The sequence below is a fragment of the Hevea brasiliensis genome, chromosome 9 (assembly GCF_030052815.1).
Source record: "Hevea brasiliensis isolate MT/VB/25A 57/8 chromosome 9, ASM3005281v1, whole genome shotgun sequence".
In the NCBI taxonomy this organism is placed as follows: Eukaryota; Viridiplantae; Streptophyta; class Magnoliopsida; order Malpighiales; family Euphorbiaceae; genus Hevea; species Hevea brasiliensis.
The window spans coordinates 29,472,008-29,616,186 of record NC_079501.1 but is presented as its reverse complement, the minus strand read 5'-3'; the positions used below and the strand labels follow the sequence as shown (position 1 = coordinate 29,616,186).

The window sequence follows — 144,179 nt, the reverse complement described above, 5'->3', positions numbered from 1 at the left end:
ATTTTAAAATAATAAATAATAAAAGTGAAGAGTATTTAATTAGAATAAAACAAATTTACTCATAGAATAGGAGAAAACTAAGAATTGGGTCAAATGTATATGAAATTTAAGCAGAAATTTTAGGAAAAAAACATTATTCTTTTTTTTAAAATAAAATTTTAATTAATTATTTTTTCATTGATCTTTGAAATACACACAATTTACAGGTTGACCACCACAAGACCTGTAGTGCATGTTTGTTGAAAGAAAAGAGTGGACCAATCCCTTGAATTTTTTTTTTTCATTGATTTTGGTTAAATATCTGTCTGAAAAGAAATTTTCGAGTCTTGATGGTGAGCACCCATAGATTGAATATAGTGGCAATTGCCAATGCCATCCAATTATTTAAAAAAAATATTACATGTATGGGCCTCCCACTTAAATAATGCATTAGACTTTCTCAGCGTGTTCGATATTTTATTTGGCTCCATATGCAGCACTGACAATCAAATCATGTCACCTAGGCACCACCAAGGTATCTTAACTTAGAAAAAATAAAAAATCGAGTGTAATTATTAATTAACTGAACTTAATTCACAGTTCTTATCCACTTTTCTGGTGGTTTAAGTGTGAAAATTAAAATCAATAATCTCATCAAATCAGAATGCATCACTTGGTCCATCACACAAATTGGCAAAAAATGCCAAATATCCAACGTACAAGGTAACCCCTGTGACTACACAATCATTTATATATTTTATTTGAGTTTTGAGAGGGTAACTCTCTCATATATGGCTCCAAGTTGCTGTTGCTTTGACAAGCAGGGAAGGCCACAACCACACAAAAAAGCTTATAAATGTAGGAAATTTCTTTGGATTGGTACAATTAATTGCATGTGATGTAACATTTCTATCCAAGGCAGAGTATACCATACGATACTATTAATGGTTGAACTTATTTATCACTTAATTTCAATGAAGTAAGAAAATTTCAATTTATTGATTTTAATTCTCTAACTTCATCTGTTTTTGAATGTTTTCTCTGATTTTAATTACAGGAAATTGACAATAATTGTTTAATTTAATGGTTTTTGGCAGAAGGTAGTAATGAAGATCATGACCATGAATGATTAGAAGACAAAGCGGAAAGCCATAGAGGCTGTGGCTGACATTTATGGTAATTATTATTTAGTGGACTTCATCTTATATCATGGTAATTATATATAATTACTTGATTTTTCATGTTGCTTGGCATCTTATTAATTTGATGGAAATGAACGTACAGGGGTGGACTCAATTGTTGCTGATCTAAAAGAGCAGAAGTTGACTGTGGTTGGTGAAATGGATATAATTGCAATCGCTAAAAAGCTCAAGAAAGTAGGCAAAGCTGAAATTGTCTCAGTTGGCCCTGCTAAAGAAGAGGAGAAAGAAGAGAAAAAGGATGATAAGAAATGATATCAATTATTTGAACCTGTTTTTGCTGGCTTAATCAGTAGCTTACTCGATCTAGATTTCCCCCACCATCCAACCTTCTTAATTTGCATGACTGAGTGCTTTAAATCAAAAAATCTCAATGTACTTCTCTTATTGTATATATAATATTTATTCTTTTGCTAGTTAATTATTAAAGATTGATGAGGCTCAAACTGTAGGGTAAGCAAGCAAGTGCCCACTTTGTGTCGTTACTTGCCGAAGCACATGCATTTGCGAGTGTCTAACAACCACCAAACACCAAGGCACCACCTTGTTGCTGAAAAGGCTGGCCTTCCCATGAAAGAGAGTTCCACCAAACTTCAAAACGAGCCTTGTTGTGGAAAACAATAAAATCTTCTTGATTTTTTCTTTAAAATTTTTGCACTAGGACAAAATAACATACGGTGACATCTACATGTAAAAAAAAATAAAATTCACATATCTCTTAGATTTATGATAAATTAGCTTTAGATTTATATAACTCTAAGCTAATTAATAGAGTGCCACCCAAATCAATAAGAATAAGTATCCCATCTTATTAGAGATTTTGAATCAGTATTGGTCACATTGTCTAATGATAATGGATCTTGTTTGTGTGAGAAATCAGAGATGAATTGTATTCCTTGTGTGTTGATGCGTCCCAACCGCAAGTGCACGGGTCGTACAAGTAATATAGAAAAGATATCGTTCCCACGAGGAGTTGTGTTAATGATTGAATTTTTGATATAAAAGTTGACTAAATTGAAGTATTTATGAAATTAAAATAATAAATTGATGGGTATTGGAGTATGAAATCTATATATGCAAAATTAATAATCTATTCAACTATGTAATGATTTAACTAAATTTGCATCAAATTAAAATAAAGCAAATTCAAATATGGCAATATTCAAAATGGCAAGTAATTAAATTCGATTAGAAATTAACAATGATAAAAAGGCGATTCCGGAGTTCGGGATTTCATATTCAAGCTATTTTGGGATTTTCCCTAGCTAGCCCAATCCATGAAATTTATGGGTTTAAAGGAGATTAATTCTAAAATCCTTTGAAAACTCTTTCGAGTGAGACAAAGAGTGCCTTAATTAACTTAATCCTACTTTCGTGGAGTTAAAATTAACCAAGACCCATTAGGTTCTTTAATCAATCTATTAAAACCCTCTTAACCCTTAGTCTATTTCTAGATCTAAGTTAATTAAGTCCAATTTCTTGATTAACTATCACTTGGTTTTCTCCTTTCTGCTTCAACCAAGGATTAAGAACATAACTTAATGGGGCCCTTCATTAAGCATGTGAATAAGCACACAAGAAATGGATTAAACCTCATAAATTCATTAAATTGGGACTAAGCCTGTTCAAATCCACAAAAATAACTAAAATATTACATCCCTTACTCCAGAATCAAAAGTAAACTACTCACTATCCATAATGCTTACAAGATATGATGAGTTTAAATGGAAATAAAGCTTTAATCTAAGCTAAGAAGTAAGAAATTAAACACTAGAAATGTAGAAAAATGTAAAGGAAGGAAGAAATCTGCAAATCTTGGTTAAAAATGGTGTGGAGGGTGAAAATGACTCCTCAAATTCTGCTCTCTTCTCCTCTTCTTCTTTTCTCCTTGCCTCCCTTCTAAAATGAGAAAATGGGACTATTTATAGCATTTTTCTGACATGGAGCCCTAAAATGGTATGTTCTAGGAGGACTTATTTGAGGGAATCTCACTGACTCATTAATGAACTCTTCATGGATCGCATAAGTGGATCGCATAAGTTATGCAGTCCCTTATGCGATACCGGTTCTGGGTCACTTATGCGGTTGCATGACTTGGTGCATAGGTTATGCACAATTTCGTGAATGTGCATAAGGGAGGCGAGAATGTGCATAAGCTATGCACTCCTTATGCACATTTAACTGGTTCTTGAACAGTGATCTTTCTCCTTATGCAGATCTGCATAGCTTATGCGGCAAGTTATGCACAGTTTGGTCAATGCATATTTCAGCTTGAAAACTTGTTTTTGACATCTTTTTGCTGTAGAAGACACTCCTCAATGGCAAAATTCTCTTTAGTCCTTCAAAAACACTATTTTTCCTACAAAACAAAGTAAAAATTACAAATTAATCCAAAATCGACAATTATGAAAAACTAACTAATTAACTAATAAAATTAGCTAAAAATGACTAATAATCAAATAAAAATGGTTATGAAATTAAACCTAAATGATTATGCAAAATGTATGCATCAAATACCCCCAAACTCAAGCTTTTGCTTGTCCTCAAGCAAACTTTAAAATGAAATGCAAAAAATTTTTAGGGGTGCCTTATCCAAAGAACTATGAAAATCACCTACTAAAGTAACTTAACACACCTTCACCATACCAAAGAATCCATATACCCATCCTTCAAAATGCAAAGAATCTAATGCTTATCCAAGCTTTCACCGCTTAGCCATCAAGTCAATTATCATTTAAAATCCCCAAACCAACAAATCAAAAGAGATAGTCATGCTCAAAAAGAATTCTAGGACAATTGATAACCAAAGTATCTCAACATGGAATGATAGAATTGAATGAATAGATGAATAGTTTTCCAATCCCATAGGCAAATTCCCTACTCCTATCTCCACTAATGTAGCAAGTACTATCAAGAGATCAAAGGTCTTTTTAGGGATGTAATGAGGCCATGGGGTTTAAAATGAGGCTAAGAAGAAAGATGGGTAAAAAGTATTCAAAGCATGAGAATATTTTCAATTTTTAAACATAAGGTACACTTCTTATTTTATTATAATTTTTTTCTTTTTCTTCTTTTTTTCTTTTTTTTTTTGTATATATGGAGGAGAGAAGTACACAATGAGAATTGTCAAGTGCTAGCATAGTTTACAAAACACATAAAAATGGAGGGACATTTTGATACTTTAGACTTGTATTTTGCATTTTCTTTTGATGATTGTCCCTAAAAATTCCACAACCATTCTCATTTCTTTTAATACTTTGGGTGGATTTCTTTCATTTTGAATGGCAATAGTGAAAAGCACATATACTAGCACTTTTACAAGATGACAAGCACTTCTTCTCCCTTTTTTTGTATATTTTTTCTTTTTTTTTTATTTTTATTTTTTAGAAAGTGTACCTAATATTCAATATTATTCTCATGAAAAGGGTTGGAGTGTTTGGTTCATTGGCTAGGTAGCAATAAGGATTTCAAGAAAAATTAGGGATAAAAAGGCTCAAAGGGGTTTTCAAAGGTCAATTTTAATTAGGAAAAAGGGCCAAAGGTTTAAAATGAGAAGGTTTAAATCAAAGAATGCCTAATCATCTCTCTTTCAAGTATAAGTGATATTTCGCCTTGAAAGGTTTATAAAATTTGTTCTAGGATTGGTGAGACATCATTTGACTACCTTATATCCAATAACTCCTCTAAACACTCCAATCTCTAAAGGACTAGTTGGGTGGCTTTTGGCTAAGAAGATATAGGCAAGGGATAGACACTTCAAAACTTTGCACCTCTTAGGAAACTTTCAATCCACAAACCCAACTAAAGGTAAGTCAAATCACTCTCATAGGCAACTTTTCAATACTCAAGGGATTTGGCAAAAGATTTTAATGCATGATGCATGATTCCTAAAATTGAGCAATGCATTAACTAAATGGAAGAAGTCTATTTGTGTGCAAAGCGTATAATTTCTAAGTGATGTATAATGTGTGTGTAAATGTGTTATGTATATGTATGTATGGATGTATATGTAAAATATTTACAATATATGTAAATGAAATGGGATGAGATGTTCCTATACTCAAAATGTAAAAAAAATGAAGCAAAAATCAAAATGAATGTGCACCCCCAAACTCAAAATTAGACATTGTCCTCAATGTCTCAAGTAGTGCATTATCAAAATTCAAAGTAAAGAGAAATTACCAGGAATTGTGAAATTTAAGAGCAAAAGGAAAGTGTTACCTGGTATAGAGCAGATGAGAATTCAAGGAATAATGGTGATGCATAAGAGGTCAGATGTGTTATGCAGAGTAAAGTGCTGTCCAAAACATGTGCATAAGTAGGGTGCATAAGCCGTGCGGTTCTGCATGAGTGGCAATAAGGGTTGCATAGGCTATGTAAAATATTTGCAAATTTTTATTTTATTTTTTTTTTTGTCATGCGGAAGTGCATAAGTTATGCACTCTCCTTATGCAAGTCTCAGCAGGTTTTAACTTTTCCAAAACATGTGCATAATTAGGGTGCATAAGCCGTGCGGTTCTGCATGAGTGGCAATAAGGGTTGCATAGGCTATGTAAAATATTTGCAAAATTTTTTTTTTTTTTTTTTTTTTGGTCATGCGGAAGTGCATAAGTTATGCACTCTCCTTATGCAAGTTTCGGTGACCCTTGAAATTTTGAGGAGCGAAGTCATGCGGGAGTGCATAAGTTATGCACTCCCCTTATGCATCTCTCGGCAGAAGTGGTTGTTTAGAAAATCGGGTCATGCAGAAGTGCATAGGTTATGCACTTTGCTCATGCACTGTTCGGCAATTTTTGGAATTTTGGTTGGTGGTCATGCAGATGTGCATAAGCTATGCACTCTGCTTATGCACTCTGCGGTGGGTTTTGAAATTCAGAATCTTTGGTTATGCAGAAGTGCATAGGCTATGCACATTGCTTATGCAGGTCTCGGCAACTTTGGTTTTTCTGTGTTGCTGGTCATGCAGAAGTGCATAGGTTATGCACTCTGCTTATGCACCCCTCGGCAAGTTTGAATTTTTGGAGTTTCTGGTCATGCGGAAGTGCATAACTTATGCACCTTCCTTATGCACCCTTCGACAGGTTTGGTTTTTCTGGGTTTCTGGTCATGCAGAAGTGCATAGGTTATGCACTCTGCTTATGCACCCTTTGGCAGAATTGGAGTTTTGGATTTTTTGGTTATGCAGAAGTGCATAAGTCATGCACTCTCCTTATGCAAACTTCGGCAGAGAGAGAAAATGAAGGATTTGAAGTTATGCAAATGTGCATAAGTCATGCACTCACCTTATGCAAGGTTTGACAGATATGAAATTTGACAAAATGAGGTTATGCAGAGTTGCATAAGCTATGCACTCTCCTTATGCACTTGCAATAAAGGTGAAAAATGGCAAGAATTGTGGTTATGCAGGATTGCATAAGCTATGCAGTTGCTTATGCACAATTCAACAAAATTAAGATTGCAAAGGAACATGATTTGCAAGTGTAAAAAATACCCTAAAATGAAGAAATATAATTCCATGAAGCATAAACCATGAGAAGTTTCACCAAAAACACATCAATATATACAAAGTATATCAAAAAGGCATCACACAAGCATGTAAAAATGGATCCTACATAAAAGACCTTTGAGAACTATGCCATTTTAAGACAAATTCTGCAAATCAACATTTAGCACATAAAACTCCATAAAATTTGCATGAAGTTGCATCTAACCACAAATGATGAAATGAAGTCTCCAAGTTTTGCCAAGAAAATGCAGCATTTTTACCTTGAATCCTACAACCCAAAGAAGCTCAAAACTGCAAAAATGACTCACTTACCACCATATTAAGATTAAAATCACACATACTTAAAAGTCTCACACCCAACCTCACCAAAAACACAAGCCATCTGCTGCAAACACCCTCTTTGCTGCAGAATTTCTTCTTCCTCTCTGCATAAACCAGATTGCAGCTCAAGGACAGAATCTATCTGCTGCAGACTTTTCCTTTTCTGCAGATTGCATTTTTCCTCTGCAATAACCAGATTGCAGCTCCCAATAGTTCACCAGCCTTTCTTCATTGATATACATCTACAAGGGACAAGATTTAATAATGTCAAAAATTGAATTTGAGGAAATTTAAGATAAAAACACAAAATTAATGAAAATGAAAGTAAATCAACAAAAGCAAAATAAAAGGACTTGGGATGCCTCCCAAGAGGGCTAATTTATAGTCCTTAGCTGGACTTTTCATGAATTTCGCTGAAAAGAGGTGAGGGATTGGAGAGCTTGTAACAGCTTGCTCCTAGTATTGGGTCTCCAGTTATGTAATGCTTCAATCTATGCCCATTGACCTTAAAATTCCCAGATTTTTCACTCCAAATTTCTATTGCTCCATAAGGGAAAACCTTAGAAACTCTATATGGACCAGTCCACCTTGACTTGAGTTTTCCAGGGAACAATTTCAATCTTGAGTTGAACAACAAAACTGAATCACCTTCTTTGAATTCCTTTTTCCTCAGATGCTTATCATGCCAAACTTTAGTTCTTTCTTTGTAAATACGGGCACTTTCATAAGCATCCATCCTCAATTCCTCAAGCTCATTAAGTTGTAACAACCTTTTCTCACCAAATTTTGCTTAAGATCAAAATTCAAGGTCCGAATGGCCCAATATGCTCTATGTTCTAGCTCCATTGTAAATGACAAGACTTACCATACACCAACCTAAAGGGAGTAGTTCCTATAGGGGTTTTGTAGGCGATCCTATATGCCCATAAAGCATCATCTAGTTTGATAGACCAATCTTTCCTAGAATTGTTCACTGCTTTCTCCAAAATATGCTTGAGCTCTCTGTTAGAAATTTCAACTTGTCCTGAAGTTTGAGGATGGTATGGGGTAGCTATCTTGTGCACTACACCATACTTCCTCATTAAGCTCTCAAATTGCTTATTACAAAAATGGGAACCCCATCACTAATTATAGCCCTAGGAGCTCCAAATCGCTCAAGACAAATTTTTCAAAAATTTTACTACCACTCTAGCATCATTAGTTGGAGTTGCAATAGCTTCCACCCACTTTGACACATAGTCAACCCCAACTAAGATGTATCTATTACCATATGAAGGAGGGAATGGCCCCATAAAATCTATTCCCAAACATCAAATAATTCCACTTCAAGAATATTATTTAGGGCATTTGATCTCCTTTTGACAAATTTCCACTCCTTTGACATTTATCACAATCCAACACAAATTTCCTCACATCCTTAAAAAGATTTGGCCAAAAGAAACCAGCTTGCAAAATTTTACTAATTGTCTTAGAGATGCCAAAATGTCCTCCATAATCAAGTATGGCAATGATGCAAAATACTGGATTTCCTCTTCAGAATACATCTTCTAATTAGACCATCACAACATCTCCTAAAGAGTAAAGGATCATCCCATCTATAAAACTTCACTTCATGCAGAAACTTTTTCTTTTGTTGCCATGTTATACCTAGAGGTAAAACTCCACACGATAGATAATTCACAAAGGGTGCATACCAAGGTAGTGTAGCAACACGAGAGAAAAGGTGTTCATCCAAGAAAAACTCATCAATAGGATTTCATCCAATTCTTCACCATCCAATTTCAACCTACTAAGATTATCAAGAACTACATTTTCAGCTCCTTTCTTATCTCTAATCTCCAAATCAAATTCTTGTAGCATCGATCCACCTAATGAGCCTCGGTTTGGCCTCCTTTTACTGAGCAAATACCGATGGCTGCATGATCTGAAAATATAACCACCTTTGAGTCAATAATGTAAGGTCCGAACTTTTCCAATGCAAAGACAATTGCCAAAAATTCCTTTTCGGTTGTTGCATAATTTGTTTGAGCCTCATCCAGTTGTTCTACTAGCATAATAAATAGCATAAGCCTGTTTGTCCTTTCTTTGACCAAGAACAGCCCCAATTGCATAGTTGCTAGCATCACACATAATTTCAATAGGTAGGCTCCAATCAGGTGGTTGCATGATTGGTGCAGTGATGAGAGCTTGCTTCAACTCGCAAAAGGCATCCAAACACTCTTGGTCAAATTCAAATGGTGTGTCATTACTTAACAAATTAGACAAAGGTTTAGCTATTTTAGAAAAATCCTTAATAAAGCGTCAGAGAACCAGCGTGTCCTAGGAAACTTGAATTCCCTTGACATTGGTAGGAGGAGCCATCTTCTCTATCACTTCAACTTTGGCTTTATCAACCTCTATTCCTCTGTTAGACACCAAATGTCCAAGCACTATCCCTTCTGAACCATGAAATGACACTTTTCCCGCTTTAACACAAGGTCGATTCGCACATCATTGCAAAATTTTAGAAAGGTTAGCTAAGCATATATCAAAAGAAGATCCATAAATGTAAAAATCGTCCATAAAAACCTCCATTATGTCTTCAATGAAATCTGAGAAGATTGCCATCATGCACCTCTGAAAAGTGGCTGGTGCATTACACAACCCAAATGGCATCCTTCTATAAGCAAAGGTTCCGTATGGACAAGTAAAAGTGGTTTTCTCTTGATCATTTGGATGGATAGGGATTTGAAAAAAACCTGAATATCCATCTAAATAGCAAAAGTAAGAATGCCTAGCTAGTCTTTCCAACATTTGATCAATGAAGGGAAGTGGAAAGTGATCTTTTCTAGTGGCAACATTTAATTTTCTGTAATCTATGCACATTCGCCAACTAGTCACCGTTCTAGTGGGAATTAATTCATTATTTTCATTTTTGACAACTGTCATTCCACCCTTTTTTGGAACAACATGTACTGGGCTCACCCAAGTACTGTCTGAGATGGGATATATGATCCCTGCATCAAGCAACTTCAAAATTTCCTTTTTAACAACTTCTTTCATATTTGGGTTCAACCTCCTTTGATGTTCAATAGATGGTTTACAATTTTCTTCCAAACTGATTCTATGCATGCAAAAATGTGGGCTTATTCCCTTAATGTCATCTATGGTGTATCCCAAAACTTTCCTAAATTTTCTTAACACTCTTAACAACTTATCAGCTTCTAAAATACTCAAGTTTGCATTTACAATTACTGGATAAGTGTTATTAGTGCCAAGAAATTCATACCTGAGCTGAGAAGGAAGTTGCTTAAGTTCTACCTTAGGTGCATCTTCTTCCTTGAATGATGATTGCTTAAATTCTGCTTTTTCCTTTTGTGTGAGTTGAAAACCGGAGCATAAATGAATGGTGGACTTCCCTCTAAGTGTTGAGTATATGCAGCTTCATGAGGGTTGTCATAGTCTATGCCTCCTCCATGAACCAAACAATTTTCAAGTGGATCTTCTGGATATTTCTTCCTGAAGTGTTCTTCAACCAGCTCATCAATAATATCAACTCTCAAGCAAGTATCAGCTTCAGAATGATGCTTCTTCATAGAGTTATTAATATTGAAAATTAATTGCTCTTCACCAACCCTAAGAGTAAGCTTTTCTCCTTTCACATCAATCAATGCTCCTGCTGTAGCTAGAAAGGGTCTCCCCAATATAATTGGAATATTGGAATCTTCCTCCATGTCCAAGATGACAAAGTCAACAGGTATATAGAACTTTCCAACCTTCAGGCACATTCTCCAAAATCCCTTCAGATACTTGATTGTTCTCACAACAATCAAGAGAAATATGGGTTGGCTTTAGATCTCCCATGTAGATCTTTTCATAGATAGAAAGGTGCATAAGGCTAACGCATGCCCCTAAATCACATAGAGCATTTGAAGAACAAGACTCTCCAATGTTGCATGGAAATGAAAAACTCCCTGGATCCTTAAGCTTTGGAGGAAGTTTCCTTTGGAGGATAGCACTACATTCTTCTGTCAAAGCTACAGCTTTCATCATCTTCAAGTTTTCTCTTATTTGAGAGAATTTCTTTCAAGAATTTTGCATAAGAGGGCATTTGTGAAAGAGCATCAACAAAAGGCACATTTATGTAAAGTTTCTTCAAAACCTCTAAGAACTTCCCAAATTGCCTATCAAGCTTGGCTTTGTGAAATCTTTGTGGAAAGGGAAGTTGTGGCTTGTAGGGCCTGGGAGGTATATACTTCTCTTCTTTTCTTCAAATTTCTCCTTACATTTTTCTGCACTCTCTTGTTTTTCACTCTCATCAGTTCCTTTTTCATTTTCTCTCTTCTCACTGTTTTCACTCTTCTCATCATTTATAACTTTACCACTTCTTAAAGTAATAGCTTGACAATGCTCTCTTGGATTTTCTGGTTGACTTGGAAGCTTTCCAAAAGATTTGGCACTTGAGGAAGATGCTTGTTGTGCAACTGGTTTTCCAAAGATTCATTGTGTGTTTGCATTTGTTCCACCTTGCTTTCACCTCTCTCATCTCCTCATCATGCTTATTTTGGTTGGCAAGAATCATTGCAATAAAGCTTGATGGTGGAATTTCGTTCTTCTTGCTGTTTTGGTGGAGGGTTCATATTTTTCTGCTGAAAATTGGGCAATGGTTGCCTATTTTGCTGATATGGAACTTGACTTTGTTGTGGTTGAAAATTCTGATTTTGAACTTGACCTTGCTGATTGCCCCATGAAAAGTTGGGATGATTCCTCCAATTTGGATTGTAAGTTTGAGAATAAGGATTCCCCATTTGCTTGTTTCCATAATTACCAACATATGCTGCTTGTTCTCCATAATCTACTCCACAGCTGGTAGTTTCCTCTGCATAAGCCACTTGTTGTGAACTTCCAGCTGATGATGTTGAACTAACCAACATACTCAAATCTTCCATTTTCTTAGCAAGGACATTTGTAAGTGCATCAAACTTTGCATTAATCATGTTGAATGGATCAAGATCATACATTCCAGCAGCTTGCCTTTTCTGAGTTGGAGCTGGTCCTCTTGGACTACTCCAAAGATGAGTATTCTTTGCAATTTTCTCTAATAACTCATAAGCTTCATCTTCATGCTTTATAATAAATTCTCCTCCTGTTTGAGCATCAATAATTCCTCTGATTGCAGGAGTGACATTTGTGTAGAAATTCTGATTTATCATCCATTTTGGAATGGCATGATGTGGGCATAATCTCTCTAATTCCTTCCATCTCATCCATGATTCATAGAGTTTCATCTTCTCTTGGTCCAAAGTTGTCATTTGATTCCTCACTCTTGAGTTTTTCCAGGTGGAAAATATTGTGCAAGAAATGCATCAGTTAGTTGCTCCCAATTTGTAATGGAGTTGTGAGGTAAAGAATCAAGCCAATCCAATGCTCTATCTTTCAAAGAGAATGGGAATAGCTTCAATCTTGCTGCATCATCAGATACTCCAGGTTGTTTTTGCATGTCGCAAATCATAGCAAACTTCTTCAGGTGTGTGTGTGGATTTTCAGAAGGATGTCCTCCAAATTGAGAGTTTTGGATCATTTGAAGAACTCCAAAATCCATCTTGTAACTATTTGCATCAATTCTTGGTCTTGCTATGCTCTCTCTCAAGTCATCAAAACGTGGAAAAGCATGATCCATCATACTTCCCCTAGGCACATTTGCATTAACAACTTCTTCACCTTGGGCTTCATTTTCATTGTTTTGACCATTTCCAGCATTACCAACACCAATTCTAACTCTTTCATCAGCCATGTTTGCTTCTAATTCAGTCTCTCTCGAAACTTCCTTCCTTCTTCTGGTTTCTTTCTTGTTGGCCTTACAAAATTTCTCAATTTCAGGATTAAACAGTAAGGTTGTGTCACTTGAGCTTCTAGCTCTTCTCATAAAAGATTAAAGGTACCTGAAAAAGAACAAACAAACACAAAATGAAAAGATAACAAAGATAAAACTAAAAACAACTAAAATAATCAAGAATTCAATCTTAAACAAACAACTCCCCGGCAACGGCGCCAAAAACTTGATGCGTCCCAACCGCAAGTGCACGGGTCGTACAAGTAATATAGAAAAGATATCGTTCCCACGAGGAGTTGTGTTAATGATTGAATTTTTGATATAAAAGTTGACTAAATTGAAGTATTTATGAAATTAAAATAATAAATTGATGGGTATTGGAGTATGAAATCTATATATGCAAAATTAATAATCTATTCAACTATGTAATGATTTAACTAAATTTGCATCAAATTAAAATAAAGCAAATTCAAATATGGCAATATTCAAAATGGCAAGTAATTAAATTCGATTAGAAATTAACAATGATAAAAAGGCGATTCCGGAGTTCGGGATTTCATATTCAAGCTATTTTGGGATTTTCCCTAGCTAGCCCAATCCATGAAATTTATGGGTTTAAAGGAGATTAATTCTAAAATCCTTTGAAAACTCTTTCGAGTGAGACAAAGAGTGCCTTAATTAACTTAATCCTACTTTCGTGGAGTTAAAATTAACCAAGACCCATTAGGTTCTTTAATCAATCTATTAAAACCCTCTTAACCCTTAGTCTATTTCTAGATCTAAGTTAATTAAGTCCAATTTCTTGATTAACTATCACTTGGTTTTCTCCTTTCGGTGCTTCAACCAAGGATTAAGAACATAACTTAATGGGGCCCTTCATTAAGCATGTGAATAAGCACACAAGAAATGGATTAAACCTCATAAATTCATTAAATTGGGACTAACCCAGTTCAAATCCACAAAAATAACTAAAATATTACATCCCTTACTCCAGAATCAAAAGTAAACTACTCACTATCCATAATGCTTACAAGATATGATGAGTTTAAATGGAAATAAAGCTTTAATCTAAGCTAAGAAGTAAGAAATTAAACACTAGAAATGTAGAAAAATGTAAAGGAAGGAAGAAATCTGCAAATCTTGGTTAAAAATGGTGTGGAGGGTGAAAATGACTCCTCAAATTCTGCTCTCTTCTCCTCTTCTTCTTTTCTCCTTGCCTCCCTTCTAAAATGAGAAAATGGGACTATTTATAGCATTTTTCTGACATGGAGCCCTAAAATGGTATGTTCTAGGAGGAATTATTTGAGGGAATCTCCTGCCAGCTCATTAATGAACTCTTCATGGGACTGCATAAGTGGACTGCATAAGTTATGCAGTCCCTTATGCGCTACTGGTTCTGGGTCACTTATGCGGTTGCATGACTTAGTGCATAGGTTATGCACAATTTCGTGAATGTGCATAAGGGAGGCGAGAATGTGCATAAGCTATGCACGATCTCCTTATGCACATTTCTACTGGTTCGGGAACGATGATCTTTCTCCTTATGCAGATCTGCATAGCTTATGCGGCAAGTTATGCACAGTTTGGTCAATGCATATTTCAGCTTGAAAACTTGTTTTTGACATCTTTTTGCTGTAGAAGACACTCCTCAATGGCAAAATTCTCTTTAGTCCTTCAAAAACACTATTTTTCCTACAAAACAAAGTAAAAATTACAAATTAATCCAAAATCGACAATTATGAAAAACTAACTAATTAACTAATAAAATTAGCTAAAAATGACTAATAATCAAATAAAAATGGTTATGAAATTAAACCTAAATGATTATGCAAAATGTATGCATCATGTGTGTTATGTACAAAAAGATGCACCTATCTATAATATATAATATATAAAAGTGGGAACGGAAACATTGACATTACCAAAAATATTTTTAAAGATTTATACTATTTAAAAAAATATCAATAAAAATAAAAATACCAATAAAAATATATTTATAATGACAAATGTATGTATTTGTCACTAATAACATAAATTAATGACAAATCTAATACTATTTACATCATATCGTCATTAATTACTTTTAGCAACAATTTATCCGTCGCTACTGCATTTAGCAATAAAGATGCTATTATATAAAAATTTATTGCTAAAAATTATTAGCAATGACTTATTGTCACTAATCTTTTTATCAATGAAAAGCTATTTTATATAATTTTATCATTAATAATTTTTAACGATGCCGTCTCTAAATCTATAAATAGTTTCAATTTCAAATATTATTATAATTAACATAAATTAAAATTTTAATACTATTTTAATAATATTTCTACTTATACCAAAAATGTTATTATAATTCTATTTTCTCAATTCTACTAGTATTATTAATTCATTAGAAATTAATTAGTTTATTATAACGAAATTAATAAACAATCTTAAATATCCAATCTTACTTTTACTAATTTATTTATTCAATTATTTTAAATATTTACAAACTTATAATATTAAATTATAAAATAACTATTAAAAAATAAACTATTTAATTAACATAGTTATAAAATTATTATTAAAAATAAACTATTTCATTAAATAATATTGATGTGAAATTCTAATCATATTAAATGACAAATGTTTTATTTGTTAAAAATTTATTGCTATTTTCTTTTAAAATATTAGTAATGGATAGATTTTACATTTAAATACTTTATTTTTTTTAATAGGACTCAAATTTAATTAACTTTGACGTATATTGTATTTTTTTTTTCTTTCTTCACTGCACTTGTGTGTGTGTTTTTCTCCGACAAGCAAAATCTATTTATAAATCTTTAAATTTTTTTAATTTTTATATGTCATAGATATTATTTTTATGAGTGTAGTTTTACGTAAATGGAATAACTAAATTTTATTATTATTGTCAATATTAAATGGAATCAATATTCTTATAAATTCAATGATATTTATGTAAGTTAAGATAGACTAATTTTCTTTTTTTTTTTTGGTGTTTAATAGTAATGCATCCAATAACATTGTGATAATTAATATCATTTTTACATAAAAAGGCATTTTACATATAATTGTATATATAAGATTTTAATTTTTGGGGTCTATTTAGTTTAAATTTAAATTAATGATAATGTGTTAATATCCTTATGTACATCACGATAATTTTTATTTTTTTAATTTATTAATCAGTCTTAGTTAGGTTATTGGTTTTGACCAGTTATAAGAAAGTCTATTTATATTTTTACATATATTTATGTGATAAGTTATTTTCTTTTCAATTTTAATTTATGTTGTTATATTTTATATTTTTAAAATAATAAAAATGAGATGAATATACAAAAAGGAAAAGAAGGAAAAAAAACAATTTGATTGTTTGAGAGTATTAATTATATAATTATCATGAATTAATTAAAAATACATGATTAAATTTATATTTATATTTATATTTTAATCTATAATGTACTTATAACATGTATAAGACAAAATAAAATTTCAAGATATCAATATAATAAAAAAAAATTTCATAATAATAATACATTAAACTAAAAAATATATTTTAAAATTTATCATATTTTCTAATTTTATAAATAATTTTTTCACATTAATTTTGCTATAGAACCTCATTGTGCAAGTAAATATTATTTTAAATTATAAAAAAAAATAAATATAGGCAAATCAAACTTAAAAAAAAAGTTAAAATAACAAAGTTTGAATAATTTAATTCAATGAGCCAACTAGCATTTATTATTAATTTATTTTAATTTTTAAACATCTTCACCCATTTATATTTTTAAAACTTATTATTACATCATATTTTATTGTATTACACTTAAGTTTATAATTAAGTTAATATTTTATATTAAAAATATAACACATAACTTTCATAAAAATATGATAAAAAAAATAATAATTCTTAAATTAATAAATATTTTTATTTGTATAATTAATTAAACTAAAATTAAAATGAATATTTTAATTTAATAATTAAATATAATATTTATAATACAATGATAATATTATAACATATATAAAAAATTAACAAAAAATTATATATAAAAATTAAATCACAAATATTTATAGCAATTAATAAGTATAATAACATGCATTGTTATAGCAAAAATTAGTCTATAAAAAGAGAACTTGTAGAGATATATAGAATCAATCACAAAAATTATATGACTTGTTTAATTGTGAAAATAAAAATTTATTTTTTGAAAAATTATCTCAAGAAAACTAAAAAATAGAACTTGATATTTGTAAAAATTTTCTAAATGGAAAATCAGAATCCAGTTTCCCAGATTTTCCGAAACTATGCTAGCTTTAGTTATATTATATTTTTTGGCAATAAAAAATGCAAATCAAATGGAGAACACGATTTTCTATTGTTTCTCATTGTTTAGTCAGCAAGATACCTATTTGTACAAGAGAAGTCAATGTAGAAAAGGAATGTATTGTGGCTCAATTTTGTAACATCTTAAGCCTAATTGACTTAAAAATTTTTAAGCCCCAAAATTAAAAATATGAAACGTGAGTAATAGTAGTAAGAAAACTAAAGAAATATGGTACAACAAAGAGAGTGACAGAGTCTTACCAAACGAAGACGCAATTTGACAAGTTAAAGTAGTTGGACCAAATCTCATTCTTATAAACCTATGAAAGTTTGTACGGTGGCATCTATTTATTCAAGATGAACCAACATAGAAAAGAAATATACTAATTCCAAAATTTATGCCTCAAATCCTGAAACACCCTATGCGTAATTGGCCGAAAAAATTTTAAACCCTAAAAATAAAAATATGAAAATGAGAATGGGAAGAAAACTAAAGAGAAATGATACAAGAGGGAGTGATAGAGTAAATTATGGTTACCAAACAGAGATACAATTTGACAAGTTAAGGTAGCTGAGCCAAATCTCAAAATCATTAACTCAAGTTATTTTTAACATGAAAAAATTATTCAATTTCCTTTTCCCACCCACCCAACGTAAATTTTTTATTCAAGAGGTTTTTGATATCAATTGTAACAGGATTTTTATATCAATTGTAACACAATAACTTAATTGGCCCAAATAACTTTTAGACATAAATTATTGGCCCAAAACATTAATCTAAGTTATTTTTAGTGTTTGAAGCTTATGGTATATAAATAATTTTTCTTCTTTATTTCTAAATGATACGGGACATTACAATCTCATCATTTAAAAAAAAAAAATTACGAGCTCATCATTGCATAGATACAATTATTAAGTCCATATTCATTTGTGGGTATTGTGTTTCACTGATGCCTCAATTTCAATTTCAATAATTCAATCTAACTTTTAAGTAAAAATAAATTACTTTTAGTTGTTTACATTATTCTTGGTACATATTTTTAATCATTTAGTTGTTAAATAAAAATAAATTCAATCAAGCGTTAATTCTAAAAATTCAATTTTAAAACTTACCCCATATGAAAATTGAAATTTTAATATTTTAAAAGATGCTAAAAGTGATCACAATAGAGTGATATTAAAATCAAATTTATTATTTATCGCTTAATTTAGACAATTATATACTTTCGTAAATGTGAAATATCCAGTCACCATTTAACATGGTTTTCTGTCCCTATTGAATAAAAAACAAACCCACATAATGAATGCACTTTTTTTTTTCCTCTATTGTTGTTAAAAAAAAAAACCAAATTAATGTGCTCAATCCCTCGCAAAATCTTGATATCTTCATATTTGCTGAGCTCCTCAAAAAGATCTTAAAGCCTTATCATTTCAATTTTCTATTCTTTTATAAATGGTTTTTTTGTCCCTACTGAACTAAAAACAACTCGAATGTTGAATGCACTTTTTTTTTTGCCTCCATTGTTATTAAAACAAAAAACAAAAAGAAAACTAAATTAATGTGTGCACAATTCCTCAAAAAGATCTTGGTATCTCCATATTCTGAGCTCCTCAAAAAGATCTTGAAGCCGTATCGTTTCAATTTTTGTATAGTTTTATTAATACAAATTGAAGTTGTGAGGTTAAGGGGAGGCGTGAGTGTTCGTTCCATGGTTCTGCATCTATGGTTTCTGAATTTGTGGTACTAGTATTAAATTGATGATGGATGTAAGCAAGAGAAGGAGACCTGAAGCTGGCTTCAACGCTAATGGACTCGGTTCTTTTCTTTTATGGAGTTACCTAATTGTTGTTTTACTTTCATTTTTCATTTTTGCATGCACTTTGTTTTATATGTAATAAGTTTGAGGTAATAATTATTGGATTAATGTGCTAAACATAGAATTGATGGATTTTCTACTTCTTACTAGTCAAATTTTAAGCAAATCTCACTCATATTGTATTTAATTAGGATTGAGGTTGTATTTTTTAGAGTAGTTTTACTGTAAGTTGTGAACAATACTAAGGCTAAAGTAGTCTTTTTACTTTACGAGTCCTTTATTTTTACATGTTGAGGAAAATCTTTTTTCCTTGGTGCGCTTGAAATATTGGGCTGGAAGAAGTTCTAAAATCAACAGAATTATGAAGTGAAAATTGAAAGAGGATTAATGAAAATATAGAGTATAGACAAAAAATATTTCAATGATGATATTATCTTTTCACAGATCTTCGTCACTGTATGGCTTTCATTTTCTTCTGTTATTGACTAGTTTTGTGGACTTGAAATTTTTTTTTTTCTAAATACTAGAAAAACATTTGGTGATGGTTGAAATTTGCCTGTGTAATATATAGAAAACAAATCGGAGAAAATCATTGTCTTTTAGTTGGTCATTACACCAAGGCACTAGTATTAAATTGATGATGGATGTAAGCAAGAGAAGGAGACCTGAAGCTGGCTTCAACGCTAATGGACTCGGTTCTTTTCTTTTATGGAGTTACCTAATTGTTGTTTTACTTTCATTTTTCATTTTTGCATGCACTTTGTTTTATATGTAATAAGTTTGAGGTAATAATTATTGGATTAATGTGCTAAACATAGAATTGATGGATTTTCTACTTCTTACTAGTCAAATTTTAAGCAAATCTCACTCATATTGTATTTAATTAGGATTGAGGTTGTATTTTTTAGAGTAGTTTTACTGTAAGTTGTGAACAATACTAAGGCTAAAGTAGTCTTTTTACTTTACGAGTCCTTTATTTTTACATGTTGAGGAAAATCTTTTTTCCTTGGTGCGCTTGAAATATTGGGCTGGAAGAAGTTCTAAAATCAACAGAATTATGAAGTGAAAATTGAAAGAGGATTAATGAAAATATAGAGTATAGACAAAAAATATTTCAATGATGATATTATCTTTTCACAGATCTTCGTCACTGTATGGCTTTCATTTTATTCTGTTATTGACTAGTTTTGTGGACTTGAAATTTTTTTTTTTCTAAATACTAGAAAAACATTTGGTGATGGTTGAAATTTGCCTGTGTAATATATAGAAAACAAATCGGAGAAAATCATTGTCTTTTAGTTGGTCATTACACCAAGGCACTTGGAGTACATTGGAAAAAATTGATCTCTTTAAAGCAAAAACCTATGAATGCCAGCGATATTTGGTAGTTGTTGGCCATTGTCAGTTTGTCTAATAGAGTTTTGTTGTGAGTTTATTCTTTTTTCATTGTGAGTTTCTTTAAGTTTGGAGGCCATTCTCGTCTATTTGGTGAGGACTGGCCTCCTGTTTTCTCTTATATATAGTATTGAAATTTCATTCATTTATCAAAAGAATTCATGAATTGCAGAGTGTTTGTTATGGGTTTAATGTGTGAGATAACCTTGCTTTAGTTTGATGTGCATGCTTGGTTGCTCTAAGTTGTAGACTTTCATTTATTTTTTTAAGTGTTATATAAGAAAATAGTTTTATTAATAATTTTTCCTTTAATTTTAATTATATTTTGTTGTCCCAAAGAAAGTGACCAAGAGGGGGGGTAAATTGGATACTTCAGGCAATTTTTCAGTCCTTGCTCAAGACTTAATGAAAAATTGTGGCTTTGCACTTCTATATATATGTATAACTCTGTTTTTAAGATGTAATTCAAGTGATCAAACAGATTATGCACAAATAGCATCTCATATACAAAATAATTACTTAATATCAAGTATATTCTCTCACATAAAAATCAAAAATTGCAAGTTTAATTGTTCAAGCTTAGTATTAACTCAATAAAGCAAATTCTCAACACATTCAATATATAATCAGAGAAATAAAGTGCTGAAAATTAAAGAGTTAAGGGAAGAAGAGAATCAAACACAATGTTTATAGTGGTTCGGCTCTCTTAGCCTATATTCACTCTTCCCAAAGTTCCACTTTGAGAGTCACTCCACTATTTGATCTTTTCAACAAGCAAGATTCAAAGCCTTTACAATCTCAGCAAGCTTCCCAGGTGCTTGAGAATCTTTACAACGTCTTTGCTTCCCATAAAAGACCACAAGCTTCACAAGGTGCTTGAAAACCTCCCACAAGCTTCACAAGGTGCTTGAAAACCTTCAACAAGTGTGTCCTCACACTTACACAACCGTAAATAGGTTTTGAAGTAGATGAAATCACTCCCAATAACTCTCAGATACAGAATTTAATGCTAAAAGATTGAGAAAGAAGATTTGCCACTCAAACTCGAGTATTTGAATGAAAGCTTTAAAAATACCACAATAAATTCACAATGAATAAGAGTACTTTCATTAGTTAGAATTGTAGTAAATGATGCCTTTTATAGGTGCTTTTCACTACAAAAAATGTGAAGAGTGTATCTAACGGCTCTTTAATTTTCAAAAACTAATCGTTATTACTTTGAAAGTCGTGCAGCAGAGTTGTGTCAGGTCAAATCATGAAAATAGTTAACTAAAATTTTTACCAGTTAACTAGTTTTGTAAGACAGAGAATTTTAGACAACAAAACTAGTTAACTAATTTTCGCAATAGGTTAACTAATTTCGCTACTATCTGACTTAAATTTTGAAAATTTGAGTTTTTGAAGGAAAGTTGTAAAAATTATTTTAACCATTCAAAAACCTTAGAAATGATATAAAAACACTTTCTAAACTCTTGAATCTAAAAACAAAATTGATTTTAGGTCTTAAATGGCATAATCTCTCCAATCTTGTACAATAGATCTAAGAACTCAATTTCTATCCTATTTTTTCATGGACTTTGATTCGTCTTGTGTTATACAAGATAATAATCTCCTTTTATATCGGCCATGTCAATAAAATAGTCCTTTCATCAATGTCTTTGCATATCATGACTTATGAAATCACTTCAAATACTTATACACAAAGAGTTAATGTATATTTCATTAAGTTTTGTTATCATCAAAATCAAGCTCGTTATAGCTTACAGGGCTGACAATCTCCCCCTTTTTGATGATTTTAAAACTTAATGAATCTATGAAGATCATAAAAATTCAATTGTATAACTATCTACATATGTCATGTATGCAAAAACTTGCTTTAAGACAAGCTCCCCCTATATGTATGCACCCAATCATGCAAAATGCAATAAAGTTGAGAAGCTATAAAATAGCTTCCCCTAAATCTGATATTCAAAGCATTTTGAAGATAATAATATAAATAACATGTTAAACAATTTCCAAGATTAATTCATCCAAGATCAATTCAATCATCATATATAAGATATATCAACCATAAGTCAATCATAAAAGATCATCATCATATCTTCAATAACTTTCCAAAATAAGTCCAAAATATCTATATCAAAATATGAACCATACAACCATTGAACAAAATTAGTTAACTAAAAATGTACCCAGTTAACTAAAAACATTCTGTCAGTTGAAACATTTTCTTATCTTCTCCTAATTTCTCCCCCTTTTTGACATCAACAAAAAGATAGGCTTTCTCCTATTTTCTCCCCTTTTTAAAAAGAAAAATAAAAAGACACAACTTTGAAGTCATAAAGCATATTTCAAAAATCTCAAGGTTTATTTTTGCTGCTAAAAATCCTGCCACTTCTCCTAAGGTGAGTAGGACCAACAGTTTTGGCTTGTTTCTTCTTCTTTGGGGGTTCTTTTTCAGGTATGGTTACTTGGATTTTTGGAGGAATGGGTAGTACTAATTTTCTGGCTTGTGTTTTGGTTCTTCTAGGGCCATGTTGCATGGGTAAAGAGATGGTTGATTCAGGGACTGGTTGAGAGGCAGTAGGAACAGGGTTTGGTTGATCAGAGGATGGGTCTTGTGATTGCTCTTCTTTCTTCTTGCCAGCATCTTCCTTCTCCTCTTCTTGTCTTGAACCATTTTTGCCTTTAACTTTTCCCATTTTCACTGCTGCTGTTGCTTTTAGTATGAGATGAGGAGAATTCTCTTGATTTTTCTTTGTCGGGTTCTTGTTCTGTTTCTGATGCCTCTTCTACAGATTCTTCCTTCTCATCATTTTTCTCTACTTCTTCAACCTCAGCTAGCTTACTTTCTTCTTTTTCCTTTTCAGCAGCTTCTACAAGCTCCTCTTCTTCTTCTTCCACTTCAGAAATTTTTACTCCACTTGGTCCAGCAGCCTTTGCATTGCTAGGACCAGCAGTACCTTGAGGGTAGCTTCCAAATCTCCAAACTTCCCAAAAGATTTACCAAACAGCATTTGAGCCATCTTCTTCATGAACCATTCTTGTCTATACAATCTATTAATCAACATATCCATCTTTGCATTTTGCTCAGCCATAATTCCCTTCTGCAATTCATGAGATTTTTCTAAAATACTCAAGGTCAATCCACTCATTTTGATTTCCTTCATCATGTCCAGATTTGCTTTACTTATTTTCACAAAATCTGACATTTTTAGCTTCATTTTCTCTTTCTTCTTAGAACTTCTCTCTTTCAACTTACTTATTGGGATGTCTGATTCTGTTTCAGAATTTGATTCTGATTCAGATTCAATCTCAATCTCAGTCTCTTCTTCTTGTTTTTTCTCTTCTTTTTTACTCCTTTTCCTACCATCATCATATCTCCTTAATGGGGATAGGATTGCTAAACTTCTTTTCTTTGCTGAGATCAACTCCCATAGCTTGAAATACAAGAGTCAAAGGCATAGCATATGGCAACCTTCTATGCTTACTAGACTTAGCAATCACTTTAAAAATAAAAAATGGCAAATTAAATCTGATTTTGTTAATCAAGTGCCACATAATGCATAAATCAAGGTTATTTGCATATGAATGACTACCACTTCTAGGATTGAGCAAATATCAAATGAAGGATTGTAGAATCCTAAAATTTTGAGGCACTAAACTGATATTGGTCATTTCATTTTCAGGTGTACCCTCCGGAAAAGTTGACAATTGAAATGCCTTCTCATCATATCCTTCAAGCTTCCTAGAATCTTTGAAGGTTCCAATCCTATTTCCATCATTTAGTAGGTTCAAAACAGAGGCTAAGAAATCAACATCAACAATCTGACTTTTCTTCTTAACTTTCACACTAAGGCTTTCTCCTTTAACACCTTCTTTCATACTCCCATAAAATTCTTGAATTAAATAAGGATAATAATATTCATTCAACTCAGAAAATTCCATCTAGCCTTGAAAAGTAAATAAATCTTCAAATTCATAAGGCAAGTCAGAAAATGAATCCCATTTAATGTACCTTGGCTCAAAAATATTTTGTTGCACAAAGGGTTTCGAAGCAGGGGCCTTCTCCATTTTCTTCTTTTTCTCGGAAGGCTCTGACCCAGCAATACCCTTTCCCTTTCTTTTTCTTGCTTGTTCTGCCACTGTCTCTGTTTCTTCATCACTGTTCTCAACTTCAGTTTCTTCTTCTCTTTCCTTTTCGGATCTGCCAGCGGCTTTCATAGCATCACCCATAAATTTTCAGGGTTTGGTAGCCACTTGTTTTACCCTTGCCATCGATTCTTGAAGAATTTCAGTGAGAAGTAGCGACTTGAGCAAGAACGGGATTTTACCGTTTAGGGATTTTGAGAAGGAGAATTGGGGGTATTTGGTTTTGAGAGAAATTTAGGTTTCTAAGAGAGTGGAGAATCAATTTGCAGCAGGAAATGAGGGAGTTTTTGAGAGATTGATTGAAGTGATATGTAGCAGTTACCGAAAAATTTCAAATTTTGAAACTGTGTCAGTTTATCATGGAGAACCGAGAATCTCTCTTTGCCAAAACCCAAATTTACCCTTTAAAGACATAAAAAGAGCTTAGCTGTGCCTAGGGGTATATTTGTCAAAATAAATTATAAAGAGAGCGAAAATACCCGTCAGAAAGAAAGTAATTTTAAAATAAGCGTGTTTTATTAAATGTACACAAAAGCAAAATTAGTTAACTAATTTTGAAACCCAGTTGGCTAAATATTATACAGGTATAAAACTAGACAACTGCAGTGAGAAAGTAGTTAACTAAAAACACATATACGCAAAATATAGCACTAGCAACATATTTTAACCAAATTATGCACCAAATTCACATCAAATGCAACAAATATCATTCAATAGCTTCACTCATGACAAGTTCTCTTCTAATCCTACAAAAGTTTTTCTCATTTAGTGGTTTTGCAAAAATACCTGCAAGTTGTTGTTCTGTAGGAACAAACTCTAATTCAATTTCACCATTTTGAACATGATCTCTAATATAGTGATGTCTAATTTCTATGTGCTTTGATCTAGAGTGTTGGACTGAATTTTTAGTTAGGTTGATGGCACTAATGTTATTGCACCTTATAGGAACATAATCAACCTCTATACCAAAATCTTCTAATTGTTGCTTCATCCATAGAATTTGAGCAACACAACTTTTTGCAGCAATGTATTCTACTTTAGTAGTAGAAAGGGCTACAGAAGTTTGTTTCTTACTATGCCAAGACACTAAGGCATGACCTAGAAATTGGCAAGTACCCGAAGTACTCTTTCTATCCGATCTACTTCCAGCAAAGTCAGAATCACTATATCCAACTAGATCAAATGTGTCGCATTTAGGATACCATAAACCAATTGAGTGTGTGCCAATGAGGTATTTGAAAATCCTTTTAACAACAATTAGATGAGATTCCTTAGGACATGATTGAAACCGAGCACACAAACACACACTAAAATGAATGTCAGGTCTAGATGCAGCTAAATATAAAAGTGAGCCAATCATGCCTCTAAATAGCTTTTGATCAACATCTTTACCTTTTTCATCCTTTTCCAATTTGATGGTGGAGCTCATAGGAGTTCCAATACTCTTCAAATCATCCATCTTGAATTTCTTTAGCATATCTTTGATGTACTTGGATTGATTAATGAATATGCCACCATTGAGTTGCTTAATTTGTAGTCCAAGGAAAAAGGTAAGTTTACCATCATGCTCATCTCAAATTCATTTTGCATCATCTTAGAAAAGCTTTTGCATAGAGAAGCATTAGTAGCACCAAAAATAATGTTATCAACATAAATTTGAACAATAAGCATATCATCTTTGTGTGTTTTTGTGAAGAGTGTGTTGTCTACTTTTCCTCTTTGAAAACCATTATCTAAAAGAAACTTACTAAGCCTCTCATACCAAGCTCTAGGGGCTTGCTTCAATCCATATAAGGCCTTAGTGAGTTTATAAACATGATTAGGAAATTCATAGTTTTCAAAACCTGGTGGTTGTTCAACGTAAACTTCTTCATCAATATAACCATTCAAGAATGCACTCTTAACATCCATTTGATATAGTATAAAATTTTTATAATATGCAAATGCACACAACATTCTAATAGCTTCAATTATAGCAACCGGAGCAAAAGTCTCATCAAAATCAGTACCTTCCTCTTGATTATATCCTTGAGCTACTAATCTAGCCTTATTTCTAATGACATGCCCTTTATCATCTATCTTGTTCCTAAAAACCCACTTGGTACCTATGATAGAATGATTCTAGGCCTAGGAACAAGTTTTCATACTTTATTTCTCTCAAATTGATTGAGTTCTTCTTACATAGCAAGAATCCAACTCTCATCACTTTGAGCTTCATTATAAGACTTTGGTTCAAGTTGAGAAACGAATGTAACATTACCAAAGTATTTTCGAAGTTGAGCTCTTGTCATCATCTTTTGTGAAGGGCTATCAATTATGTCCTCCTTTGGATGATCTCTATGATATCTCCATTCTTGAGGTAGGTCATCATGATGTGGTTCACCAATTTGGAGTTCTTCAATATTGGGCAATACTTCTTGATCACCTTCTTGATCTTTCTCATTAACATTTTCATTGACAACATCATTCCCAATTGCACTTTGGGGCTCAATAGGTTGACTTTGTTGCTTTTGAGTCTCATCCCTTTTTCTTCCAAAAATTTTACCTAGTTCATCATCATCACAAATAATCTTTCTTTCCAAGAAGTTGTTAGTTTCATCAAATACAACATGAATGGTTTCCTCAACTAACAAAGTTCTCCTATTAAAGACTCTATAAGCTTTGCTATGCATGGAATATCCTAGAAAAATACCTTCATCTGATTTTACATCAAATTTTTTGAGGTTATCCTTCTTATTGTTCAAAATGTAATACTTACAACCAAATGCACGAAAGTAAGAAATGTTAGGCTTCCTCCCTTTCCATAATTCATAACAGGTTTTCTTTAAGATTGGCTTAATCATTGCTCTATTCAAGATATAGCAAGCAGTGTTTATGGCTTCTGCCCAAAAGTATTTTGGAAGACTGTGTTCACTAAGCATTGTTCTTGTCATTTCTTGTAAAGTTCTATTTTTCCTCTCTACAACTCCATTTTATTGTGGAGTTCTAGGAGCTAAAAAGTTATGAAAAATGCCATTGTTTAAACAAAATTCATCAAAAGATTGGTTTTCAAACTCTCTCCCAAGATCACTTCTAATGGAGGAAATGGGTAAGCCTTTTTCACTTTGTACTTTCTTACAAAAAGATATAAATACACTAAAAGTTTTATCCTTATGTGCAAGAAAATATGTCCATATATACCTAGTGTAATCATCTACTATGACCAAAGTATGCGCTTTACCACCAAGACTTATAGGTGTAATAGGACCAAACAAATCAAGATGTAATAACTCAAGAGGTCTAAATGTTGAAACAACATTTTTTGATTTAAAAGAAACTTTGGTTTGTTTCCTAAGAGAACAAGGCTTGCAAACATGATCTTTTTCAAAGTTAATTTTTGGCAAACTTTTAACAAGGTCATATCTTAAAAGTTTTGAAATCACATGCATACTAGCATGACCAAGTCTTCTATGCCACAACCAACTATCTTCTTCAAGAGATACAAGACTTCTTTCATGTCCATTTTCAATAACATTCAAATCAAGCAAATATACATTTTCACTTCTAGGTGCAATAAATAATGTATGATCATTATGCAAACTTCTAATCTCATAATGTGTAGAATTAAAAATAATTTTGTAACCTTTATCACATAGTTGACTTACACTAAGAAGATTGAATTTCAAACCTTCAACTAATGCGACATCCTTTATGCTTGGATTTTTCCCAATAGAGCCACTTCTAATGATGTAAGCTTTGCCTTTGTCACCAAATCTCACATGTCCACCACTTTTCAAGGTAAAGTTTGAGAATTTTTCTTTGTCTCCAGTCATGTGTCTTAAGCAGGCACTATCAACACACCATTGTTCACACTCCTGCTTGCTTCTAAGACATACCTGAAATTAATTGACTATTTCTCAAGTATCCAAGTAAGTTTGGGTCCTTGGGGGTTAGAGACATTAGGAATTGTTCCTTTAGGTACCCAAATCCTTTTTACTTTTGAGGAACCTTTCCTTATAGGATAATGACTAGCCATATGACCATTTTGGTTACAATAGAAGCAAATAACATTTGGTAATGAATGAGATGAAGATTTCACAAAGAAATTTTTGTATTTTCCATAGTGCATGAATCCATCATAACCAAGACCAGATTTTTGATTTGATAATCTTTGAGAACCAAGTAAGGTATCAAGAATTTGTGTGCCATTTGTGAATTTAGCTAAATCATTTGTCAAAGATTCCACCTTAGTTTCTAAAATCCTGTTTTTCTCAATGAGTTTTTCACAAGCAGTTTTTGAATCTTCTAACTCCTTATTCAACTCATCAAACAAGAGCATTTGATTTTTATAAAACTTATTTTCTTGTACAATAATGCTCATAGAATCATTTTCAGATCTTAGGGAAGCAATTTCTTTGTTTAAAGCAGAACATTTTTTCTTATAAACTTTGTATTCTTCAGATAATTTGACAAATGCACCTTCATAATCTTCAATACTAAGAGAGTTAGAATTATTTACCTCAGTGTTGATTTCTCTTTGTTGGGAGCTTTCTGGTTTATCCTCTTCTAGAGCCATGAGACAAATGTGTGCAACCTCCTTGTCACTAGAGTTATCACTTGAGGAATCATCACTATCCATCCAGCCAGCAACCAAAGCTTTTTTTCTCTTATCCTTTGAATTCTTCTTTTTCAATTTAGGACAATTTGGCTTGATATGGCCAGGTTTGTTGCATTCAAAGCATTTAATCTTACTTTGATCCTTGCTTGTTTCACCTTTGGGAGAATACTTCTTTAGGAATTTCTTATATTTCGAACTTTCCTTTTTAAATGCTTTCTTGAATCTTCTTGTAATCATGGCAAGATCATCTTCATCACTTGAACTATTGGAGCTGTCACTTGAGGCAGCCTTAAAAGCTATAGTTTTCCTTAATTCATCCTCTTGGCTTGACTTTAAGGCAATTCCTCTCTTTTTCTTTTCATCATTTACATTGCTCTTGCTCTTGTCATAAAGCATTTCATGAGCAATAAGAGAACCAATCAGCTCATCATAAGTGAATTTGGAGAAATCTTTGGTGTCAAAGATCACTGTCACTTTTGTTTCCCATTATTTAGGTAGTGACCTCAAGACTTTCTTGACTAACTCTTCTTCAGTGAATTCTTTTTCAAGAGCTTTGAGAACATTCACCAGATTAGTAAATCTTGTGCTCATTTCTGAAATGGTTTCTCCAGGTTTCATCTCAAATAGTTTGTATTCCCGAACAAGCCTATTTGCTTTTGATTCCTTCACTTGATTAGTCCCTTCATATGTGACTTCAAGTTTATCCCACTTCTTTTGCAGATGTACAACCTGAAATACGATTATACTCAGTTGCATCAAGTGCACAATGAAGAATGTTTAAAGCTTTAGCATTTGAAGAAACTTTCTTCCAATCAAGTTCATTATATTCATCTTCTAATTTTTCTCTATAACCATCAGCATGCAATTCTAGTGGAATTTCAGGACGTTTAACAATTCTTTGCCATGCTTCATTATCAATAGATTGAATAAAGTTTCTCATCCTAACTTTCCAGAAAGAATAATTAGAACCATTAAACAAAGGTAGTCTAGTGAGAGAGTGTCCTTCAGCTAAAGGTGCAGGGAAACCAGCTGTGTTAGATGTGCCAGCCATTGTAGGATCCCTCTAAGGTGTTTAAACCTCAAGCAAGAGAGACAAGCTCTGATCCCAATTTGTTGTCCCAAAGAAAGTGACCAAGAGGGGGGGGGGTGAATTGGACACTTTAGGCAATTTTTCAGTCCTTGCTCAAGACTTAATGAAAAATTATGGCTTTGCACTTCTATATATATGTATAACTCTGTTTCTAAGATGTAATTCAAGTGATCAAACAGATTATGTACAAATAGTAGCTCATACACTAAATAATTACTTAATATCAAGTGTATCTTCTCACATAAAAATCAAAAATTGCAAGTTTAATTGTTCAAACTTAGTATTAACTCAACAAAACAAATTCTCAACACATTCAATATATAATCAGAGAAATAAAGTGTTGAAAATTAAAGAGTTAAGGGAAGAAGATAATCTAACACAATGTTTATAGTGATTCGGCTCTCTTAGCCTACATCCACTCTTTCCAAAGTCTCACTTTGAGAGTCACTCCACTATTTAATCTTTTCAACAGGCAAGATTCAAAGCCTTTACAATCTCAGCAAGCTTCCCAGGTGCTTGAGAACCTTTACAATATCTTTGCTTCCCATAAAAGATCACAAGCTTCACAAGGTGCTTGAAAACGTTCCACAAGTGTGTCCTCACACTTACACAACCTTAAATAGGTTTTGGAGTAGATGAAACCACTCTCAATAACTCTCAGATACAGAATTTAATGCTAAAAGATTGAGAGAGAAGATTTGCCACTCAAATTCAAGAGTATTTGAATAAAAGCTTTAAAAATACCACAATAAATTCACAATGAATAAGAGCACTTTCATTAGTTAGAATTGTAGTAAATGATGCCTTTTATAGGTGCTTTTCATTACCAAAAACGTCTGCTAGAGAGTGTGTCTACCGGCTCTTTAATTTTCAAAAAACTAGCCATTATTACTTTGAAAATCGTGCAGCAGAGTTGTGTCAGGTCAGATCATGAAAATAGTTAAGTAAAATTTTCACCGGTTAACTAGTTTTGTAAGACAGAGAATTTTAGACAACAAAACTAGTTAACTAATTTTCGCAACGGGTTAACTAATTTCGCTACTGTCTGACTTAAATTTTGAAAATTTGAGTTTTTGAAGGAAGGTTGTAAAAATTATTTTGACCATTCAAAAACCTTAGAAATGATATACAAAAACTTTCTAAACTCTTGAATCTAAAAACAAAATTGATTTTAGGTCTTAAATGGCATAATCTCTCCAATCTTGTACAATGGACCTAAGAACTCAATTTCTATCCTATTTCTTCATTGACTTTGATTCGTCTTGTGTTATATAAGATAATAATCTCTTTTTATATCAGCCATGTATATTTCATTAAGTTTTGTTATCATCAAAATCAAGCTCATTATAACTTATAGGGCCTACATATTTAATAATAAAATATAAAAAAATATGTGAAACATTAAACTTGTTATTTATTAAAAAAAATTGCGATTAGAGTATATAGTTGCAAAAGTGTGAAATAATAACTTATAACAATCAGATTTTTCCACCACAATTGTACAAAAATATAAATTCTTCATTTTCAATTACAAAAGTATAATCATCACAATTACCTTTAAGATACGGTTGCAATTGAAGTTTTAGCCACTAATATTACATACTTTTTCAAAAACTCAATTGCAATTGGTTATTTTTTCTTGTCTTCTAAAATTCTAACGATAAAACATGTTACAACAAGATATATTTGATTGTTATTTTATTTTTATAATGGAAATCTACCTTTTAATGACTGATTTCCCTTTGTTAAAAACTTTCTTTTTAGTGTTATTTTTTAATTATGTAAAAGTAGAATTATTAATGAGTTTAAATTATTTTTAAGACATATTAATAAGTTTATATCTAATGCTAGCTCTATCTATGTATTAGAAGGTAATAATATATTTTGTCATATGAATGTGGATACCAACAATGTGTGTGTGTGTATATATATATATATATAGATAAGGTGCTAGATGTCAGTGACAACTTGCAGAAAATAGCATTTTGCCGAATGCCAACAAACAGCAAGTGGCTTCGGGTGGCTATGGGCCTCTTAGTGCAAGTAAAGTGGACGTCACTGGGCGAGCATGTTAGAACCCATACAGGGTTATACTTCTAATACGCAAATGTTAAACATATAATTTGCGTTGTGCATGAATTTATACGAATACGAGTCCGATGGGTATAAAATTCATAAATTTATTTAAGAGAAAATTGAAAGATGAAGATCACGTTGGTCCTAAACCCAATCTCCAAACTTCCTACTCCAATAGCTGGTTGGCTACGCATCCTAATGATCAGGATGGATTACATTAATTTTTTTTTCTTTTATTTTCTTTCTGATAATTCTTTTATATAAATCTAACCCTATAAATTCATCTTCACCACATCAAATCAGTATGTTAGAAATTTAGATCACGCGTAGTATCAATCTAAAAATTACTTTATAATTAAATAATATGATAAGTATAATTTAATACTATATAATTTGTACATTTTATTAATAGGGATATGAGATTTCTTTTTACTAAAAAATATATGTTATTACGCTATTAACTTAAAGATAAAATTGTTAGAAGAATTTTTATTTATATTATTATTTTATATTATTATTTAAAAAAAATGAATTTTTTTATTATTTATTTCTAAGTGGAATCATTTATAACTTTTGGATGTAATAGATATATAGTTTTTCATGAATTTAGTGGGTCAAATGACCCGCTATTACACATGTAAATTTGCCTTTGGTGGTAATTAAGCTCCCCTATTTAGTTATATTTACCAATTTGCTTACTAATTTCCTTGCAATAGAAGGATAAATATTAGCATATTTTATTTTTCTTCATTCTTATTGACTTTATACTAGATAAATGATATGATTATATATAGCAAATGGGTGAAGCCTACTTGCCAGTTAATAGGTGAAGCCTGCTTGCTAGTTTAAGAGCACAAAGAGACTTGTCACGTTAACATATATTGACGCCATTTTCTTAAATGCTAACAACATAATAAAATATACTCTTCAATAAAAAAAATAAAAAAAAAAAACCTCAAATCTTTATTAATTAAACATGCAAACCACATAATATTAGAGCATACTTATCCTTAAATAATTAATATAAAGTAATGTACTTGAATGTGGATAAGATCATAGAGATAATAAGCAAATTTAAGTGGGAAAAAAATTATAGTATCTTATATAAGTGGTATACAAAGTAGTAAAAGGGTAATTAATTATTTTAAATCATGTGATTTGAATCTAAAAGTTATTTGAGTGAATTGTATTAGTCTATTTCCTAAAAGACAAACATACCTCATATATGCTATAATCAACGCTGGCATGCTGCTATCCTGTTGACTCACTTCTCTACCAATCAATTTGCACCATCCATACAGAAAATAACTTAAAGCATGGTGCAAATTAATAAATCGAATCCCAGTGAAGTCTGAGTTAAAAAAGAAAAGGATAACAATTTTAGATAGGAAAGGGACTAAAATAATCCTGAAGCTTTCTTTTTAAATTACTTGTTTTTCCATGATCAATATGTATCTCATGAGATCATTTCCAGAATTTTATATTCAATCTTTGAAGTCGCACACCAAATAAATTTTGTTTAAGAACATAAATAGATCTCCCTGTTAAATACCCCTCTTCATCTCCAAAAAACCGAATTCTTCTATCTAGTTTGTAAATAATGGCTAAGATTTTCCCACAGAGACCCATATTTTCTCCTTTCATGACTTTTAAGAAACATTTTCTGTATGGATGAAGTCTCTAGTATGCCATACTAATGGCTGCACTGTCTTTGATTCTAATGGTGAGATCATTTATCGTGTCGAAAACTATGATATAAAGTGCAGCAATGAGGTGCATCTGATGGATCTTCGAGGCAGAGTTCTTGTAACAATAAAAAGAAAGGTATTGCAAATTAAGGGAAGAAATAGAATGTGTATTGTGTTTTGTGATTTTCTGTTTTGATTTCAAGTTGCTGATGTGCTACTTGGAAATTAATGACAATAAATGAACTGGGTTTTCTTGTTTCTTGATAATTTTTTTTACAGAGATTACTAGTTTTTGGACGTTGGTATGTTGTTGCAGAGGTATTAGTTTAATCAAGATTAAAAAATTTAATAAAAAAATTCTCAATTATATATGGTGCATGGTTTATTCAATCCTTATAAATTAATTGTTAATATATAATTCTGATTCTGGAGAGGGGGTTTATCTATGCAGGTGAAGAAGAAGCAATCATCTTCAGGGATTGCATTAGGAGATGATTTGTTAACTTTGATTGTGGAGCCTCACACTGATCATTCCCTTATCATGGCAATTGTGACTGTCTATGGATTAATCAATTACAAAATGTAGACTGTATTATTCTCATATCCATTTATCTCTATAAGTATATATACACACACTTGTATCTCATTATAGTAAAATTTTGGAAACAAATAATATAATATGAAAAATTCTTATTTAGACTCGTTTGCAACTTAAGACATAATAATGAATTATAAAATACATATGAAGCATGTACTTTTTCGATAATTTTACACTATCACTATGATTCCATATAGAAAAGAGATGCGGAATGGTGTGACATTAAAAAGTTAAACATGTGAATAAAATAGTTATTAAATTAAAAAATATTGGATGGCTTTTTTCTTTGGAATCCACTTGCATAATTATGGGATCCATTTTTACACATGTATTTAATTATTATTGATTTGTCATTCTACATAAGGGTGTCTATATAAAATTATCGATTTATAATATAATTTTCCGTGTAGTTTTACTCACATACGTGTGATATTGGCTTCACAATATAATAGATCTAGATAAAATTTTCCCAATTTGAGATAGTATAGATAAAAACATTCATTTATTGCAATATTTTTTAGGTTCTCTCTTTGGTGATTTGAAAATTCAAGCAGAATTGAAGAAGGCCAAATTAACTAAAAATCAATTAAGCAAAAATAAATGCTACCCTACAAAAATATATTGCATTTTGCGCCGTGGAGATGATGCCATTGCCAACTCCACGAAAAGGACAAGAAATTAATTAATATGATTAGTTCTGTTCTATTTGTACACATATATAGGTGTGTCTCTTGAGTCTCCACATTAATGTATATGTACATTACAACAATTCATGTTCCCAGAAAATAATGTGCGACAACCCATTTCAGTTGTCACAAACAAAGGGCAGCAAGAGTGGCCAGAGAAAAAGAAAGGATAATTAAGCAAGGCAATGGAGCAAAGGTTCAAGGCCTACAAAAACTAGAGATAATATGAGACAGAATCAATTGATGTGTAGACTGTAGAATATTAGACATATCATTGAATATATGCTCCCCATTTAACCAACATAGGTCAACCACTCCCAGGCAGTTGATGTTAGCCTGCATACTCTTTGCTTCCACTTCTTCCCACAGCTTTCAGTATACACTTCTATCATCTACAGCTGTTTGCTGTTCTAGCTAGCAAATTAAGATGGTGACCTCATTTTCTTTCTGCTTAATTAATCACCTACATGTATGCAAGAAATTTTGTTAAACTTCACATAATTACTTCCAAGATTTTTCATGGCAGTGAAAGTGAGTGTTTGATTCTGAAAAATTTTTCTTATCTAGAACTGATTTGCCATGAATCTAAGATGCAATATAGTTATGATACTATAGCTACTTAATTAATTCATGGGTAAATGAGTTATAATATATATATATATATATACCCTATTCCATGGAGGTTTCCCTTCATCTTCCAATTGTACTTCTTTTAACAAAGGTCAGATTCTAACACGAAGAAGAAACTAAATATAAACATGGCTAAATAAAGAATGTGTAGATTCTCCCCAAGCACGCGAATTTGTATTCATAAATGCCGTAAACGTGGTCTGATCAAATACATCAAAGCAGTGTGAACATATATATGTATAGCCAAGAGACAGAGTATATTTTCATAGCAAAATAAACATGTACAAAAATTAAAAAAAAATTAATATGGAAATATAATTAATTCAGCTTTAGCGATATTTCAACTTAGAACTTCTTGATTTCTTAACTAACTTATAATTAAAATAATATGTTTATTTATGAGTTATATAGTAAATAACGTACCATTTATGTGATCCTTATCTCAAAATGTTATTACGTAATTAATTTTATCTAAGAAGATATGATTTAATCTTTATTTAATTTATAAAGTTGATATCAATGAGTCATGGATAGAAATATCAAATCATAATGCTGAAATAAATTTATTATACAACAGAGAGGAAGAAGTAGCTTTTGGGTCAAATTAACATTAAATATTAAAAAATAATTGTGTAGAGCTTGGTTTGGTTTGGTTTGGTTTGATTTAATAATTGAAGGTATATCATTCATCTGATGTAATCTTTGTTCATGTGATGAGTAGGTTCAAGTTTCTATTCTTTTAATTTTTTACTAAAAAAATTCGAAAAAATCAATGTTAGAAGAGGGTAGCTTTCTGGTCTAGCCAGGAACTAGTCAGCCATGTGCCTGAATTACATCTTCTGTATGCAGTCACAAAAGTACTCCCATAGGTGAAAAAAAGACTGAACCCTAAACCAAAAAGAATAACTCAAAAGCTTACTTCTTTAATCATTAATTTAGTTGTATATTATCTTCAAAAAATTACTCAAATAAACTCCATATGCAATTGAAACGTGATTATAACTAATCTAGTATCATAACCATTTTAAAATAAATTAATGAAGAGACTTAAGTACTCTCTTCATATTCTATCCCTTCTTCAAGCTACCTTACCGCATATATATAATGCATTCAAAGCCTATCACCAGCAAAGTTGAGTGCCTCCAATCTCTCCATCACATCCCAATAGCTCATATCAAATGGCTAAAATTCACCCTCTCCCTCTTCCACCTGCTGAACTTGATGAATCTTCTTGCTCTTCCTCTACTGCTTCTTACATCACTTCAAAGCCAGAGACCTTTACTGTGTGGATGAAATCCCTTGTGATGCAGGCATATGGATGCACTGTTTATAATGAAAATGGAGAGATTGTTTATCGTGTCGATAACTATGACAAGAAGGGAAGCAGTGAGGTCTATCTCATGGATCTCAAGGGCACAGTCCTCTTTACGATAAGGGTATGTTGATTTCTAAACCATGAGTCTCATGAGTTAATGATACTATCTTTTCGTTCACAGAACCTAAACGAAGAAGACGGTTTTCTTTATCTTTGTGCAGAAACTATGGCTTTTCAGACAATGGAAGGGTTACAAAAGTGATGGATTGAAATTAAAAGCTCAAAAGCCTTTCTTCCAAGTGAGAAAAAGCTCAGGAATTTTCAAAGGTAATTTATCTTGTGAAATTGCTGTCAGATCTGGTAGTGCTCAACATGGTTGCTACAAGTTAGAAGCCTCATCTGGGAAATCAGCTTTCAAGATTACAGACTTCAATGGAAGACTAGTTGCAAAGGTGAGATTTTGATTCTTTTTAGTCATTATATTTCAGATTTTGTAATTAATTAAGATGGTAATTAACATTTAAATTCTGCGATTGGTATTCTTTTGCAGGCCACAAGAAAGCAAACATCTTCAGGAATAGTATTAGGAGATGATGTATTGACCTTAGTGGTAGAACCTCAGGTTGATCACTCCTTTATCATGGCTATAGTGACTGTGTATGGATTAATTCATCACAGGTTGTGAGATTTCCGTTAATTGTTGGCTCCAAGGTTCAAGCTGGTTTCAGAATATGGAACAGAGAAAGAAATTCATTTTCCGTCATTTACTAACTCATGAATTTTGCTGATCTAAGGGATTTTTCTTCTTTTCTTTTGCCTGAGGAATTGGTTCCCTCATTTACTAACTCATGAATCTTGCTGATCTAAGGGATTTTTCTTCTTTTCTTTTGCCTGAGGAATTGGTTTTTGCCCCCCAACTTTTACTGTATATGCAGAGCTGAAATATTGCCCTACTAAGTCTGTAATTATAAAGAAAAAAAAAATTCAATATCAAACAAATTCCATCAAGTTTCAGTTTAGTTTCATCTTCCAATATATTTTATATTTTGCATGGGATCCCTTCTTGTTCTTCTTCTTTGGCTTGGAAGATATTCTTGAGAATTCTCACACTATCTGCAAAATTGGAGGACATCAAGAAGAAGCATTTTAATATAAATTATAAATTTTATATTTCTAATTAACAAATCTCCATGAACCTGTCACCCTTTGTATAAAAAATTTTAGCAAGATATATCCAGCAGCCAGAAGGGCCTAAATGAATATAATATTGACTTCATACAGGCAGTTGAGAAAGTTAATCATATCATGTAAGAAAGGAGCCAAGAACAAGCAATCATTTATCTCCTTTTCCTTGGGTATTATTTTAATCACTCATTTGCTAATTAGTAATTACTATTACTTTAACTCATATGAAGTAAGCTATGTCCTCTCTACAATTTTAAATGGTAGGAGTCAGAGCAGATATGTTAGCAAATGTTTTTTAATTTCTTGTTGTCGTCTCAAAACATGACAATCAGTTAAGGTTAGAAAGCACTAATTGAAAATTAATATGAAAACCCATTGGGTTAACCCCATTACCAACATAAATATTATATTTTCTATTTTTGTGGTAGATTTATGAGATATTCAATAAATTTTTAGTGATTATATTTTATTTTTTTCTTTTTATCATAATAGAACTTTTTTTCTTACCGAACTATGATTTTGTGCTATTTAAATTCCCTTTTTCTATATCATATCATGTGATTATACATTTACCTATTATAAAAACTTAAATTAACTAAGCACTTATCCTTACACAGTGAACCCAAATCACTATTATGAGTGTTGAGTCGAGCAAGATGGGACTTTGCTAAAATTGAACCACATGAAAAACAAGTCACCTCACTAGAATTTAACCGACTTAAAAAAAAATACCTAAAAATTTATTAACCTCTTATAAGATTGTCCCTTTCAAATATACGATCATAAAACATACCACAATGAAATGGCAACTATTGAATAATGTGATCTGAATCTTGATGATTTATTAGTTTAGCTGATTATATACTCAATCGATTATACGAATAAATGTTAATAACATGCGATTGACTATGTAAATTATTTTCTCTCTCATCAATTCCTCTTTTTATCTCTGTGCTTTCACTAACGATGGCACTACGACGATCTTGTCCTTTTCTTTCTAAGCAATCATAACTTCTCTTTGTGGCCAAAAAAAGAATCATCACTAGAGAAGAGCTTCTCTGCATGCGAGTGCCTTTCCTCATCTCTTGAAGATTGTGAATTATCACATATTACTAAGATGATAATTGCGGAAGAAAAGAAAAACACATAGGGTTTAAGATAATTTTTTGATAGGAGAAGAAATTAAAAATCTAATCTATATACATTAAAGTCAAACTTTAAAAAAATTTCATGAGAGTGTACTACATAACAATAGCAGAATTAGGGGGCCAACAGGGCCACTGCCCCCCAGGCAAAAAAAAAAAATTAAGAACTTCTTAGATTTATTTTTATGTGTATTCATTCTGTCCCCTCTAGCTAGATTAGTGCTGTATTTTCAGTTCAACTCAAATTTTTTCTTTTGTGATATTTAAATCTAATTTTTGTCATAATCATAATTTAGCACATTTCATAATTCAAACTCTTAATTAAATAAACATTTTAGTCCGTCAAAATAACAAATCATAATTACTTATATATATATACTCTATAAGCTCAAGATCTCAAGAATCAAAACTCAAAACTCAACTTTCTTTCTCATCCATTAGCTATTACCATTCTCTTTTTTTTTTTTCTTTTCATTTTATTTCATAATTAAAATTGATAATTTATTTATAGGATATTTAGTATAGATGGAAGCAAAATTTGGTGAAATTTTTATTAAGTTATAACAATTTGTGTTTTATTTTGATAATTAGATTCATGTGTAAATTGTGGACTATAAAGTCGTTATTTTATAATTTGAATGGTGAACTAATAAAAATTGAAGTTAGTAAAATTAAAAAGTTAATATCATGAGTAAAAATAAAATTATTGATGGGTATTTAAAAAAAAAAAAAGAAATTCTTAAAATTTATAAACTATTTTCATAATTTTAATTGAAAGTGATTGCTATTTTTTTTAAGAGAAAGCAAAATTATAAAATCATCAGCCGCCCCCTTAATGTCAATTTTTAGTTCAGCTATTACTACATAAACTAATAAGCATGCTTAAAAAATTACAATGTGGTACCTATTTTATTTTAGACCGTGTCATATAAGTTAATAAGACCGTGTCATATAAGTTAATAAACATACTTAAAAATTATATAATAATTTGATAATTTCTTTTGTGTAATTCAAACAAATTCCGTATTAGTGAGTGATTGATATATATATATATATATATATATATATATATATATATATATATATATATATATATATATATATATATATATAACTTACACAAAATGTCGCTTGGATAATTTATTGGCAATCTTACGCAAGCTTAGATGTTTTTTTCTGCATGGCATTCGCACCGTCCATGTAATGAGCATTTCCCCATTAATTTCTTAGAATTATTCTTAATTAATACTTTCAGTTCTAGAAGAAGTCAAAAAAAAGTGGAAAAATAGATTATATCCCTCTGAATAATGTAAACGTGTTGAAATCTCATAAGACCAAACTAATCCATACATAATAGGCTATGAATATTATAATCTAAAATTTAGTTCAAATTTCAAGTATAGACAATAATACGTTGAGTTCTCATCAATTATCTATTAATTATCAATAGTAGAGTGAATTGTAACCAAGGTCAAGAAGATATGATTAAATTTTTGCCTTTTATTATGATTCAAGATAGGGATCACAATGAATTAAATATTTATAAATATTTAATCTGATCGAATAGAGTTAATTTAAGTAATATAATCGAGTTTGAACAAATATGAATTTTATATATTAAATATCTACTGTCTAAGCTTATTTATATAAATAATTAACTGAATATAAAATATAGTTTTTATAATAATATATATAAATTTTTATATATTACATTATAAATAAATATAATTTAAATATTTTATATAATTATTAAATTTTAAAATATAAATTATTAATAAAAAAATATTTTTATATAGATTATTAATAAAAATTTATAAAATTAAATAGATTTGAGTAACTTTTAGACAATAATAATCAGGTTTTGATAATTAAGCATAAATGTTAATTGTGTTTATGATAGATTCGGGTAATGAGAATATCAATTAAATTATGATGCAGATATAATGATTTTCGTAAGTATTTTATCCATTATCATTCTTAATTTAAGATACAAATATTTGAAATTTATATATTTAATACGTGAATTTCACTGTACATTTTGTATTTTAAATTTATAATAAATAAGTCTAGGCAAGACAAACCAGCCTTAAAATTTTTAAATTCCACACATGATATATATTTTATTTAATAAAAATTCAAAATTAAAATAAAATAAGATATTTAGGGTGAAGGGAAAATGGTTAAAGATTATTGTACTATAATATAATTAATAGTTTCATGTCTTTTGTACTTAGGACTGACTGGTCTTCGGTGTATATTTTAGTTTGCGTACATGTCAGAGTAGAGAGCTCTTGACCTTTTAATCAATTAATTATGGGTTTTAATTAAAAACAAGAGTTCATTGGGTTGGCTTTAATTGGCTACATAAATCCATTTAAAATTGTTCTTTGATATATGTATGAGTTGGCTTGAACAAATTCTATCATTTAACTTCATTGGAATGGAATCCACTAATCGAATTCAAACCAAAGAATCTTGTACGGGCACCATTGTTGGACCTGCTAAAAAATAATAGACTAAATTAAGCAAAACTGTCAGAATTTTGGTTCGCTGTATATTACTTTTGTTTAATATTTTAGGGTGTCAGATTTGTTTTACGTAGAATAAGGTGGGTTGAAACTTGAAACAGCTTAATTTGGTCCATGCTTAAGAAACATTCAATTAATCAGTCTATCTTTGGAATCTTTGAATGAAACAGTTGGCTGGGGGATCATCAGGCAGAAATAGAATATTGGGAAAACAAACAAAATTCACTGCAATTTTTGGGAATTGGGGCGTCCTGAGCTAATACAGCTTTTCAGGAACATTTTTATCAGCAGATTTGTAGTTTTGTGAGAATACTTGGATTTGTTACCTCCAACATGCTTTACTTTTTTGTTCTTGAACAATGGAACTAATTTGAATGTCAAGATTTTCAAGAATCAAGATCCTAAAAGATTCAGACATGGAGAAGTTTACTTTGAATAATGCATGAACTTCAGACAGGTTAAAATCAGAAGTCCATAGAAATTGGATAGCAGATTTACCTCACGGGCTGCAGCACTGGGCAACTCTGAATTGCCCACAGGCTCCCCTTCGAAATAGGAAGCATTTAAGAGAAGCTTTAGTAGACTTATTTACAAGCTAATGGCTTTATCATAATTTCCAGGGTCAGCTTAACTAAATTAATATTGGAAGTTACAGAAAGGCAACTAAGATCCTGTTTGCAAAAAAGAAAAAATTGCGAAGAATATATTAATGGAACATCATCACATGTATGACAAGCATTAAAAGAATTACAAAAATAACATGAATTGAGGAAACCTTACCTACATTCAGATTGCTATTAATTTTGTACAAATTGATTATTCACTCCGATAGAACTGTCACATATAGAATTTTAGTGTGGGAACATGTAGCCACTTAGCTATTCACAGTATGTAGTTTTCTGCATATCAAGAAAAATGATTAGCTCTTCTTGGCATTCTTTAGGCTTCGTACTGTCATCACAAGCTGTTGTCTTTCACCTTCTACCTCTGCAAATTTGAGACTCATTTCTGAATATCTCTCTTGCATCTCTTTCAGTTCATTTTCCATTGATTTGTTTCTCTCCTTCAATGATTCTAATTCACTGATTAATTCATTAGTATTGCAATCTCCATTGCTGATGACACTGGTTTTCAGTTCTTCCCCTGATATAATGGCACAATTGCTGGAGGAAGGAGAGAGAAAAAGAGGAAAAATCAATAACATGTGAAAGGATTTAAAGCTAGATCTTTTTTTGCTGCCATAATGTTCTCTAAGTTCTAAAAAACTAGGAGCAAAGCACGAGTAAAACTCACTCAAAATTTTATTTATTTATTTCAAAATCATACCTCTTGACTAATGATTTTGCATTTCCATTGTCTCCAGATATCCATGCTGTACTACTCAGGTAATCATCTGTGCTTCTTATATCTTTAGATAAATCACCATTTGAAGTAACGCCATTGTTGTCCTCAGGTAACTGCATTCCAAGCGTAATCATTCAGAAATGATGGTATGATGCTCAATTTGGTGATGTTCAGAAGAATATATAAATACCTAAGCCAAGAATATCATTTGATCATAGGGAAAATAAAAGGCAAAAACAAGGGGTAGAAATTCATCTATGTCTAGGTATTGAAGAGAAAAAAGAGAGAGCCCACTGAGCCCCTTCATCAAGGAGCATTAGGAGGTTGAAAAGGCAATGCTAAAATATGATGTTATGATAATGATAGTTTAGCGATAGATGGTCAATATGTTGCAAAGTGAAATTGCTCATGTACTTCAGTGACGGCCTCCCCTAACTACAATGGCATTGATAATATGGCTCTCTTCTGACATAGGATATATACATCATTGCTAACCTCTTGGTGTTGGCTGTCAAAGAATATTGCACTGTTTTGATTGAGTTCTTCTACTCTATGCTCTAACTCTTCAATTTTATTTAAAAGATCCCTTTCCTTTTTCAAAAATGAATTTGCCGAGGTTTCTAAAGCAGCTTCCTTTAGCTTTATCTGTCCCTGTCAGACAAAATCGTAACATAATGAGTACTTAATTATCATCTTCACTGCAATAAAAATCAAAATCCAAGTTTGAGAAATGTGGAGACATTTAGAAACCATAAATCTAATATAATAATAACTAGGAAATTTTTCCACTAGCAATCCACAATATCTTATATAATAACTAGTTTGAGATTAAGACTTAGTTGAGTTGTGTATGTAAATCGGTAATATTTATGGTTTCAACCTAGTGATCATTGTTATCACCTACTCATGTAGAACCAATAGAATAAAGTAAAAGAGAAACAAAATTCTCAAGATAAATAAATTCTCAAATTTATTAATTCTCAAACCAATCATCAATCATAAAAAAGTCTATAAAATACCTAAAAGACATAGGTATTATAGTTGAATTATTAATCCTCCAGCATTAGGATTAATAATTAGGAATCTCAAACCAATATTTCTTCCTAAATAAAATAAAACTCTACTTCGTATATGTATTCCTAAAATAGATAGCCCTAAAATCTCTAGAAAATCCTGCATCACCTACACTAATGGTCAATTCAAAGCTTTTAATTTACTGCACACTTGAAGTTCTAGATTTACCTCAAGCAATCTTATTTTCTCCCACAGAATTGCTGCCTCTTCAGAGCCATGAGGAACTGGAGCAGACTTATTGTTTCTTAGAGCAGTTTTTGTATTATCAGAAACTGCTGTGAGTTTGCTGCTTTCCTTGAGCTTCTTCTCGATACTAGTGATAGCATCATCCTTCTTCTTCAGATCACCCTTTAACTGGAATACCTGCTTTCTAAGTTTTTCTTTCTCCAACTCATCCTCAAAGAGAGAATGTTTCAAGTCATTAGACTGAGCTTTCAGAGTTTCTACTTCTGTCTGTAAGAGATCCATTGCTGTCTCCTTCTCATCCTTAAGAGATTTCATTCTTTGTAACTCCTCCATCAACTTCTCTCCTTCCTTCTTCGTCAAAGCAAGGGTACTCACCAGTTCATTTCTTTCTATATTTCCTTTCTGTACCAGCTTTTCAGTGTGCTTAATTGACGCCTTCAACTGTTCCAATTCAACCCCCATATTGTCTTTCTGTTCTGCTCGCTCAGAAAGGATATTATTTTCTATTTTGAACTTTTCAAGCTCACTTTTTAGCCTCACGATTTCCTGAGAGAAAGATCCGATAAGTTCTTCCTCGTGCGCTTTTTGATTTTCCAGCTGCTTTCTTTTATCATCAATTTCCACCAACATATGTTCTATCTGATCCATTTTCAAATTTAATTGGCTGGAAAGGTCGTGCAGTTTTGTCTCATAATCATCCCTAGCTGATTGGAGATCTTCATTAGCTTTCTGAAGCATTTCTTCAAGTTGACTTTTCTGCATACGTAGTTCATTAGCTTCTGCCAACGCTTTCATAGCCACATTCTCATTTGCATCAAATGTAGAGGTCATTTGCATGGACAGTTTTTTAAATTCCTCCTGTAGCTTTTCAGCTGTATTAGCATTCTTCCATCTTGTCTTTCGTAAGGCTTCCTCTGCCCTGATGGCTCTTTGCTCCTGCTCAACTTTTGCACAAGTTAGAGCTTCGAGATCAGCTTCAAATCCTTCAGTTTGCTTCTCCAGTTCATCCTCCAAGCTCTTGATGTAGGTTTGAAGTTCATTTATGGCCACCAAAGATTCAGAGTATTCTTTGGACTGATTCTTGAGTTCATTTTCCAAGCTCTCAATCTGGACTTCTAGTTCATTTATATTGGCAAAAGAAGAGCATTCATACTGCAACTTCAGTTGGTCTTGCAGCTGACTTTGCTCTAATTTATATGACATGTCATGGTTCTCTTGCTTCAGTATCTCATAGTCAAGTGCAAGCTGCTCCATTTGCATCTCTAGTTCATCTTTATCTCTCCTATAGATCTCTATTTCACTGCTGAGATCCATGATCCTTTGCTCCAGCAGGTATGCTTCTTTAGCATCTCTGTGCTTCTTAACAAGCTCTTCCAATGCCTTTTGCTCTTCATCATCATCAGTCTCACTTCTTGACATAGCATTCTCAGAGAATCTTGATCTGTTTGCAGGATCAGATGTTTCCCTATTTTTCTGCTCTAACATTTCTTCAAGGTCTTTCACAGCAAGCATTAGCTCAGCATTTGATTCTTGGGTCTTCTGCAGTTGTAATCGAAGATTGGCATTCATGTCCTTTTCATAATTTAATTCTTGTCTGATTTCTTCAAGAAGGACTCGTGCATCTCCGCTCTCAAACTGCAACTTGTCTTTGTTTTTTGCCTCCTCTATACGTTTGTGAAAGGCTTTGAGTTTCTCGCATTCTGCCTTGAGAACATCTCTCTCCTCTTTCAAGCCTGTGACTTCTCTGAAGAGATCCTGCCCCCTTTTACTCTCTTTTACAATTTGCTTTCGAAGAGTTTGCAATTCCAACTCAGACAAATCTACTTGTCTAGCCAAAGCAATAATTTCAGACTTGAGCTTTTCAATCTCAATATCTGAAGTGTGTTGAGACCTTTCTCTTGTAAGGTTGTCTAGAGAACTGTTTATTGAATTATCAGTAATTCCATGATCAGAATCTGCTGACCACTCCCATTGTGATTGCTGATGCTCTTCATAGATTGTTGCAGAGGCATTTGCATTTGCTTTATGAGGAGCTGAGGCAAGGGTCCGAGATGATAGGAAGCTAGTTGAGTCCTGTAGGAAGTTATTAGTTCTTGATCCAAGTTCACGTGGGGTGTTATGCCCAGAGCTGCTCTCAGAACTTGACAATGTAATGTCAGATCCGCTTGATGTTCCGCGGTCACCATTTACTTCAGGATTGTGGACGGAATTGTTTAGTAGTCCAACCTTCAACAACACAAAATGCACAAACATATTTTCGTCAACAATTTCTCTAATTAAAGGATAAAAGAAAGGAATTTTAGAAAAGGAGGAAAGTTAGATTTGTGTTTGTGATAAATTTTTTTGCACTCTCTAAATTCCCCCAATCATGCAAACTAAGAATTATGAATTGCCTTCTAGTAAACCTAAAAAAGAAAGAAAAAGAAAAAAAAGAATTGCCTTCTACCATAGGTTGGAAACTTACTTCATTCGAATTGCTCTTAATGTCTTCCGCTTCACTATTGCTTAAGAGGGTGTTCAGAGTTCTATTCCTGGTTTTGATGTTTTCATTTTCAGTTTCCTCCACATCTCTGTAAGGTTCTCAGAAAAGGCCACAAGCACAGTTAAAAACTACAAGGGTTAACTTCATAATTGGAGAAAGCTACTAATATAACCACAATACCACTGTTACCTTTGATTGATGTTTGCCTGCAGCCTCTGAATTGAAACCTATTGAAAACCAACAACTGAAGTTAAACTCCAGAAAATCAATGAAAACTGTGATTCATCATTTACTCACAACCTCAAGCAGAGTCATTTGATCATAGGGAAAATAAATGTTAGAAAGAAAGAGGCAGGGACTCACATGCAAAACCCCATTAGATTTTGAATTCCTCAGGGGAAGAGAAACGGTGGAAGCTTTTGTAGCCTCTGCATATTTGGCAAGATCAATTGAAACTTCTCCAACGAAACTGTTTTTTGACAATCCCTACAACAATTCAAAAGGATTGAATTACCCAATGAAACACTCGACAAGATTTAACACAACTCAATTATAATGAAGTTTCTTACTGCTGAGACAATGAAATGGTATCTTCTCTCATTGATCTTCCCTGTTCTTGCATCTTGAGTAAATTTCACGGTTTCATAGACTGGATATTCCCACTGAAAACTTCCCTCTCGAATTATACCCTTCTCTAACCGTGCCGTTGGCTTTCCAACGTCCCCAGGGACCACAGATATCACCAATGCCTCCACATTCAGCTGCGAAATCTATATTTACATATCACCAGAAAATATTAATTCCTCTGATTACTCAGTCATGTTGACACACGATGCTTCCACATCTAAATTCTTTCTGTAGAATTAGAAAGAGAAGTGAAAAGAATGCAGAAGGTAGAATTTTGAATAAACCAGGTCAAATCCTCATATATGGCTCAAGCTAATTGAATTTCTGTTTTCTTCAGGTCCCACTTAAAACGACGGTCAAAGTTTTTAATTTCTTCTCTTTTTCCTGCATTTTCTTAACATCCAAACAGACCTAACTGAACTTATCCTCAATATTATCGTCAAATAAAAAATTCAAATATTTCATTATAGCTTTAAAAGTTTAGACAGCTAATACAAATTGAATATAAACATATAATTTTGGAGAGAAATACATAATTATATGTTTATACTGTATTTAAGAGTACCTGAGTAGCATGGAACTGCAATTTGAACACAGCTTTGATCTTGTTCTTCTCGTTCCTCCATCTCGCCGACCTGAACATCTTCTCCGGCGGAGCACCACCGGCGAATTCGCCTGAAAATCCAGTCCGTCACCAGAACAGCAGCCTAACTAGACAGAAAATCAACATTCCCGCGATCGGTCCTTCCAATGCAGCGAAAACAATCAACCTCCGAGGCCTATCTGAAAATGGATAGATAGACACAGTGGACGTTAAGCGAGTCGATTCAGCGAAGAAATGCGAGTTGGGGAGCGGGTGAGAGAGCGAGTTGAGAGGGCAAGAAGATAACGAAGAGAACAGATCTGATGCTGAGAAGCTGCTTTCAGTCTTTTCTCTTCTTCAGCTTGTAAGGATTTCTTTCTTCGTAACAGTCTTTTAGAAAGTGGTGACGCATATTTTATTTATTTATTTAAATAGGAATTATAAAATTGTAATTAATTAATTATTTAAAAAAAAAAAGGACAGAGAAGCTTATGTTATTAATTATTTAGTGAAATTAATAAAGTATTATAGTAGGTGAACAGTAATTATTGGAGATTAGTTCTTTGTTTTGACTTCCATGCCCTTCAATTTTTTTTAATTTAATTTAATTTACTTTTTTTTTCTTAATATTAATTTAAGTTAAATTACAATTTATTTCGTTAAATCTATTAATTAGTTATTGAATCTTTCTTTAATAATATATGAACCTAATTAAAATATTTACAATTAAATTACTCTTTTAATTATGTAAAGAATAAATAACCCTCATATTTAAATTTGAAAATTACCCACGTGTCATCCAGCTGGTAGTAGGGAAAAATTCAGTTATAAGCTTCTTGAAAAGGCCAAATAAGAAAATACAGGGACAAGGTCACTGGCTATCACTGACACAGAATGATTAAAGAGATGCTTTTTTACATTCAGAAAATGACAAAATTATTTTTGTAATTTACATTGCCCTAATCCAATCTTACTTTACTTCCTCTGTTGGCCCTTTTTGCCTCTTGCACTTACTTATTAACGTACCAATCACTTCACCTAATTATCCTTTTTATGGAACCCACTAATTTAAATAATTGTAAAAATATATATGTTTAAATTCAGTAAATGAATCTCAATTTTGCATTGTTGGATTGTGTTGGAATAATTTGGTGGTTTCATTATCAATATTATAATAATAATAGATGAATGATATATGGGTGTGATGCTCGCCTGCTTGAAGTTTAATTGGTAGTAAAATTAGTCATTTGAAGCTTAATTGACTTATTTAATCAGAGTAAGTATTCATTTTTAGAAAAAAGTAAAAAAATTAATTTTTCTCTATTTATTAAAAAATAAATTATTTATATTTAATTAAATAATTTATTTTCTAAAAAATTAGAGTTATCAGGGAGTAATTCACTATCCTAGTTCTCATACGGACATGCAAAAGAAAGGATGAAGTAGGGTAGCGCATATAAATAGCTGATTGGCTTGAAGACCAAAATTCCCGGTCGCTTGATAGCGCCGATTGGGGTGTGTACAATTGTTGGTTGTGATGACTTTAACTGAAATCGTCCAATACATTAAATTGAATTTATTTTATAGTTTTAATTTAATTATGAATTTTTTATAAAAGAAATAAATTACAATTATATTGAATTTATATTAAGCTGAAAATAAATTGAAAAGCTTATTTTATTCATAATTTTTTTTATAAATTTAAAATATATTATATATTTTTAATATAATTATATATATTTATATACAATTAAAATTATAGCACATAAAAAGTTCACACCGTGTTGCAGATATTATTTTTTTATTTATTTTTTAATATGATCAATAAATAAAAAAATATTTATACTAAAAATATATTCAATTTTAATTTATAATAATATATAATTATTATACTTATAAATTAGAAATAAAATTATTTTTTTAATAATTGTTAAAATCATTTAATCAATTTTAAAGTAAATAAAATTCAATTATTAGTTATTTATAAACTAAATTTGCATACTTAATTAGGAGTGAATAATATTCGATTTGAATTAAATAAACCAAACTAAATCGCATTAATTCAGTAATTTAATTCGATTTTTAAAATAGTTTAGTTCGATTCGATTTAATATTTTAAGAATTTTAATTATTTTAATTTGGTTCGGTTTTGAAGAGAAAAAAATTAATTGAATATAACTTAACCAAATTACTTTATTTATTTTTAAATTGATTTATTTTTATAGAGAATTTATGAATTATATATAATTTTATGCATATAAATTGTTTAATTTTATTGATTAATGGTTATTAGGTTCAAACAAAGATCAAAATCAGACCAAATAACTTGAAAATAAATCTAAATTAAAAAACCAATCAAAACTCAAAAACTGATAAGTTTGAATCAAACCAAATCGAAATAGAGCGGTTTGCTTCAATCATTTTTTATTCATTTCAATTTGATTCGATTTCTAAAATATGATAATTCAGTTAATTCAGTTTTAATGATTCGATTCTGTTGGGTTCGAATCAAATGCTCAACTCTATATTTAATATACTGAACAACTCTAAATAAATATTATGAAAAACTTTATAGATATTATTTTTTAATATTTTTTACATAATAATAATTATATTACTGTTTTAAAATAGTGGTTTATAAAAAGAAAAAAATAGTGTAAGTAATATCAGTAAAATAAATTAAAAACATAATATGAAATTCTGATATTTTATTTATATAATGTTAATGTATAAAGTAAAAGTCATTATATCACAAAATAAAATTATCAATAATAATAACTAATATAAATTTAATAATGAAATAAAATAATAAAAAATTTAAAATAATAATAACAAAAAAAAAGAAAAAGAAAAATTAATTTGAATTTATGTGCTTTAAAAATTAAAAGGATAAAATAAAATTATCAATAATAATAATTAATATAAATTTAATAATAAAAATAATAATAAAAAAATTAAAATGATAATAAAAAAAAATAATTTAAATTTATGTGCTTTAAAAAGTAAACGGATAAAATTATCCTTTTACTGTTCCTTAAAAACAGTAAAAAAAACTATTTATTTTAGTTATATATAATAATATTATATTATATATGTATTAATTATGAATTATGCACAACAATTAATATTATCTTATTATTTTTATTTTTTAATAATTCAAAATATAAATACATTAAATCACTTTATAATTTTAATTAAAAATATATTAATTATTATATAATATATTTAATATTTCATTATTGTTCTTCGTACGCTCTAATTGGATTAATGTTGCACTCAGTCTAGACTAAACTTTTTCATTTTTAATATTTAAGTTCAATTGTCGTTTTTAATTTTATTTCCACCCCATTTTATTATTCAAATTTACAATTAAATGAGCATTTTAAACCATCAAAATTGATAATGTCATTCTATCAAAATTAATAATTTCATTTTACTTTTTTATGTTCATTCTATTTCATAATTAAAAATGATAATTTCTTTTTATAGGGTATTTATTAAATTTGGATGGTTAGTATAGATGGATGGAAAATTTAATAAAATTTTGATTAAATTAAAATATTTTTGTGTTATTTTTCTATTTATATGTATGTGTAAATTATGAACTTATAAACTTTTTCATAAAATTTTAAGTTATCATTTTTCTAATTATGTGTATGTTTGAATTGTGAACTAATAAAATTTTAAATTAAAAAAATTAAGAAGTTAACATTATGAATAAAAATTAAATTATTAATGTATATTTTATAAAAAAAATGATTCTCAAAACTTAAAAGTTACTATTTAAATCTAATAAAAAGTAACTAATATTTTTTAGAAGATATATATATATAATTAAAAAATAATTAAAAACTCATATAAATCAATATATCAAAATTAAAATATTCATGAAAGTTGAATTTAATTATAATTTATAGGTAAACTCTAAACTGAAATTGCAAATGCACATCCCGACTGCCTTACATTATTAATCGACAGCAGATTTTTTAGATGAAACCAAGGAAAAGAATTGCATGATCTTCAGGGGTATTACAGTCATTTCACTATATGAATACGCATGAACGTTACGCTACCATGGGTAAACTTTAAAAACGGTCAACAGTGGCGACCGCCGACTGAGGGATCTAAATAAAGACGCCGAGGCAAGGAAGAAAAGAGAGGAAGCAACCAATGGCTTATGGTCAGCTCTGACTAATTAATATTTGTTTGACAATATCAGTGATAAGATAATGACGTATTAACAATATATTTATTGTTTAACCTTTAACCAAATTGCATACGCTTCAATTATGCTCATCTTGTCCACCTGTATTCTAGCCCACAAATTTTGTTAGATCATTTTTAGGATTATCATATCTTAATTTGAATTTTAATAGATGTTAAATAAATTAAAAATATGTTACTTCTGTATGCAATTAAGCACTATTAAATTAATAGTCTAATAAATATTTATATCTCATAAATATACATTTAATATAAGTTTGAACTCATATAAAAATGAGTTTAATAACCATTAGATTAAATATTTATATTGAAATATATGTAAAACTATTTAAAGTATATATAGAGAGTATTCGAATTTATATGTAAAAATTTAATTTAATAATTAATAAATTCATTCACATATAAATTCGAACTCTCTATAGTTGCACTCATTTCATAAATCTAATAATGTACCTTTTGATTAAATAAATTTATGAGATGAAAATTTGTTTTGTGATTTAATAATTTATGAGATGAAAATTTGTAATTAATACAAAAATTTACTTGTAAACGGGGCATGGAGATCAATTTCCAAGTGCAATTATGTGATACAAATAGCATTGAATTTGTGGGGTGTTGAGTAAAACATATGGTATCTCAAGATTTTTTTTGAGGTAGTTGTTCATTAATGGGAGGTTTCATTTTTTGTTTTTAGGTACATAAAGTAAAGATAAAGCTTAATGCAAACACACTCTTCTAACATTTATCTATATTTTCAATCCCACCTCTCATTTCTTATTTTAAATTCATTTAATTACCTCTGGATAAGACCTAAGGCTCGAGAGAGATATACATAGAAACAATAACTAGTATCTTTTATAACCATATTGAATATAAAAGAAAGCATATTTATGAGTTAATTTTTCATATCCTTAAGTAGTTGTCAATTAAGGATAGTCTGATTAATTTTTCTTTGCTTTTTAAATATGAAGAATGGGAGAGTCTAAAGTTATGTAGCCATCAATTATTACTTGATCCATTATATGCTTTCATCGAATTCCATCTAGTGCCTAAAATCAATCCCTATATATACAATTTTGAATGATATGTAGTTTTATTATTATTATTATTGGTACGTGGTGGCAAGTGACACAATTGCACAATTAGGACCATGCATTTATGTTCGATAGATCCAATTGTTCAATCAACCTATTTAATTATGACTGGATTTAGCAAATAATTCGTTATATATTATTGAATTTATTTCTATTATGTCCATTAGCTTTCAGAATCAAGCTGGTGAGGTAGTTAAAGAGATCATAACCTACAAAAGGAATAAGGAATGAGAGAGAGTTGGGGTGGGCTATAGCATTTGGTAGTATCTACAAATTGATAACATGAGATCCTTTATTTTCAAAATGTGCATATTGTTGTCCTACGTTGAGTTGAAATAAGATATTTGTATTATATATAAAACTTGAATAAATCTCCTCTTTTCAAATTAACTTTAAAGAAAATTAGATATAATTTATTTTTTCTGTATAGTATTAAAATCTATTATATTTCAATGTTAGGTCATTCGCCTGTAGATATATTTTTTTATAAATTTCAAGCTTCAGTTCATGTATAGACGAGAGAAAGTGTGTTATTTCACATTAATTTAGAATAAAATATCTTGAATAAATCTCATTTTTTAAACTAACTTTTAAGATGAGATTAGACACGATACATTTTCTACGTACATACTAAGATTTGCAATATATATAGTACATATGTACCTGCCGTTTGGTAATGTAAGTTGGTTGACGGATAGAAATATATATTCTTCAAAAGAAATGCTACTGAAACAGAACACTGCTACAATGATTTACAAGCAAGCGTCACCCCAAAGTATGCCACAATTTCAATGTTTTAATTAAATGGTATACAAAATTCAATAGTAGATCGTATTTATAAAAAAAAAACCATATTTAATTTTATGAAAATATGACGTAAATTTAAAATAATGAAGAAATTAAAGGGATATTAAAATAGTGAAAATGAAGGACGACAGATGTTGAAGTAGGAGTATAAGGCATAAAGGAGGAGGTCAGGGGTGGAAGTGAAAACTTATATCAACAAAAAATTCAAATTGTTGGTTATATTTACTTGGCTTTAAAGCAGGTCATGGGCGGAGCGTGAGGGTGAGCTTATGTTGTTCAAACCAACACACGTCACATGTCAATCAACAACAGTCCATGTGAGTCAAAGCTTCTGTCGGTTCATTTTTTTTTTCTAAATTTTAAATTAAAAAAATTAAATTATATAATTTTTTTAATAAAATTTATTATACAATTTTAAATAAAAAAGTACTAATAAATTGAGTTAAAATTACAATCTTGGAGCTCAAATTTGACCGATTCAGCCTGGAGACCAACCCGATCCTAGCTCGGGCAGGTGTATGTGGGGAGCCAAATTTTGCAAGTTGTGAGCTTGTAAATTGTAATCCAAACAAACGCAAGAGCTCAAGTTATTGAGAAAGAAAATCATGTGTACGAGAGCATCAACTGGTAGGCAAGGGAAGAGAAGTCATAGTCAAGTTCACATGAGCCCATCAAAGACTGGAGTTCCTCAATGGCCAATTTGCCTTCAATGCAAAGGGCCACCCACTGTACCACTTCTGCCAATCATCGAATCCCCATTATCATCATCTATATAAATAAGTGCCCTCTTGACTTATGAGCGTATGGCTGTCTCACATCAGTCCACTAGCTTCATTTTAATTGCATATATTCTATATTATATTATTTTTTCACTTTAATACATGCTCGAAATTTCATGTAAGTGCATTAAATTCATCTTACATTAAAAATTTATATTTAGACCCAGTACTATTCTAATTTCATTTGACTGATGAATCCTGATCACACTGATCAATGTACAGTCTTAATTTAAAAAAAAAAAAACCATATGTAATTAATGGAGTTGGAGATTAGGTTCCCATCTTCATAGCAAAGAAGTACAGAGTGGGAACCATAAAGATGTTGACGCTTGGGATAATGTACAGAGAAAATGGTGGTCACTCACGGATCATCACTCCATATGGTCCCCTTCAACCCTTACGCCTTATTTTTCCTAGAAATGAGAAGGACCATTGATCGTCCTCCCCATCATTACTTCTACTTTCATGTGCAACCATAAAATTTACATAGGATTAAAATTATTGGTCCACGATATTCTATTCTATGTACGTTTAATTCTTACTTTAAATATTGCAAACAAATTAAGAGATACCTTTTTAGGCTTATAATTAAGCTATCATCAAGGAATCTCACTGTAATGAAGCTATTATTTTTCTTTTTTAATCTTATTAATAAGAATTAAAATTCCGATTTATCATTGACTCAAAATATAAACATAAGAGATTTATATTTAATAGGTGAATTTCACCATACATTAATAAAAATTAATTTAATTAGCAAGATTCAATCAACGTCCCCTATTAAATTTGATGAGTTCAAATTTTATCGATCATCCATTTTAATGGACAATTACGTGCTAATTAATAGGCCTAACAATTCATTTTAATTAATACTTTTTTTCATAAGAAAAGGTAATATTTTCATGAATATGTATATGATAAGTTGGTCTTTCTCAATAATTCAAGGTAGTTTATTAATCAAAATCAAACTTTTAACTCAAAAGGGATTTCGATCAGAAAAAATAAGTGGATTTGGAAGAGGATGGGATGTCTCAATTATTCTGATAAAAGAAAGTGATGAACACTCTCCTTTAATTTGTCAACTTTTGCTAAAAACACTGAATATGAGAAGAAACTTCAAGTTTACAAAAGACAGGATATGCATTTAGGAGACCAAAGTAGGAGTTAAATGTGGGCTACTCATTGAAGATTGAGTCGTTTGATTTAGCTTAGAAAATTTTAATTAAAAAAATACTATAAAAGAAGTAAAAGAAGTAACAGAAACAACATTTATAGAGAAAATGAATTAGGTTAATTCAATATCAAAAGTTAGCTTGCAACAAAAAAATTTATATCAAATTTTATATATAATATAAACACTTTATACTAAATTAATGTAAGTCGATATACTCTTTCACGTTTAGACAAACATCTTGTGAAGTTTGCAAGTAAATAATATGTGAATTTAATACCATGTAAAGAAAATAAATTTAATCTAATTTAACTCAAAAATTAACTTAAGAGGAAGAAATCGACTCAAACTTTATGTATAACATAAATATTTTATCTTAAATTAATGTGAGAAAATAATATTGAATATGGTGAAAATATTAGTGGAAGCTTAATTCAGTAACCCATTTTAGTGACATAAGCCCATTTGTGATTGTTTTTGAAAATTCTAACTTATTAAAAAATAATTTAGTACATGAAATATTTCATTTTTATGGAGTTTGAAGAGAATTGTAAATCTATTTTTATATTTATTTGTTTGAGTGACAAGAAGATAAGTTTCTTTTGCCTTTTCCTTTTTGGCATTTTTCTTTTAATATCTTTTCAATAACACAAGATAGCATCATCACACAGACAGACATATAAAGTTGGATGTGTAATTAAGCAGTATTTAGTAAAGAAGCAAAAGATCACAAATTATAGACTAGAATACATGTCTGATCTGATCTACAACAAAGAGAGAAAGTGAGAGCAATCATGAGCATAAGTGCACACATTACAGACAATTGAAGGTGCTCACGTGAAGGTTGTCGACCCCATCATTTAATTCACACTCACAATTCACAGAGAGGCAGTGTTTTTAAAATTCAGTAAAAAAAATATTAAAAAAAACTATAACTCAATTTTTATTAGATGAATCAGAATGATCGACCCAATCCTATTTCAAATTTAACTCGGCTTAATTCTAATTCGATTCACGATTCGAACTAGCTCATGACCCAACCCCATGGAGTATGTTATTGATACAGGGAAAAGTTGAGGCAAGAATAGATGCAAAGACATGTTGTGGTGGGAAATGCAAAGGAAGAAATGATCACGTGCAAAGACAACCTAAAAGCCTACAAATCTCACATGATCAAACAAATCCAATCCTTATATGTGTATGTCTTAAGGAAGGTGTGGGGTTAATTCACATGCGTAATCTAGCTTTACCTATATATATAATTCCCGACACGAGGGTGGACAAGTAGTTGCGCCACTCCCACTTGTTTATTTTTTGGCTAAGGTTCTATTTTGACTTCACGAGAATGAGAAATTGATTCAAAGGGGATGGTATGTATTCGGTGGGGCTTGTAAGTCAGAGTTCGCATGGCCCAAGCCTACATTTTCACTATATAGAGGCTTGGGCTGCCTCTCACTGTTTCATGACGACATTTTGTTCGCTATAGCCCAACGGATCTGCTGGTTCAAGATTTGATTATCTTATGTTTGAAAACTCCTTAACAAACAAGGCACAGGCGAATTCCGCAAGTTCTTGAGCCCTTTCAGAGGCGGAGTTTACAGTCTTGTATTGCCAGAAGCCAAAGGTAAGAAGTGCCTCTCGTCCCAAGAATGGCTTATGATCACAGAATTTCATGGAGAAATCAGTCTTGTGCTTCCTATCTCTCAGATAAAAATCTCACTGCCTCAAATTATAAGCTACACTGATGGAAAAGATGGGAAATATGTCTACATTGAGAATATCAACAAGTTTACATCATCATCCAATCCTAGGGGGACTTCAGATTTCATGGTGATGGTTACTTATGGAGATGATAAAAAAATTGGTCTGTTGCAGACCTGGAGATGACGAGTGGAAGAGAATCGATACAGGTGCTGCTTATTTGATAAGCCCCTCAGAAGGTCATCCAGAGCTATTGTTCCCAATAAGAAGTATTTGGACTAAGGGTCCTACTGCTTTTCTATTTTTAGCATTGCTGCTATTTTTTATTTACTGCCATTAATCTTTTAAGTTGTTTTACTTAGTCAAATAGCACTCAGTTGATCGTGGCAATAATATCTCCTTGTGCTAAAGTGAGGCCTTAAGAATAGGACTAAGTAGTTTTATTTCTTTCCTATTTATATTCTTAATGGGAATCAATGAAATATCAGTAACTTTCTTAATTTTCTTCTATTAATTTTCTTGGCTTTGACTGGGACCTATCATTGGTATCAGAGCCTCAATTTTTTTCTATTCTTCCTTTCAAATGGCTACAAACAAGGAAAGAATTGAAAACCTCGAACCAGGCTTGGTCAAGTCGGACGGTATGTCACAATTGAAAAAGGATTTGGAGAAGATTTACAATATATCAAGGCACTCTCCAAATTGGCGAAACTTCTCTTGCCAATAAGGAGGAATCAAGTGCGAAGGCGACGAGCTAGCGATACGTGCTACTCTGAAGTCTTAAAAGACGGAGGAAGCCACTATTCTGCTAAGCTCGCCAAACTCGAATTTCCCAAATATACCGAGACGATCCGGAATGGTTCACGAGTAGATCAGTTCTTGAATACCGAGGAACACGGATGCGTAAAAGTTTCCTTGGCATCATATCACCTCCGCGGAAGCTAACGAGTGGTGGCAATGGCTGACGAACTTATGCCGAGGAAAAGGGGTATCGTGGGAAATATTCTCAGAAGAATTGTGGTCCCGCTTTGGGCCCACCGACTGTGAAGATTTTGATGAATCTCTCTCCAAAATTCGTCAGACTGGTGACTTACGTGATTATCAAAGGGAGTTTGAACGATTGGGTAACAGGGTGAGAGGTTGGACTCAGAAGGCACTAGTTGGAACCTTCATGGGGGGACTTAAATCTGAAATCGCAGAGGGGATCAGAATGTTTAAACCCAAGACCTTGAAGGATGCAATAAGCTTAGCTCGAATGAAGGATGAGCAATTGCTTTGTCATAAAAAAGCAATTCACCCATCTCTCCAAACGAGTAATTTCTCTCCATCAAAAAGCAAACCTTCCACTCCTGTGAAGCGACTAACCTGGGACGAGATGCAGAAGCGAAGGGCACAGGGGCTCTGTTTTAACTGTGACGAAAAGTTTGCTCCTGGTCACCGTTGTACTAAGTCACAGCTTCTCATCTTAGATGGTGGATGTGATCAGGACATCGATGAAGATGATACGGAAGCGGAAATTTCCTTGAATGCCTTAACCGGTTGGTCTTCGACAGGAACGATGAGGGTAGAAATTCAGTTTAATTCTTGTCAATTGATTGTCCTCATTGACAGCGGTTCGACTCATAACTTCATCAATGAGAAAATCGCCGGTTTGCTCAAATTGCCAACAACACCTTTCAATGTTAAAGTGGCGGATGGAAGTCCATTGCGATGCCCGGAAAATTCAAGGATATTGCTTTTTCTCTCCAAGGTATACCATTTACGTTCTTTTCTCTTCCTATAATGGGTTTGGACGTTGTGTTGGGTGTACAATGGCTACAACAATTAGGGACGGTGGCATGTAATTGGAAGAACTTGACTATGGACTTCACATGGGCAGGCCAACCGAGACATTTGCAGGGTATTTGCAGTCAGCCAATTGAACCTCTATCCTTGAAATCAATATCCAAGGAATTGAGGCACAATAGTACAGCTTTTGCAATCTGTCTCGAAAACTCTACACCACACTTCCCGAGCATCTACATCCTAATATCTTGCATCTGTTAACTCGGTTTACGATGTATAGAGTAAGCTGCCTCCCGTGAGAAATTAATCATCACATTATTCTTAAAGAGGGTGTTGATCCTGAATGTTCGCCTACAGATATGCTCACTTCGGAAAAATGAGATCGAAAAATAGGTACAAGAGATGTTGACAAAAGGGTTGATTCGACCAAAGACTAGCCCCTTCTCATCCCTGTTCTCATCGGTCAAGAAAAAGGATGGCTCTCGGAGGTTCTGCGGACTACCGAGCTCTTAATCAAGTCACTATCGAGATCGCTTTTCCAATACCAACGATTTATATGTTAGATGAGCTCCATGGTTCCTCTTATTTTACTAAACCGACTTTATTGCAGGATTTCATCAAGTCGATGCATCCTCCGATATTCATAAACGGCCTTCCGAACTCATAACGGCCATTATGAGTATCTGGTGATGCCTTTTGGGCTGTGCAACGCGCCCTCCACATTCCAGGCGCTAATGAACACTGCTTTCCGCCCCTACTTAAGAAAATTCGTCTTGGTTTTCTTTGACGATGTTCTTATTTACAGTCCATCATGGGAGACTCATTCGGAGCATGTGCGATTGGCATTACGACATCGCGGCAACATCAATTTTTTATAAAGCTAAGCAAATGTGCTTTTGGACTCAAACAAATTGAATATTTGGGTCATGTGGTTTCTGGAGATGGAGTGCAGGTGGATAAATCGAAAATCAGTGCAATACTGGATTGGCCTACTCCAACAACAGTCACTGAATTACGTGGGTTTTTAGGACTCACCGGGTACTACAGAAAATTCGTTCAATCTTATGGGATTCTTGCCCAACCATTGACGAATTTATTGAAGAAAGGCAAATTTTTTGGTCACGGATCTCGAAGCTTCTTTTAGCTTTGAAAAATGCTTTGACACCACACCAACATTGGCCCAATTTTAATGAACCTTTTTTATCACTACCGATGCTTCTAATACGAGGATTGGTGCGATTCACAGCAGGATCGCCCATCGCTTTTATGAGTCGTGCTTTGGGTCCTTGAAGCAAGCTTGGTCTACATATGCTAAAGAAATGCTCGCCATCTTGCGCAATCGAACATGGCGTCCTTATATTTTGGGTCGTAAGTTCTTTATTCAGACGGACCGTAGTTTGAAATACTTGGTGGAGCAGAGTTGTCACTCGAGCAACAAAATTGGGTTTCAAAGTTCTTGGGTTATGATTATGAGATACTTTATAAACCGCAAAGAGAATCGGGTCGCAGATGCTTTATCTCGCGTCTCTGGAATTCCAAGTCTAAATTCACTATTTTTGCCACACTCTTCTCTTTGGGATCGCATTAAAGCTACCCTCACTACTGATCCATATATGCTTCGAATTGGTCAATTGGCGTCTGATCGCCCTGGGCAACCTTACATTTGGAAGAATGGATTGATTTTTTTTAAGAATCGGGTGGTCATTCCTCCTCAGTCTGATCTCCCTACTCAGCTTTTACAAGAGTTCCATGATTCTCCTTCGGGTGGCCACTCTGGAGTCCTCCGTACATTTAAACGCATCGCACAACAATTCTATTGGCCTCATATGCGATTGCAGATTCAGAAATATATTGCGGCGTGCTCGGTGTGTAAAAAAAATAAGTCTGCTACGACTTTACAAAGGAGTTTATTTGACCATTGCCGATTCCTCACCAAGTTTGGGACGACATCGCAATGGATTTTATTGATGGGTTGCCTCCTTCCTCCGGTAAAACTGCTCGGTAGTAATTGATGATTGAGTAAATATGCTCATTTTTTGCCATTGTCTCATCCATACTCTGCTAAGGTCATAGCTGAATTATTTGTAAATGGAGTTGTCAAGTATCATGGCATGCCTAGGTCGATCGTCAGTGATCGTGACCCAATTTTCATGAGCCATTTTTGGCGTGAGTTCTTCAAGCTCTCTGGAACCCAATTAAATATGAGCTCTTCTTACCACCCGCAAACGTATGGCCAATCCGAGGTTACTAACAGGTGCTTGGAGCAGTACATTCGTTGTGTCGCCAGTCAGCAGCCTCGAAAGTGGTGTTCATTCTTACCTTGCGCGGAATACTGGTATAACACATCTTTTCACATTTCTATTGGTATGACACCATTTCTGGCATTCTATGGTAGGAATCCTCCAATGATTCCGCGGTTTGAATTGGGTTCTTCTCCAGTTAATGAGGTCGATCAAGTTTTGGCTACCCGTGATGAGATTTTGAAGGAGCTTAAGCTTCACTTGTCACGTAGAGTACATGAAACAGTGATGATAAAAACGCAGGATGTGGAGTTCTATCCTGGTTATTTTTTATATCTTAAGTTACTACCTTATAGACAACTGTCAGTGTATAGGCTTGCATTTCGTGGCTAGTCGCTTTTATGGACCTTTCATGGTTGAAGAAAAGATTGGTTCCTTAGCTTACGACTTCCTTCGAATCCAAGGTTCACGGTCTTTCATGTCTCCTTACTTAAGAAACATGTGGGGATACTGCTCTGTTTCTTAAATTCCTCCACTCACCGATGATGGATATTTTGTTCTTGAGCTCTTTGAGATTTTGGATACGAGGTGGGTTCGTCTTGGTAATCGCTTTGACTAAGAAAGCCTTGTTCGTTGGAAGCAATTGCCCCTGAAGATGCCACTTGGGAAGTTTCTTGGACTTATCCGCTCGGTTTCCAAATTTGAACCTTGAGGACAAGGTTCCTCTTCATGATAAGCCCTCGTAAGGTCATCCAGAGCTATTGTTCCCAATAAGAAGTATTTGGACTAAGGGTCCCTCGCTTTTTATTTTTAGCATTGCTGCTATTTTTTATTTACTGCCATTAATCTTTTAAGTTGTTTTACTTAGTCAAATAGCACTCAGTTGATCGTGGCAATAATATCTCCTTGTGCTAAAGTGAGGCCTTAAGAATAGGACTAAGTAGTTTTATTTCTTTCCTATTTATATTCTTCTGTAGCAGCAGTAATGGGAATCAATGAAATATCAGTAACTTTCTTAATTTTCTTCTATTAATTTTCTTGACTTTGACTGGGACCTATCATTATTTCACCGATTTAATATATTACAAGGGACAATTCTGTGTTCTTGATAATAAGAATAGGGTTTTGATGGTCGATTTTAAAAGTCCTACTGCCACTCAGTCCTTTTGTAATGTCAATTTAGAGACTAATGATCACCATTTTGTTTCATGCTCTTCAAAAAATTATTTTTAACAAAAAAATTATGTACTAAAATTCAACTAGCTTAATTTTAATAATTCTTAATTAATAAAATATATTAAATTCTTAATTATAATAATAATAATATTATTATTATTATTAAAGAGATTATTAATTTTAGAATGTTTAATTAATATTTATTTATTATGTACCCATTAAACCCCAATTACATTTCTTATCTAAATCTAATTTATTATGAATTCAAAATATAAAATATATAATAAAATTTATTTATTAAATATATAAATATCATATATTTATATTTTGAAATCATGATAATCCGAGTCTAAGTCTAATCAAGAATTTCATTCTTTAATTTATAGGGTTAGACCAAATCTAAAGAAGAAGTATATATGTTTACAATTAGGAGCAATGGACAAAACCTGAATTATTTATTGAAGCAAGGTCAGACCAAATCTCAACCGACTAGCACTTTTGGTATTGATGCTACAACTGCCAATCACAAGTGCAAGAACAACCTGGCTAATTTAAATGATTTATAATTAATTAGTTAATAATTATGTTTGTTTGAATATGCCTTGTCCATATGTAGTAATTTGTCCTTGGCATCGGCCATCATCCTCAGTAACACTCACAGGATTATTCCTGCATGATAAGCTGACGACTGCTGCAGTATGACCCTCCCATTTTATCAAACTATGCAAAGATGGGAATATCATTATCATTTATCAAATTAATTTGCCAAGGTATTATTATTAGATGTGTTTTTAAAATTTTTGCAATTATATCCATATTATGAAAATTCTCTATTAAATTTTGAACTTTTTAATTATTACCAATTATATTCATCGTTAAAAAAATTATTATCTTATTAACAAATATACTGTGTAAGACATCATATTAGTATAAACTAATTGCAGTTAACATAAAATAGAAAGACATACTTTTAAATAAAAGGAAAAAAGTATGTTTAATTCAATGTAAGTACCTTCTATTAATATATATTTGATAAGTTACACTTGAATATTTCTTTAATATTGACAGATGAAACAAAAATATAGGATTAAAAATATTTGAAGAGACTGAAAACATATATATTGGGTAAGAATATATTATTTAAATATGCTAATATTAAAAGTATTATATATTATTGAAGTTGTATTCTTATATAGCGCTTACATGGTATCACTATTAGTGAAATAACAGTTTTCTTAATTGTGAAGTAGAATTAATTAGAGTTAAAAAGTTTAAGGTTTAATTAGTAATTTTCACAGTATGAATAGAATTACAAAAATTTGAAAAATGGAGGGTTTTCTTTGGCAACTATCCCAAATTCATATAAATCAATCTATAAAAAAGTTGCCCAACTTAAATTTAGGAAAATAAATCCATTTTTTAATTAGGGTTAACCTTTATTTAATGAAAATATTAATATACAAGTTAATTTAATGAATTTGTATATAGTAAATTTTAACATTTAATTTAACATATCCACACACATGTGACTCTTAGGCAAATTTGTTTGAGAAAATGCTAAGCACACATTCGTTAACAAGTGTGTACAATATGGATCATTGATTAATGTGGTCTTATGTACTTGTAGGTAATGAAATTTATGTCAATTAATGGTGCATATTGCACAATAGCGACGTCAATGGAAGTTAAATGCCTTTAACTCATCATGCAGGAAATTAATGAGCTAGGGCTTTAAAGTATAAAAATCATTTAATAATCATAACAGGTTTTCTAATGAGTGCAAATGTATGAAACATTGTACTAAATTGATTCAAATTGTATTTAATAAATTACAGTTACTCGTATAAATAAGGTGCATTAAATAAATTTTAATGAGTATATATTTACACACATTATAAAATTAAATTATTTAATATACAAAGTAGTAATTTGGAGAGTAAATAGCTTGCATTAGTTCGCATTTAATCAGAATTAATTAGTTGTAAATTTCTAATGGTCCAAATTGTCTATGAACTAGAATGCAAGAAAATTTTGAACATGAGAATTATATTATATAGTAAATGAAAAGTCTTATTAGGTAGCCGGCCAAATCAGGCTGCCGGCCTTGAGCACCACATGACATACACCTATAAGTAAAACCTTTCAAATTATTCTCTTCATGCAATCACTCACCAATCCTTTACTTGCTCTGTTTTGAATAAATATTCTGTTTATTAACTTCCTTTCTCTCACATTATTATCATCATTACATCAACCTAATTCATCAGAAATTAATCCCCCCTCCTAAAAAAAAAGATATGAGGCAAGCTGGGAGATACTCAGGGATGCTCTGTGGTGGTTTATCAGGGAGAAGCGGGCCTCACTCGTTGCCTTTGGCAAGGATCAAGAAGATCATGAAGAAATCTGGAGATGATGTGAAGATGATATCTGGGGAGGCACCAATTGTGTTCTCAAAGGCATGTGAACTCTTCATTGAAGAGCTAACACAAAGGTCTTGGATGGTGACCATGCAAGGTAAGAGGAGGACTCTTCATAAAGATGATGTTGCCTCTGCTGTTATAGCTACTGATATCTTTGACTTTCTTGTTAACTTGGTGGATAATAATTCCAGCAACTCCATGGATAACCCTGAGGATATCAGCTCATAATTCATGCAGCATATGCATATTGATTCTCAACCAAATACCATCTTCTTTCTCTAATTAAGTGCATGCACACTATTCCTCCATTATTAGAATAAACTAGCTGCAAGCATTTTGTGATCTTCTACTATTAATTAAGCTTTATTTTAATATATATGTATCCATAAGATAAAATGGTTGAATTTATTAAACAAACCTTAATTATTATCCAAGAGAAGATCTTGAATTGAATTGAAATAACCTCGACAGACAAACATGCGACAAGTCGTCTTCTTAGCAAAAAGAATGTAGCCATTAGCCAACAGCCAAATACATAGATCATGAAAGATTGTTTTGACTGAACAGTGAACACTAATTGTCGGTGCTTTATATAACTCTCATGTCTGTCTTCAATCCTTTCCTAATTAACTTGTACGGTAAATAAAAAATAAAATTTGCTATAAGAAATCAATCCATGCAATTGCATTTTCACACTACTTAATTAATAAATGTCCATTATTAATTAAGCTTAATACAAAATAAAAATGTGATTTAAGGTAGATATTCTTTAAAATATTAGGGAAAGAAGCAAACCAGAAAAATAATAATAATTATAATTAAAGGGATAATGTCAGAAGTGGGATTTGAACCCACGCCCTCTCACGAGGACCAGAACTTGAGTCTGGCGCCTTAGACCACTCGGCCATCCTGACTGATGTGCGTTGCTTTTCCTGGTAAATATAATTTAACCAAAATCTAAGTCGGCTCTATTTGCTGCCCTCCTGAAGTGCCTGACGCAATCTATGCAATCATTTTGTAATTTTACGTATTAATTTGCAATATTCCTAGTTTCCTACTAAATTTATTATATTAAATAAGATTTTGCATTTGATAAAATGTTCTATCAACGTTAATTAAGAACTGGAGCAGTAATTAGCAGGGGAAATGATGAAAACCAACGAAAGTGAAGCAAATTTTAGAGAAAAAAACACATACGGGCACTGTGATTTGTCTACGCAACCGATCTTTTCAATGTACCGAAAAAAAGAGAAAAATATAGCCATTGAAAGTATTTTTTTTTTCCAAGCTAAATGATGACCTACTGCAAAACTACTGATTTCTCAACAATTTTGGCTACCATTTATGCTGAGAAACAGCTAAAAATTACATTCTCAGTACTCAGGCCACTACTCTCAAGCCTAAACGGTGGTGGCCGCACTTTTTTCTCCTCAATAACAATCTTCTTTCTTGACTCATCTGCTGATCTCTTCCCGGCTGCCCTTTTTTCACTTCTTCGCCGTATAACATATTCCTCAGGAATAAATATATCCATTGTGATGTAACCCAATAGTCTGATGCAATTCTCCTGAAGAAAAAGAAAAAAAAATGAGCAAGAAGAAGTTCAGGAGAAGTTGCACAGTGCAAGAATGTTTGAACCTAAAAGCAGTAGCAAGAAAGGGGTAATATTTATAGAGGGAAACAACACGTTGGTGTATATATACCATGGGCGAGAGTGCCCATGTTTTTTCTTCAAACAAGCAAAGTTTTATCAAAGAAATTACCAAAATTGGTTTTCGAAAAGCGTTTTTGACTCTTGCATGCCGTGTATGGCCATGTGAACCCTACAAGGTAGCTTCCTGTCTTGAAGAAGAGACATCTGTGCATCAGAATACTTGTCTCCCTTTTTTAAAAAAAAAAAAAATTCTTTTGCTGCGATTTGTCTACTAATGGGGATCTTGATTCTTTTTCCTGGGTTTCTGAAAGATAAAATTTGTTAATCTTTCTTTTAATATCACAAAATTTCAATATATGTGTGGATAGATGCTTTATCTACAAAATTGGAGTGGTGGTTGATTTGATATCATTGTGCCACTTCGGTTTAACTTTTCACACTAACATAATAATTAAGTATTATTTCTGTTTAAGAGTGTAATAAAAGAAAGTAATAGATTGTTCAATATTTTATTTTACTAGATGCTACTTCAAGCTTAATGGTAGATTATTTATTTTGAGATTAATTTAAATCGAAAACATAAATTAATGTATACAAATTTTAAATCTAAAAAAATTATAACTGTCATATTCAGAGAGTTTTTATTTTTTCATTTTGACCAAATAAAAATCTACAAAGCTAAAGTGCATCTCATGTTTTTGTAACAGATTTATTTAAATTTAATTAATTATCAATATATAAAATAAACATATAAATCCCACTTATTTTAGAATATATTTTTTAAATTATAATAAATTGAAGCTAATAAAGAATTTCCCACGCGCTACCGTCTCAACTGGCATCATCGTGCTTCACGGGGTGTGCATCATCATCATCACCTTTTCTAGGTGCGTACAGACTTAACAGTAGTATGTAAACGGGACTACTGGAGTCAAAAGCTATTCCGTGGTCGGTTGCTTGTTTAGCTGCTAATTTATTAATCAGAAATTAAGCATAGATTACCCTGAAGTCATTAATAAAATATTTAATTCTATAAAATTTTAAAATTTCATGCTTCACTCTAATAAAGTTTAATTTTATATATATATATATATAATAAAATAAATTGTAATTAAAAAAAAAACTATCGCTGAATTCAAGATGGTATTGAAAAGGGAGAGTTTTCAAAACGGTGGTCCATGTTGCACCATGGAATACACACATGTACATGCTGGGAATTCTTGCTAAATTTCATTTCACATTTTTTTTAATTAGTAAATTATAAATTATTTCTTGATATATATTTTTATAATTTATAGATATTGTCAAACATTATATTTTAAATGAAATTTTTATTTAAATTAATTGTTTTAAAATTAAATTATATTTTGTTTTAAATGAAAATTGATTTAAAATAAAAATAAAAAACAAACTTTCTTGTATATAATTTTTTTATAATTAAATGATTAGCAAAAAAAAAGTTAAATACTTTTAAATAATTTATATTTAAATGATTATAAGTTTTGTATTTAAATAAGTATAATTATAAAAATATTTAAATATATTATATAATATATAATTATTTAAATATAATATAAATAATTATTTTAATATTCCATCAGTTCCTAATTGGAGCAGATCCCTTCATTTAAGGATGCTTTTCCATCCCAAAACTCAAAAGGCTTTACAGCTCTTTATTGGCCCTTGAAAATCAGAACATGGGAAGTAAAGGGCTTTCATGAGTCTACACCACTGTGACTCAAGTTGGCTTTGGCATCTCCAAGCTTGCTTTTTCTAGGAAACTGAGTTAAAAAAAAAAAAAAAGAATTGAATGAATGGTAACTCAATTATAACTTATCAAATAAGTAATATATTTTTAATTAAATATTAGATTATGATAATTTTTAATACAACGTTTAATGTTTTAATTTTAGATAAAATAATATATCTTTTATTTATATTATTTAAATTGAGTATGGTTCATGAAAAGTTACTATTCCTAACTTTTAGAGATTGAGAAAGTGTTTTAATTAGAATAAAAAAGATAATGTCACTATTTTTATATTTACTAGTTAGTGCAATAGTTATTTTTACTGAATACTTTTATTTTAAATTATTATATAAACAGCTAACCAATAATAGTTAAATATCTAACGGCTAACGACTAATAAAATAAGTGACGGTTATTAAAACCTCTAAAAGCTACTAAAACAATTAATATTGAAAGAGTTGATTTGAGCATTGTAAGTACTATATGTTATTATTATTAATGATCAATTATGCACACGTACAGCTGATAGAGTTACATGTACAGGAGGTAACTAATGAGCTTATCATGATCTAGTTAGTTACATATGGTTACATAGGATAGAAATCCTTATCATGCCCCCTCAATTTGAACTTGATGAAGAAGGTCGAATTGTTAACTTATCCCGAAGAGTAACGTGACGTAGTCGTCAAATAGCCTTTGTTAGAATATCAACAAGTTGATCCCGAGATGAAATAAAATGAACTTGAAGCTCTTTCTTAGCAATTTTATCTCGAACAAAATGATAGTCGACCTTTATGTGCTTTGTGCAGGCATGAGAGACTAGATTAGCAAATAAATACATTGCCCCATTGTTGTTACACCACAAAACTAGAATTTGTTTTAGCAAATAGGAAATGTCACGAAGTAAGGACTGTAACTAAGTAACCTTAATTGTGGCTGTGAACCCAAACAATAATACCCTTTATGTAATTCGCCATAGCCAAGAAAAAAGCAAGGTGTAGAATGAGGTGTAAGTTTATTTTTAGCATAAGGAACAAGCCAAGGATAACACAGAGAACCAAATACTCTTAATTCCTTGTAAGCAAGTTTAATTTTAAATAATTGCTCAAATGGTGTTGATGGAGACGTATGAGCCAATGGAAGTCGGTTAATAAGATAAACAATAGTCTCAAATTCATATGCCTAGTATTTATTGGGAACACTGGCATGGTGTAAAAGAACACGCCCCATTTCAACGATATATCTGTGCTTCCTTTGAGCACAACCATTTTGTTTGAGCTTGTGTGGGCAGGAAACACGTTGGCTAATACCGTATCATGAGGGTGTTTAGTAAGGGCCTAGAATCCCCTACCCCGGTCAGCTTGAAAATTCTTAGTAGGTAAATTAAAATATTTTTCAACTAAGTGACGAAATTTAAGAAGAACATTAAGCATTTCCAATTTTTTACTTTAAGAAATGTTGACCCCACAAGCTCAAAGGAGCATAGATTTTGATGATACCAAAACTCAACTAGAATCAAACTAACATTGTTTTAAGTGTTGTGCTTCTCAAAGAACAAAGAAAAAAACTCAAGGATTTCATGATGGATTCGTGCTTTTGAAGAAAGGATGACATTTTAAAATAACACATGACGAATCAAAGGAGATAAAAGAAGAAAAGGTTACCTTCCAAAACTGCATTGAAGATCAAAATTGAAGGTACATATAGTATAGAAGTTAGTTTTAACTTTTAGGATTACTTGTGAAAAGAATTGAGGAGTAGAAGTCAATGATACTTATTTTCAATCCCTCAAAAGATTTTTCTTTTAAATATTATTATTGGCCTAAAAGTATTTGATTATGATTTGGTGTAAAGTTCTAAAGTTTTTAAAGTGATGCAGAAAAGTTTTCCTGGTATGCTAACTGGTTTGCTACTTATTTTGGTATACTAACTGGTTTGCTGCTTTTTCCAGTATGCTAACTGTCTCAACTCTGCACAACATCGCAGAAAAAGGCAAAATAACGGCTATTTTCTTGAAATTCGTAATTGTAACGTTCAAATGAGTTCTCAAACCATCAAAAACGTTCTAAAGCTATAAATACACCTACTCTTGGCCATTTTGCACTTAATGAAATTCTCTCCACTGTTCAAAATCATAAAAGCTTTCATTCAAAGTGCTCAAAGTGTTTTTATTGCTTATCATTGGCTTATCTACTCATCTCTTCTTTATAGATTCTGTTGTATTGAGTAAGAGTGAGTTTTAAACACCTTATTATCATTTGTGAGAGGTCATTCAAGTACCTATTGAAGCTTGATTGTGAAAAGTGTTTTGGATAATACTTGGTAGAAGTGTAAAGCTACTTGTAAAAGCTTTGGTGAGAAGATTTGTAAAGGGCTTTTGTCTCTTGCCTTTAAAAGAGAAGATTTAGTGGAGTGAAAACTCAAAGTGGGATCTTTGAGAGAGTGGATATAGGCTAGTTGAGCCGAACCACTATAAAAATTCAGTGTTCAATTTTCTCAACCCTTACTCTTTACATTTATGCATTTTATCTTTCTGATTGAGGTGCTTTTACTGATATGAAAGTTGATACTGTTTATTGTTAAACTTGCTGCAAACTGTGAAAATTAGTTTACTGCTGCATCTGCTGACATCTGATTTAATCTGCTTATTGTTTGATTTGCTGTAAATTAATATATCTGGTGTACTACTCTGTTTGCTGTGTTGTAAACTTATTCGAATTACTGAAATTTCTATTGAATGCCAATATAATCTGTTAGATCAGTATACCGATTGCTTATGATCCAACTTTGAATCAACTTATCAATAGAGCTGTATTGTTCATATTTCACATTAGATAATTAAGCTGAACCAAGCTGTAATTTTTCAAAGGTTTTGAGCAAGAACAAAAAAATTTTTTTTAGAGTCCAATTCACCCCTCTCTTTGACATATTTTGGGACATCAATTTGGTATCAGAGCTTCTCTCTCTTGCTTGAGGATTAAACCCCTTAGAGTGATCCATTTACATGGCTGGTTCATCTAGAAACTCAGCTGGTATACCTGCCCCCTTAGCTGAAGGTTATTCTATCACTAGACTACCACTTTTTAATGGCATAAATTACTCATTTTGGAAAACTAGAATGAGAAACTTTATACAATCTGTTGACATTAATGTGGAGAATAATTAAAGATGGTCCTTATATTCCTTATAAAACCAGTGAAGGAACTGTATAAATTCCTAAAGCAAAAGTTGAATTTGATGATAATGATTGGAAGAAAATTTCTATAAATGCCAAGGCTATTAATATTCTTCATTGTGCTATTGATATTAATGAGTATAATCATATTTCAGGATGTCAAACTGCAAAAGAAATATGGGACAAACTAGAAGTCGCATATGAAGGGACTGATGTGGTGAAAGAGTCAAAGGCAAACCTCCTCATCCGTGATTATGAGTTATTTGGGATGAAACCTGGTGAAACTATTACTGAAATGAGTACCAGATTTACAGATCTTGTCAATCTTCTTAAAGCTCTGGGAAAGAGATTTGAGGAACAAGAACTCGTAAAGAAAATTTTGAGATCTCTTCCAAAGTCATGGGAAGCAAAGACCACTGTTATTCAAGACACCAAGGATTTCAAAAAATATACCTATGATGAGCTAATTGGTTCTCTCATTGCACATGAGATGATCTATAAGAAAGATGAGAAAGAAGGTGATCAAAAGAAAAAGAAAGGTATAGCCTTCATATCCGAAAAGGTAGATGAGAAAAAGAAAAGTGTTGCTTTCAAAGCTAGTTCTAGTGATGATTCAAGTGCTTCAGGTGATGATGATGAAGATATGGCTATGATAGTCAAAAGATTCAAAAGAGCATTTAGAAAATGTGGAAGCAAATACAAGAAGTTCACAAAGAAATATACTCCAAAGACTCCAAATCATTCAAGTGAAATAGTTTGTTATGAGTGTAACAAACCAGGCCACATTAAGCCAAAGTGTCCTACATTGAAGAAGAAAAACAAGTTTAGAAATGATAAAAGTAAAAAGGCAATGGCAGCAACATGGAGTGATAGTGACTCTTCATCAAATGATGAAACAAGTGACAAAGAAGCTGCAAACACTTGTATAATGGCAATTGAAGAAAAAAGTGAAAGCTCGCATATTGAAGATAGTGAAAATGAGGTAAATCTTGAACTTTCTAATGCTGATGAATTAGAACTTGCATTTGTAAAGACATATGATAAATATAGATCTTTCAAAAAAAAATGCAAAATTTTGGTTCATGAAAATTGTGCTTTAAGATTAGAAAATATTTCCTTGAGTATGGCTTCAAAGGAAAATGAATTTTATAAATCTCAAATGAAATTATTTAAGGAAGTTAATGATGAGCTTCAAAGATCAAAAGAAGTGTGTGAACAACTTCTTGAGAAAAACAGAATTCTTGAAGCAAAAGTTGAATCTTTGACAAGAAATTTAACTAAATTTACAAAAGGAAAAGAAACACTTGATATACTTCTTGAGAATCAAAGATCCACAAATGAAAAATTTGGAATTGGTTATGATGGATTTATGAAATTTGGAAAATACAAACATTATTTTGTTAAAGCTACATCTTTTTCTCAACCAAATATTACATGCTTTTATTGTAATCATAAAGGTCATATGATTAATGCTTGTCCTATTAGGAAAGGAACCTTTAAGGAAAAGAAAGTATGGGTGCCTAAAGGAATCCTACCTAATATTACTAACACACAAGGACCCAAAGTTGCTTGGGTACCTAAGGACAGTTAACTGATTTCAGGTCTGCCTAAGGAGTATGCTGGAAACAAAACACTGGTACATAGATAGTGGCTGCTCTAGGCACATGACAGAAAATAAAGGTAAGTTCTCCTCTCTTACTTTAAAAGAAGAAGGTTATGTCAAATTTGGTGATAAAAGTAAAGAGAAAATTATTGGATGTGGAACTATTGGTAAAAATCCTTGCATTGAGAATATTGCATTAGTACAAGGATTAAAATATAATCTTTTAAGTGTTAGTCAACTATGTGATAATGGTTTTAAAGTCATTTTTACTTCTACACATTGTGAGATTCATGGAAATAATGTTATATTTACTGGTGCTAGAATAGATAATATTTACCTACTTGATTTAACAAGTCTTGAAGAGAATTGTGAAACATGCTTTATGACTTCAGATGATAGTGCATGGTTATGGCATAAAAAATTAGAACATGCTAGCATGAGTACACTTGTTAAACTCTCTAGAAGGAATCTTGTTAGAGGACTTCCAAAGTTAAGATTTGAAAAAGAGTTTCAATGCAAAGCATGTGCACTTGGTAAGCAATCAAAATCATCTTTTAAATAAAAAAATGTTGTAACTATGTCTAGACCGTTGGAATTATTGCATCTTGATCTTTTTGGTCCAATCACACCTAGAAGTCTAGGAGGGAAGGCATATACATTTGTAATTGTTGATGATTTTTCAAGATTCACATGGACTTTCTTTCTTGCTCATAAAGATGAAACCTTTGATATATTTGAAGCTTTTTGCAAAAGAACTCAAAATGAAAAAGATTATTGCATTACATTTTTTAGGAGTGATTATGGAAAAGAATTTGAAAATAGTTTGTTTGAAAGTTTCTGCTCTCAAAATGGTATTTATCATACATTTTCAGCTCCTAGAATTCCACAACAAAATGGAGTTGTTGAAAGGAAAAACAAATCTTTGCAAGAAATGGCAAGAACAATGCTGAATGAAAATAGTTTACCAAAATATTATTGGGCAGAAGCTGTAAATACAGCATGCTACATTTTGAACAGAGTTTCCATTAGAGCTATTTTAAAGAAAACTCCTTATGAACTTTGGAAAGGAAGACAACCCAATATAGCATATTTTCATGTCTTTGGTTGCAAATATTACATTTTGGATAACAAAGACAGCAATCTCAAGAAATTTGATGCTAAATCTTGTGAAGGAATATTTCTAGGTTATTCAATAAATAGCAAAGCATATAGGATTTTCAATAGAAAAACCTTGACCATGGAAGAATCAATGCATATACTTTTTGATGATGCTAACACTTCCTTGCAAAGGAAAGATTCTTGTGATGATGAAATTGAGCAGATTCTAAATTCAAGGAATTCAAATAAAGATGAGCTTGATTCAAAACAACTAGTGGAGGATGATCAAAATGACAAAGAAGAAGAACTTCTTTCCTCCACAAATATTGAAATTCAAGAAGACTCCCAACCAAATGTGGAAGAATTACAAATTATGGAATCTCAACATCAAGACATTCCACAAGAATGGAGGTACCATAAAAATCATTCCAAAGATGATATTCTTGATAGTCCATCACAAAGAATGATGACAAGAGCTCAACTTAGAAGATATTTTGGTAATGTTGCTTTCGTTTCTCAATTTGAACCCAAAAATTATGATGATGCTCAAAATGATGAAAATTGGCTTTTTGCTATGCAAAAGGAATTAAATCAATTTGAAAGAAATAAAGTGTGGAAACTTGTTCCCAAACCTAAAAAGCATTCTGTTATTGGAATTAAATGGGTATTTAGGAATAAGATAGATGAAAAAGGACATGTAATTAGAAATAAAGCTAGACTAGTAGCTCAAGGATACAACCAAGAGGAAGGTATTGATTTTGATGAAACCTTTGCTCCAGTTGCTAGAATTGAAGCTATTAGAATATTGTGTGCATTTGCATGTTTTAAGAATTTCATGCTTTATCAAATGGATGTTAAGAGTGCATTCTTAAATGGATATATTGATGAAGAAGTTTATATGGCTTAACCTCCTGGTTTTGAAGACTCTCATTTTCCAAATCATGTTTATAAGCTTACTAAAGCTCTCTATGGTTTAAAGCAAGCTCCTAGAGCATGGTATGAGAGACTTAGTAAATTTTTGCTTCAAAATGATTTTAAAAGAGGAAAAGTGGATACTACTCTTTTCATTAAGAAACTAGGAAAAAACATGCTTATTTTGCAAATCTATGTAGATGATATTATTTTTGGTGCTACTAACCATTCTCTTTGTAAGAAATTTTCCAATATGATGAAAAGTGAATTTGAAATGAGTATGATGGGTGAACTTACTTTCTTCCTTGGATTGCAAATTAAACAAATGAAAGGTGGAATTTTTATAAATCAGTCCAAGTACATAAAGGATATGTTAAAGAAGTTCAAAATGGAAGATATGAAAAGTATCGGAACTCCCATGAGCTCAACAGTTAAATTGGAGAGAGATGAACAAGGTAAAGAGATAGATAATAAACTCTATAGAGGTATGATTGGTTCTTTACTCTACTTGACAGCATCTAGACCGGACATTCATTTCAATGTATGTTTATGTTTAAAATTTCAATTATGTCCAAAAGAATCTCATCTTGTAGCAGTTAAAAGAATTTTTAAGTACCTCATTGGCACTCACAACATTGGTTTGTGGTATCCAAAATTTGAATCATTTGATCTTATTGGTTATAGTGATTCAGATTTTGCTGGTAGTAGACTGGACAGAAAAAGTACTTCTGGAACTTGTCAATTTCTAGGTCATGCATTAGTTTCATGGCACAGTAAAAAGCAAACCTCTGTTGCACTTTCTACTGCAAAAGCTGAATATATTGCAGCTGGAAGTTGTGTTGCACAAATTTTGTGGATGAAACAACAGCTTGAAGATTTTGAAATTAAATTTGATCACTTCCCATAAGATGTGACAATACTAGTGCTATAAACCTATCAAAAAATCCTGTCCAACACTCTAGAAGCAAGCATATTGAAATTAGACATCATTTTATTAGGGATCATGTTTAAAATGGTGATATTCAAATTGAATTTGTCCCTTCTGAAAAACAGCTTACTGACATTTTTACAAAGCCACTTAATGAGGAAATTTTCTGTAAAATAAGGAGAGAACTTGGTATGACTGATGCTCTTGATTAACTTTTAATGCATACACATGTTCTTATATAAAAATGAAGTGATATATGTTAGTTTGTAGTGTTAAAAATGTGTTCTGATATTTCTGGTGTAATTTTAAAAATTCTGTGTCTGATCTGATATGAACAGTATTCTGCAAAATTTGATCGCAGTGGCATACTAATTTGTTTGCTAATTTTCTTGTTTGCTAAATGCTTTACTACTGCTCCTAACTTTTCGTTGGCAAACTGGCAGTCAAGTTTGATTGTACTAAAACTCTAAGATTATTTTCATTTTCCGAGCGCCTATTCTGCATGTTGAAAAAGCATATTACTTAAATACCCCTCTATTTAAAGCATTGCATCACTATGTGTTTTAAGGGCAAAACAGACTTTTGACATATTAACCAGTGCGGGACTCAAAATTTTTTCAGAACCATCAATCTTCTCTCTGCTTCTCCACTGGTACACGATACCCATCACTCTGCAAAAATCTCCATTTATGTCTTTTCAGATTTAGAATTCCAAATTTCTTCTCTTTTCCGAAGCATCACCTCCCGAAACACGATCGGATGCATCTTCTCTCCATTTGTTAACCCATTTCGCTCACAACCCTCACAACCATCATCTCCCTTCATCTTCCTTAAAAATTTCTGAAACCCATTGGCTTTGAATCAAATCGATCGTTTCAAGTTAGAAAATCCCCAAAAATCTTCTTATTCATTCCCCGTTATTTCTTTAAATCTGCCAAAAGAAACCATTCAAAGTGATTCTCGTTGGATTAAAATTTTCTGACGCATTCTCGTTCGATTCGTATTCTCTCTCTGCAAGTCTCAGGTATTGAATCCAAAACATTAATGGAAGGGTGTTTACATTTTTTTATTGTTCTATCTGTTTCGATTTTGTCTCTCATTCTTGAAATTAGTTGATAAAATTTCTTAGCTTGAGTATTCACATTACGCAAAAATACGTTATATGACAAAATCATGACTTTGTTGTTGTTGATTCTCAAAAACCCAAATATTTCTTACTTTCAGTCCTAAAATTTGTTTTTACATGACATTGTGCTAAATTGTGCTAGAAATGTGTTGATATGCTTTTAATGATTATACATTGACTACTCACATTGTTAAATTTGTGAACTTAGCTTTCTCTATCCCTACTGCCAAATTTGCTTCTGGTTTGGTCATGACTCGGTCAAAAGGAAAAGGCAAAGCAAAAGTCACTACACCCTTATCATCTTCAGACTCCACTGATGCAAGTGTTCCTGCATCTCCTCCTCCACAGAGTCTGGTAATTGGAAAATCAAAAGAAATGCCTAAGAAAAGAACCATTGAGCCTGTCCAAGAAAAAGGATCCAAGAAGAAAAAGACTTCAAAAGCTCCAATTATGCATATGGAAAGGGCCATTCATGAACCAAGGTACATCCACTGGCCTGCTTTTACTGAAGTCTCTGTTCCTTTACAATCTTTGTTTGAATATCAAAAATGGGACAGATTGTGCTCTAACACTGAAGGAGTATATGTGAATTTAGTTCAAGAATTTTATAAGAATTTAAGAGTTGATGATGCTAAAAGAGATGAATCTTTTAAGGTAAAAATAAAAGGAAAAGTCTATGAGGTAACAGTAGAAAGATTAGCAAAAGCCCTAGGGATCCCAAACAATGGGAATAGAATTTGTTCTCATAAAGAAGTATTTGCTGTTGGTGGATTCAATAAAAGAGATTTTGAGGCTAAAGTGTTTAAAGGAGAAGTAAAAGATAAGACTAGCATTACTCATGCTCACCAACACATCAAAATTCTTTATAGTTTTATCATCTATGTGCTGAATCCTAGAACTGGTAGTCCAAACTATTTAAGTACACTTGATCTCTGCATAATTTGGCATATTGTGAATCAAATTGAGTTTAATCTTGCCTACTTTATGCTGAAGCAAATTATGAAATGGAAACCATCTTACAAACTACCCTATGCCCATCTTCTTAATGGCTTGTTTAGAGACTTTGGGATACCTTTGGAAACTGAGAAACTTAGAACAAATATGATCCCAATTACAAGTCTGCAGAAAGATGATGATGTGAGAAAACTAAGGTTTGAATAAGGTGTTAGTTCTAAGGATAGTGTAAGTGGTACTTTTAATGTTGAAGGAATTTTGGAAGAAGTGAACAACTTAAGGAAATTTGTTAAAATTGAATTTGAAGAAATACAGAAATTTAGAGCTTTTCAAACTGTTCTTATGAATGCTTTTGATTCTAAGATTGATGGAACTTTGATGTTGATGTATAAAATTGTGGAAGAACTATTCAAAATCAAAGTTCATTTGGGTATTTGAAGTACTGAAGCTAGAGAAACTAGTAAGGCTACTACTGGTTCTGTTCCTCAAACAGAAAAAGGAGAGGAAGAAAAAGAAGAAGAAGAAGAAGAAGAGGAAAAAAAAAAGAAAAAGAAAAAGAGGAAGAGGAAGAAAAGGAAACAAAAAAAGAAGAAGAGGAAGAGGAAGAAAAAGAAGAAGAGGAAGAGGAAGAAAAGGAAGAAAAGGAAGAAGAGGAAACTGAAAAAGATGAAGAAGATTCCGATGATAGAAATGGAAAAGGAGGCAGCAAAAAAGGAAATGGAAAGGATATGAGTGACTCTGAATCTGAGCCTGAATCACAGACTCCTGCTCCTGCTACACCTGCAAAAGAAAAGGCCAAAACAACTCAAAAGGAACAACGAAGCAAGCAGAAAGAGCAAACTGGTAAACCATCTGGCAAAAAGGCTAAAACTGGTAAAAAATCTATAGCAGAATCTGGTACTACTGCTGCAACTGAGTTAGCTGCTGGCCCTATTGTTCCCTTAACACCTGGAACTGCAATGGCTGCTGAAATTCTTCAGACCTTGAGTGATAAACCTGTCAAGCCAAAAAAGGTGAAGATGGCTGCTCCAAGACAAATCAGAAGAAGCTCTAGGCTGAAAGGATAAATAACCATACTGCATGTTTACTGATTGAATTTTTTCTAATAGTCTGTCTCTTAATTTGCTACTTAGTTTGCTATTTTTAGTTTTCTGAACTTTAATTAGTTTGTCATATTATCTACTGTTTTGACTATTTTTTTTACTGCACTTAAACTGCCATTTGATTTATACACATGTGTATGTTTTCTCCCATGTTCTTTTGATGCTGACAAAAAGGGGGAGAAATGAATGAGTGATCTTGTTGGTATAACTTGTGATTGATATAGTTTGTGATTAATAGAAATGAATGAGTGATCTTGTTGGTATAACTTGTGATTGATATAGTTTGTGATTAATATATTGTGCATATTTAGTTAGTATCTTAGTCACACTTGCCTAAAACTCCTTGAGACAGAAAATGTTTATGAATATTTCATTGAAATTATTAAGGGGGATTTATTTGTGATTAAATGTTGATATAAGCACATACATAGGGGGAGTTATTCCCACATATACATTCATACACATACTCACACTTATCAATATTTACATGGTGATTCGATTGAGTTTTGTCATCATCAAAAAGGGGGAGATTGTTGACCCCACAAGCTCAAAAGAGCATAGATTTTGATGATACTAAAACTCAACTAGAATCAAACTAACATTATTTTAAGTGTTGTGCTTCTCAAAGAATAAAGAAAAAGATTCAAGGATTTCATGATGGATTCGTGCTTTTGAAGAAATGATGACATTTTAAGAAATGATGACATTTTAAGATAATACAGGACGAATCAAAAGAGATAAAAAAAGAAAAGGTTACCTTCCAAAACTACATTGAAGATCAAAATTGAAGGTACATATAGTATAGAAGTTAGTTTTAACTTTTAGGATTACTTGTGAAAAGAATTGAGGAGTAGAAGTCAATGATACTTATTTTCAATCCCTCAAAAGATTTTTCTTTTAAATATCATTATTGGCCTAAAAGTATTTGATTATGATTTGGTGTAGAGTTCTAAAGTTTTCAAAGTTATACAGAAAAGTTTTTCTGGTATGCTAACTGGTTTGCTACTTATTTTGGTATGCTAATTGGTTTGCTGCTTTTTCCAGTATGCTAACTGTCTCAACTCTGCACAACATCACAGAAAAAGACAAAATAACGGCTATTTTCTTGAAATTCGTTATTGTAACGTTCAAATGAGTTCTCAAACAGTAAAAAACGTTCCAAAGCTATAAATACACCTACTATTGGTCATTTTGCACTTAATGAAAGTCTCTCCACTGTTCAAAATCATAAAAGCTTTCATTCAAAGTGCTCAAAATGTTTTTATTGCTCATCATTGGCTTATCTACTCATCTCTTCTTTACAGATTCTATTGTATTGAGTAAAAGTGAGTTTTAAACACCTTATTATCATTTATGAGAGGTCATTCAAGCACCTATTGAAGCTTGATTGTGAAAAGTGTTTGGGATAACACTTAGTAGAAGTGTGAAGCTACTTGTAAAAGCTTTGGTGAGAAGATTTGTAAAGGGCTTTTGTCTCTTGCCTTTAAAAGAGAAGATTTAGTGGAGTGAAGACTCAAAGTGGGATCTTTGAGAGAGTGGATGTAAGCTAGTTGAGCCGAACCACTATAAAAATTCAGTATTCAATTTTCTCAACCTTTACTCTTTACATTTATGCATTTTATCTTTCTAATTGAGGTGCTTTTGCTGATATGAAAGTTGATACTGTTTGTTGTTAAACTTGCTGCAAACTGTGAAAATTAGTTTACTGCTGAATATGCTGACATCTAATTTAATCTGCTTATTGTTTGATTTGCTGTGTTGTAAACTTATTCAGATTACTGAAATTTTTATTGAATGCCAATATAATCTGTTAGATCAGCATACTGATTGCTTATGATCCAACTTTGAATCAACTTATCAATAGAGCTATATTGTTCATATTTCACATTAGATAATTAAGCTGAACCAAGCTGTACTTTTTCAAAAGTTTTGAGCAAGAACCGAAAAATTATTTTTAGAGTCTAATTTACCCTCCTCTTGGACATATTTTGGGACATCAAGAAATAAATCCAATAATACTTTGAATAATGATCATAAAAAATGACATTAGAGAGGGCCCCAAACATCAGAGCAGATTAATTCTAGTGGTTGACAAACTTTGGAAGCTGACTCTGTAAATGGTAATTTATGAGACTTGACAAGCATTACATGGGAAAACAAACTCATTTTTATTGACACTAATATTAGTTGTAATTGAACGGTGCAATGATTCACATGAGCATGTCAGGTGGAAAGCTCTGCAACATTAGCAACTGGTGGAACAGCAACTGATGGATGAAGGGGCATGGCGTACAAACTATTTTTACTCTGGCCTTGGTATAGTATCTGTCTCGTGCAGAAATCCTTCACAAATAACGTATCAGGGAAAAATTCAATAGAAACAGAATTATCGTTAGTAAAGGCATTAACAGAAAGCAAATTACAATTAAGAGTAGGAGCACACAAGATATTATCAAAATGAAAACCATGATGACCATTACTGAAGGAAAAAGACCCAACTTGGGAAATCGGAAGTTGCTTACTATTCCCAAGTAAAACTTCATCAGAACCATTATAAGGTTTTGGTTAGGCAAGGTTCCCTTGATTAGCAGTCAAATGATAGTTGGCATTAGAATCAATAATCCATGTCTGAAGTGGATTAGAGCCCAAAGATGCAAAATTGGAAACAGGTTTTGGACGGGAAGAGGTTGGTGTAGCAAAATGTTGTTTTCTTAAAGTGGGACATTGTTTAGAAGATGACCAGTACCATTACAATTGTAACAAATTGTATTCGGGTGCACTGAATATGTGATGGATGACTCAAAAGTTGGAATGTAACACATGCGACGTCTGCCTCGATCTCCATGACCAGACCATGCCCCTCGAAAGCTAGAGGAATGAACCACAAGATGAGCAGGAGGGGCAATCGAGGAATCAAGGACCATGGAGTCCATTTTTAATTGACATTCCTCACTAAGCAATAAGGCAACAAGATCATCATAAGTGATGATACTCTTATGAGCTTCAATTGCCCGTACAAAGGGTCGATAATCAGACCCGAGTCTTTCTAATATATCATTTACCAATTGCTCTTCAGTGATAGGTGATTACAGAGCAATAAGTTGATCATACAGAGACTTTGCACGCTATATGTAATGTTCGATAGAATCACTACCACGAGACAAATGCTTCATTTGCTTTCTGATTTGTTTGATTTGAGTACACGAGCAGGAAGAAAAAATAGTTGAGAGCTTCGACCAAGTGTCTTTGGCAGACTTAACACCAATGATTTGTGGGAGCAAAGATTCAGAAATAGAGCTATAAAACCAACTGAGAACCATCTGGTCTTCACGAAACCAGTGGTCATGCAAAGGATTAGCTTCTCCATTTCCTAAGGTCTTGGTAGGAGGAACAAAGGTTTCAGATATGTGATCAGCAAGGTTATAAGAATAAAGCAAAGCAGTGACATGAACTGTGCTTGCCACAAAAGATAATTGGTAGTCGTTAATTTAAAAGAAAGAGACTAAGTAGCATTAGGAAATGAGAAAGTGGAGTTTGTGAAGGAGAGGAGCTAGAAACTAAAGCTTGTGAAGTATCCATGCTGTTGGGCTTAAAGCTTTGATACCATGAAAGTGTTGATTTGAGCGTTGTAATTACTATATGTTATTACTATTAATGATCTATTATATACGCTTATAGCTGATAAAGTTACATGTACAGTAGGTAACTAATGAGCTTATCATGATCTAGTTGGGTTACATAGGATAGATATCCTTATCAAATATTGCAGAACAGACTCTAAATTAGGCTAGACCTAGGAAGTCTGAGTTACAGGAATGAGATCTCTAAAATCTAACCCAACCTTGAATTTGGAGCTAATTATAACTTCCCAAATTTTGCAAGATAAAATTAAATTGTACCTTTAGATTTGTTAACCCACCAAAAGGCTCTCATTTTGCTATTGATTCTATCGATTTAAGTAGGACATTGTATAAGACAGGATTGCTGTCACTACTGCTTTACGTAGAACTTTTCCAGCATGGGATAGAAGTTTGCCTTTCTAGTTTTGAAGCTTCATCTCGATTATGTTCTGAAGGAAATCCAACGCTTTGAAAAAGAATATTGAGGACTTAAATCTCATGTACTATATTATGAAAAATGATATTTAATTATTGAAATTTTAATTCAATAATAATTTAAAATTATATTTTAATCAAAATTAAATAAACTAAAAAAAAATTCAATGTTGAACTGTAATGGTCTAATGTTGCCTGCAAGAATTTAAGGAACTTTGAAGGACCATAACATTTCTCAAGAAAACAAAAATTTCACTTTTATGTATTTACTATACATGTAGTAATTATGGGTTAAAGAGAAATTCTTATCTAAATTAGGTTCAAAATGGACTAAAAATATAAATATGTAAAATTCGTATATTTAATAAGTAGATTTCACTATATATCCTGTGTCTTGAGTCTATAGTAGATCAAATCTAGGTAAAAAAAATACTACATGTAATAATAATACTAACAATTTCTTAGTTTTTTCATTTAAGTAAAGAATTGAAAGAGTTAGAGTTTCAATCTGACACCTGTCAAATGCATAATATGCTTTTAGTCATTAGATCAAATCAAGTTAGGAAATAAGTTATTTTTTTGATGTGATTTCCAAATATGATTAAATGGGAATTATAATGTAATAATGCATAAAAATACAATAATAACATTAATATTAATTATATATATTAGAATTACAAATGGCAATGTCTCTACCAAGAAAAATCTTTTGCAATAATTTGCTACTTTGTTGTGCTAATTGATTTGCTTAAACAACAGTTGATTGTCTTCCACTAAATGTAATTATTAATTACACATCATTAGGATTAATTCTTCCACTAATTGATTTTATTCAACAAAAGTTCTATTTATATGTATTAATTGAAAGCAAACCTATTAATTTATCTCCCTCTTTTTTATAGGTATTAATTTATCTCACTTTTGTGTCTAGTCATTACGTTGCACCATCTAACCTTAAAGAAATTAATCAGAAAATAAAAATATGTTAATATTTTTATATAATTAATTTCATTCGAATATCATTGAATTGAAGTTTATTAGTAAATGTTAATTTTTTTTTCTTTGCTTGAAATCTATAATTTTATAAAAATTCAATTGAATTGATTTTATTTTGATCAAAAGAATTTCATTTTTAAAAAAATAGAAATCAAGTATGATCATGTGAAAATTCAATCGAATTCTTTTCTTATAAATAATTTATTCTAAATAAAATATTTTAATTTGAAGGAAAACTTTCCCTGTAAATACACAAGATTAGGGTTTAAATTTGAAGACCATCAAAGGAAATGGTAGGCTACACAAATTTTTGTTTGCCACCATCCGTTCATGATTGGTAGAGATTAATTTTAGGATGTTCTAAAATTAGCATTATTATATTAATTAATTACAACTTTAAAGCTGGAAGAAACAACTAAATCACTCTTTAATTCTTCTCATCTTCATCATTATTATTTAGAGGAATTAGAATTATATTTTCCATGGGTGAAACTGCTGGTTCTATGAAATAAAAGAACAAAAAAAATAAAATATTCCTCATAGAGCCAGCCCGTTCACGCATGGAAGTATTCTGCTATAGCCTGTAGATTTTGCCCCCTGAGGAGCCCACATCTTGTTTTGTCCATTCCCAACTTCCGTTTCTAACTACCACAACCAAGACTTTCTGCAGACGCTTACGACTGTTTCTTTCTTTCTTTCTTCTCCTTCGTTTCCCTGTTTTTCAATTGGCTTCTAGGAACTTTCCTATTGTTGTTCTTGTTATATTATTTTCTGGGCTATCGTGGCTAAGTTCAAAGAGTGTGTTATGGGAGAAGGGAAGCCCATGAAAGCTGAAGCTGAGGCCTCGTCAGTGTCTGCACGAGCTCCAGATCAGAAGACACCTGTTCAAGAACAGAAAGAATCAGTTTCCCCAGTTTCAGAAAGTATGCTCTCTCTCTCTCTCTCTCTCTGCTGTTTGGTTCCTGGGAAATTCACAGAGAAAGCTTTTAAAAAAAAGATATTCACATAGAATTCTGGTTTTTAGAGAATGAAAATTACTACAACTGAGTGAAATATTCAACTTTTAGTCCTAGTCGACGAGAGTTTTCCTGAATTCATGGAACTATTGTCCTAATTAATAGAAATTTGAGATTCCAAACCTTTGATTTGGTAAAGAATCGAAAAACTATGATCTAGAATGGCTTTATTTCTATTTAACGTTCATGGAAATATCTAAATTATGTAATATAATTAGAAAATATTTTGAAACCTAAAAATGTTAGAACTTCAAGCAGAAACTAGTTGAGGAGTTTTTACAATAACAAAATTCCAAATTCATGAGCTGCATTATTCTTGTTATTGATGGTTTATTAAGAATCTCCTAATAAGCTCCTTATCAAATGGGGCAGAGCCAGAGACTGGAGATCCTACAACTGAAATGACTTCAACTGACAGAGGTATGTGCAAAGTACTGTGTTGAAGTTGAACTTACCATGTTTTAAATCTTGAAATTTGTTTTAGCAAAACTTGACATGTTATTGTTTCAGATGCAGAGCTTGAAAAGGTTGAATCAGAGAAAAGATATGCCTTAATCAAGGCATGGGAAGAAAATGAGAAGGCTAAAGTGGAGAACAAGTAAGATCTAAAAGTTTATTATTAGTACATGTATTCACAATAGAAATTCTTGCCTATACCTAGTCCATGATATATTGTAGGATCCATATATTTGCGTCTTGGGTCTATAATGAATGGGGTCTACATAAGTTTTTCCTGACAAATATGCTTATGAAGATGTAGATGATTTATGGCTAAGCCTTATATTTTTCACTCTAAGACAATTCAATATAGTTGCAATGTTAATATGCCATATATGTTTGATACTTGAGTATTAGTACTGCAGTTTATGTTGGATTTTTCTTATCTAAACCGGGTTTTCATGGACCAAAGATACAAGATATATGGTAGGACCTATCTATTTAATATATAGATCCTACATATTTGTGTCTTAGGATCATGATAGACCGGATCTATATAAGAATTTTCCGTTTCTGTGATAGGTAATTTGCATTTTCCAAATTGGAGAAAATTGAGCTCTACTCGTCAAGTTTATGTATTAAGTTCTTTGATTTTATACTCTCTAAGCCTCCAACCTCAATTTGACAAAAAGTTTTTCTATTCTGGAGAAGGATTTTGCAGTACTTGACTAAGTTATCAGTGAATAATAAGGATTTTGTACGCTTTCTTATAAGTTGGTTTCACAATGCTTTAAATTCTTGTCTATGATAAGCTTCAGTTCTTAAACTACAGAAACTTAAGCATACTGTATTGTCAAACAGAACTCACAAAAAGATTTTGGCTGTTGCATCATGGGAGACCACCAAGAAAGCATACGTGGAGACACAAATAAAGAAGTATGAGGTAACAAATTCTATTGGCTTTCTTTAATATGCGTTGCTTTGTGCATCAGGCTCTTGTTGTTCTTAAAACTTAATGCAACGAAGTGTAACTGGTTGATTCTTTTAATGCTGCTGAAGAACTATTTTGGTGAATGAATTGTCAATGATCTTGTGTGTGGACAGGAAAAAGTTGAAAAGAAGAAGGCCAAATATGCAGAGAAAAAGAAGAACAAAATAGCGGAAATCCACAAGGAAAGGGAAGAGAAGAGAGCAATGGTTGAAGCAAAACGAGAAGAACAATATCGCAAGGTAGAGGAAATTGCAGCAAGATACCGTTCACTTGGATATATGCCAAGGAAGTTTCTTGGATGCTTTGCCAACTAAGATGTCTTGGCAAATTCTAAAGAATAATAGAATGAGAAAAGAAGGTTTCATGATTGAGTATACATCATTCTTTAGCTTGTTTTGTTGGTATGCTCTGCAAATTAAGTTTTTTCTTTAAATATTTGTTTTGGTCTTTAGTGCCTGGACATTATCAGGCTTTGGAGCTTCCAACACCGACGAAGAATATGAGGTGAACTAATCTGCTAGGAGTCATATCTTATATAGAATAAGTAGAAACTCAGCCTGTAAAACTACTGATCCTACTAGATAACCAAGCTACATACACGATAATTAAATGAAATAAAAAACGATCAGAACTGTAAATAAAATGCAAAAGCAACCTACGAACTGTAAATAAAAAACGATCAGCATATCACATCCAATGAATTAACTTCGACCCAAAGAAGTGGCGCAACACGATTGTAAGGTTCACCTCTGAAGTGTGGCTTTACACTTCATACGAATACATTGGCTTCTTGTTGTTTACTCCTATAGCCAATGTCAATCTCTTCATCTCCTCTCAATTCATTCACATGGCAGCTCAATTTGAAGTCCCGAAAAGGGATCTAGCAATTTCATCTCTTCCCCATTTCTCATCGCCAATAGCCTACCCTAGGGCCCAGCAGAATTCGGTTCAAACCGAACCGAATCAATTCGGTTTAATCGGTTCGGTTTTAAAATTAAATCGGTTTAGTTCGGTTCGGTTTTGAATTATAAAAATTTTAGTTATTTTGATTCGGTTCGGTTTTGAAGAGAAAAAAATCAGTTAAATCAAACCGAACCGAATAGGAATTTATATAGTCAAATCAAATTAAATTGAACCGAATCGATTTTTGAATTGATTTATTTTTATGAAAAATTTATGAATTATATTTAATTTTATATATATTAATTATTTAATTTCATTGATTAATGGTTATTAGGTTCAAACCAAAGTTAAAATTAGACCAAATAACTTAAAAATCAAGTCTAAATTCAAAAGTCAATAAAAAAAAACAAACCGATCGATTTAAACCGAATCAAACCGAAATAAAACGGTTCGGTTGGATTCGATTTTTCACCCATTTCGATTTGGTTCGATTTTTAAAATTTATGATTTGATTTTTGTAATTTAATTCAGTTCGGTTCGGTTCGGTTTGAATCGAATGCTCACCCCTAGCCAACCCTGTGGAGAAACGCAACATCTCTCATAAGTTCCAGGTGGCATCGGGATATGCATCTTCCCCGATGAAGGATCAAAGACTTTGGCGGATCACTGTATTCCCTTTTTGCTAGAATTAGCCATGGAACCTTTCTGGGTCCATTGTAGATGTCCTTGGTTGCAGCTGATCACACTCCTCAATCTTTATAGGAAAAATAGCAATTTGGCAATCAAGATTTGCTGTAGCATATTGTCACGGACTAAGTGATTTCAACACCAAAACCATGCAGCACTTAGCCAATTGAATGGACTAAGTCAGCCCAACAAGTGGAGTGAAAAAAGTCATTTAAAGAAGTTAAGCACACAAAACGAATAAAGAAAGAGAATTTGGCTAGGGAAAATTGCATTGCTCTTGAAGTAATACTTTACTAGACTTTTGTGTACAAGTTTTAATACACTTGAAAATATGAAATATGAATGCAAATGACATACCTAAATCCCTATTTATAGGCTTCTCCCATCCTCCTCAACATGTGGTGGAGAATGCACCTCCAAAATGGAAGGCAAGGATTCGATCTCTTTCATCTCCATAGTTTGGATGGCTTGGATGAAGCCTCTTCGGAAGTTGTGCACCTCTTTAACTAGATATTTTCATGACAACTTGCATGAGGAATTCTAGAGTTCCTTAGAGGCTATTCAAAGTCGTCTTCTTAAAAGCTTCAATTCTTTACGGGCTATTCAAAGGCCTCTTCCTAGAAGCTTCAATTTCTTAATGGCTACTCAAAGTCATATTCATGGAAACTACCTTGAAGGTGTAGAGAGAAAGCTAGACAATTCTAGGACTTTCCACACAAGTCTCTTAGGTGTTGGCATATTCTAGGCCATTTCGGAGAGTTGTAACTGATTCTGTCGTAATTGCTCACCCAATTGGCCCGTAGGTGCTCTTATGCTCAACCATGCTAGCCATTTGCTTTGCTTGCCCCATGCAACATCTATCTTACTCCTATGCTTGTGAGACTTATGCTTAACCTCGCTTGCTAGTAATTTTGCAAAGAAAATTTTGGATTCTACGAGAGCTTGGGATTGAGGTATTACAATATACACATGATAAATACTATCAAGCTGGCTAGGAAATAAAGAAACTAATCGTGCATAAATATGGATGTTTTATTTTATTTAGAAGGAAAAATTACTATTTAGTCTTTGTATTTTAATGGAATTAACTATTTAGTCCCTATATTTTAAAAAATACATTACTTAGTCATTATATTTTGTTTATTTTAAACTATTTAGTCATTTCATCAAATTTTCCGTTATTTATATTATTCAAACTATTATTTAGTCTCTCTATTTTAATAAAACTAATTATTTAATCTGTATATCTTGAAAAATATTATTATTTAGTCCTTATATTTTAGTGAAACTAAAATTTGAATTTACATTTTTTTTTAATTTTCAATTCTTTAGACATCATTTTTATGTTTTCTCTACTAGAAAATAATGTTCTTAATTATTTAGAAATTTAAGAAAATTGACTAACCATTTTATTCAAACAGTTTATACCATTTTATCAATAAATAAAAACAAAGAAAGAATGAGGGAGAGAAGGTTGTGAGTTTCGAGAACAAAAAACATGGGAAGAGAGAAATAATGGGAGATAGGAGAGAAATGAGGAGATGATTTAGGTAGTATAGGTATAAAAAATAATTATAGAATTAAATAATTAATTGAGTCAAATTACATAGACTAGCTAACATGTTTTTCTAAAATATAAGAATTAACTAATTATTTGTACTAAAATAGAGTGATTAAATAATAGTTTGATCAATATTGACTAACATAAAAGTTGATGGAGGGACTAAACAGTTTAAGGAAGTAAAATATAAAGATTAAATATTATATTTTTTAAAATATAAGAATCAAGTAATTAGTTTTATTAAAATATAGAAACTAAATAGTAATTTACCCTATTTACTATTAGTTAAAGAAAATTAAGATTTTCACAATGAACGATTTAATGACCAACAGATAAACTATATATTTTGGCCATTGATTACAAAATGATGATCTTTCCATTACATTGATCTCTTAACATTTCCTCTAAAGGGAGAAAAAAAAAATCTCTAACATTTTAAACTGTAACACACTTTGATTACAAAATTTTAAATTTTATTACCCTAATAACCCATATTCTTGTACTTTTTTTCATTTTTTCTAAAGGTGAAGGACCAAAATTTATTTTTAGTATAAACTTAGGGTTTAAAATAAAAAATAAAGCCAAAATTTTCAATTTAACCATGTATTTATCGAGAAAGTTCAATTTAGCCCATTTTAACTTTTTATCCAATTTAATATAAAAGTTTTAATTTAAACTTAATTTAATTCAAAAATTAAAATTGATGGACTAAATTTCTTGACTCAAATAAAAAAAATAAAGAGTGCAATTTCTTTATTTTAAGACTATTTTTTTATTTTTTAATTTAAGCTCAAAAATCAATAAGGTCAATTTCTTGATATTCTCGATTTTTAAACAAAATTGAGCTAAAATTGAAACTTTAAAGCTAAATTGAACAAAAGTTAAAAATAAATTAAATTAAACTTATCCAATAAGTAAAGGTTATAATTGAGCTTTAAGCTAAAAATTAAACCTTATCTTGTAAAATATATGCTTAAACGTTAAGCTTAGGACTTGTTATCAATCCCTACTTGCTTAAGATTATAGGAGATCTTACTATCGGTAATAATCGTAGGAAGCATTCTTTAATACATAATATTAACACGATCAGTTTTAGACGAGAAACTTTCCACTTTTCCAATGAAAGCACAATAACGTTGACAAACTTTCAAAAAATTGGCATAGATGTCGTAAATTGCAATTAAAAAAAATGAAATGACATTAGCAATGAGATGCTGGAGCTATCTCTAAAATTGTAAGGTTTTAGCATTACCTTAAAGCAGCATCACCAAACTGTTTAGCATGTGAATCTTTCCCAAACAAAGGGTCAAAGGATGCACATATATTTCCTGCTTCTCTATGGGCGTCAACCATTCAACTCTTGGAACCATTGTCACGACCTGAGATATCTTTAAATATAGATCCAAAGCCCACAAATTTTCTGCTCATGTAAGGCTCTGAAAAAGAGTTACATTCATGGCTTATCATCTAGAATGTAAACTTACAGATTCTAAATCAGGAATTTCAACTGTAGTTGCCCCATATAGTCTGACAAGAATTGTTGACGCATAAACAACAGTATTATCTGCCGTACACTGGTTCACTACAAACTCATTAAGATATACAATCAGATGATAATTGTTCCTTCTCATAATGCATCACGGGCAGCTATTCGGCATGTAATGGCATCTGCAAGAGTGGATATCCCTGCTTCCAGACCAGAAATTTTGTAGTGCTGAAAATTTTCAATAATTGATTATCAATAGCTAGAAGCAATAGCAAGACATGAAAGAAAAAATACATAAGTGATAATGTGTTACCTAAGAACACTGCACAAAACTTACCTTTTGTATTTGAGCTTGGTTTGCTCTTCCCTCCAATTCTTCCAAATCGATTTCTTTTCCATTGATGAGTTTCTCTACAGCTTTCATCTAATAGAGTAACATAACATTACTGAAACCAGAATGGCCAACATCTTTGATTTACTAACACAATACTTAGAATGATGCTATGAAATATGGAAAAACCCCACCTCATCTAAAGAAGCATTGAAACGAGCTGCAAGGATGTATGTAGAGGTTTCAGAGATTCCACATCTTTTCAAAGATTCTGTAATCTAGAGAAAAAAAAATAAAGCTTAAAGTATTAATTTTGAAAAAATGCACAAAATTAAGCAACCAATAAACATTTATAAGTTAGTGAAAGGTGGTTACATGTTTGGATCCTGAGTAATTATAAACAAGTTCAGAATGAAGGGTCCTTGTCGTCAATGAATCCCGAGACTTTGCTATAAGCGTCTTATGTGCTGCAGCAAGAACGGGGAACACATCTGGGATCTATCACACAGTAGTTAATAGAAGCACATTAGAAAGACTTTTAAAAAGTTTGATCCACAAGGCGGATAGAACGTTGATGGGAACAAGAAATGAGGTCCACTAATGTCTGTGCGTAAGCAAGCATACAAGTGAGGCATTGAGTAGAGCAACTTCAGGTTCTAGTGTTCCAGCCTGCATGGAATCCAGCAGTTCCCTGCACAACAGCAAAGCAACTTAGGAGTTTAAGAGTCCACATGAGGTTCTTCATTCCCTCACTAATTTCTTCTTGGAGCACTTTGTAGCATGTTGGCAGCTTTTAAATACTAACTATTGAAATGCACATGAAACTGTCTCTAAACCTTTGGCAAAGCTTTAAACCTTGTTCCATAACACTAATAACTTTTCTTTTTCTAAATATAATATAAGTTGTTATATTGTATAAAAATACCGGATTTTTTTTTGGAAAACAAAAAGGAGAAGGGAGAGAGAGAAACGGAGAGGTTGCCAAAGAAACCACAGAGGATATGAAGATTACACTCAGTTACTACTAAGTATTGAGGATGAAAATGGAATTTGCCAAAAGGAATTCACTGAAGGTGAGAGCAACTGTTTTGCACACTCAAATTTGGGAGCTTTAGTTCTTAAGATTGAAGAAAGGCTTAAACTTTGGCATCTAAGAATCAAATGGTGAACAATGCCTTACAGTGGTAATAGTAACTGGGTTCAGCCTAGTGACTAACAATTTAAAATGTTAATTGCCAAATGTCAATTAAAGAAAAATACACATTAAACTCCAATTCCAGAATATGTTTACATTTAAACTAGACTAAGTTCAAGTCATGACTAGCCAGTTTCTTTGCATATCATCCCAACCACTTTGGACAATAAGAGCACCTAATGAAGAATTTCACATTCAAGCTTCCAAGGGCCAATACAATAAAATGAATAAAAAACCTCTAGAAATCATAACTTTTCCATTACACCCAATATCCATTTCAATTAAGTTCCTACGGAAATTAAAACAGTAAAACTTCAAGATCTCCAATTAGATTATATTCTCTGTTTGGCCAGTAACTGTCTACCTTAAGCTATATTTACCCCAAGAATTCTCGTCTGAACTATCAAAAACTTTTAATTTAAAACCAAGAATTTTTCCCATTAAGGATTCACACAACTAAACTGATCGTACAGTAACCAGACAATTGTGCAATAATATCCATATTTGGAAGAAAAAATGAAAATAATAGGCAAAAGAAAGTAGATAGAGAGAGTTACTTGGAATTGGTGACATCTGCAAAGAGAGCGAGAGAAAGGTTGTTTCCATTGATATCGAAAACCTTCATGGTTGGCTAGCGCTCGTAGTTAGCAGCGGCTGCACTTGGGGCGGTGGTTTATGGGCGTTTGAATGGAGGAAATAGCCACCGGCTAGGAGATTGCTAGGTTAGGTTTACGTGAAATGATCTCGTGTGACATTGATTATGTGCAATTGGTCAATCAGTCCTCACACTTTTGACTTTGGGGAACTCCTTAAGCGGAGCAGAGACTTTATTAAAAAAACTAAACTGAATTAACACAATTTATTTTTTTTTTTAATTTTTAATTTAATCAGTTTGATTTTGGTTATTATCTTAAAAAATTTAGATTTTTTAATTCAATTCAATTTAAAAAATAAACTAATAAAATCTAACATGTGTCAATTTTTTAAATGAAATAAAATAATTTAAAATTAAATTTAATATATTTTAATTATAATAATATTAAAATAATAAAATAATTTTTTAATAATAATTAAAATAATATTTTCATAAAAAATAATTTTTACTCTCAATCCTTAATGTCAAAGTAGACAATAAGCTTATGCCTTTTTGCACAGTGCTATAGACTTGCCACATTCTTTTAATCTAAATGGCTTTTGGTCTTCAATAAGAATGGCAATTAGACGAATTGAGAGTGAGTATCGCTCCTCTCATTCTCGCCTTATAGAAGTTTAGAGTTGGGATAGAGCATTCTCTGCAGGGGTGAGGGGTGCAGGGTGTCACGGGCCCAGCTTCAATACTTAGTTGGGACCGTGTGACACTTGGCTTGAACTCTTTAAGACAAGTCAGCCCACAAGAATCGCTCCTCTCATTCTCGCCTTATAGAAGTTCAGAGTTGGGATAGAGCATTCTCTACAGGGGTGAGGGGTGCGGGGTGTCACAGGCCCAGCTTCAACACTCAGTTGGGACCGTGTAGCACTTGGCTTGAACTCTTCAAGACAAGTCAGCTCGCAAGAATTTCACAACAAACTGCGAGAAATCAAAGATATGATTAGCATTAGGCCAAGTTAGGCTAATTTGGGAGGTATCACAAGCATTTCATATAAATGGGGCAACACATAAGCAAGCAACATAAGCATGAAAGGCACAACAAAGAAAGACACAAGCATTTTATGAAAAGGCTACTTCATTCATTCATGGAACATAATAATAACCAGTCCATTATAGGTAGGGGGGAAACCTACAAGGAGCACACAACGGGACACGATAAGCAAAGTGACTAGCTAGGCTAGTTGCCCACCTAAGGCCAACCAGTCACTCCCCCCTAAAGAGCATTTGGGACATAATGAGGTGTGATAGAAGGATATATCAATATGCTTGAGTGATTACACCCCTAAAATTACATAAATAAAAATAAAATACAAATTGTCTCTTTTGCCCCTTAAAGAGGTTACTTCCTACCCCTTGACATTCTCCCCCACTCAAATGGTCGACGTCCCCGTTGACTGTGCTTGTAGAAAATCTTCAATCTTCTGGACATATTATTGAAGGTCTGTTGCTTTCTCCCAGCTGGTCTCCTCTGCGCCCAAGCCCTTCCATCTGACGAGATACTCCTTGTGTGGTGGCCGCTTGGTGGTTCTGATTACTCTTTTTGCAAGAATCTCTTCGACTCCTTGATTGACTGGTGGTGCGGTGGTGATGGCTGGCCTGGATGATTTGTTGCGGCTGACATCAGTTTGATCGGCATGGTATGGCTTCAACCTGCTCACGTGGAAAACTGGGTGGATCTTCATCCATGCTGGTGGCTCTACTTTGTAGGAAACTTGGCCCATTTTGGCAATGATCGGCATAGGCCCTTCATACTTTCGAACCAATCTGCTGTCCTAGTTGCAAAGAAATCTGAGTTGTTCTAGAAGTAACTTCACCATCACTAGGTCTCCCACTGAGAATTCATGCGGTCTTCGATTTTCATCTGCCCATTTCTTCATGTGCTTGGATGCTTTTTCCAATCGACTTCTGGCAATGTCAGCTGTCTGCTTCCACTCCTTCATAAAGTGGTATGCTTTGGGATTCCTGCCGGTGTATGGACCATCCAATGTGTGAGGTGCCAAAGGTTGCTGTCCTGAAACAATCTCAAAAGGACTTTTATTAGTGACAGAGCTCTTTAAAGAGTTAAAACAAAATTGTGCAACGTTGAGCAAGGAAGCCCAATTCTTCTGACTAGTATTTACAAAATGCAATAAGTATTCCTCTAGTAGACCATTGAATCTTTCTGTTTGGCCATCTATTTGTGGATGAAAGCTGGTGGAGACATCCAATTTAGTCCCCAAGAGGTGAAACAATTCTGACCAGAAGGAGCCTATGAATCGGCCATTTCGATCGCTAACAATGCTCTTTGAGATCCCCCAGTATTTCACTATATGTTTGAAGAAGGCACGGGCTGTATCTTCAGTTAAACAGTATCTTGACATTGGCACAAAGGTTCCATATTTTGAGAATCTATCGATTATCACCAAGATATGATCATACTCCCTAACCTTCGGTAACTCTGCAATGAAATCAAGGGAGACACTCTCCCATGGTCTAGTTGGAACTGGTAAAGGTTGTAATAATCCAGCATGTTTTTGCCGATCCACCTTGTCTTGTTGACACACCAAGCAAGTCTTTGTGTATTCTCTCACATCATCTTCTAATTGATGCCAGTAATATTCCTACTTCAACAGAGCCAATGTCCGCTGCCACCTTATATGCCCGGTCCATAAGGTATCATTACATTCCTGCAGTAAAAGTTTCCTCAAATTTCCAACCTTTGGGACATACACCCGATTTCTTCGGGTCATTAAGAGATCATCCTCCAATCAAAATTGTCTGGTCTTCCCCTCTTCCACTAATTTCATCAATGCTACTGCTTTAGGATCCTTCTTTAAGCTATCCTGAATTTGTCTTCGCAATGACGTGTCTACCTAGCTCCTTGCTAACTGAGCTAGATGTTTCAAAGTTGCTAAGTTCGATTTCCTGCTCAATACATCTGTAACCCGATTAGAACTCTCTGGCTTGTACTCGAATAGGAAATCGAAATCTGCTAGGTATTCCTGCCATCGTGCTTGTTTGGGAGTCAACTTTAGTTGAGAGAGGAAGTGACTCACTACTGCATTATCTGTCTTCACTACAAATCTTGACCCCAACAAATAGTGCCTCCATGTACGAAGACAGTGTACTACCGCCAATAACTCTTTCTCTTGAGCTGTATATCGAAGTTCAGCATCTTTTAGTTTTCGACTTTGAAAAGCAATTGGATGGCCTTCTTGCATCAAAACTCCTCCCAGCCCTAAGTCTGAAGCATCGGTGTGTACCTCAAAAGGTTTTGCCATATCCGGGAGAGCTAACACTGGTTCTGCTATTATCATGTGCTTCAGTTTTTCAAATGCTGCTTGACAGTCTACAGTCCACTGCCATTTATTTTCCTTCCTTAACAACTCTGTGAGGGGGTAGATCTTTTGTTAATAGCCTTGCATGAATCGTCGGTAGTAGTTTGCTAATCCCAAGAATGATCTCAATTCTGTAAGACCCTTGGGTACCGGCCAATCCTGAATTGCCTTTATCTTGGCTTGGTCCATCCGAATTCTCCCTTGTTCGATCACATGGCCCAGAAACTTAATCCTGGTTTGAGCAAAATCACATTTCTCCTTCTTCAGAAAAAGCTTGTTCTCCCTCAATTTTTCAAAAACAAGGCGATGTTCTTTATGCTCTTGTAAGGTGGAGCTATACACCACAATATCATCGAGGTATACCACCACAAATTTGTCAAGGTAGTCATGAAAAACCCAATTCATTAGAGTGCAGAAAGTGGCAGGAGCATTGGTTAGTCCAAAGGGCATTACAAGAAATTCAAAGGCACCATACCATGTTACACAAGTAGTTTTCGGTTCATCTCCTTCTTGGATACAAACTTGATGATATCCTGATCGAAGATTTAACTTGGTGAAAAATTTAGCTTGCCCCAACTGGTCGAATAAGTCCACAATCAAGGGAAGGGGGTACTTGTTTCGTATTGTGACTTTATTAAGAGCCCGATAATCCACATAAAGTCTCAAGCTACCATCTTGCTTCTTTTGGAAAAGGACTGGAGCACCAAATGGAGCTTTCACTGGTCAAATAAATCCTGCTTCCAATAATTCGTCCAACTGCTTCCTTAATTCTGCCAATTTCGGTGGGGCCATTCTATAAGGGGCTCTTACAGGAGGTTTGGTTCCTGGCAATAGCTCGATCTCATGATCTATACCACGTCGGGGTGACAAGACTGCAAGTAACTGCTCGGGCATTATATCTTGAAACTTAGCCATCTCATCTTGAATTTGTGGAGGGAATGGGGGTGCCTTTCCACCTTCTTTGACAATGGGAACTACCAAATATGACGGCTCCCTATGCTTGACACCTTTCTTAAACTGGAGGGCCGATAACAACTTCTTTTCACTGATTGGGCTAAAACTTGTGGGAATGGTACATGGCTTGTCTCCCATTAATAAGATAAAATTTGCAGCAGGGACTGAGATTGCTCGAGCTCTCTTCAAAAATTTCATTCCGATTACTACATCAAAGTCATCAAGGGGAGTCACTGTAAAATCTATTTCGCCTTTCTAAGGTCCCATCTGACAGGACACCCCACGAGCAACTCCTACGGTGTTCAAGGCTTGAGAATTCACTGCCTTTATCTTTCCTGCATCTGCTTGCACAGTTAGCTTAAACCGGGTAACAAAATGTGTCAGCTACAAAATTATCAGTGGCACTTGTGTCTACCAAAGCTCTAGCATTTTTCCCATTGATGAGTAAGTCCACATACATCAATCCCCTCTCAGTAGTAGCTATTGGTTTCTGTTTTTCCAAAGCTCCAAGAATTCGTAGGGCACCCATTCCTGAGGCATCACGATCATTCGATTCCCTATCTTCTTCTTCTTCTTCTTCTTCTACTTCTTCGGGCTTCTTTTCTTCCTCAAAGATGGCCTTTAAGGCACTTAAAGCACTCTTGGTTAGACATTCTCTAGCCCGATGTGGCCCATCACAGATAAAGCATTTCAACGGATTAGTCTTAAAGGAGTTGGTCTTATCAGTGGACATGTGTGCTGACCCCTGTCTTGAGTTACCCTGCTCCCTATTTTGGCTCATAGGTTTGTTGGCGTTAGGCCCCGAGTTCCAAGTTCTCTCAGTCCCTCCAAAGGTGGAGTTGCTCCGATCCACTCCCCCACTCGAATTTCGACCCCATTTGTTTGGGCGATTTTCCGAACCTAGCAGGGAGTTAAACTTTCTCTTTGAGGTATTGCTTGTATAATCATTGAGACTTTCGGTTGCAGCCAAGGCAGTACTAAGTTTCTTTACTTCCCATCTGACCAGTTCATTTCTGGCCCATGGCTTGAGACCCTTTTGGAAGTTGAACAATCTGTCAGCTTCAGACATATCTTTAATGTCAAGCATGAGTGCCGTAAAGCTTCTTCCATATTCTCGGATAGAGCCTGTGTGCTGTAACTCTGCTAGCTTGCACCGTGCATTATAGGCCACATTCTCAGGATAAAATTGAGCCTTTAGTGCCTTCTTGAAATCATCCCATGTGACAATGGATCATTGGCCAGAAATAGATTGTTTCACCTTGGTTCTCCACCATAGTTTTGCATCATTGGCCAAATACATCAGCACAATCTTTAATTTACTGCATCAGAGTCATTTTTGGTAGTAGTGAAGTATAAATCCATGTCAAAGATGAAATTATCTACCTCCCTGGCATCACGGGCACCTCCGAAGACTTAGGCTCCGGGATTTTGGCTTTTCCCATGTCAAAGGCTCCCCCATTCGTATTGCTTGCCGCTTTCAAGAGCAAGTTCACCTGTCCCTGCAACACTTGGACTTCTCCTTGAAGTGTCTTTGCCATTTTGACGACATCTTCTTTCATGTCATTCACACTACCCACCAAGGAATCATGGGCGATGGTGAGGGCTTTTAAACTTTCTGCACAATCCCCTGCTTGAGAGGCCTCTGCCTCTAATGCGAGCACTCTACTCTCAATATCCCTCAATAGGATAATATTTGTTGGTAGGGAATTTTGAGCGGCCTCAAGCTCTATTGGCTCATCCTCACCCCCAATCAATTTGGCTACCACAGCCACAAGTTGCTCAACTTTCTCTTCTAGCACCTCAACGTGCTTATTTCGTTGCTCAAGAAAGAGGCGGACAACTTCAAGTTCTTTTGTTAATGCCTCGTATGTGGGACAATTATCAATGAGAGCAAAAGCGTCATCAACCCTTCTCTCAAGGGCATCAAGTTGATTGGCAGGGTTAGTCATCCTCGATTCAGCTCACGGATCAATCGCTGCTTTGATACCAACTGTCACGGGCCTAGCTTCAACACTTAGTTGGGACCGTGTGGCACTTGGCTTGAACTCTTCAAGACAAGTCAGCCAACAAGAATCTCACAACAAACTGCGAGAAATCAAAGACATGATTAGCATTAGGCCAAGTTAGGCTAATTTGGGAGGTATCACAAGCATTTCATATAAATGGGGCAACACATAAGCAAGCAACATAAGCATGAAAGGCACAACAAAGAAAGGCACAAGCATTTTATGAAAAGGCTACTTCATTCATTTATAGAACATAATTACAAACAGTCCATTATAGGCAGGGAGAAAACTTATAAGGAGCACACAATGAGACACGACAAGCAAAGTGACTAGCTAGGCCAGTTGCCCATCTAAGGCCAACCAGTCATTCCCCCCTAAAGAGCATTTGGAACATAATGAGGTGTGGTAGGAGATACATCAATATGCTTGAGTGATCACACTCCTAAAATTACATAAATAAAAATAAAATACAAATTGTCTCTTTTGCCCCTTAAAGAGGTTATGTTACACATCATTTTACCCTAACTTCCTAACCCTTGACACGAGGTGGGACGGGTTTTCGCACTTAGATTTTATTTTTATTTTTTTATTTTAAATTATCATTATATAATATAAATTTATTTATTAAAAATAAAATACAATTAGAAATACAAGTTTTACATATTATTTTAATAATATATTTATATATTTTATTAAAATTATAATATTTAAATATATACATATGTAAAAATAAATTATTTTTTAATAAAAAATAATTATATATTAATATATAAAGTGGGTTACGAAATTTCGAGGTATGGATAAAGTCATCTCATTTTCACCCTGTATAAATCGAGATCGGAATGAAAATAAAAAAAATTGATTAAATTCAAAATGAGATGGATCGGTCAAAAACTTTTGTTATCCCTAATCTCCAATCGAATCTAGCAGATGCCATCTTTCTTCTTATTCCCGCCTCTCTTTTATTGTTTAGTGTATATTATTCTTTTATCCATTGTTTGACATCTTTGATTCCCCATTTTCCTTTTTTTTTTTTTATGGTCATCTCTCTTCCTTTCAAGTGATGGCGAATCCTCAGTCCTCACCATTGTATCTCAATAGGCCTCCCCCCTTCGTCCCTCTATCGCAATTGTCTTCTTGAAATTCTCTCCCTCCCGCCTTCTTTGGCATTTGAGATTTGACTATTTCTAAATAAAAAAGCAACAATGATGTCCAAAGGTGCATTTAGTCCAATTCAATTTTTTTTAATATTTAAATTCAATTGTTATAAAAAATCTTAATTTGTTTCGTGACTCAAATTCTCAATTAAATAAATTTTAATCCTTTAAAATAATAAATTATAATTATTTATATTTATATATACACTTTAAAAATTTAAAAATTCAATATATCAATATTTAATTTTCTTTTACATCCATGATTTATTATTATTATTATTATCTTTTTATTTTATTTTATTTTATAATTAAAATTTATAATTTCATTTATACGATTTTTATTAAATTGTGATATCTAACATCGATAAATGAAAAATTTGATGAATTTTTTTTTATTTTGATAATTATATTTATATATAAATTGTAAGCTTATAAAAGTTTTTTAAAATTTTAAGTTGTACCTTTATAATTATGTGTATGCTATAATTGGGAACTAATTAATAAAATTAGATTTTATTTTTATTTTTATTTTTATTTTAATTTATTATTATATAATATAAATTTATTTACTAAAAATAAAATATAATTAAAATTTTAAGTTGTACCTTTATAATTATGTGTATGCTATAATTGGGAAGTAATTAATAAAATTTTAATTTAATAAAATTAAAAAATTAATATCATGAATAAAAATAAAATTTATTAATACGTATTTTATGAAAAGAGATGTGTTATAAAAAGAAATTTTTAAAATTTAAAAGCTACCTTTCAACTCTAATTAAAAGTGATCACTAATTTGAAAAAAAAAAATTATAGAATCTTCCCTGCCTATATTATATTTTCATTTTCATCAATTAAATAAATAAATAAAATTAAATTAATATTTTCATTTTCAAAAATAAACTTCAATCTCTATTGCCACCCTTTAAGGAGAAGTGTGAACATAAAAAATTTAACTACTACACAATTAATAAAAAGAAATTAGTCCTCACAAAAAAAAGGGAAATTAGTTGTAAATTGATCCAATTTTTCAGGACTGTCCTTGATAGTCAAGAATTTAATCCACACCTGTGTAGTGAGTATGAACCCTATTCTTAGAACACTATTTTAATCTTGTGCCTCAAATAACAACAAATGTGGTGAATTCTCCTGAACCATGCATTCCACCATATATAGTGACCTTTAAGCTGCTGATGAAAATCACAATTAAGAAGAACAACAAATTCTTGAAAGTTCATTCGATCTCAACATTCTGAGATAGACTTGAACTTTCATTCTTTGTTGTTGAAGAAATCCCCTTTACAAGCCTTAATTTCTAGTTCTCTTAAGATCCAAAAAGAACACAGGTAATAATGGTGTTCAGTGGAACCACGGAGAAATGCAAGGCTTGCGATAAGACTGTTCATTTCATTGAAATGATCACAGCTGATGGAATTTCTTATCATAAGACATGCTTCAAGTGCAGTCACTGCAATGGACTTCTTCTGGTAATCTTTTATGCCATTATTTATTTTTCCTTTTTATAATTATAATTATCCTTTGACTGTAATTTAATGGTATAAGGACCAAAATCCTCCATGAATTCTGATATTCTAGTGTCTACAACTGTGTTGCAGATGAGCAGCTATTCCTCAATGGATGGAGTCTTGTACTGCAAACCTCACTTTGATCAACTCTTCAGGGAGACTGGCAGTTTTTCTAAGAAATTCCCAACATGTAATTAGACCACCTTCTCCTTTCTTTAATTTTTTTTGTCTTCCTTTTTTTACTTTAATTTGTAAATAATTAAGTTCCTTCAATCATGGCTATTCAGCTGGAGACAAGAAAAATGGACTGGTATGGAGATTCTTTTCATATACCTTATTTTTCTTTGTTATGGAAATGTCCATAACGTTCCTCACAATTGATGCATATTTTCTCCTCTCTGCAGGCAAGGGCTCCTGGCAAGCTTTCCTCCATGTTCTGTGGCACCCAAGACAAGTGTGCACGCTGCAACAAAACAGCATACCCTTTGGAGAAGGTCTATAACCATAATCCGAACCCTTTCTCTATTTCCCAATTTTTATCTGAGGTGGTAAATATGATAAAAGTAGACAAGAAATTAAAGATGTAAGGTGGCTTTTTTTTTTTTTTTTTTTAACAGGTGAGTGTGGAGGGAGAATCCTATCACAAGACATGCTTCAGGTGCTCTCATGGGGGTTGCTACCTTACACCCTCATCCTATGCTGCTATTGAAGGCATTCTTTACTGTAAGCCCCATTTTGCTCAGTTGTTCAAGGAGAAAGGCTGCTACAATCATCTCAAAAAGGGTGCCTCAGTAAAGAGAAATGATGCAAATGCACCTGAAGCAGAAGAATCCAAAGTTACAGTGGTATCAGAACCAGATACTGAAGTAGAAACAGAAGCTAACTCCGAGGCAGTCCTTGCACAAGAGCAATCATAATCCATGAGAAAGTACATGATTAGTCCTCAATGTTGTCCCTGTTCAATGAACATTTTCGTTTGAGTGGGGTTTGGAAGTTGTTTACAGTTTCAAAACCAATGGGGAAGTTTGGTTGTCTCTTTTTATTATCAGGGGCAAGATGAAGGAAAATGAAGTACAGAATTCTCTCATGGGTAGGAATTTTTCCAAATGGCAGTCTTGTTGATCCAAATGTATAGGGGATTGGCCGGTACCATTTATTTGCAGCGTCAACTGTGTTATCCATTATGATTTTGCATTGTTGAATTAATAGATTATGAGTTTAGCTCATTCTGCTATTGTCTCTCGTTAGATTATATTTTACATCCATGGCTCGGGATCCTGCACACTCAACACATACACACCCACACTAAACAACAAAGAATAATTATTCAAGGCACCTGAGATATGAGCAATAAGTACATTTTTTACGCGAATTACATTAAAAAAAAAAATTTGAAAACACAATGACTATAGAACGATTTTAGTATAATTATTAATGATTATGAATTTTATATATCAAAATTAATGATCAAAATATATTTCTCAACAAATTCTAAAGAACTATCTGCCATTCTGCAAAACGACAACCTTTGTCTCCACATTCCACAGGAATAGAAAACCTCATGGTGATGCTCGTTCATTCCTGAATCAAGTATATCCCAGTGTCGACGTGGCTCATTTTGAGAGGATGTGAAGCTAAAGTCTTTTATTTTAAGCAAACAATTAAATGCCACGTAAGCATCAAGAGAGAGACAAACCCCCTTAATGAGATTACTCCTTAATTTCCAGAAATGGATGGTCTCACTCTCGCTACCGTCACTGCCACCAATGCCACTCCTTGCTCGTCCTTTTCTACCAATAAATCTCTCTTTCCTTTGGTGTCAACTAGAGTAAGGGGTATAACAGGTAGAAGAAGAGAAGTTTGGTTCCTTAGAAAGAGTAAATTTGTTGTTTTGGCAGGAAAAGAAGAAGAGCCTAATCTTGACCAGTGGGACCCAATGGAGCTCAAGTTCCGCCGCATGCTTGGTGAAGACCCTTGCCAAGGTCCCTCCCTCTCTCTTTCTGTGTATTTGAATGTTTCTCCATGAATCCTGTATTGGGTATTCATGAAAATTGATATTTTCTGACTTGCTGTTATAAATTTTCAAGTTTTTTCATGAAAATTAGTATTTTTGAAACTTACTGCTGTAAAGTTCTAGTTTTTAAGAGCTAATGGTGTTGTTTTAGCGAGTTTGATTTTATGGTTATATACTTTGGTTGCTAGATAATGGCTAGAAAGGCAAGCCAGGATGCCTCTTATCTCGAAGTTGAGAAATCATTTTACAAGAACAGGGGTAAAATAGTGGAAATAAAGGAGCTTCCTTTTGATGCATCCGAGGATGAGAGACCATCGAATTCATTGGATGGTTTGAATTTGGTCCGCCCTGTTCGTAAAAAAGGATTTAGATTTCAAGCTGATTATAATCCAGTAGCACCGGTGATAAAGAAGCCAAGCCAACCAGTTGGAAAAGCTATAGATAATACCAAGCGGAGTGTTCCTAATGTTATCTTAAGAAAGCCAGCTATGTTTATTGAGGATGATGCGGAAGATAAGCCTACTTCAGGGTCTAAAGTGAGGATTAAACCAAATTTGACGTTGAAAATGAGGAACGATCAAGCCAAGGAGAAGTTTAGTGATATGACTCTGTTGAGAAAGCCGGAACCATTGACTGTTGATAAAAAGCAAGAATCTCTGGATAATGCAGAGACTAAATTCAACAAGGATGCAACTGGATCAGGAATGTGGAAGGAAGAGGATGACAATAACTATAGTGGTTTTGCGCTGTTAGAAAAGCATGAAAATACAACGAGTGATGGTCAACAATCTTCAGAAACTGGGGGTGATTCGGTGGCAAAGGAGCAAGGTCTAGAAGATGACTCCAGATTAGGTAATGAACTATATTGCTTTGTCAAGACCCTTTATTATTTGGAATTGCCACTTGTGTGTGTTTGATTATGGTGCGTTTTACTCTTAGGACGTGGCTACTATAAGCTTTACCTTATATAGAAGAAGCCTAATTGTCCTTAAATTATATTTTTATACTGAGATTCATGCACTCATTATTTCAATTATGTGCATGTTTTAATTGATTCTTCATGAATCTTGATATATATATATTTAATCTAATGATGATTAGACTCTCTATTATATAAGTTCAAGTTTCTATTAGATGCAACCTTACTTTTATTATTATTATTATTATTACCTTGGAAGATTCAAACCTAGGGTCTATGCTTATAAGAAGCTAGCTTTTGCCTCCTAAGCAAGATAAAATGCCTTTTAATTGGAATGGTAGAAAGATGATTTTCTGCTGGATTTTTAAGGAATGCAGCCTCTTGCGAGGAGCGATATTGTGTCAAGTATGGCGGAAACTGCCACAGATGTGCCATCTTATGGAAATTCAGTTGATACCACTGTCAAGATCTCAGTAGAAGCTACACTGCAAGGGAAGCCAAAGAGGTAAGATTGTTGAAGTTTATATCTCCTCTTCCTTGTCAAAACATTTACGTATCTTTTAACATGCTGCTTTGTCATAGGTTAGACCAATCTGTGAAAGAAAAATCAACCTCTAGTAGAGAAGAGACAGCTGTTTTGAATCCAGAAAGTCACAGAAATGTTGATGAGCTTTTGAATTTCCCTCGTACATCGCCTTTAGATGTTAGATTTTAATCTTTTGAGACCTTCTAGAACGTTTAATTGTTAAATGTTATGCCATAACTCCAGGAATTTTATGAACTTGTAGGATGCAGATTGGTCCAGAGCAGAAGATCTGCTTAGGACAGGAAATAGGGGAGAGGTAGAGTTAGTCAGCTCCAGTACTAGAGGCTTTGTTGTAAGTACAGTGCAAAGAAATGGTCAAATGCACTGTAACATGCACTGCATTTTCTCCTATTTTACTGTATTTGTGTGCAACAAGTTCATGTAATTTTCTAAGTTTGGTGCAATCATTTTACAGGTATCTTTTGGCTCATTGATAGGACTTTTGCCATATTGTAATCTTGCTGCAAAATGGAAATTCTTAGCATTTGAGTCTTGGTTGAAGCAGAAAGGGTTAGACCCGTCAATGTATGAGCAAAATTTACGAATTACAGTAGTTACGATGTCTTAGACAAGAACTTTTCTCTTGATTCAAGAGTGGGTTCAGAAATTAGTCAAAAAATTGGATGAGAAGCTACACTAGATATGAAATTGGAAGATCTTCTTAGGATTTATGATGAAGAGAAACTCAAGTTCTTGTCCTTATTTGTTGGTCAGGTTTGGAGAAACTGGTTTGATGTTTGAATTTTAGGTACTTCTCTTTTGAATTCTGATAGACTCCTTATTTGCAGAGAATTAAGGTGAATATGGTAATGGCTGACCAAAAATTGGGGAAACTTATAGTTTCTTTGAGGCCAAAAGAGAAGGAAGAGGCAATTGAGGAAACGAGAAATCTCATGGTGAGGAAACATAACTAGAGGCAATAATTGTTGATGGTCAATCTATGTCTTTTGGTACTTCTATGTGCAAATTTTACATTCTTGGAAACATTTAGCATAGTTCTACAGTGACAGTTATATCTGCTAGTTAATTGTTTAATATTCGTGATGCCCCTGTATAGAATTTTCAGTTGACATTACTTATTTCAAATGAATCAGAGATGCGTGTTGGTCTTGGTCCTGAATGAATTCAGGATACTGTTTAAGTATCCTCATTTTATATTATCCAAAAGCTTGATCAAGTAAATTCCATGTCTTCAAGCTCGTATGCCATTTCTAATTGCAGGCTAAACTTCAAATCGGAGATGTTGTGAAATGCTGCATCAAGAAGATAGCATATTTTGGAATTTTTGTGGAGCTAAATAATTTTGTTTTAGTTGATGAGAAATTAAAGATTATTGCTAATCATGTTCTTAGAAGGATGGTTCTTAGCAATATTTGGGTACTTTAATGGTTGCATAAGAAGGAGATTTGAATAATTTTCAAGGAAGTTACTTGATTTGCTGGTTTATCATTTAAACACCATGCTTACTGCCATTTTCAATTACAACTCCCTAAAATGTAGTAATAACTAATTAAGAATCCGAAGCTCATTATTATTATTATTATTATTATTATTATTATTATTATTATTATTTTAAATGAATCCTAACCTAAATGAACTGCTGTAGGTTGAAGGTGTACCGGCCTTAATTCACCAGACAGAGGTGTCATGGAATGCAACCTTGGACCCTGCATCACATTTTAAACTTGGTAAGGTATATCAATCTACTTTTCATTTAATTGCGGAAATGTATATTTTTGTTTACTTTAACCTGTAATATTTTCATAAGCACAGAGTAATAAATTGGACGAGTCTGGCCTGTGAAAGCTCTAGTTCTTTTTGCTATTAGTTCATCTTCTTCGTATTTTCTATTTGTTTTATGTGCTTTACCTGTAGCCTAACCCTATAAAATACTTTGTATGTTGTTGATTATTCTTTAGCTTCCTATTCTTTCATTCTGTTTGAATTTTTAAGGCAACCTTTTTTGGTCTCAGATTGTGGAGGCAAAAGTTCACCAATTGGATTTCACATTGGAACGTATTTTCTTATCGTTAAAAGAGATCACGGTAACTAGTCTTAGTTTATCCAATATCAGAATTTATAATCTAAGCTTTTTTTTTTGTTACATTTAATCCATGCATTTTTTATTACATTTTTTTAAATTTGTTTCTTTCATTTTCACATGGTAACCTGATCAGCTGATTGAGGCCTTGGAATCTGTGGTTGGAGATCGTGATTCATTTGATGGGAGATTACAAGCAGCAGAGGCAGATTCTGAGGTTTGTTTTAGTTCTCTTGCTATTTTATTTCTGCCACGTAAAAGGCTATGTGCCTTTTTTTTTTAATGAAGGAATTTCATTTTGACACTCAAGTAGAACATATGTAAAACAAAAATCCCTGAATATTCAAATTTCAATTCTCAATGTGGATTCTTGTTTTTCTCAAAGAGAAGAGTCATTGCATTAACGTGATTCCTGAATTAAAAAGAAGCTGGAGAAAAAAAGGGTTCCAACCAAAAATGTTAAAAAGTTTGGAATGTGATTTTCCTAGTAAATTTTATTTATGCAAAGAAGGGTGAATAAATTAATTCCAGTTTAATGAATCAACTGAATGATGTTATATCTTCTCCAATTCAGTTAGTGCTATTTATACCATAATTTGGATATGGTTTGTTGTGTTGGTCTTATTGACAAAGCTAATGTACCCTACAATCATGTGGTGATAATGCCCACGCAATGTGATTCTGTTATTCGTATGCCTATTATAGTAGTTAGTATTTTGGGGACTTCCCCCAATGTTTGTTTCCATTGAAGGAAATATCTACAATTAGTTGCTCAGTTTCTTTCCTTGGTTCTCTAAATGTGTAGCGACATTGTCCTGACACTCTGATTTGTAATGCCAACAGTGGGCCAATGTAGAATCACTGATTAAAGAACTGCAGCAAATTGAAGGGATCCAGTCTGTAACTAAAGGCCGTTTTTTCTTGAGTCTGGGTTTAGCTCCAACATTTCAGGTAACTAGCTTTAATGCAATGAAGAATGGTCGATGAAGAGGTAAGTAGAATTATTTATTTAAGATCTATTTGGCCATATTGTGCTTGAAGTTTACTTGTCAAGCACTGCTGTACTGGTACATGGGGTTCTGCTAATTGTTGAAATTTACTCATGGACAAGTTTAGGTTCCTATTTGCTGATGGGCTGTGACCATACATAAAGCACAGGCTACAAAAATGTTGCTTCTTAGCAACTAGTGGTGTTCTCCCCTTCCCTCACCCTTTGATCTCTTGCTTAACAAACAAAGTTCGTTCCTTTTTTTTTCTTTCTTACTTTCTTTCTTCTTCTTCTTCTTTTTTTTTTTTTGAAATCCATTCTGGGAATCCAAATGTTTTGTTTTTAGTCAAGTTTTGTTTTAACTATTCAAGTGAATCCCTTCATCATTCTTTCTTTGTTTTATGAATATTAATAACTATACTCTCTTTTCATATGGCTTTGTATAAACTATGAAAGAAGTGGCAATTTTTCGTTTCCATCTGGATCACAATGATCTGCACTTGTTTTTAAGTTCTCTAGAATCTCTACCAAATATTGCTTTATGTCTCAGTTTGAATATTGAATAATCTTTATCTGTCTTCTACTACAGGTATATATGGCATCCATGTTCGAGGACCAAGATAAGTTGCTTGCTCGATCTGGAAACAAAGTACAAGAGGTAAAAGTTTCATTGCTAGTCTGCAGCATCTGCATAACTGGATTACTTAGGCTCTCATTACTATTCCCCTTCATTCGAAGATGATAAATAGTTGGAAGTATTTAGGCCTCATGTAATGATATGAATTATCTCTAATTTCTCTTCAATATTAAAACTATTCTAAATTCTGCACTTCTTATATTGTTATGTCTAAGACCTTGACTTTCACCTCATAAGAAGTAGCACATAGAACTCGTTAAAGAGTCATATAATGCTTTTGCTTTTCCCTCAGAGAAAAAAGGTCTAGTGCACAAAAAGATTGTATTCAGTTCCTTGAGAAGATTCTTATATATTGGAGTTGATGAGAACAGAAAAGAATTTAATATGCTATAGGTGGTAAAACTGAAGGGCTGAGGTTTGCATGCACGAAATGAGAGAAAAGGACATTTCATAGCTGAACTAACTGTCATGTTTATGTTCTTTAACTGCTTAAAGAATCTAGATAATAATGATATATCCTTTATTTGAAGCAGGTGATAGTAGAATCATTATTGGGTAAAGAGGAAATGAAATCTACAATTTTATCATGCACTAACAGAGTGGAATGAGTAATTGCTTGCTGGTTCATAAATTTCAAATGTCCTATTCAGCTCACTTGGATGGCGCACCACATTGCTAAATTTGTACAGCAGGTTTGAGTCGTTGCACTGTTGTTTATTCTGGATTAAAAACAGGATCTCCTTGCATTGATCAGCATGGATGGGGAAGGGCAAAGGTGATACTTTTCAGTTTTTTTAGTATATTGGAAAGGAGTTGATGATACAAGAGTCGTTTAAATTACAGGGTGTATTGGTGTTACAGTACAGAAATTTCAATTCATGTTGTATCACTTTTGTAGTTTTGCTTCCATTCTCTTCTCCCTTCCCCAACCCCCACCCCACCCACACGTGCGCTCCCTCCCCCTTCCCCACTCCTGTTCTCTGGTTACATTGTTAGATAGTTCGGTGGAATCTGTAGCTCTAGTCTTTTCTTCTTTTAACCTAACATTCCCCATTATTGCACAGAAAATTTTGGTAGGAAGAACTATTGAAGGGATTAATTATGTATCAAGAGATGAGCGATTTCAGTGCTAATGATTTTGTTTTGCATTAGAAGGGTTGCTATCATGCAGCAGTATTATACTTACTGGTCAGATTCAACAGCCTTGAACTGAAGTAAGGTTTAACTTGACACTTACAACATCTGTGTAGGGCAAAATACTCGGCGGAAGTTATGGTATGGCATCAATGGTGAAGACCCTTAAGTCTTTGGCGGTTGTGCCTACTGCTTCTTGTTTCTTTACTGGTTGAAGCAGCTTCTAAAATTCTCACCCATCATTACTTAAAATACTTACAATTATGCCTTTTTCCATTATATTAAAGACAAGATTAGGTTATTCATTTCTAATAGTCATCCTTATGCCATATTAGTTAAAATTTGTTGAAAGATCTTTGCTATCTCTCGCTCTTCATCTGAGTGCCAGAAGTTGGTTTAACCTGATCCAGGGATTTATTTTTTAATGGGGACATTAGGTTTTGCCTACTATACCCTCAAACATCCCATTAGCTAGAGTTAGGCTTGGCCACGGTCCATTTCGAGCCGTGAACTGGACTAGACCAGACCAGGTCAATGGTTCTGGTCCTTGAACCAGACCAGGACCCAAGGGGAGGTGGGGCAGTTATGATTTCCACTTTCTTGAGCCAGAAATGGAATCGATGATTTCGAATAAGAACTGTCCAATTTAATTTTTAACATTTTTATATATAATATAGATGATTCTGACACATTAATTTTTTTAAGTTAATTAGCATATTTTAGAGTTTGAGGTTTAATTTGAAAGTTTAAAATTCTTTTTCCCTTTTTAATGTTTTGCCTAGATTATATAGATAGTTTTGAGCATCTTTAATTCTTGGATTAGTCTTAAATAAGGTACATAATAATTTTTATGAATTTTTGAAATTAATTAGTATATTTTAAATTTTTAAGTTCGATTTGAAATTTTTAAAATTCTATTTTGTAACATTTTTCATAGCTTATATAAATGATTACGATTATTTTTAATTCTTGTACCATTTTCAAATAGGCAATACAATTTTTTTTTGAATTTTTTAAGTTAATAAGCTTATATATATTTAAATCAAAATTGGAATTGAAATCAAAATCATTTTGAGTTGGATCAGACTGATGTTCAACCGAAATCATAACAATAAAAATTTACAACCAAAATTATAACCGTTTTAAAACTGGTTCGGAATCGGCTTGTAACCATAAATGAATCGAAACCAATTTGAACTGATTACTCAAGGGCTGATTTCGTTTCAACCTTGCCAAAGCCAAGAATCACCGATTTCTATGAAAATCGGACCGAAACTGGCGAGGTCTAGCTAGAATTTTTATTTGGAGAAATTAACCTAAAAATTTTTACTTTTCAGCGAAATAAATTCAAATCTGTTTTTTTCAATACTATGGATTTTATTTCTATATTTTATATAGGAAGATGTACGTAGGTTTCTTATGATTATTGATAGAATACACATGATTTCTCAAAAAAAAAAATGTAATGGAGAGCTCTGCTAAAATGATGTCGAGACATTAAAAAATAAAAAAAAATTAGTAATTTTGCAAAAGGATCCTATTAGCATTTTTAGAGATTTATTTTTTGTAAGATTAGATAATAAATTTTCAATATTAAATTTTTATAAAAATAGTAAATAAAGGAAAATAGAGATTCCAAGCTAAATTTGCACTGGCCACGCAATTTTCGACTGTTTTACCAATTTATGGCAACAATAACATCCAACCAAAAATTGAATCACTATAAGTTTCTTTGTGGAGCCAGAAATATAATATTGTTAATTATGATCGGCCATTGACTGATGGCTGCTATCTGTCAGGCTGGCTCTCTTGCCTGGGGACGCTTTGCTAAGCAAGAGGTTGATTTGTGTTGCTTGGAAGCCTCCATCAAATTAAAGACAGACGACGGGGCCCCTAGAATGTCTATAGGGAAGCAAAGGTAACACGGTGGCTGATGGTCTCGCTAACTGAGCTCATCCTTCCCAGGCTTTGAAGCTCTTACGTTTTGACGCTGAGGGTTTGTCCCAGCCAAGGTTGATTGCTAGTTACCTGCTGTTTTTGTGTCAGTGGGGTTGAGTTGACTCCGCCTTTGAATAATAATAAAAAATATTTAAAAAACTTTTTTGTAATAAAAAATGAGATAAGAATATCACATGAGCTACACTGTCCACTCCAAGCAGAGAGAAGAGGAAACGAAATTAGATTGTGTTAAAGATTTGCAGCTTTCAGTTAAATAGGTGTCGTGTCCTGCGATTAAACCAATTGGCAAGCAAGAACCATGTGCAACTGTCTTTTTTTGGACCAAAATACCCTCGCACTCATTCTCCTTTATTCCCTGACAAGCCCACGCCTTCCTCTTTACTTGCTTGTAGTGTGAGTGCCAGTGTGCCACTTCCAAGAGCTACCTCACAAGGAACTACAAATCTTTAACTTCTGACATCTCTCTCCCTCTTTCTTTCTTGCTTCAAGTGGAAGCTCGCATAGAGAGAGAGAGAGAGAGAGAGAGAGAGAGAGAGAGAGAGAGCTAAAATAGGAAAGGGAAAATGGGTGTAGGCGCCAGCAACTTTGTCATCAGATGGATCAACTTTCTCACCATGGTATGCTTTTTTAACTTTGTGATCAGATGTATCTTTTTGTTCTTGATTCTGTGCTTTTCAGGTAGATTCTATTCTGCAATCTTAATTGATTGGCTTTCCTATATTTCTTGCTTGTCTATTGATGTTGTCAATTTTTAATGGGTTCTTATCTTTTCCTTTGAGTGCTCGTGCTTCATTTTCCAAAAGCTCTTAAATTGAAGTTTGCTTCTTTTTGCTGTCTTATTTGTTTGATTTTGCTTTTAATCCTTTCTGCTATCTTGTTTTAAATTTGGGTGCTTTCTCCTGTTTGGGCTTCCTTGTATTAGTAATTAGTTTGTAGTCTAATGCTCTACGTATATTTGACAATCCAGTAAATTTTGTATTTCAAGTTACCTGAATGTATGGGTCTGCCAAAAATTTTTGGTGCTTCGCTAAATTTAAAAGTTATAGAAGTAAAAATGTTGTCTTCATTATATAACATTGTGTTTATGAGTTTATGCTTGTTTCCTTTTATTGTTTAGCTTTTAGCTATAGCTGTCATAATTTTTGGAGTATGGATGAGCACACATCATGACAGCTGCCGAAGGTTTCTCACTCTCCCTGTGCTAGGCCTTGGGGCTTTCATATTTGTAATGTAAGCTTTGCTTTCTCTTTTATTGCACATTGATGCATTCTTTTGCCATTTATCTTTGTACTTTTCCTGTTATTTCTGGAAATGGTTACAGCCTTTTCCTTGAATTTTAGATCAATAATTGGCTTCTTGGGTGCGCTGAAGAACAACTCCATATTGTTGTGGATTGTATCCTTGCTCAATGAACTTTTGATATATACGTTATCCACAATCTTTTCAAATTCTTCAATAATTTATTATTTCTAATATTCAATGGACATGCCTTGACTGGTTGCTTACAGTATCTGATTTTGCTGTGCGTCATTTTGGTGGCTATTCTGGTTTTCACAGTATTGGCGTAAGTATTTTGGGTAGTGGCTATGATAGGCTTGTTAATAGATGGATCAACTTTCTCACTGTGATATGCTTTCTTTTGTATATCACTCGAATCTTGATCATTTTTCTATAAATACATTGTTTTCATTTTACCTAGTTTATATGTTGATTTATTTATTAATCCTGTTCTTTGCTCAATCAAACCAGGACTTTTCTCGTGATCTTTTTTCCATCTTTCCTCACCTTTTTGAGGATGATTTCCAATATATTTTCCTGTCACTTAGGAATGCTTCAGTTTAAACCAATAGATTTCTGACTTGTTGGGCTGACTCTATGAATTCTGCCTCTTGATAGAACTAATCTGCTATTTGTTTTAAGCTCCTTTTATATTATGCTACTTTGAAGGTACTGCAGCTTAACTGCATCTTACTCATTCCTTCGAAAGTATTAATATCCTTCAGGTCAACAAAAAGAATAAATCTCAAATTTATGATGATTAGCTTGACATTATGGGCATTGATGGCACATTCAGAAATTCATATTGGATTTAGTAGAAGAATCAATGATACCTGTATTGTGGGTGCTTTGTTAAAAGAAGGAGATTCTTTTGATTAGCAGATGTTTATTACTTCTAAAGTAAAAGTTTGGAGTCCTCGGATTGACTTATGCATGCTCATTTTCACAGATACAATTTATTAAAATGTCTTGGTTTTTTAATTGAGTATAAACAGTGTCTCTAGGGGAAATGCTTAGTTATGTTTGTCAGGATAGCATTACATGAAGAAGTTTAATCAGTAAAATGAAATGTGAAATTTGCAGTTAGAACTTAGAATGCTTTAGGAATTAAAGAAATTATATTTAGAGACATGATAGATGATATAAGGAGAACGAGATAAAGGAAATATCTTTCATCTGGACCTTTTTGAAATAATTTTGATTGAATTTGTAATCTGGCTACTAGTTGTAGATTAAGGAATTAGTTATGTCTTTCTCTTAGATTAGGGTGTTTTTCTGGAAAAATTATACAATGAAACCGATGTATGTACAATAGTTTCATTTTAACTGTTGATTGTAGTGGGTCCCACGTGAGTCTCACTATGATCAATGAATATAATTAAACCGTTGTATGTATAACGGTTATACCAAATAAATATTCGTTTTTTCTGTGGTGAACAGTAGTTCATTTTTCTCTGCTTTTGGCTTGTATATCTCCATCACCATAATTTCAATTGTCAATATTTGAACAATGACCATCAAAAGGAAAATAGTGAAAAAAACAAGGTAGGGCTGGTGGCTATATTCCAACATAGCAAGAGCAAAGTGTTGTTCTAACTTCTTTAACCAATAATAAATAAATTGATGTATGGTTTTCACTTGCTTTTGACTTTTGAAACCTCTTAAAGAGCAGTTGAAAAATTTCTATAGAGTTTTCATGTTGCAATATTTTATGCATATCACATGGAGGCCTGCATTTCTTATCATATTTTGTGTTTCTTTCTCTTTGGAATTTATAATAAGCATATTTGCTATTGCTTTGACTTTCTTGTAGGTTTATTGTAACAAATAATGGATCTGGTCATAGTGTCCCTGGTTTGAGGTAAGAAAACATGCAATTTTCAAAACAATCATCTGTGCTTGTCTCTCATTTTTCTTTTCCCAGAATCCAACGGCAAGCAACAAGGGGTAAAACTGAAATCAAGCATACAACTCAACTCAACTCAACTAAGCCTTTATCCCAAAGATTTGGGGTCGGTTATATGGATTCGCTTTCTCCACTCTAAACGATTTTGGGTTAAATCCTCAGAAATCAAGCATATGGGAAAAAAATAATTTTTTGTCCTATCTTCCAATCCTCTCTGTCTCTCTCACTTCCCCTTCTCCCTCTTCTGCAATCCTTTTCCCTTGGTTTGTAAAACAGTTCAACTTTCATGGAATACTTGATATGCTCAAATTGGTATTGATAGCAGCTACTGATATATTCTTGTCTGACCAGGTATAAGGAGTATGAACTTCAGGATTTCAGCTCATGGTTTCTTAAACAGGTAAAGATATTACCATATCAACTGTGTATGATGATGCTTGTCTACTTTTGGTGCACTCAGTAGTATAAATTAAAAATTTACTTGCAATTGTGTTTATTTTTGGTCTTCACTTTAGCTGAACGATACCCAAAATTGGAAGCAATTGAAGAGTTGTCTTGTGAAATCTGATGACTGCAATAATCTATCCAAGAAATATAAGGTTCATCACTTGGCTTCAAATGATGACAATTCTTTGATTTCCAAATTCTCAAATCTCAACATAAATCTAGCTGTTTTCACTCGTTGATTGCAGACTCTTAAGCAGTATAAGTCAGCAAAGCTGACCCCTATTGAAGCTGGTTGCTGCCGACCACCATCCAAGTAAGTAGCTTTAAGTACCTTTTTTTTCCCTCGACAAATATTCAAATGAGTTTATTAACTCATTATGTAAAAATTGATGAGATAACATGTTCTCTTACTCCTTTGTTTGATGTTATTAAACTGTATTAAGTTTTCATGTTTTGAAGTTATGATCACATGCCTATAAATATTTGAATTTATATCTTATAGTGAAAACATTACTGATAAACTTGAGAATTATGGTGTTACTTTGTCTGCAACTTGCTTCATAGATGTGGTTATCCTGCTGTCAATGCTTCATATTATGATTTGAGCTTCCACCCAATCAGCTCTGACAAGGACTGTAAACTTTACAAAAATTCTCGGGCTACCAAATGCTATAATTGTGATTCCTGCAAGTAAGGATCACCTTTAAATGCATCTATTTTCTATGTTCTTTTCTTTATAAAATCCTTCCTACTTGCTTCTCTTCAATCATGCTTTCAGAGCTGGAGTTGCACAGTACATGAAAACTGAGTGGAGAGTGGTTGCAATCTTTAATGTGATTTTATTTGTTGTCTTGGTAAGTCAGTACTTCTCATCAAATATGTCAACATTCAGTTTACTTCTGTGTTATTGTGAAAGTTAAAAAAGGCTTTCATTTTGTGTATTGGATTGAACTAAGATTTATTCTTCTCATCAAATATTAACATTGATTATTGTTTGTAATAAATCATTTGCAAGGAAAGAATTCAATTGAATTCTCACAAAATCATGTTTAATTTCTATTTCTTTAAAAATGAAATTTTTTCTATTTCTTTAAAAATGAAATTTTTTTAAGTTAAAAAGAACTGAATTTTTTTTCATTCCAAATATGTGAATTTAAAAAAAAAAAAAAAACTAAAAAATGGGGGTGGGTAAATAAACCTTGACAATGATTCTGATATTCATATTTCTGTTCCATGTATATATCTTTGCATTGTCTTGACCTTTTTTCTTTTTTTTTTTTTTTTAATTTCTTTTTTTTTTCTTTCCCTCTATGTTGCTGCAACTGCCAGTCAATGATTTATTTTGTGGGATGCTGTGCAAGACGAAATGCTGCTGCTGCTAATCGATCTAAAGCTTGATTCCTGAAACTATGCTGATTCATCAGTTGTTGTTTTTTCCATTGTTAGAAGAAGGGAGAGGAGCAGTTGTAAATTGTTTTCTGTATTGGATTGTAGAGTTTTAGGCCTGAGGCCTGCTGTTTGTAAGCAATGAAATTTACGAAACTATGGATAAAAAAAAAAAAAAAAGACTTTTATTATCGTATAGATAAGACATGCAGATGATTTCTTGGTTAATTGTCATCTGTTCTAAAAAAAAATATTATGGCATGGATTTTTTATCATTGTTTATGGATATAAAAGAAATATTAATTTAGTACATTTAATAAAATATAATTTGATATTAAGAAGGTTTCAACTTCAAAGCCATGCTGCTGCTACGAATATGAGATATAATTTTGAATGAAATTGCCATTTTCTTTTACTTAATTTATAAAATGATTAAATTAAAGGGTGTGTTAGTCTCTTCATTATCTTGGCTGTAGCCCACAATAGGCATTCTCTTGTATTTTTTTTTTATATAAATTAAAATTTATATAAAAATAAATAGTAATATGGATAAAAATCAATTTCATTATTAGAAGAAATTATTGTAATGTGCATTTGGTAAGAATAATTGTATATATATATTCAAGTAAGGCAATGACGATTAATGGTAGCTTTGAACAAGGATTGATTTCACACAAGTCAAAATTCGGATTACTAATAAGAAATTAAGAATATCTGCTTGACTTGTAAAATTATCTATTGATATTAAAAGACTTGGAAAAAAAAATTCTATTGATATCTGGGCTTGGTTCACTGATTGTTTCTGGGTTCTTTGTTTTGAGGTTCCCATAAGCTGGCTTCTGCCTTGTATGAATCTTGGTGCTCTTCGGCGTCTTAAGTTTAAGAATTTATTTAGAAGACATATGACTTAAAAGTTTCATGAGAAAGGGTCTGAAAATTTTGACAGAAATTGCGAATGCCTTTTACTATTTAAATTGGAGTTGTCACATTTATTATTTTATTATTTAAAATTTAGTTTTTAATGAAAATATTTGATATTTCATTAATATTTATTTCAATTTTTTATTTTCATTAAGTTTCCCTTAAATTTTATTAAATTTTTTTATATTGATTTTATAATAAAAGTCATGCATAACATATTATAAAATTATTATAAAAATTGAAAACTATATAAGTGAAGTCGATCCACATAAGTAAGTCTTGCACAAAATGCCTCATATTCGATGCTTGGGATTAGCTTAGTCGGAATATGACCATTGCCCATTTGAGAGCTTGGAATGTCTTGACTGGAGTAGGGGTGAGTATTCGGTTCAAATCAAACTGAATCGAATTAAATTATAAAAATCGAATTACTTATTTTAGAAATTGAACTAAATTGAATCGAAATTGATGAAAAATCGAATCGAATCTCTCTATTTCGATTCGGTTCGGTTCAAACCAATAGATTTTGATTTTCGATTGATTTTTTAATTTAGACTTGATTTTCAAGTTATTTGGTCTAATTTTAACTTTGGTTTCAACCTAATAAATATTAACCAATGAAATTAAACAATTTATATTTATATAATTAAATATAATTCATAAATTCCCCATAAAATTAAATCAATTCAAAAATTGATTCAGTTTGATTTAAATATATAAAATTACTATTCAGGTCAGTTCGATTTAACTGATTTTTTTCTCTTTAAAATTGAACCAAACTAAAATAATCGAAATTTTTATAAAATAAAATCAAACCAAACAGAATAAATTTTAAAATCAAACCGATTAAATTGAATTGACTCGATTCGATTCGATTTTTCAATTTAAATCGAAATTTGCTCACCCTTAGACCGGAGGGCTACATACTTCCCGTCCCCGTTCTTTGTAGCGTGCTCAATATGCTAATTGTGCGAAAATTTTCTCCGGATTGTTATCGTCACCATGAGAAGTTTCAAGGTACCAGTTTCCATTAGCTTTGTCCTATTATTAGCCTTTTTTTTTTTTTTTTATCAAGATTTAGAGTCAAATTTATAATGTGAGAATGGGAATTGCTTATTTGGTTGTTATTGCAAGTCTTATATATTTAAGAATGTTTCACTGCTGGCTTAGTAAAACGTTTAAGCTCCTTCTCCAATTCCAAATCCTCTTCTCTTGATGATAATCTGTCTCCAACTCCATTAAAGCTCCATGATAGACACCTTAAAACAAAATTGCTAGGACAACCTTTAAGCCCATGAATCCTAGACAACTAGAGAATGGTTACCAAATATCCTATTGGAATGTTGAAATTGGAAAACTAGCTAGACTTTTAACAATTGAGATACTATGACCAAATCTTTGCTTGAATTTTAATAAAAAGGCTTTCTATTCCTTCAGTAGAACAGATACAAGAATTAATACCAAAGCCAAAGCCAAAGCCAATTTTGGAAAAAAAAAAATTCTATTTTCCTAAATCTAATTTATTATGAATTTAAAATATAAATATGTGGATTTAATTTATTTTATATGTGGGTTCGCCTATACGTATTGTTTCTTGAATCCATCTGAGATAACAAAAAAAAGTACGATCTATTCCTGTTACTAATTCATGTGTATATGTGTTATATCTATCGATAAATAAAAAAAGTGTAAATGATTATGATTGATTAAGTTAACTTTTATTCTTGTAATAACTATTGGTGATTTATTTTAGGCTACTTGGACCGAAAAGTTAAGTTTATGCTATTTCTTCGTTATAGCCAAATGTTTTATTTTTGGACAATAAAATCCAAGCTTTGAGATTAGGTGTAATTACATTCAGAGGACAATATAAAATTTGAAGAAGTTAACGGGTAAATTATAATAGGCCAATTGGTAGAATAAATTTAAATTTTTTATTTATATTCTTCATTTTATTTAAAATTTTTAATTTTAAACAATTTAATTACAACTTTTAAAATTGAAAAAATTTTATTCAAAACAGATAATTTAATTAAGGATTTTAACTTTTATCACTTAGGTGGACATACCATATAAATTTTTTAATAAATTTAACTAACATCACACTTAACTATGCTTGATAACCCTACCCACCATATTTACCAAATACCAAACATATAGTGGGTTACAAGTGGACAACATATGGGTGGAGACAAGTTGCAGAACTGCTTTTAGCTCCAGGGTGTTAATGTTTGGAATTAGTAAACGTAGTGGATTATGGTTTTAAGAATTGTTAAGTAACGAGTGGATTAAATTTATTAAAAGATGTTATAGGGTATGTCTACTAGCTATCCAGTGATAAAAATCAAAATATCTAAATTAGAATATAGGTTTTAAATAAAATGTGTTTAATTTTGAAGGTTATTATACTCGAATGCGTGTGTTCTTTCCTTTGAAAAAAAAAATTTATAATTAAATTATTCAAAATTAAAAATTTTGAATAAAATAAATAATACACATAAAGATTTAAATTTATTCTATCAAATTAGCCATTATAATAATTTTTAACCTATTAATTTTTTATATTTTTTTTAAAAAGTAATATAATAATTTTAAATAACAAATTTAATAAAAAAAACTTAGTCATGACAATCAATTGTTAAAAAAAAAAAATCATTTAAGTCATAATAATAATAATAATAATAATAATAATAACAATAATAATAATAATATTTAAAATAAAAATAAAAGAGAATTAAATTTAATATAAAAAGATAATAATTACTAATTATAAAGCAACACAAACTCTTTATGTAGAATGCCATATATATGTGTGTATGTGTTTATGCACACCTCATATTTTCATATTGCCTCCTAAATTAGGAGGTCAGCCCAAATCTATATTTATATAAATATATAAAAATGAAAGACATATGTAATTTTCTCTTTTCTATTTAGTAATTTCTCTAAATTATATATTTTTCAATTTTCATAAAAAACCAAAGAATATGAGCAATTTTCTCATCCTTATTTAGTAGGGATGCCAAAAGTTCCTGAACCTGACCTGATCCGTCCCAAACCCAATTAATTTTCTCAGACCAGCCCCGTAACCCAGCCCCCACTGCACAGTAATATATTATTATTTTTTTATTAAAAAATAATTTATTTTATATATTTATATATTTAAAAATTATATTTTATTTTTTAATAAATAAATTTATATTATATATTAATAAATTAAATTAAAAAAAAAATTCCCCATGGGGAAACCTGACCTTCTCCATGCCTCGGCGGGGAATGCCCTACCCTGACCCCAAACTCTTGTGGAGCGAGGACAGGAGGAGCGATCCCCGCCCCTGACCCGTCCCGTTGCCATTCCTACTATTTAGCAACTTTTAATTAAGAGAAATAAGTGATTTTTAATTAAAATTAAATTATTTATTACTTTACAACTCCTCAAATTACTCATCCATTCCCATTTTAGCTTTTGATATACAAACATTGCAATCCCGTAGTAGCAATTTTCTCACTCCTATTTAGTAATTTTTAATTTTTAATTAAGAAAACAAGTGACTTTTAATTATAATTGATTTATTTATTACTTGAACTCTTCAAATTACTCATCCATTTCCATTTTAGCTTTTGATATGCCTCCACTGCAATCCCGTAATTATAATTCAATGTTTGTACCCTTTTTGTTCTTCTCTTTTTAAACTCTGTATTTAATATTATTTTCATATAAAAGCAATTAAAATGCTTATAATTAATGTTTGTAACCTTTTTTCTTCCTTTTAAATTCCTAAAGTATTTAATTATTTCCATGTGAGTTTGAAATTTTAGATTCAATTCATGATTTCCAATATCAAAAAATAAAAATTCTATTTGAGCAATTCTCTCACTGTCTCTCTTTTCCCTGATGCACGAGGATGAGTATACTTTATACTATATAATTTGATACATATTCGTATTCATAGTCTATTTTGTTTTTTTTTTTTTTTTTGCTGCTGAGAAGTAAAAGTATATTCGAAATTGGAAATGAGATTGGCGCAGAAGAGTCTTGAGCACAACCCGTAATCTTAGGAAAAGAGAATCGGTTCTTAGGGTTCCAAAATCTGCCTTGCTAACAAGTGATAGTTTACTAAAATATGGGATACTCTCCTGTGCTATCAATAGCCATCTCTATCTCCTCCTATTCAAATTTGCTTATTTTCCTTATTTTATGGCAAAATAAGGATCATGAATTCTCTTTATTTTCATTTTATGAACTTTACTTAAATTTGTAATTGTTGTAGTGGCTGATTTCTTCCTATAAAATTTAATGTAGATAATGACTGTAAAACATTTTGGGTAAATTATCTTTATTTTAGTTATAAATTAATGTTTGTAATATTTTTTCCCCTTTTAAATTTTCAAAGTATTTAATTATTTCCACATAAGATTAATCAAACTAATTTAATAAATTTTATATATCACTTTATCTTCTTTCATAAAACAAAAGAAAATTTTAAGAAATAAAGCGAATAACATGGCAGTTAGATAAATATGTGCATTTTCTTAATTTATGAACAATAATTATTTTTAAGTATGTGAAAACATTAATTATAAATATACCATACGTGGCAATAATTTTTTAATGTTGAATATTTTAAATAATTAATAAAAATTTAAACTATTATATTATTTTTATATATTAAAATTTAAAAAAATATTGTATAAATTAAAATTATTAATAGCTGCGTGTTAATACACGGACGATTCCTTGTAACTGAAAAGCTAGATAAAGCTTTAATGTTTTAACAGCAATAGCCTAGCTTTTAAAGCCTTATCAGGCCATCAAACCCTTATAACTTAAAAGCTAAGTTAATTAGTAACAATAAGAGAAGCAAAAGATACTCTTATTTTGTCGAAGAAGAAGAAGAAGAATAGTTATAGAGAAAAGAACCCTTCCAGCTAACCAGCTCTATGGTCCACTCTCAAGTCTTATTATCCCTACTTTGATAGATTGAAGAATCAAATTTCAAGCTTCCATTTTTCTTACACTGCATTATCACCTTTACATGAGATCTCTTATTTATACGTGCTTATTAATCAATATATTATACTTAATATATGTTTTACTGTAATTTCTTAATATCTACAATACTCTTAATCATTATGAAAGAGAGACCGAGAGTGTTTTGATAATTTGATTCTTATTATTTTGCCACAAATGTGCCATATGGTAAGGTTTTGAATATTGTGACACCCCTTACCCGTCTACAGTGTAGCCGAGCAAGATATGCCACGCAGTGTACCGGAACACCCTATTTTAATTCAATCATTTTTTTTCTTCCTAATTTATTTTTTTCATAGTTATGAAGTACAATTTATGACATATAATTCATTTAAGTCATTTATTGAAATTATAATTTATTTGAAGTTCTAAAAATTTTATAGAAAATCCGGCAGAGTACCTGCTAAAAATGGAGAAAATAGTTCTTCGAAACCTATGAAAAATACTTCCAATAATCATTTCCAATCATTCTCAAACTCCAATAACCATCAACATGGTCTCAACATTAACAATCATTTCAAGTTCTCAACATTAATCCACAATTTCATTCAAATTCAAAATCAACTAAAATTTCATGAAGATATTCTCAAATTATATTAATTAACAAAATTCTTCAAAATATGTACATCAACATATGATTACATAAATTTACTATTTACATGAGTTCATAATTTACAAATCACAAACTACTACCTATTACAAAATGCAAAAACATAATTTCAAAAGGGACCTAAAGGTCCTATCACTGATGCACTGTAGATGAGGGGTGACTCTGACTCTAGGCAGATCTGTGACCTCACCCAGTCTGTGGTCTGCTAGGCTCTCTGTCTGTCTCTCCAGAACCTACACGTGGCAAAAAGTAACGCGCTAGGCAATAATGCTTAGTGGTGCCAATAATAAAATAAAAAGAAATAACAGAAAATAATTATGCAGTGCATATTCTGATGTCTTATGCAAACAATTTTTCGATCATTATTGGTAATCTTATTTATTTTGTACTCATTATATTCATAATTTCATTAAATTTATTCACTTTCATTTTTGGTTGCCCAAGTAACTTATACTGGATGACTGGACTAGATAAACGGGTAAACTGGCACTGGGTATCAAGTACCTCGGGCCGTCACACCATCAGTTACATATGTATCTCCCGGTGTGCAACAGAACAGCTAATGAGCCGTAATAAATATTGGGTACAAGGCCAAGTATCATCACAATGCCAGAATGGCTAAAAGCCATGAAATCACAAAATGGCATAATGCCATGTGCAACACTGCTAACTGAACCCTATTAGCATGCCAACCTATCCAAACCAATCTTGCTAGGTGTACTAGGGCATGTTACACTTTTAAACTTTACAATTCTTGAAATTTAAGTTTAGGTGTTACTATTCATTTCATTAGTCAACTAAAATATTGACTTTTGCATAGACAATAGGTACATTGATTTTAATACTCCCAGCATACCACATTTTGTATTCTAAAATTATTGGTATTGATTGCCAATACCATTTCTAAGCTTAGTGTTAGTTGTTCAAAATTTTCAGATTTCAAGCCTTGTGTTTATTATTCTATTGGTCATTTTTATAGTAGAAATTTGGCAAAGTTGTCTTCATAAAAGTTGTTCCTTATTTTGTCTAGTTACATTTCCTTTTTTGAATCACTCCATTTGGAGTTTTGTAGCTCAAGTTATGGCCTAAAAACCATAAGTGGCCGGATTTGACAGAATCCAAAATTTTGGGCAAAATTGGTTCTGCCAGATTTGGTAACTTAAGTTTGGTTGGCAAATTGACTAGGTTATGGTCAGAATTTGGATTTGTGTTCTTCATGAAAGTTTTAGGACTATGTCTCAGCTTTCTGCTGGTAAAATTTCAAGTCAATTGGACCTTTTTACACTGAGTTATGACTAAATGAATAAATACTATTCATTTGGTCATTTTGCCCAGGCAGACTGCAGGTCACCCGAATTAGGGCAATTTTTAAGCCAACTTGGTTTGGTTTTCTGGGCAGGGTTTCTTCACCAAAGTTGTGCCATTTTGTGTCTAGTTTCATGTCCAATTGACCTTGCACCAATTGAACCTCTACAACTCCATGTATAACTGCCCAAACCTACTGGACTCATACTCAGTCCTGTAGGTCAGCCAAGGCAGCTCACCTAAACTCAAATCCAACATCCTTACTCACTTCAATTCCTTCTCACACACATTCAAATGGTCACTAATTGACCATTACAAGGTTAACAAACTATTACATGAGCAAACCCTAGCTAACTCTAGCTGCCAAAATTTTTAGAGTGCACACACACATTTTTATCTTGTTTTCTTACATTTCCTACTTACTTCATGCCATTAAACATGAATTTAATCAAAATAGCAAAAGTTTGGACACTAACCTTGATTTAGCTAATTCCCAAAGCTTGAGAACTCCTCTTTTTCTCTTTCTTTTTGCTGCCCAAGACTTGCTCTAGGTGTAAGGGTAAATATTTATGAAGGGAAGCTAGGGTGTTGGGGTGATTTGGGTGGTGAACTCAAGCTTGGTGAAGCTTTAATGGAGTTTTCCTTCCTCTCTCTCTCTCTCTCTCTCTCTCTCTCTCTCTCTCTACGTTTTTTGCTGCCCTAAAGGTTGAAGATAGCTGTTTAGTTTTTTAATTTTTATCTCCTTTTATTCATTTTTAAGTAGTTTATAATGATGTGTCAAAATTTGGTTGGGTAGGAGGATGTTTAATGACATCATAATGATGTCATAATTCAAATTTCTTTCATTTTCTTTCCTTTTCTTGTCTACTTAATTTCAATTTAATTTTTAGCAATATTTATTCATATTTTGTGTCATAATAATTATTTATTTAACTGGATAAGTCGGCAAAAAATCACCTCTGAAGGCGAAATGACTAAAATGCCCTCCGTTTGGCTTAACAGACTAAAATTGTCTGTACCGACTGAAAAATTTTTCTAAGCATTTTTTTGGCATTCTAATGCCATAGGAACCTCAATGACCCTTCTCTGGAGTCCCAAAAATTATTTTGTGAATTTTTTCTCGGGTCTAGGGCTCCTAGTTGCGAGAACCGCAACTTTCCACTAGGTTACCCATCTCTAGGGCACTGGCTCATTTAACTTAGTTATATTTTATTTCTAAAATTTTTTCTAAATTTTTCTTATTAATATTTGAGTTAATTATGGTTCCTCACTTTAGTTTAAATATTTTTCTGGACGTTCTAGCTGTCCGGACTGACACTGGTCACCAGAACAGTAGAATGTACGGAATTGCTACAGTGAGGGGTTACAAATATGCTTTTGTTATTCACTGAAAATTCCACTTTCTTAGTAGGCTGCGTTTATTTTGAAGAAAATAATTTATATATAAAAATATTTTTATTTTTTGGCTATATAGTATTTTATTTCATTATTCACAAAATCTATCATGAAAAAGTTGGGAAAATAAAGTTAGAAAAATGATTTTTGTTTTTAAAATAGGAAGTCATTTTCCCTTATTTTTATGTTATTTTTCTTTGACTGGCAATTTATTTTCCTTTGACCAAATTTTTTATACGCCCCAAACATTAAAAAATAAAAAAAATATTTTCTAAAAAAGTATTTTCCTCTAAACAAATGGAGCCTTAATTTGAATTAGTTTTCCTATATAGAATTTTCTTATTTAGTTTTCTTATTGTTTAGATTTTTTGTGTGGATGCAATATAGGAGTTTCATATGGTGTAATAGAATTTGTTTGATTCCTAATTTCCTCATTAGAAAATTTTATTATTTCTTATTTACTTTGTTGCCAGTATATATAAAAGCAATTGCATTGTGCTTTGCAATTTATATAGCAACTTTGATGAGTGAAAATATGTATTATCCTTCTGAATCTCTTTATCTTCTACTTATACATTGTGGTTGCCCTAACAAGTCTTAAGAATTTTGAATTGTAAACTTCTAAAATTTTTAGTGAAATTTACGTTTATATATGTATGTAAATGTCTGAATTGTGAACTAATTTTTTTTTTAAAGTTAAGTTAATAAAACTAACAAGCTAACAGGGCAATAATAAGATTGTTGATGCATATTTTATAAGAAAGGATTCTTAATATTTATACTTAAGTTAAATTTTTGGTTCCCCCACTATCTCTATTTAAATAAACTAAATTTTAAATAGTATTTATTAAAAAAATTCAATTTAGTTTATTTTTATTTTTTTATTTAATTTAATTTAGAAATTTCATTTTAAAACTTAATTTAGCCCAAAAATCAAGAAATTAAAAAATTTCTTGATTTTTAGAATTAAATCAAGAAATAAAGAAATTTAGTTCTAAAATTAAGAAATTGAAATTCTTTATTTTTTATTTAAATCAAGAAAACAAAAAAATTTAGCCTCATAAATTTTAATTTTTTTATTAAATTGAATTTAAATTAAAATTTTTAAAATAATTTAAATAAAAAATAAAAAATCTATTAAATTAAATTTTCCCTATAAATATAGGGACTAAATCGAACACTTTGCCATTTATAATCGGTAATTGGTCGCTTTAATACTCCAAGCTTATCCCAGTTCCATAGGCAAATGATGTCAGAGTGGACGTGGAACGGTTGGAATTTTACGTAAGAGGCTACGCAGGCTTATTTAAATTGTACATCACGGAACATGGTAGGTTCAAGAATGAGTCCAGCTTTTGACTTTAAAATATGTGAAGCCAAAAGGAACTTGATTTCAAGGCCAGACGACTATAAATATAGCTTCCTCATGCTACCAAGTCCAAAACAATACTAACCGCATAAATAATTTGCCTTTCAGCTATATACGCTCAGCAGGCAGATGGCAGAAACACTCGACGATACCAAATCAAAGAGGTATTTTGGAAGTATACATATCATTTTTATTTGAGTAAATTAATTGATAATGAACCTTAATTCCATCTTTGTTAATGTCCTTCTTTCACTTCTTTTTTGCAATGCTTTCAAAATCAGGATTGCAATTGTAACAGGAGGCAACAAAGGGATAGGCTTTGAGATATGTAGACAGTTAGCTTCTAAAGGGATTATGGTGATCTTAACAGCTAGAGATGCAAAGAAGGGTAATGAAGCTCTTGTAAAGCTAAAAGCTGAAGGACTTGTTGATGTGGTATTTCATCCACTGGATGTGGCAGATCCAGCTACTGTTGCTACCTTAGCAGAGTATATGAAAACCCAGTTTGGAAAGCTTGATATATTGGTAATTTATATATATATATATATATATATATATATATATATTAACTTCCCTTCAGACTTTATTCCAAATAAATAATAGTGATCAGCGAAGAACATTTACCTCATCATTTGCTTAACTTAAAATGACCTAAAACAAGCTTTTTTTCTTCTTTTTGAAGCAACCTCTGGACTTTGATAAAACTTTGCTATATTTCTTTATTCATGAATATTCTTAAGAATTAAATAAGAAAAGAAAATTCTTACTTAAACTCCATCCATTATAGACACACAACATCTATGATGAGACCTATATATAAAATATAACATATCTGTATCTTGAATATATGATGACTAAGTGTAGGCAAATTTTTCTATAAGAAAACTACAGTAACCTTGTACTAGATAAGAATTTGCTTTTTTTTTTCTTTAGTTTTATATTTTTTCTGGTCAAACAAGCTGGGAAGAATTAATATTTTCTCCGCATTTGACCTCACTGAGCTAGACTTAGATGATGAACCTTTTTAATAATATTTGTTTAATATAAATAAGTCTTCATCAAGGGCTCCACGCATGAAGACTTTTCTTTATCTTTTTTTTTGGCTGAAATTCGCTGAGCTAGACTTAGATGATGAACCTTTTCAATAATGTTTGTTTAACATAGATAAGTCTTTATCAAGGGTTCCACGCATGCAGACTTTTCTTTATCTTTTTTTTTTTTGGCTGAAATTGAATCTTGTATTCCAATGCTTTGTACCCTGGACAAGATTAACATTGAATATTATATATTCTTGCTACATCTTTGATAAATTCTAATGTGTTAGAAAGTATCAGGTAAACAATGCAGGGATAACTGGAGCTATAATCAATCCAGAAGACAGGAAGAACTTGAATCTAGGTGATCTTGATGTTGTAAGTTCTAATATTATATTATTAGTGCCTACCTAATTCAAATATCCCAACTTTTTTTTTCCTTAAGATAATTAAATAAAATGCTAGAAAGGAGGCAAAAAGGCTAATGCATTGAATTACTCAGATTACAGGACCAAAAGCTAAGTCAATAAAAAAATTTGTGAAACAAACTTATGAAACGGCAGAGAATTGCCTAAAGACAAATTACTATGGAATCAAGCAAGTTTCCCAAGCATTAATTCCAGTTCTTGAACAGTCCAAATCTGCAAGAATTATCAATGTCTCTTCCACCCTGGGGCAGTTAAAGGTATGAAACTCATTAACCATAGAGTTGGTAGTTTTATCATTTCCAGTGTGTTAGTTGAGCACACTAGCCGAAGAATATACAACCAATTTCCCCTAGTGCTCGAAGGGGATTTTTAAGCTCTAGCACCTTCAAAGAGCTAAAGCCAAAGGCTAGAAATTAACCTTGTTTTGTTTTGGAAATTCAATTGTTAATTTGTTCTGTTACAGCTAATTCCAAATGAAACAGCCAGAAAAGAGCTTGGTGATGTTGATGGCCTCACAGAAGAGAAGATTGACAAGGTTGTAGAAGAGTTCCTAGAGGATGTTGAGCAGGACCTGGTGGAAACTAAAGGTTGGCCCACAATTTTTTCTGCTTACAAGGTGTCCAAGGCAGCTGTTAACGCTTACACAAGGGTTTTGGCAAGCAAGTATCCAAGAATTGCCATAAATGCAGTTTGTCCTGGCTTCACTAAAACAGATTTGAATGGAAATACTGGGGGCCAGCCTGTTGAAAAAGGTGCAGAAGGTCCTGTCAAGGTGGCTTTGGCACCAGATGGTGGTCCTTCTGGCTTTTTCTTTGATCAGACAGAAATATCAACTTTTTGATGAGTAACACCATGTAGTGGCAATTTCATATGCATTTTATTGCAATAAATAAAGTTCCTATTTAATACATTAAACTAGCTCAATTTTCTTATCATAATATGGTCATGGGCCTCAATGACATATTGAAATTGCTCAAGTGTGTTTTCTAGTTCAATTGCAGCAGTAACAAGAAATGGTATTAATAATTGCGCAATTTACAATATAATCATTGAGATTTGGTGAAATCAACAAATTAATTTTTATATGTTTAAAATCAAAATAATTTAATCTCTCACCTTTTAATATGTCAATAAAATTTCTAAGGTTAAAAGAGAGAGAGGCTGATAGAGGATTTTAAAAGTTTAAAAGAGAAAGTATTTAAAGAGAGAGAGACTGAGAGAAGAAGGAAGACTTATAATAATTGATACTTTAGTATTAAACTTGAATATTAATTTTTTAAAAATTGAAAGTTTAGAGACAAATATTCAAAGAGATAGAGAGAGAGAAGAGAGATTAATAGTAATGACTAGATAATTTAAAATTAATTAAACTTATAGCTTAATCTTTTAAAAATTTAAAATTTAAAGAGGTACAGGAAAAGGAAGAGAGAAATGAATGTGATGTTTCAATCCGACCGCCATCAAAATTATGTAATTTTGATTTATTTAATATTTTAATATAAATAAAATGGTTTAAAATAATTTTTTTTTATAAGCTGAAATTATTTATTAAGGTCTCCCATAAGTCTTGACTTAGAGGAGAGCATACTAAAATATATATATATATATATATATATATATATATATATATATATATATATATATATATATTCATTTAAGTACACGCTTATAATTTAAATATATATGAAAATTGACAGTAATATTTTAAATTTATTTCTCGGGTAATTTTTGGGTGCATATTCACAATGCCAAATTTCAATGCTCCTTATACTCACATTAAAATAAATTTAAATTGCAAATAATTATATTTTATAAATATAATTTTAAATAATAATATATTATTTTATATTTAAAGCATATTTAGTATCTAATATTTTAATTTTATTTATCATATAAAAAAATAACTTGATTTTAAAAAAATAAATTATAAATAACTATATTTTAGAAATACATTTTATATATTAATTTTACCATAATTTTAAATAATATATTATTTTATATTGAGAGCATATATTCATTATCTAATATTCTAATTTTATTTCTCAGCAAAAATTAGTTTAATTTTCAAAAAAAAATTTAAGTATAAATAACTATATTTTATAAAAATATATCTTATAAATTGATTATAATTAATATATTATTTTTAAAATAATCATAAATAAAATAAATAAATTTACAACATTATAAAATACAATAACTTATAAATATTTTTATAAACGAGTCTAAAAACGAACCCTCTCACGAGCATATTTAATCTACCAATTAACGAGTTTGCTCAACAAGTCAACTTGCAAGATTATAAATGAGTCAGTTTACAAACTTAAAGAGTCGAATACTAAAGAGCTAAGGTCGACTCATTTATTAAACATGCTTAAAAATCGAACTTGAGCTTGAACTCAATTTATTTAGAAAATCACTTAAACCAAATCAAGATTTTATCAAATTGAGTTAAGCCTTGAATAATCACTAACCGTTTGATTCATTTACACCCCTAAAAAGTACATTCATGGCCTAACAAATTCTTGCCATTTATGGATTTGCTTCAACCTTGAATCAATAGCATATCTTTTTTATTGAATCTTTAAAAAAAAAAACAAAAAACAAAAGTACACCAGTTCATTTTTTTTTAATACCCAAAAAACACAAGTATGCCATCTTATTATAACAATTCCCATCTAGATGTGTTATATACCTATCCATATAATCAAATTTGCACCAAAATGGCATTTACAAAAAACCTATCCAATAGTACTGACAACATTTGATTGTTTTCCCATGGTTTTAAATAAACTGTAATATTATTTTTTACCTATAATTGTTTGTCTATGTTATTTTAGTAATAAATTTAAATAATAAATTTAATAAAAAAAATTCTTGAGTTGTGACAATTAATTATTAAAGAAAATTATTATTTCAATCATGAAAATCATAATAATAATGATACTTCAAATAAAAAGATGAATTATCATAATAATAATGATACTTCAAATAAAAAGATGAATTAAATTTAGTATAAAAATATAATAATTACTAATTATAAAGCAATACAGACTTTTTATGAAGAATGCTAATGTAAATGATATTAATAATTTTAATTTGTATATATTTTCTTAATTTTAATATATATAAATAATATAATGTCTTAAATTTTTTATTAATTATTTCATATTTTATTTTTATTATTTTTTACCTTACAATCTTTTTAATAAAGATTTCATAATATAAATAATTAAAATCTATCCAAAAATAATATAAATATAAATATATCTACCAAGTATAAATATATAAATATATATAATTAATACATGTTAATATATTATACCTTAACTTATACTAATGGCTACTTATTATAATATTAAGAGGATAATTATTAAATAATTTATAATTTACATAAAATAAAAAATATTACGTAACAATATTATAAAAGAGAATGCCATATATTAACTTTTTAGAAATACTTGTCTATTTACGTTATAATCCATTATTATAATATTAAGAATTATGTAATTTATAATTTATATAAAATAGAGAATGCCTTAATCGATCATTAGTTACTACAATACTCCAACTTTATCCTACTATTTCATAGGCAAATAATGTAAGAGTGAATGTGGAACGGCTAAAATAGGCATATATTAAATTGTATATCATGAAGTTACGTGGCATAGGACGTGCAACAATGAGTCCAGCTTTTGACCCTCAAAGCCTATGAAGCCAAAAGGGCCTTGCTTTCAAGACCAAAAAACTATAAATATAGCACACTTGCCACATTCCACACAAACAATACTACCAGCAAAAATAATTTGCCTTCTAGCTACATCAGCAGATGGCAAAAACACTCGACGGTACCAAATCAACAAGGTATTTTGGAAGTATATATCATTCTAATTAATAATGAATCTTAATTGCATCGTTGCTAATGTCTTCCTTCTTTTTTGTAATGCTTTCAAATTCAGGATTGCAATTGTAACGGGAGACAGCAAAGGGATAGGCTTTGAGATATGTAGGCAGTTAGCTTCTAAAGGGATTATGGTGATCAACAGCTAGAGATGTGAAGAAGGGAATGAAGCTTTTGGAAAGCTAAAATCTGAAGGACTTGTTGATGTGGTAGATCCAGCTACTATTGCTTCCTTAGCAGAATACATGAAAACCAGTTTGGAATTGGTGATTTATATACATTTTCCTTTTGTACCTTATTCCAAATAAATAATAGTGATTAGTGAAGAACATCTACCTCATCATTTGCTTAACTTAAAATCGCCTAAAACAAGCTTTTATGCACTAGATCATCCTCCAACCCATCTTGCTATATTTCTTTAGGCATGGATGTCTTGAAGCAATAAATGAGAACAAGGAAATTCTTACCTAGACTCATCACTAAAACACAACATGTATGGTAAGACCTACATATAAATTAGGAGACACATATTTGTTTTCTTGAATCTATGATGGATGAGGTATAGGCAAGCTTTTCCATGAGAAGAGTGCCATAACCTTCGACTAGATAGACTAGATAAGAATTTGCTTTTTTTATTATTATTATTATTTCTTTCAGCTCAAACAAGGAAGGATTAATATCCCTTTGTATTTTGACTTCAATGAGCTAGATTTAGATGATGAACCTTTTTCAATAATGTTTGTTTAATATAATATTGCAGACTTTTCTTTATCTTTTTTTTTCCCCTGAAAATGAATCGTGTATTCATTTGCTTTGTATCCTGAATAAGATTAACATTGAATATTATATGTTCTTGCTACATCTTTGATAAATGTGTTACAAAATTTCAGGTAAACAATGCAGGGATAACTGGAGCTATATAGTGTATCCAGAAGACAAGAAGAACTTAAAACTTAATCTTGATGTTATAAGTTCTAATATTATATTATTAGTGCCTGCCTAATTCAAATATCCCAACTTTTTTTTCATTAAGATAATTAAATCAAATTCTAGAAAGAAAAAAAAAAAAAAGCCAATGCTTGAATCATTCAGATTACAGGACCGAAAGCTGTGAAACAAACTTTGAAACGGCAGAGAATTGCCTAAAGATAAATTACTATGGAATCAAGCAAGTTACCCAAGCATTAATTCCAGTTCTTTAACAGTCCAAATCTGCAAGAATTATCAATGTTTCCTCCAGCCGGGGGCAGTTAAAGGTATGAAACTCATTACCCAACTCTTAAGAATTAAAGATAGAGTTGGTAGTTTTATCATTTCCAGTGTGTTAATCAAGGAAGGACATTAGCTGAAGAATATACAACTAATTTCCCCTAATACTCAAAGAGGATTTTTAAGTTCTAGTACCTTCAAAGAGCTAAACCCAAAGAGTAGAAATATAATTAACCTTGCTTTGTTTTGAATTTCAGTTGTTTGTTTCTGTTACAGCTAATTCCAAATGAAAGAGCCAGAAAGGTGCTTGGTGATGCTGATGGCCTCACAGAAGAGAAAGTTGAAAAGGTTGTAGAAGAGTTCCTATAGGATGTTGAGCAGGACGTGGTGGAAAATAAAGATTGGCCTACTATTTTTTCTGCTTACATGGTGTCCAAGGCAGCTCTTAATGCTTGCACAAGGGTTTTGGCAAACAATTATCCAAGAATTGCCATAAATGCAGTTAATACTGGCTTCACTAAAACAGATTTGAATGGAAACACTGGAGTCCTCCCTGTTGAAAAAGGTGCAAAAGGTCCTGTTATGCTGGCTTTGGCACCAGATGCTGGTCCTTCCTGCGTCTACTTTGATCGGACAGAAATATCAACTTCTTGATGAATAACAAGATGCAGTGCAATTTGATATGCATTTTACTGTAATAAACAAAGTTCCTATTTAATACAATAACTTAGGTCAATTTTCTTATCATGATATGGTCAAGGGAACTAATGACATATGAAATTGCTCAAGTGTGTTTTCTAGTTCAATTGCAGCACTAATAAGAAATGGTATTAATAATTGGATAATTTATAATATAATTCTTGAGATTTGGCAGGGCCATTCATTTAATCTTGTTATTTTAAAATCAAATAAGTTAGTCCCTTATTTTTTAATCCTATAAAAAAAAATAGTCTTTACCATTAGAATATGTTATAAGTGAAAGTGTGTAAACTAAAAAAACAAAAAAACAAACAATACAAAATATTAATATTTACGTAGTTCACCATCTTAATATAGGTCAATATCCACGTGCATGCCTTTCTTCACTTCTAATAAAAAATCATCAATTACCTCACATTATACTACCTATCAATCTAATTACACCCAAGAGAATCCTTATACTAAACTGTTTACAGTAAATACATTGTCATTAAACCTGGATCGATCTAGCAGATTGACTTGGTGAACTAGTGACTCGAATATAAAACTGGGTCGGTTCTCTCATTAAACCAAACAAGAAGTTGTCCCAGAAAAACTAGACAACCCAATGATTGACCTAGTGATCCATCGATCCGGCTAATTTAAAATTTTTTTAAAAATATCAATTATATTGATATTTTGATATTTAAAATTTAAATTTATATATAGTCAATGAATAAGATATTATTTAGCTATTATTCATTTATTTACATAAATGCAATAAATTTATTTATTTTTTTAATTTTAATATATAATTAATATTTCATAAATATTAAGAAGATTATTATTAATTATAACAATATTTTTATCTTATATATTAACTATAAATGTTGAGATATTTTTAATATTTTCATATAAATTTTAATAGTTTTATTAAGATATATGTGAATATAATCTAATGAATATTGAAATATTGATTCTAAAAATAAAATTTAGTTGATTAAAATTATTTATTTATATTAATAAAATGTAATATTTAATTAATTTTTTTAATGGCCCATTGGTTAAATTGTTAATCCACTAGTTGGTTAAACCATTGATTCACTGGTTCAACCAGTGATTTGTTGATCTAATCCCTTAATCAAGTCAATTTTCAAACCAAGCTTAATAACTATAACCCAATATATTTACTAATTTGACTATATTATATACTACAAAGTGTGTCATTAACTATATGAGTAATAACCCTTCAACAATGGATAAAAATTATTTCTTTATGAATTCTATACTTTTTTTCCACCTTAAGTCGAAATATCTCCTCCCATTGGCAAAAGCCTCTCCTTAATAGGCAGAAGTCCTCTCTTTACAATAGGCAAAAGCAAAAAAAAAACTCTTCACAATATTACTATTTATAGTGTTAGCCCTCAATTCTAATTTTATTAGGAATCTAACTCAATTTAAGGACAACACTAAAATAAGAGTTTTACATAATATAAGAATATTTCTTCTGCTCAAACTAGAAATATATCTTTTTCAAATCTCACTAAGATTTTGAACCACAAATCTAATAATTTCCACAATGACTCAAAGTTCATCACCAATTGCATACATTGAATTCTTAGGTGTCTTCAATCATCAAATCTCCATACTTGAGCTTGCTCATTTCTTTAAATCTTCACCTTAAAATCTCCAAATCTTCACCTCTCAACCACCTTGAGCTTGCATCACCATTGTTTAACAATCTCCACCTTCAAATCTTCAATTTTCATCTTAGGTGTAACTTACTCATTTTTTTAAAAAAATTTCTCACATCATCAACTTCCTTGATTTTACATTAAGAACTCTACCTTAATTTCACCTCTCCGCCACCTTGAGTTTGCATCACAATTATTGCATGTATAACTTTTACATGTCATAGTAGCTCCACCAAACTTACTAAGATCATACTTAGTTTTGATACCATTTGTTAAAGACTGTAAAAGTGTTTAAAGTATAAAGAAATAAAGCAAACCTTCCAAATAAAGTGTTCTTTTAAGAATTGCTGCTATTCATGTCTCATGGGATAATGGGTCAAGGGACTCCATATACTGGGGTTATTCTAGAAACGATAAGTTTACTATTAAGTCTGCATATGTAGCATTGCAAAATTCTGTGTGGCACTATAATGAAAGGAAATGGAAGCAAGTGTAGCTTTGGGAGGGGCTTGAAAGAATTCTTTCCTTCCTTTGGTTGGTGCTGCATAACCGAATACTTACTAATTCTAAAAGGAAATGCAGGCATCTTACTATTGATGATAGATGTCCCTGTTGTTTCCTATATTCTAAGTGTTATTTTTGTGGTTTGAAATTTGGATATGTTTTTCATGGACCCAAATTTTGACTAGACCTGAAAGTTTCGCAGTGTGACCTGATTGGAATAAAAAGTGAGATATGTGGTGGTATGGACCAGTATAAATATTGTAATATTCTATCATTTGTAGTAGAGTTGTGAGATATTCGGGAAACACACTGGGGTTACAGTTTGAGAGTTCTGATTGATTGTATCTTGCTCTTTTCATTATAGTGGAACTTTTTCTCTTGTCTTGCCTGTGGATGTAAACCTTACGGTTGAATCATGTTAAATCTTGTGTTATTCTTCTTCTCTTTTTAATACTATATGATTGTGCGATTTGTGTGTGTGCCTTAGATTTGCGTACTTATTATAACAAACTGATATCAGAGCTTTGTGCGCAAAACCTTATAGATGGCATCGTCTTCAATGAAGTATAAGATGGAGAAGTTTGATGGTGGATCGAGTTTCAGTCTGTGGAAAATTAAAATTAAATCTTCTTTGATCCTGCAAGGTCAATGGAAGGCAATCAAGGATAACTTTCCAGAAGGTATGAAAGAGGCAAAAAAGGCTGATCTAAAAGAGAGAGCCTTGAGTGTGATTTTTATGAGTGTAACTGATAATGTCCTACGCGAGATTGTTGGTGAAAGCTCAGTATCTACGGTATGGAAGAAATTATAGGAGTTATACTCTACCAAATAGCTGACCAACCACCTGTATTTGAAGAAAAGGCTTTAAAATCTAAGAATGAGCGAAGGTACGCCCATTAAAGAAGATCTGGATGAATTCAATTCAATTATTATGGACCTGAAGAATATTGATATTGAGATTGATAGTGAGGATCAGGCCCTTATTGTATTATGTTCTTTGCCACTCTCCTATGAAACTTTTGTTGATACTCTATTGTATAGGAAAGATAGTATTTCACTAGACGATGTTAGTAATTTTCTAAAATCGAAGGAGTTGAAAAAGAAATTTCCAGATAATAGAGAAAGATTTGAGGGGGAAGGTTTGGTGAGCAAGGGAAGAACACATTCAAGGGAGGGTTCTTCCAGCAGAAAGAAATCTAAGGCCAGATCTAAGTCAAGAATGAAAAAGGCCAACTGTTTTAAGTGCGGGGAGCAAGGTCACTACAAAAGAGACTGTCCCAAATTGAAAAATAAAAAGGGAAAGCAACCAGAAAAGTTCTGCAAATGTGGTTGATAGTTTTATTAATTTTGATGGTGATGACAGTGCTGGAGAAATTTTATCTGTGAGTTCAGATCATGGACAAAATTCTTGGATTCTTGATACTAGTGCTACTTATAACATGTGTCCATACAGAAACTAGTTTGTCACTTACAAATAGATTAGTGGCAAGGTGTTTCTGGGCAATGATCATACATTATCTGTTGAAGGAATTGGTAACATCAGATTGAGGATGTTTGATGGCATTGTTAGAACTATAGAGTATTGGCATGTTCCAAGACTAAAGAGGAACCTGATTTCTCTTAGGACACTTGACTCTCATGGATTTAGATACCATACAGACAATGGAGTTCTCAAAGTGTGCAAGGGCTCTATGGTACTCATGAAGAGCAGCTTGGTTTCAAGATTATATTTTCTTTAGGGCAGTACAGTTTCAGGGGAAGCTGCAGTAGCATCCGAAAAACAATAATCAGAATCAGACTCAATTGTGGCATATGCGTCTTGATCATATGAGTGAAAGAGGATTATCTGTGTTAAGTAAGCGAGATTTATTGGACGGGCAAAAAATAGAATCTATAGAATTTTGTGAATACTGTGTGTTTGGCAAACAGACCAGAGTGAAGTTCGATCAAAAGACAGTGAGCAAGACCAGAGGAATGGTGGATTATATCCACTCAGATCTATGGGGTCCTAACAGAATCCCTTCCAAGAGAGGTGCCAGGTACTTCATGCCTTTGATTGATGATTACTCTCAGATGGTGTAGGTGTATTTTCTGAAAATAAAAGATGAGGCATTTTCAACCTTTGTAAAGTGGAAGACGACAATTGAGAAGCAGATATAAAAGAAGATCAAACATCTTAGAACTGATAACGGGTTAAAATTTTACAATCATGAGTTTGATGCATTCTGCAGTAATGAAGGTATAGTGAGACATCGCATTTGTACAATGACACCACAATAGAATGGTATTGCAGAATGCATGAACAGAATGCTTTATGACAAAGCACGAAGCATGCTCTCATATTCAGGATTGGGAAAGGATTTCTGAGCTAAAGCAATTAATACAACCTGCTTCTTGGTTAATAGATCTCCATCTATAGCTATTGAGTGCAAAACTCCCTTTGAGATCTAGTTCTATTCACCTGCTAATTACTCTCAGCTGAGAGTATTTGGTTGCCCTGCTTATGCTCATATGAGAGATGGTAAGGTTGAGCCGAGGGCAAGAAAATGCATATTTCTAGGGTATGCATCTGGAATGAAAGGCTATAGGTTGTGGTGCAATGATCCAAAGTCTCCAGGATTAATTATCAGCAGGGATGTGACATTTAATGAGTTTACTTCATTGGATAGTCAGAGGGAGAAGTCAGTAGCAGAATCAGATCACGGTGTCAGAGAACAGGTGGAGCTTGATATTGATACTTCAGTAGTTAGTTCAGTGATTCAGAGGATGAGGTACAAGATCCTGATCAACAAGAGGATGCACCTGAGCAACAGTAACAGAAACCATATAGCATTGTAACTGGTAGAGAGAGAAGACAAATTAGACCACCACAGATATATGCATATGCAAATCTAGTTGCATTTGCCTTGTCAATTGTTGAAACAATTGATGTGCATGAACCCAACAATTATAGAGAAGCTATTTTCTTGTTCAGATGCAGATCAGTGGGTTGGTGCTATGAGTGAAGAAATTGAATCTCTTCACAAGAATCAGACTTGGGAGCTTGCAACATTGTCTAAGAGACAAAAAGTGGTAGGTTGCAAATGGGTATTCAAGAAAATGGAAGGCACTCTAGGGGTTGAAGAACATCGATATAAGGCACGGTTGGTAGCAAAAGGCTTTACTCAGAGGGAGGGGATTGACTTTAATGAAGTGTTTTCTTCAGTTGTGAAGCACAGTTCTATCAGAGTCTTACTTGCTATAGTTGCTCTTCATGATCTAGAGCTTGAGCAACTAGATGTGAAGACAGCATTTTTGCATGGTAAGTTGGAGGAGCAAATTTATATGAGTCAGCCTGAGGGATTTATCATTCCAGGTATGAAAAACCATGTTTGCTTGCTTAAGAAATCTTTATATGGTCTGAAACAGTCTCCTAGGCAGTGGTACAAAAGATTTGATACATTCATAATTCTTAATAGATTTAATTGTAGTTCATATGACAGTTGTGTGTATTATAAGAAGCTTTCAGATGATTCCTTTATTTATTTGCTGTTATATGTGGATGATATGCTTATTGCTGCTAAAAGCATATCACAAATTAACATTCTGAAAAAGTAGTTGAGTGGTGAGTTTGAGATGAAGGATTTGGGCACTACAAAAAAGATATTGGGAATAGAAAATTACCAGGGATAGAAGTGTTGGAAACCTTTTCTTGTCTCAACAGGCTTGTGTTGAAAAAGTGCTTAAGCGTTTCAAAATGAATAATGCTAAGCCTGTGACTGTTCTGTTTGCTGCCCATTTCAAGTTATCTGCAGACATGTTATCAAAAACAGATGAGGAGATGGAGCACATGTCCAGTGTTTCCTATTCAAGTGCTGTTGGTAGTATTATGTATGCTATGGTATGCACCCGACCTGACATTTCACATGTAGTTAGTGTTGTGAGGAGATACATGGCGCGTCCTGGGAAAGAGCATTGGCAGGCAGTGAAATGGATTTTGACGCATTTAAAGGGTACTACAGATGTTAGTCTGACATTTGACAGGGCTAAGATGAGTGATTCAGTTGTTGGCTATGTGGATTCAGATTTTGCAGGGGACTTAGATAAGAGGAGATCTTTGACAGGTTATTTGTTTACTCTTTCTGGAAGTGCTATCAGTTGGAAGGCAACATTGTAAGCTACAATTGCAAGCTACAATTGCTTTGTCTACCACAGAGGCTGAATATATGGCCTTAGCAAAGGCAGTAAAGGAAGTTTTATGGTTACAAGGTTTGGTGGGTGATCTTGGGTTGATATAGAACAAGGCAGCAGTGTTTTATGACAGCTAGAGTGCAATACATCTCACAAAGAATCAGATGTACCATGAGCGAACTAAGCACATTGATGTCAAATATCACTTCATTCGGGACATTGTATCTCAGAGGACTGTAGTTGTATAGAAAGTCTTTACACATGATAATCCAGCAGATATGATGATCAAGGGAGTCCCAGTCAGCAAGTTTAACCATTGCCTATACTTGGTTGGTGTTTGTAGTGCTCAGTAATGCCCTTACAAGGGCATATGGCAAGACAGAGTGTTTTTGTGGTTATTTTATTGATGATAGAGGAAATTCAAGCCAAGGGGAAGAATTGTTATTTTTGTGGCTTGAAATTTGGATATGTTTTTCATTGACCCAAATTATGACCCAACCTGAAAGTTTCGCGCTACGATCTGTTTGGGATAAAAAGATCTGTGATGGTAGCGGAGGCACGACTAGTATAAATATTGTAATATTCTACCCTTTGCTGTAGAGTTATGAGATATTCGAGAAACACACTGGGGTTAGGGTTTAAGAATTCTGATTAATTGCATCTTGCTCTTTTCATTATAATGGAACTTTTTCTCTTGTCTTGCCCGTGGACGTAGACTTACCGTTGAACCATGTTAAATTCTATATTATTGTTCTTCTCTTTTTAATACTGTGTGATTATGCGATTTGTGTGTGTAGCTTAAATTTGCGTACTTGTTAAACACTGAGACTATTCTGCATGTTCTAAGGAATTGCTTGGTGGCCAGAAGAGTTTGGGAAGGGTTGGTTGCAAGCTCTATTGCTACTTTCTTCTTTATGGAGGATAGTATGGATCTTTGGCTTCTTAATATTTCTGAGGTAGAAATGAATGGTGGTGCATTGTGTTTGGAGTTACATGTTGGTTTCTCTGAAAGTGGCAATGTGATTTTGTTTCTGAGGGAGATGGGTCTAAATCTTATGATGCTAGAGCTGTGATTGTTAATTTTGCGTCTCAGTGTGGTAATGCTATTGAATGTCTGGGGTTTCCCATGTGGGGGAAGGTGCAGCGAAAATGCTTATGGTTGGGTTGGAATCCTCCTGAATTTGGGCGATGTAAGTTAAATACAAATGGATATCTTTTTAGTTTTACTGGTCTTGCATCAGTAGGGGGTCTGATTAGGAATAATGTTGGTGCTTGGGTCGGAGGTTTCACTGCCAATTTAGGAATGTGTTCTATTATGGCC

General features: G+C 32.2%; 8 protein-coding genes, 1 long non-coding RNA gene, 2 other non-coding genes and 3 pseudogenes across 14 annotated transcripts; 10 read left to right on the top strand and 4 right to left on the bottom strand.

Annotated features, from left to right (window-relative positions):
- The first annotated feature begins 12,207 nt into the window (after positions 1-12,207).
- Positions 12,208-12,311, top strand: LOC131183517 (small nucleolar RNA R71). The gene has a single exon (XR_009151568.1). It is a non-coding gene; the product is annotated as a small nucleolar RNA R71 (small nucleolar RNA).
- Positions 12,312-33,877: 21,566 nt separating this feature from the next.
- Positions 33,878-34,551, top strand: LOC110662269 (protein LURP-one-related 4-like; annotated as a pseudogene).
- A 2,425-nt stretch (positions 34,552-36,976) lies between these two features.
- On the top strand, positions 36,977-38,213 carry LOC110662299 (protein LURP-one-related 11). The gene is made up of 3 exons (XM_021821230.2): positions 36,977-37,315; positions 37,416-37,646; positions 37,745-38,213. Exons 1-3 carry the CDS (start codon positions 37,058-37,060, stop codon positions 37,877-37,879), a joined length of 624 nt encoding a protein of 207 aa, XP_021676922.2. The 5' UTR covers positions 36,977-37,057; the 3' UTR covers positions 37,880-38,213.
- Positions 38,214-42,469: 4,256 nt separating this feature from the next.
- On the bottom strand, positions 42,470-48,745 carry LOC110662298 (uncharacterized). Of its 3 annotated transcripts, XR_009151366.1 has the most exons (10): positions 48,331-48,745; positions 47,708-47,908; positions 47,502-47,624; positions 47,328-47,365; positions 47,121-47,226; positions 44,639-46,882; positions 43,892-44,047; positions 43,379-43,509; positions 42,833-43,215; positions 42,470-42,723 (listed from the first exon to the last, which is right to left on the bottom strand). XR_009151366.1 is itself a non-coding variant. In XM_058153657.1 (9 exons), exons 1-9 carry the CDS (start codon positions 48,406-48,408, stop codon positions 42,972-42,974), a joined length of 3,321 nt encoding a protein of 1,106 aa, XP_058009640.1. In that variant the 5' UTR covers positions 48,409-48,745; the 3' UTR covers positions 42,727-42,971. The 3 variants fall into 3 exon arrangements, 2 of the variants coding, with proteins under 2 accessions (XP_058009640.1, XP_058009642.1); XM_058153657.1 differs by lacking the exon at positions 42,470-42,723 and having other exon boundaries at positions 42,727-43,215; XM_058153659.1 differs by lacking the exon at positions 42,470-42,723 and having other exon boundaries at positions 42,727-43,215; positions 47,708-47,899.
- Positions 48,746-65,622: 16,877 nt separating this feature from the next.
- LOC110662268 (nuclear transcription factor Y subunit C-3-like) lies at positions 65,623-65,994 on the top strand. The gene has a single exon (XM_021821199.2). The coding sequence runs from the start codon at positions 65,623-65,625 to the stop codon at positions 65,971-65,973; it is 351 nt and encodes a 116-aa protein (XP_021676891.2). The 3' UTR covers positions 65,974-65,994.
- Positions 65,995-66,575: 581 nt separating this feature from the next.
- TRNAL-CAA (transfer RNA leucine (anticodon CAA)) lies at positions 66,576-66,659 on the bottom strand. Its single transcript has one exon. It is a non-coding gene; the product is annotated as a tRNA-Leu (tRNA).
- Positions 66,660-85,508: 18,849 nt separating this feature from the next.
- On the bottom strand, positions 85,509-90,243 carry LOC131183243 (uncharacterized). The gene is made up of 2 exons (XR_009151365.1): positions 89,492-90,243; positions 85,509-85,980 (listed from the first exon to the last, which is right to left on the bottom strand). It is a non-coding gene; the product is annotated as an uncharacterized LOC131183243 (long non-coding RNA).
- LOC110662297 (remorin 1.4) lies at positions 85,881-87,935 on the top strand. 2 transcript variants are annotated; one of them, XM_058153656.1, is made up of 5 exons: positions 85,881-86,022; positions 86,488-86,535; positions 86,632-86,713; positions 87,415-87,496; positions 87,658-87,935. In XM_058153656.1, exons 1-5 carry the CDS (start codon positions 85,905-85,907, stop codon positions 87,856-87,858), a joined length of 531 nt encoding a protein of 176 aa, XP_058009639.1. In that variant the 5' UTR covers positions 85,881-85,904; the 3' UTR covers positions 87,859-87,935. The 2 variants fall into 2 exon arrangements, with proteins under 2 accessions (XP_058009639.1, XP_021676918.2); XM_021821226.2 differs by having other exon boundaries at positions 86,626-86,713.
- Positions 90,244-92,064: 1,821 nt separating the features above from the next.
- Positions 92,065-94,482, bottom strand: LOC110662296 (uncharacterized). Its single transcript, XM_021821225.2, has 6 exons — positions 94,265-94,482; positions 93,137-93,203; positions 92,888-93,010; positions 92,707-92,790; positions 92,519-92,605; positions 92,065-92,409 (listed from the first exon to the last, which is right to left on the bottom strand). The coding sequence occupies exons 1-6, from the start codon at positions 94,330-94,332 to the stop codon at positions 92,323-92,325; spliced, it is 516 nt and encodes a 171-aa protein (XP_021676917.2). The 5' UTR covers positions 94,333-94,482; the 3' UTR covers positions 92,065-92,322.
- Positions 94,483-102,943: 8,461 nt separating this feature from the next.
- LOC110662267 (LIM domain-containing protein PLIM2b-like) lies at positions 102,944-104,542 on the top strand. The gene is made up of 5 exons (XM_021821198.2): positions 102,944-103,277; positions 103,407-103,506; positions 103,604-103,626; positions 103,721-103,810; positions 103,934-104,542. The coding sequence occupies exons 1-5, from the start codon at positions 103,143-103,145 to the stop codon at positions 104,231-104,233; spliced, it is 648 nt and encodes a 215-aa protein (XP_021676890.2). The 5' UTR covers positions 102,944-103,142; the 3' UTR covers positions 104,234-104,542.
- A 500-nt stretch (positions 104,543-105,042) lies between these two features.
- LOC110662294 (uncharacterized) lies at positions 105,043-111,410 on the top strand (annotated as a pseudogene).
- A 2,382-nt stretch (positions 111,411-113,792) lies between these two features.
- LOC110662293 (tetraspanin-10) lies at positions 113,793-118,839 on the top strand. The gene is made up of 11 exons (XM_058153655.1): positions 113,793-114,211; positions 114,712-114,824; positions 114,935-114,989; positions 115,103-115,158; positions 116,686-116,733; positions 117,130-117,178; positions 117,294-117,377; positions 117,471-117,538; positions 117,790-117,915; positions 118,004-118,079; positions 118,555-118,839. The coding sequence occupies exons 1-11, from the start codon at positions 114,158-114,160 to the stop codon at positions 118,621-118,623; spliced, it is 798 nt and encodes a 265-aa protein (XP_058009638.1). The 5' UTR covers positions 113,793-114,157; the 3' UTR covers positions 118,624-118,839.
- A 10,402-nt stretch (positions 118,840-129,241) lies between these two features.
- LOC110662292 (salutaridine reductase) lies at positions 129,242-131,620 on the top strand. Its single transcript, XM_021821222.2, has 5 exons — positions 129,242-129,407; positions 129,525-129,768; positions 130,578-130,655; positions 130,780-130,962; positions 131,169-131,620. Exons 1-5 carry the CDS (start codon positions 129,373-129,375, stop codon positions 131,544-131,546), a joined length of 918 nt encoding a protein of 305 aa, XP_021676914.2. The 5' UTR covers positions 129,242-129,372; the 3' UTR covers positions 131,547-131,620.
- Positions 131,621-134,531: 2,911 nt separating this feature from the next.
- LOC110652527 ((+)-neomenthol dehydrogenase-like) lies at positions 134,532-136,466 on the top strand (annotated as a pseudogene).
- Positions 136,467-144,179: the final 7,713 nt, after the last annotated feature.

What these genes read in the sequence shown, in the direction of transcription:
- LOC110662297 (XM_021821226.2), top strand. Translation starts at nt 85,905, where the DNA reads ATGGGAGAAGGGAAGCCCATGAAAGCTGAAGCTGAGGCCTCGTCAGTG. An exon ending in AATGACTTCAACTGACAGAG is followed by an intron (nt 86,536 to 86,625) that starts GTATGTGCAAAG and finishes TTATTGTTTCAG; the next exon opens with ATGCAGAGCTTGAAAAGGTT. An exon ending in AAGGCTAAAGTGGAGAACAA is followed by an intron (nt 86,714 to 87,414) that starts GTAAGATCTAAA and finishes ATTGTCAAACAG; the next exon opens with AACTCACAAAAAGATTTTGG.
- LOC110662298 (XM_058153657.1), bottom strand. Translation starts at nt 48,408, where the DNA reads ATGTTCAGGTCGGCGAGATGGAGGAACGAGAAGAACAAGATCAAAGCT. An exon ending in AATCTAATGGGGTTTTGCAT is followed by an intron (nt 47,366 to 47,501) that starts GTGAGTCCCTGC and finishes GGTTTTCAATAG; the next exon opens with GTTTCAATTCAGAGGCTGCA. An exon ending in CAGGCAAACATCAATCAAAG is followed by an intron (nt 47,227 to 47,327) that starts GTAACAGTGGTA and finishes AGAACCTTACAG; the next exon opens with AGATGTGGAGGAAACTGAAA.
- LOC110662292 (XM_021821222.2), top strand. Translation starts at nt 129,373, where the DNA reads ATGGCAGAAACACTCGACGATACCAAATCAAAGAG. An exon ending in GACGATACCAAATCAAAGAG is followed by an intron (nt 129,408 to 129,524) that starts GTATTTTGGAAG and finishes TTTCAAAATCAG; the next exon opens with GATTGCAATTGTAACAGGAG. An exon ending in TTGGAAAGCTTGATATATTG is followed by an intron (nt 129,769 to 130,577) that starts GTAATTTATATA and finishes AGAAAGTATCAG; the next exon opens with GTAAACAATGCAGGGATAAC.
- LOC110662268 (XM_021821199.2), top strand. Translation starts at nt 65,623, where the DNA reads ATGAGGCAAGCTGGGAGATACTCAGGGATGCTCTGTGGTGGTTTATCA.
- LOC110662296 (XM_021821225.2), bottom strand. Translation starts at nt 94,332, where the DNA reads ATGAAGGTTTTCGATATCAATGGAAACAACCTTTCTCTCGCTCTCTTT. An exon ending in ATTACTCAGGATCCAAACAT is followed by an intron (nt 92,791 to 92,887) that starts GTAACCACCTTT and finishes TTTTTTCTCTAG; the next exon opens with ATTACAGAATCTTTGAAAAG. An exon ending in ACCAAGCTCAAATACAAAAG is followed by an intron (nt 92,410 to 92,518) that starts GTAAGTTTTGTG and finishes GAAAATTTTCAG; the next exon opens with CACTACAAAATTTCTGGTCT.
- LOC110662299 (XM_021821230.2), top strand. Translation starts at nt 37,058, where the DNA reads ATGGCTAAAATTCACCCTCTCCCTCTTCCACCTGCTGAACTTGATGAA. An exon ending in CAGTCCTCTTTACGATAAGG is followed by an intron (nt 37,316 to 37,415) that starts GTATGTTGATTT and finishes ATCTTTGTGCAG; the next exon opens with AAACTATGGCTTTTCAGACA. An exon ending in ATGGAAGACTAGTTGCAAAG is followed by an intron (nt 37,647 to 37,744) that starts GTGAGATTTTGA and finishes ATTCTTTTGCAG; the next exon opens with GCCACAAGAAAGCAAACATC.
- LOC110662267 (XM_021821198.2), top strand. Translation starts at nt 103,143, where the DNA reads ATGGTGTTCAGTGGAACCACGGAGAAATGCAAGGCTTGCGATAAGACT. An exon ending in TTCTAAGAAATTCCCAACAT is followed by an intron (nt 103,507 to 103,603) that starts GTAATTAGACCA and finishes ATGGCTATTCAG; the next exon opens with CTGGAGACAAGAAAAATGGA. An exon ending in CAGCATACCCTTTGGAGAAG is followed by an intron (nt 103,811 to 103,933) that starts GTCTATAACCAT and finishes TTTTTTTAACAG; the next exon opens with GTGAGTGTGGAGGGAGAATC.
- LOC110662293 (XM_058153655.1), top strand. Translation starts at nt 114,158, where the DNA reads ATGGGTGTAGGCGCCAGCAACTTTGTCATCAGATGGATCAACTTTCTC. An exon ending in CTGGTTTTCACAGTATTGGC is followed by an intron (nt 115,159 to 116,685) that starts GTAAGTATTTTG and finishes ACTTTCTTGTAG; the next exon opens with GTTTATTGTAACAAATAATG. An exon ending in CATAGTGTCCCTGGTTTGAG is followed by an intron (nt 116,734 to 117,129) that starts GTAAGAAAACAT and finishes TTGTCTGACCAG; the next exon opens with GTATAAGGAGTATGAACTTC.